Here is a 112,265-nt window from a genome sequence, read left to right as displayed (position 1 = left end):
ATGGCCTCCCACCCTGGGTGCTGAGAGCTCTCTGACTGTACCAACACTCCTGGAACCTGGAGGAGCAGCACATGTAACGTGGAACATGATGGCTTGAGTCCCTTGGACAGAATTTTCTTGGATGGGGAAAGCAAATACCAGTCACCTTATGGTGTCAAAGAGAGAGGGCAGCACAAAAGGAGACATAACGCCAGGGGTGGTTGCAGGAGACAAAGAGCTGGTCTGCGAGGAAGTGAAGATGAAGGGCAGGCTTGTGGGAGGACATAAAAGGCTGTGCTGTTTGCATGGCAGAATATGGAAGATCATGAATGCTTGGTAATGAGAGGAGGATTATATTTCAGGGAGGCTCTGCTTTGAAAAAATGGAGTTATGAAAAATGACTGGAAGGTGCTATTACATTATTTCCAGTCAATATCCCCACACTTCTTTGGCAAAAGCTCCCAATACTTTCCTGCCAATTCCTTATTCCACAGGTAACATTATGGAAGGGCATAGGACAACCCACAGTATTATTCCTTGTATGTTTTATCTGACAATTCTGGACTTAAATCCAGCACTAAAACTAAGCATGGACATGGAGCTTACCATGTCTCTGCTTATTGTTTCTATGTTCCTTGTTATTTCCCCACCAATTTCCTATTCTTACTCATTAATGCTCACCTAAAATTAGGCTGGAAGTTTCTTAAAGAAAGATCCAGAATCTTACATGTCTGGTAATATTTTATATTATTATATACATTAATATTCCATGTACTTTTAATATTTTTGGGTCTGGTAAACAGGGAAAAAAAAAATCTCTGCAAGTGGATTTTCTCCCACCCTGGGAAATCAGCATTCCATATGTTCATAGCAAACAGTGATGGGGCAACTTCATGTTTACTTTAGTTGGTTTAAACTCATTTGTCAATGCAGCAGCCCACTGTGTGTCACATGTGAGCATAATAATAGCTTGATACTAACTTGATTTGCAGTAATAAACACCCTGAGAGATGGCCTAATGCTTCCTCATATAAATAGGAAGCCTTTTGAGATTACTGCCGAAATAACAGCAAGTGATTTATAGATAAATGGATGAGGTGAGATGTTTTTCCAACCAAGAACTTTTAGAAAGATTGTGGGTTTGCCATTCAGTGGGTAGATTAATAAAGAAGTGTTAGAAATTAAAATATGGCTAGCAGCTTCTTACGAGGCCAAGAATTCACATTTCATTGGAAATGCCATTATTGTGTGCACAAAATTTGATTAAATCCAAAGTTACCAATTTAGCAGGAGTGAGATTTGTATCTCAAATGCTTTATCTAAGCATGCATTTCAGTGTCCCTGTGCACTACAGAGGTTACATACCAATTTAATGTGTAATACTGCTTTTCACCATTTTCCTTGTTCAGACTTAACATATTGATCATTCCAGAAGCTAACTGTGTAAATTACATTATACAAACAAACATAGTTTTTCCCTTTTTGGGAAAATTTTTCAAGTCAAGTAGCACAATAGCAAGCAGCAGATTACAAATTTTCTGGTTTCTATTTCAAATTTTCAGTTTAACTGTTAAACACATCAGTTCTTCTAATAACAAGTCTAGAATAAGGAGACCTTAAGGCTTTGCACAGTTCCAGGCTGGTTCTGTGGGTACAATTTCCTGTGCTTCAGCTGCTGCAAAAAGAAAAATATGTGAAGAGCAGTGGTTGTGCTGCAGAGATGGTGTGTGAGATATCAAGCAGATGTGTCCTGGGTGATCCATCCATCCCTGCATGGAGACCCTGATAGGAAGGAGAAGCTTCAACTCTGGCCCTAAAAACATCAGGAAAAGCACATTGCAAAAACAAGGAGGTACTTCTGCAGCCCTGGTGTAGATTATACTTTGCCATGACTTTCCACTGTAAGTTCAGGAGTCCCAGCAGTGTGCTGAGATAACAGCTGGAGATCAGATGATCACAGAATAGTCAGGGTGGGGACATCTGGAGATCATCCAGGCCAACCCCCTGCCAAGGCAGGGTCACCTGGAGCAGGTGACAGAGGAACATATCCAGGTGAGTTTGAATGTCTCCAGACAGGGAGACCTCTCTGGGCAGCTGTTCCAGTGCTCTGCCTTCTTTACCATAAAGAAGTTCTTACCCATGTTGAGGTGAAACTTTTTGTGTTTTGTTTTGTGGCCTTTGCTCCTCTTGCTGGGTACCATGAAAGAGAGCCTGGCACCATCCTCTGACACTCACCTTTGAGACATTGGTTTGGATTAATGAGATCTCCTCTGAGTTTTCTCTAAACTAAACAGACCCAGCTTCCTCAGTCTACTCATGGAAGAGATGCTCCAGTCTTCTGATAGAGCCTCTGCAGTAGCTCCTTGTCTGTCTCCTTCTGTGGAGTCCAGAACTGGACACAGAGTTGTGTGCATGAGAAATGAGTCCACCGAGTCCTCTTTTGCAATCAGCTCTCCCTGTAGTATTTCAAACTTCAGGAAAGCATGGTCTCATGGTTACTTTTTTATCTCCTCACAATCAATTCTGTTTTCTCTCTCTCTCCCTGTTTTTAGCTGACTTTTATTAAATGCTAGCCACCTTTTACTCTACCATGAAGTTTCAGGCTAAACCCTGGAAGCTAACACTCAAAATCACTCACTTTTTCTGAACATTTCAGCCAAGCAGTTCATATTTAAGATTAGCTGCTATGCATTAAGTCTGCTTCAATAACTTTGTAATTGATTGCAATGCTTAATCGTGATAGCCATCAGAAACCTTGTAGCAACTTGATTTTTCATGTTCACCAACCAGCTGTTTTTTCAGAGTTGGCAGGATTACGTGTCCTGGCCCATAAAACCATGAGAAAGGAAGTGATTACTAATTATTTGACCATCTATCAAGATTTCCTAGGCTTTTGCTGGTTCAGGCTACTGAACATACAGAGTCAGAGTGTGACTTTGCACTGACGTACCATGGTCATTTTTAGCAACATCTCATATTTCCGGTTTTCTGTCCTTGGAATATAGAACTTTCCAAACAACAGTGGGGAATGGTGACATAGTTGTGGGCAGAGAGCTTGGTCAAAGTGGTCCAAGTAAATAAACTGACTTATTTCACATCACACTCTTGTCAGACAGGGAGATAACAGGCCAATTGTCTGTGCCCTGAAGCCCTGGAGCTCTACAGGATTCAACAAAGATCTTTGCTGGATGCCTCAAGGGTGCTGGAATCCTGTCATCCCAATCTGACCCTTCAGTGGGAATAAGAAATTCACATTTGCCACAGAAAGAATTGAATGCATTGAAATCCCAACTTTACTGGGCCCTGGTCACAAAGATCCATTCCAAAACATACCCAGGAAGGAAGCCACACCCCCTGGGAGATGCAAGTGGAATTATTCATGCACAGACAATCCTCATCAGAGCCTGTCCCCAGCACAGCAGCTTCCTGCATGACAGGATTAATTGACAACTGCCTGTTCTAATTGTGATAACTTCATATCTCTCAGCAAATGATTGCCATTAAGATTCCTTTTTTCTCACCCTGAAATTCTTTTCTTTATACTCAATTGCCAGGATTGTCATTTCCCTTCTATGCTAATAATTAATCATTTCATGTAGAAATAATCAGCTGGCATAAGCAAACATAATTGTCATTCTCTTGCCCCTTTCTTAGCACCTTTTACTGTGTGGAGTCTCATCTAATTTCACTTTTAAGCCCTTAAAACCAGGATTTGGGGCTGGTGAACACCAAGCACAAGAGCCTAATGGGATCTGCAACAGTGGCAGTAGAGGAGAAGCACATTAATTATGCACATAAACATGTAATAATGAGGCTTATCTGTACTCAGAAGTGCAGCTGAGGATACTTAGCAGGCAGCTTTGGCCAGGCAATATCTCCCCTGGCCACCATTCTTCTGATCCCATGTGGAAGCTGAGGAGATGTGAAGGAATACTGTGGCTTGAGAGAGGGTTTATTTATTGCTGTGGTGTTTAGTGCTGCTGCAAGACAGGGAATGATACCTCAGCCTTTTCCTGCCCCGTTGTGCAACGTGCCCCGCATCAGGTCGCGCATCGCCGAGGCCTGGCAGGGCCTGCCCACGGAGGAGGCTGCGTAGCAGGGCTGCAGGATGTTGTTGCTTGGCACCTTCCCATGGGTTCCCTGTGATGTGCAGCATCCTGGAGTGGGAGGGAGGTGCTGGTGTGAAGCTCACAACGCCAGTGGGAGTGCGCGAGATATGCACGGGCTGAGCGTGTCCCGACAGGAGAGCCCTGGCAGGGCAGGTGAGGGGGAAAGGGGCACAGCCTCTGCCCTGCCAGCCTGTGAGGAGCTGGGCCCCACTTGTTACAACCTCCTGGTGTATCAGTGGCAGACTTGGACATCAAGGACCAAATCTTTTGCCCCTGAGATTTGAATCAGCTCTTCCCAAATGGAGCAATGTTAAGTAGTGCTGTGTGGTTCACACTGGACGTTTTGCTGCCATGGTTCAGGATTCTTGTCTCAGCTACACTTTGGAGACACAGGCTTCTGCCTCTTCCCATTCAGCTGATCACAGGTAAACAAATGTATGTATAATGAAGTCTCTAAAGTAATTTCCAGATAGACACTTTGCAAAATAATAAATCTGGTAGTACGAGATTTTATTCTGACTCATGGACTATCTAAGATGGCAACGTTTGAGTCCCACAGATTCATTTGTATGGGACTTTACATATCTTACAAGCATTCTACATTAGTAGCTTTTCCAAAAGAGCCACTAAAATTAAAGTGCTGCTAGAAACATGCAATCAAACACCACTGTGTCATAAAACATTGTTAAAGAATCATGGAAGACTAGTCTTACTAGTCTAGAAGATGATTATACTGCTGATAGAGTCCACTTGGAAGACACAAACATATCAGCTGTGCTTCTGATAATATATGCTGCACACATTTGATCAGTTCTTTATAAATTTCTTGTTTTCACCCACCATGCAATTACTTCAGGTTTATCTCAGTGATCTAACAAATTGCATTGCTGGGAACTGAAAGGATTTTGTTTCTTAACTGCTGTAATAGGTCCTATGGAGGGATGAGCATTGGTGCCTGGAGAAGGTGATTACCCCTGTGGGTGCATTTGATCACTCTTTGGGTCCCTTAGTGCTTTGTGTAAGTGGAACTGGGCTCACTTTGTCATCTGTGCACCAGGGATGCATTTCCCTCCCTCCTTATCTCACTACTTGAACAAATCTTAAAAATGGAGGAATCTTCCAACTAGATCACAATCCTTTTGGAAGAATTCCAGTTGATCACACTGTTCAGAAGACTGCAAATAAAGGAACTCTGATGCAAGGAGGGGTTTAATTTCAGATGAGGGACTTCGTTATGTCTCACTGCTGAACAGCAAAATCCCTGTATGAGGCAACTGAGACATGCTACAGTATAGTAATTCTAAGTTAAGATGTGTGAAACTGGAGATATTTACCTTTTTAAGTAGAAGGAACAGATCCTGAAGGCTTGTTGGACATGATTAATTCAGCAAGTACTGATCAGACACAGTCAGTGTGTCCGGGGGTCAGGCAGCCTTGTCAGATGTCAACAGTTTATTATGTCAGCATTCAGTAGGAGAGCAAGCACATGCTGATTTTTCAAATAATTAACAGTGCCCTTCCATGACAAAAGTTTTAGAAGAGACTCTCCAAACAGAAACTTCATATTTTCAGCCATCAGTAGAAAAGAAAGTGATTGCATTCAGGAAAGAAAAGCTGTAGCTCAAATCAGACAGGAACTTGGACATGTTAGTTGTGCAAATCTCTGCTTTCTGCAGTGTTAAGAGAAGTGCTGACATAGGCCAAGTAGTCCCTATCCCTTGGCAGTATTAGCTGGATCATTAGGAAAAAGAAACAAAGTGGAAGCTGGGTGTTGTCTTTCAAGTGAGGAAAGCTGTAGAATTGTTGTAATGTTTGACTTTTAGAGGAGGCATTCAGTGTCTCCTCCGTGGAGAGGAGCAGAGCTTCCAGCACCAGCATTCATTCCCAGGACGTCACTGCAACTTAAAACATTCAACATTGGAAATAAATCCAACATTTGTGCAGCAGTTACAAGTGTCCCATTATTGATTGTGCCTTTATGCTGTTCTGTGGTCACTGCTGGAACTTTGTACAACAGGATGGTCCAGACCCTCAGGATCCTCTCTGACACTCAGGTGCAGGCTGGGAGCTTCTGCACTTTTCTGCTCTGGCATTTGACCCAGTGGTGATTCTGCAGGGCAGGGAAAACTACAGCCTGAGCACTTGCACTATTACACTGAGGCTGGAAAAGAATGGGAGCCACTGCCATTTCCTAGCACAAAATAAAATGCCACTTTATAGTCCAATTAAAAACTGATAGTAAATAATATCACAAGCTTTTCTGCACAAAAAAAAAACCCCAAGCAAACAAACAAAAAACCACCAAAAAACAAAAAGCCCAAACCAAAACCCAGAAGTAACTTTATCCAGTTTCCACCATGCCATTTCGATGTGTACTGTGTATAAAACACCAAGCACAGATCTGCAGCTGATCCTCACAGGCCAGATCTCCCAAACTGCAGCTGGATGTAGCTGTGGAAGGGTACATGCACATCATGGGTGTCTGGAGCTGCCTGAGGAATTATGAGATGTACCCACAGTTAGTGCTGGCAATGGAATGAGTGTGTTTGCAATGCCCACAGCCCTGTATGGCTGCCTAACCTGCAACCCTTTACTGAGGATTGCTGGATAAAAAGAAGAGTGTATGGGATCTTTTCAGGAATGATCTGAAGGAAAAAAATTAGGATGTTTCAAAAAACTAAGCTGCCTTTGGGATGTCTAGCATGCTTCAACTAATGAAAGACAGTACCTGCTGCTCATAGTAACTGAAACAAATAGGTAGAAACAAATAGGATCAATTTTATTCCTTACTAATATTTAGATTTTACTTTTGAGCAATAACTATGCAAAACTGAAGAGTTACTACACACAAATAGATTCATCATAAGACTGGGAGTTATCACAGAGAGTATAATTATGATTATTAAATCCAGCATGAAGCAAAGGGTGTAGTAGACGAACAAGACAACACAGGATCTCCAAAGTGTTACTGAAGTTCATCTCCAGCATTGAGTCAAGAGCTGAAGTTTCTGGCCTTGGTTGGGTGATTCTTGCCACAGCACCCTCTACATTTAAGTTATATTAAGTTTCTCTTAGCACTTAGAGACTGTTAACAGTTCCTGAATGAAATTCTGATATATATAAAAGAGATCCAGTTATTTCTCAGATAAACATTAAATTTGCATTCATATGTCTGCCATTAAAACACACTGGTTTATTTATAAGGCAAATCACAAATTTTCTAAAAAGTTGCAGGAACATTCTTAGGTAAGATGATATATTAACAGGATATATATATATTTCTGTAAAGATTTGTCAGAAAGTAGCTAATACTGCTTTATTCTTAATTTAAACATGACCCAAACAATTTCATTTTACCTTTATGAGCTTCTAACTAAAAGTCTTTTTACTGGATCACATCTCAAAATGTTGTACTTAGTGTCTTTAACTGGCTTATATGCAGGACCAAAATGGTTGGCTATTTTCTTCCCTCTCCTTCAGTTTTACTGTTGAGACCTATTATTTCAGTAGTTCACATTAGAATATAATTTTTTGTTCAAACAAAAAAAGTATTTTTGTACTACAGATGGATATTTTAGAAATATAAGATGTTTTATTTAGAAATTTTTCTGTAAATCAAATGGGCCTTTATTGAAAAGTATGAAGAAAATATTGATGCTTCTGTCTATGCTGCAGCCAGTCATTTTGGTACAGAAATAAAGAATGGGTGCTGTCGTGAACAAATGATGGCATCTGAGAATAATTTAAAAATAGAAAATATTCTAATGCCAGGAAAGTAATTTGTGGAGAAATTTATCAAGAGACTTCCTGGTTCAGTGCATCAACACTTAGACTATTGAAGAGGCAAGATAATAGTTCTGAACACCATAGGAAGAAGACTCTGTGCATGATTTTACTCCTGATTGTAAACATTTTCACAAACAATACTTTGCTACATACATCATCAACTTTATGTATTTACAAATAAGACACCAAAAAATACTGCAAATTTGATGTCTGATTTTTGATGTTAGATCTCATTTATTTAATTCTGTACTCATTTTATTCAATCTAAAGCATGTTCATTGCTATGTAATATCAATTATTTAATAATGAGACAGCTTAGTTGTGATTTTTGTGACCATGGTGAAGATGTGCACTACTCTTCACATTGATCAAGTGTTTTTACCATTTTGTTTTTAACTGGAGTGCATGCAGCATTTTCTCAGACTGCATGCACAGCCCCCTTGTTTTGGTGTGATCTGACATGCAGTACACCTTGGGAATCTTTTAATACCAGCAGGCTCAGCAAGTAATCATTTCTCCATGATAAGAATAGCTGTGGGAAGGTTGAGTGGTATAAAAAGGAAAAAGAAAAAACTATCTGCACTTCAAAGTTTCCCTTCAGATGCAGCAGATAGAAAATCCACACAGATCACTGCAGAAGCTGTAGGTGAAATTAAAAGTTGCCATCTCCAATATATGCATTTGCCTGAAGTATTCCCTACATTTACATATTCTAGGGCAGACACAGCTGTAAATGTACATATCTCCTTCTTTATTGAGTCTGCAAGAGTTGGGACTTTAAACTGGAGTCTGTTAACAGTGAGATCCCATTTACAGTCCAAAGAATGATGTGTCCAGCATGTAGCAATCTTGATTATATTCCGGTCAGGATGTGGGAAAGATGCTATTAGAAACAAAACAATCAATTCACTCAGGCAGTCCCACAAACATGCTTTATGGCATCTGCCTCCTACTCATTTCAAGTGAGGGTTTACAGTGACACATTGGTGAAGATTAGTACACAACTGCAGGCAGATGCCCATGACTGATTCAATTGTTTGCACTGACACTCACAATTGCTGTAATTGCAGCTGGAGTGATAAAAGTCATTGCAAAAAAACAGACCAAGTGAAATCAACATTGTTCCTCAGAGATTTTATTAGCTGAAACCCAGAAATGCACAATCCACTGTTTTTCCTTGGTATGAATTCAGCACAGCATTTCCATTTGCTATGCCTGCAATACTGTCCTCAATGGTTTAATGTCAGAACATTCAAAAGGTCTCTTTAAAATCAGAACTTGTAGCAGGAACAGCCTTGCATTCAAGCCTCACTCAAAATAATTTATTTCCAGAAAAGTGATTAAAAAATAAAGGCAGCAAATGATTTTTAGACAATCAGTGTGATCCTAAATAAAGCATCTTTCTAAGCAGAAGCTTTCCTGCATGCCCCAAGCAGCACCACCATTGTTTCTTTCCTCTCTTCCTCCCATAATGGCTTAACACCATGAATGCTTCAAGCTGGCATTCCTGATGAGGAGTGACCATCTTCTTCAGCCCCTGGAGAAAGAGAGAATGGATGTTTAGAGCCAGGCAGTATCCAAAGCCTTCCTGAGAACAGATCCCCTGTAGCCTGCCAAGCCAGTTCTCAGGCAGTGCTGGAGACTTCCTTCAGACCGCCTACACTGCTGGGGGTTCAGTCCAAAGGAATTGTGAGATGATCCATGGAGGAGCTGAGGATTTAACACATTCACTCCTCACTTACAAAAGAAAAGTGATTTTTGCAAACCTATTTCAATGAAAATGGAAATCCCTTTGTAGCATAAGTCATATTCTAAAGGTATTTTAGCATTGCCATCCTGACTACTGGAAAACTTCCATTTAAATGCTCAAGACTGTGATTGTATCTAGTCCTCCTATATCAGATAAAACCAAAGAAAACCCCAAAACTTTAATGGAAAGCAAAAAGAAATCTGCCTGATTGCGTCTTTCATTAATTTATACCAGTATAGAGAAAATCAAAAATTCCAGTTGCAGTCCCCACTAACATCTCTCAAATGGGACACACAAGTGGTCAGATAACCATTGATGCAGCAAAACCTTTAACTACATTTTGTGCTAATTTTAAGAAATAAAGGAGATCATCTCCTCCCAATATTTAAATTTGGATTAGACTTGCCAATATATTGGAGATATCTAAATCAACAATGTATTGCATCAGAAAGGAGCTCTGAGAAATGAAAGGCAAGTGTTTTAAATGTTTCCAGTTCCAGCACAGCTCTGGAGAAGGTCAAATGCCCCAACAAGTTCCCTTTAGAGGGACTTGCCAGATCTGATGCTCTGATCATGAGGCACACACACCCAGGGCCAGAGACACACGCTGTGGATGATGGCAGCACAGAAGGGATTCGTGCCAGGCACAGCCAGGAGCTGCCCCCTGGCCTGAGGAAGAGGGAGGGAGGCTGTGGCACTGCAGCCCTGGGCACAGCTCTCTGAGACAGAGCTGCCTGCAGGCCTCCTGTGCAGTGCAGCTAACTCTGCTCGGTGACAAATGTGAATTTCCCATGTGGCTGACGATGTTGCACCAGGAGATTGCCCAGTTTAGGGTGCTCCATCAAAGCCAGGAGGAGAGGGCAGCTGGAGGTGCTGCAGGTGGCACAGTGGCCCCTCCTGAATGGCTGTGGTGGCTGTGCAGCTGTCCTGGGAAGGGGACACTCCTGTGCTGGGACACAGCACCCTGAGAGCCAGGCCTGGCCAACGTGCCTGATAAAGGCATTTCCTCTCCAAAGCAGACAAGACAGAGGAGCCTTTTATTGCAACAGGCTGATGAAACATCACATTGTTGCTTTCAGTGGTTTTATTTTAGTAGCTTTTGCATTCCCAACCAAGTTCAGAACTTCACTGTGGGATGCACAAAAAAGCATTTCCAGGTTCAGGCAGAAGGAATAATAAACATTAGCCCCACTCTACAAAGAAGGATTAAGTAGTCAGAGTCACATCAGGAACCAAGAGAGGAACAGCAGATGAACCCAGATGTCCCAGGGTGTACTAGAAGATCCCTCTTCATGCTTGTGCTGATGACACATTTCAGTACTCCAGCACTTGAGAACAAAATCTTACCTTTCTTACTGCTTTTGTCTAAGGAAGTCAAGAACTTTCTTCTGTCCTGTAGCCTCTGCCTGTAAGTAAAAACATGAATAAATTCTGTCATCCTGTGCACCAGGACATGCAAATACTCACTTGTGGGAATTAAGACTACGTTACCACAAAATCATTAAAATCCAATTTAAATTTTAATTCCTCCAACATAGATGAGAAAATTCTTGCTCCAGCTATTTACTACTTCACAATAGCGCCAGATTTGAGTTTGTAACAAATTCTAATCCAGTTTATAGTCCAACATATATTTTTCCCAAATAAATATCATCCAAGAGCACGTGTTATTACTCAGCTAGCACAGCAAGGGAGCACAGCTGTATGGACACTTACTATTTGTAGGGGATTCCTGCCATCATAACCAGTTTGCTCCAGATCTGCACCAGCCAGGTACCAGGCATACAGCCCATCCAAATCACCTTTAGCTGTAAGGCTGGAAAAAGAATAATTAATATTGGTTCTAAATCTTTCAGTTAATTTCAGTGAGCTCCTGTCTCCTGTCAATGAGCTCAGCAGGTGAAGGCTGAACCAGGCTCAACATGGTTGCCAGGGTAGAGAGGTAAGGAACAGTATTACAACAGCTTTGAATAGCTGAGCAAGCAACACAGCTTGATGAATCAGTTCCTTAAATTATTAGGGCTGTGCTATAAGTACTTACAACAGGCTAGTTTCACATAGTGGGTGTGACTATGACCAAAGGGGGAAAAAAAGTCACGCAGTTTCATATTTCACAACACAATATTTATCTCATGAAATGAGTTGGGGAGAGGGCAATGGCTAAATCAAGATGCAGCTGAGTGAGAGCACAAGCAGATGTGCCAGCAATCCACAGGACTTATTTAAAACCCCTGAGAAAGCCCCTTCATGAGTTTGCATAACTGTGCTTGCTATTAGTAGTTAGACATTAAGTTCATTTATGTGATATTATTTGGACAGTAACACAGCTATATTTGAGTTTGACAAAACAATTTGTAGGATTTAAATGGGCAGCAAACAGAAAAAAGAAAAAAGATCTTTTCAAAGATGACCTCTGTCTGCCACATATAACAAGCAATAGAAAGGATCAGAATGAATCCTATACAAAGAAGTGAGTTAAAGTTTTCAGAGGAATGCACACCAGGTAATTTCTTTGCACACCTGCTGGTGGTCGCATCCACAATATTTAAAGTTGATTTTTAACTCTAATTTTGGTAAAAGGGCTAAGAGCATATGCAGAATCATGCCAGTCTGTACCAAGTCTGAAGACAGGCTGAACTGAGGGGAAAGCTGGGAGGATGACCTTCAGACTTTTCAGGATACCAGCATCTCTGAGGCTTCAGACCTGAGCTTGCCATGAGCTTGCAGGTTGTTTCAGCAGAACCCTGCTGATAATCATCAGGTGAGGTTGAATCTCATTAAGAGAGGGGAAGCCTCCCCAACATTATTAAGTTCAGAGTTTTCTGCCTTAACCAGAGCTTGCTGTGGGTGACAGGCACTGTGCTGGCAGCAGGGATGGGAATGGGGATGAACTCCTGGGGGTGATGGCCAAGCCAGGCAGGCCTGGTGAGGGATGGAGAAGGCTCAAGATGCAAGGGGCAGTCATGGAAGAAACCATGAAAGCAGGGATGCAACCTTCACTTCTCTGCTAGGCTGAAATCACTTCTGTTGTTGATTAAATCACTTAAGCACCTGAAAATATGTTTTCAGGGGAGTGGACACGTCTAATTGCAGCAATCCCAGAGACGTGAAAAGGGAAAGCAAATGGTCTCTGTGTTCCTCCATGCAAGCCCCAAGTGACCCACAGCTGAGGCCTTTGGGGACAGGGAAGTGGTAGTGGGGTACTAAGAGGTTTAACAGTGCTTCAGTCTGGCATCATGAAGGAAAGGATCAATAAATCATTAATGAAAACTGCCCTCAGAAAAGAAAAGGCCCCTCAGAAGCAGTAAGGAAACAGAGGAAAGGAAAGGAAGTCCAACAGGAAGCTCAGTGGGAGGTTGGTAAGGAAACTGCAGGAAAGAGGGGTGAGCATTAGTAAAGAAAAAGTGTAAGCATTAGTAAAGCAAAGAAATTGCTTAGCAGCCACTTCTGGAACACATGAATTATCTTTATTTACAAAGCCTAGTCTCTTGCTGTTAACACTGTAAGGTCACAGGTTAAAGGAAGAAACAGAAAGCCTACCAAGAGAGTTTATATGAGCATCACCAACACTGGACAGGACAGCACACTGTATTTGCCAAACAGAATCACATCATTCAGCCAGGGGTGAAGTGGAAACCACTTTGGTCAAAGACTTTCAGAAATATTACCAACCCACACACCCAGGGCACCTCAGCCACAGCTCTGTAAGCAACAAACAAGGACAGCTGTGCTAACTCGAAAATTAACTGCCTGTTAACAGCACCATTCAGAAAGAGAAAATTAACCCTCGCTGCAGAGGGCAAAACTGTGGTCTCCTTTTGTGGCATTAGAGCAATCCAAATACACAGAAGTGTCTTCAATTTGGCAGCAGCCATTTACTGATCAAGTGAGAACTTTATTCTATGGACACTGTGATCAGAGAACAAAAGGTGATGTAGCTTGTGAGAAAATTCAGATACCAGTCTAAATAGAAGATACCTACTATTTAGTAGATTGATTATCACCATGAGCACCACAAAACATTTTCTCCAAATCCAGATTTCCATAGTCAAGCCATAGACATCTGGATTTCCTTTATACACAGTAAGTGTTAAAATACATACAGAGGATTTCTCAATTTACACTATAGGAACCCTGACTCTGTGTTTATCTCACAGATATTTATGCCAGCAATTCCAGCTACAAGTGCAACCTCCAAGCAGCAAGTCTATCACTGGTATATAATGGAATGGAACAAAGATATCTTCAATTTACACTTCCCATGATGTTTAAAACCTGCTTTGTTGATAAAGAACTATCTACCACAGTTTACTAAACTCTGATACCTTTAACAGCTGATAATCCCAGGCATCCTGCCTATCAGTACTCTTGCATTCAGAAAAATGATTATGTATCCAGTTCACAGTTTCAGCAGGGCTAATGTACCATGATGATGACAGAGCTAAGATAGCAAGAACAGTGACAGTGCTGCCTGTGCCTACAATCACACCAAAAGCTGCATTTTAAGGGGTGCTCTGTTCCTGCCAGGGGACCAGGAGCAAAGCTTGTCAGGGCTCAGAGGGTTTATAAGGACAAGGACCAATGCAGCTGTGGATTTGGGAAGTAATAAGTACAGTGAAATACACCTTGGGGTTCCTTCCTGCCCCTTCATGTACTGGAATTTCATCCTTCCCTGGGACACAAAGCTGTGCTTTATCAGCAATTCTCCTTTTCCCATGTCTATATAAAGTAATCAGGACGGACTTCCTTTATTTCAGGTATGTCATCAGCCTGACATAAGAGAAAAATCTTTTTCCTTTTTTTTTTTCTCCTTTTAAGATGAAGATCCAAAGGGGAAAAAAAAAGTCCAGCACAAGGCATGGATTGCTCTGTCCTGAACAGATTTGGGAGTGCTGTTCTTAGCTTGTCTCCACATCTCTCTCAGCTCAGACAGACTTCTTTGAAAAACAGCAAGCAGTAGAAGCTTGGTCCTTATCCTGCAGAGGGATATTTACCCTTCCTTCCCCAGCCTTACCCCCTCTTTATGTTAAATTGAAGAGGCCTCTTATTCTGAAAGGTGGTGATTTTGAAAGGCTCTATCTTTGTATATATCATAATATATCATTTTATGAAATCTAAGAATATGAGAAAGCTGGTTTGGCTTTGTGCCCCTGTTTAATTTTGTGAAGTACAGACTTGAAGTACCTCAATTCTACACAAGCTTTTTTCCCTTTAAAAAACAAACACACATCAACTGTTTACCAACTCCAGAAGTCCAGAAGCTTTCAGAATAAAGGTGTCCCAATTTATCTCATCATGGTTTGGTTTTTCAGACAAATGACAATACTAGTGCAATATGAGAAGATATTCTGACATTTTTAACAGATTACTAACACTGAGATCTCATTTCCAAACAAAGCCTTGAACCAGATACCAAACATCAACAAAGTGATTCTAAAACCAGATTAACACCTCTCACTTTAAAAAAGACACCAGCAAATGAAACCATGAAAGATTTAATAACTATGTGCATCTCCACTTCCTACACAAGAGTTCCCACTGATACTCTCAACCCTCAGTTTTGGCTGGTACTCCTTTCTCTCTCAAACATCACCAGTGCCAAAGGAACACATTTATTTTCATTTTATCTCCATAACCTTCCAAGTGAACTATTCTATTCTATTCTATTCTATTCTATTCTATTCTATTCTATTCTAAAATTATGAGTCTAAACAGAAGAAGGCTGAGGAGACTATTCATGGTCTTTCATAACAGTCTGTTTGAGCATTGGTAGGAGCAGAGGGAAAACATGCTTATAGTTTAATTCAGAGAGAACTGCATGGGGGAAAAAGTTAAGTTAGCCAAGTGCAGGAACACTGAGTTTATTAGAAAGCAAGCAGCTTTATCCTTCTAAACCCCAAGAACTTGACATATTGCCTTGGTGACAAATTCAGACTTGTAGAAATTGCAGCTTAAGGCACATTACAAGATAGAAGAAACATAGGAAAATAGTTCAAATTAGACAGAAGGGAGATGTTATAAACAGCTGGTTCTATAAACAGCTTGACCATGTGGCCATGTTCAAGCTGTGCCATGAAGGTGCCAGTGCCTGCAAAGAGGGGCTTAAAACAAGAGAGAGGACAGAGAAGCGAGCCAGAGCATGCTGGAAAAATGAGCCTATCACTAAGGTCATCTGAGGACACTGGGGAAATATCAGAGACAAACACCAACACCTCAGATTTAGTAACAGCTGAGTAACACTGTGGAAAAAGTCCACTTTGTTAGAAATGAGTATGCCAGACCCTCTAAACAGCAGAGCAAATGAAGAGCTGCAGCTCTGCAGGAGCAGGGTATGAGCAGCCACTCTGCAGCATTGTCTGACCACTGCCTGGCTCTGCTGCTGGTACAGGCCATACAGATCCAGGTGCCCAATGATCCCTAAAAAGCTGTAACAAACTGCATGAGAACCCCATTTTGTTATTTTGTGTGAAGAACCCTTTTCCTCTTCTTGGTTTGTATTTTTTTTTTGTTTGTTTTGGACATACTACTGCCAGGTCAGCCAGCCAAACTAGTTCTGCACGTGCCACCAGAAAGAGGCCAGTTTATTTGCAGAGAAATGTCATTCCCTAAACCTTTTTTTGGCAAACTGCACAAGCCAAGGGTTTAATTCTGTCCTATCACTTGCAGTGCCCTGTGAAGTGCATATTTTGATTCCATGGTAAAAGTCTTATTAGCCAGTCTCCTCTGAGCATGTTATGACAATGGAAACACTCCAGGCAGTGATCCTTAATTCCAGAATTACTCCAAGGACAGAGTCCAGTCTCCACACAGAACACACATAAGCTTCACCCTGACCTTGTTTGGTGGACATTATTACAGCACTGACTGGTCCCTGCAAGTCTCATGATTTCCTGCCAAGTCCTGATGTAAAGGCCAGTGCTCAGGGGTTTTATGTTTGTTTTTCAAAAGAAGAGAGAAGAGGAAATTAAGTAAAAATTACAAGTAATTTTTGGAAATACATGGAACCTTCTCACAATTTTCAGAGTAATTTGTAATTCAGGACCAGTACTGGAAAAAATGAAATCTAACATCTATTTCTTTTTATAACACATATCCACATTGCTATATATTGAAAGTAACTGTATGAAAAGCCAGCTCTAAGAGAATTTTATCCTCTTAAAATTAATTATAGTGATGGTGAGCAGCAGTTCACAAGTTTTGGGGTTAAACCTATTTGTCTATTTGATTTGGTTATTTTTAAGAACAATACTATGTACTAATTAGAATGGAAGCCATTCCAAAGTAAGTGAAAAGTGGACTTTAAGACAATAAAAATGGTGATTTGTGCAGCTTTATTTTTAAAGAGAGAGATTAGAAAATCACACCTTGAAGAGCTTCTTTTCACCATTCCTTAATAAGAGACTTTGGGGGAAAATGGGATATTTATTTTCTTCCAGTTCACTTATCCCCACAATCCTCTCTCCCTTGGAACTCTCTTGAGTTATTGGTGCTTTGAAACAGAGTTGATTCTTCATTTCATCACTTCCCTTGTTGCCTTATTATTCATCTGTCACAGAAAGAACTCCCTCATGTTCCAGGAAGCAACTGTTTATTGAAAGTGCTCCATTTTTGAGTCTCCTCTGAAAAACTATCCCACTCCACATCCCTTTTAGGGCCACCTCATAGATCACATTTACCTGCAGAGAAGTGTTCCAACATCCTCCAAGTCATGGCTTGACAGGTGTGCTCCTGTTTCTCGTAACAAGTTAATCACTGAGAAGTGCCTTTATGAGAGGAATAGAAAAAATGAGAAAGTGACTTGACCTTGAAAGTGACATTTTCCCCCTGAATCCAACATTGTCATTTACACAAACAGTCAGGGAAAGTTCTCACATTCTCCTTTCCACAATCACAGAATCATGAATCTTTTCCAAGGTGACAGATGCAGTAGACAGAGCTTCTCTCCCTCTCAAAAACTCATTCACACACTAAGCTCAAGGAAGTGTTAAGTTCAGCTCTAAAAAGGAAAGCGATGCACACCCTTCTCTTCCAAGAGTTCTTAGTGTCTTAACCTTAGAGCTAGTTTAATTAAACAGTAGAAATATTAGTAACTGAAATACGTGCATTTTAAAAAAATAATATGCAAATAGGCAGAATATTTATTACATAGCATCATTCCTGTATTTTAAAGAATACAGTGCCCATACATATCAGTCTTAAATAAAACATTGTGTCTTGCAGATAAGCAATGAATCTTTATGTTAATGGAGAAGCTAATCAGATTTTTAGGGCTTCAAAATAATGGTAAGTATTCTTATGAGCCTCTGTAAAAAGCACATCTTTTCCTAACTTCCTCCCCCCGATACATTTATTATTGATTTCTACCTGGAGATTTTAGGAGGTTTTCCTTGTCCTTTCCCTTAAGATAAAGGGAAAAATGGCACTGCCAGCCAACACCTACATCTTACTCAGATGCTTAAGAAACTCTGTGGAAAGGCTGCTCTCTAAAGGTACTATTGTGGGTAGAAAATGACAAGTAAAAAATCTGCAAAATACATTTTTCATAACTAACCTAGTGGAAGGTTTAGAACTAGGTTTGAAAAGGAGATGACAGAATGCTTCTGTGTTAAACAACTGATCTAGTTTACAATTTAAAACACAGGTTTTTTTCCTCCAGAAAGAGCATGATGACCCAGTAGATCTGGAATAGTTTCACAATTCCTATTTTAAGTAAATTGCTATAATATAACACTTCAAAACAAAGAGGTAGGCTTATCATTTGATAGGAAATACATGAGTTTTTCCAACCAATAACCTAAAAGATCATCTGTAGTAATTAAAAATTAAAAATAAGCTCACATACACTTTCTGCTTAATCACTTGGTGGTAGCCATGGGCCTTTCCATTTTTGAATTGGACTAAACTACTTATCTAATCCCTCTGCCTGTTTTTAGGAAACTCCATCTTCAATCAGAAGTTACTTTACAGTTATCCATATAAAGCTTATTTGTTCCATATAAGAGCTTTAGCTTCTAAACTAACCAAAGAACTGTGCATGTGCTATAGGAATCATCTCACCTTTCCAAACACAGGTTATTGACCCTAGGAGACAGATTTTATTTTTTTTAATTATACTTTGTTCCAGTTGCCAGCCAAAAAAAAAAAAAACTTCCTTTGCTTCATAGCAAAGCATTGCTGGGACAGCACATGCCTCAAGTTTGCTCAGTTATCTAAAATATTTTCTCAGGTGGGTCCCTTACGACACAGCTCGTCATCCACAAGCATCTCCTTGAGGCAGCAAACAATGGCATCCTCTCCTGCTCCTCAATCCATGGTAAGGCATGAATTCTACATGGAAGAATTTTTTAGTTTTTAGTCTTAATCCAAACAGTAATTAGCTGAAATGAAATTTGACCTGAAATAGATTAAAGTAGAACATGTCTGTTCACTCAGGCTCTCATTGGGTACTGAACAGAACATGGGGAGTGTCTGTTTACTCTCCAAGGACTGCCCTGGAGTGTTCTTCATTTCCCACCTTATGCAGGAAATCTCAGCACGAAATGAGCATTTTTTAAAACAAAAGCTTTGCTATGGGACAGCACTAAAAGATAAAAGGCTGCAAAGCATGTAATGTGTGGTATCTTCCCTCAATGTTCTCCACCTGTGAGGACTGTATCTCTAGATACCAGCAAAAATACAGATTTTCTATTTCTGTTGTAACTATTTACTCCTTACTGGTAGGAAGAATCTCTCCAGACAGCCCTTCATACCCCACAGCCATTCCTGCTCTGAGTGGGGCTCTGTAAATATCTGGTACAGACAGATTTGGGATCATTTACCCCACTCATTTAATTTAAACAGTAAATTTAAACAAGGAAAAAATAAAAGTAGTTTGAAATAAATTAAGTTTGTAAGCATTGTAACTGATAGTGTTTACAATAAATGCTTACAATAAAGCATTTCCAAACAGAAGTACAATGTCCTGATGAATCATTCAAAGTCACATTTCTTGGAAAAATGGGAAGAAGTGCTGTGCATTACTGCTTGTTAAAGACAGGGCAAGGGAAGGAAGACTAGGGACAAATAGCAATGCAAAGTTTCAAAGTGTCAGATTTAGTAGTGAGGCTGTGAAGTCCAAGAAAGCAAACAGACCACTGTGACATTCCCACCACTCAGCATGGAAAGTATGTGGGAGGGAAGGCTCTGCAGCGTGTTCCTGCCTGCACCGAGCGCCATCGACATTCTGAGCAAACCTCAGCCTCTCCTGAGCACCACTTCTGCTCTCCTGCACCCACCACCAGGGCACTGCTCATATCTCAAGAGCCTGGCTGTGAATTTTCTGATACTGTTATGTCTTAGGCACAGGAGAGGTATTTGTCTTTAGAAATTGTTTCTTTAAGTGCTGCTCTCCTGTGGCTTTACAAAAGCCTCGCAAGGGTCACAGCTGAGCTGATCTGAAGTTCAGGTGGTGTCATGAGCCACGAACTTCTTGGGAACGGATCAAATGCAATTCCTGTTCTAAGGTGACAGCACAAAACCAGAACAGAACTGCTGGACAGTCAAAGCTCAAGGTGCAGAGGGATGACAACCTCCCCATGTCAGCCCTGGCTTGCACAGCTCCGTGCTCATTTTAGCCCCACCTGATAATGCTTAGCAAAAAACAAATGCTTAACATTGTCACCTGTGAGCTGTTCCTGACCCTCCCTTTTCTTACTGTGTTCTGTCACCAAACCATGGCTCTTGGTCAGACACAGGCTGTAGAAACAATGTTATTCTGCATATGTTACTTGAGACAGCTTTTTAGTAGTATCAGTTATTCATCCCTCTCTGAAGGAAAAAACAAGAAGGCAAAAGGTGTTTCTAGTGTCTCCTACCTGCTAGGTTCCATTGTTGATGACACTGGACATTAAAACTTGAGTATATACTACTATTTCTAATATATTTGTAGCAGACTGTCTGATTTGGTGCAGTCTTCAACATTCAGCACTATGAGCAAAGTCTGAGTTCCAGGTAAAGACATCCACACTCTTCCCAGTTCTTGAGGGCTCTGGACTAACAGGAATCCAGGTTCTGTGCAGTACCTGTCATCCCAGGCCCTCACCTGGCAGACACTTATTAAAAGTGAATTGACTTCAAAAGGGATGAATCATACATGTGAAATTAACACACATGTAAGAGTTTGCAGGACTGGGGCCTTAGGCTGCACACCTTCCACCAACTCTCCTTAAAGAAATGCAGGTGTAATGTAGATCCAAACTTGACTGGCTTCATTCTTTTTCATGCTTGCTCCCCTAGCAACCAGAATGGTTATGGCAGGATCAGCTTAGTTTCACTTATTTGGTTTTCTGCATGGTATCAGTGGGAATTTTGTGCTCAAACACTGCAAGGACAGGCTGCAGTGTGCTTCTTGGAGTCAATGGTAGGTAGATTTTCTCTCTGCCTTAGATTTCCTGAAGTAATGTAAATGTAACCTTTCAAAATATCAAGTATTTAAATTCATATTTACGTGGGAGGTAATTTTACTACCTCTAATCTGATGTTCTCACAGCACTATATGAGCAACTCCCCATTTTCAACCTTTTACCACTGCTCTACAAGTAAATGGAAGCACTTTTACTACTTAAAATATACACAATTTTTATTCAAGACATTTTCCTGCTGAGAGAGTTTCTGTTATTAAAAAAATATTATTCTATTGTTTTGAAAATTAATTATCCCTCGAGGGTGCTGTAAGAAATTAAAGGAATGCTACTTATTTTGATATGTCAAACAACTGGCCTAGATTAACAGTGGTCTGTTTAGCCTCATGCATAAAGTGAGAGAGACTACAGGCAAATTGCAGAGTTACAAATGAAAAAGCGGAAATGCAGTAGTTTATTTCTTATTTAGAAAGAAACAAAGAAAGAGTCACTTAAAGTCAAAAAATGTAAGAGCCTGTCATTGACATAAATCAAGTCACTGGTCTATCAGCTGACAGTGCTATGTTAAGAAGCTTTTAAGAAGAGACATAACTCCTGGTCATTTTTACAAATTAATAAATGGAAGAGAGAAATCAGTCGTCATTACACAGGTTTGCATGCTGGTTAAAAGGCAAGCCACTGAGAAATGTTACATAAAAGACTGGAAGAAAGCTATTTTTAAGATGAGTGGATACTGTATTGCAGTTAAATGCCAATTAAACAAATATTAATTCTCAGAAAATGGGATTAAGCTGATGCAATGTTCAGTAAAATTGAGAAAGTTACAATATTAAACAGTTTAAAGCATTGACTACTCATTATCATCAGTTTCCTCCCTCTTCCCTCTCTGCCACTTTCTATCAGGATAATCTCTTCACTTTCAGCTGCAAGTGTTTAATAAATAGAATTGAAATACTTCTGTAGCAGAAATCTTTTTAGTGGGTATCTAATTACACACATATACAGCTGTCTGCTCTTTAGCATTCTCCTTTATATGCTTACCAGTGTGAAATGCACTGTGAGTACACAGCAGATCATAAATACACATTTATGAGATTAGTTCTAAGTCAACTCTTCCTCTCATTCCAACAGTAGAAACAAAAAGAGAAACTGAAAACGGTTATGGTGCAGTTTCCTTTTACAATTCCCTGCATCAAAATGGGTGTGCAGTTTTAAAGAGCTTAAGAGTCATAGTAGGAGTCTAATATAGGAGTGGCAATTCTGAGGAATCCAAACAACAAGCTCATGTGAAATTCCTCAGGCGGTAGATGGGTGCGGTAAAAGAAGTAGGTGCCTGATTTGCAGGAACATCTAATAGTATCTAATGCTTTAGCATTTTCTCACATTGGACCAGAGCCACCTCTATTCAACTCCAAGGTTATTTGTTTGATTTGCTGTTGGGCTTGTTTTTGCTTTAAGACTGCAGAGCTTATATATTCATGAGGTAAGGCAGCAGGCACAGAGCAGTTTGGGACCATGCAGGAGGAATGGCAATAGCACCGCGCGGCCACGCCGCGCTCCAGCTCACAGCCAGGGAGCTGCTGGGCTTCTGCAGCTGCTCCTGGAAACAGAAGAAGCCTCCAAGTTATCCCTGCAGCCCATGGTAATCCAGGACTGCCAGACCTCCCAGGGAGCTAACTGCAGCTTGACAGACCAGGTGAACCTGTCAACATTAGAAAGCTGTAGGAATATCTGAGGACATTCACCCAGAAAGACCATGAAAATTCAATCCATCTGAGCTCTTTTACAGAAAAAAATGGCTTTTCTCCTCTTTTCTCCTGCCATGATACAGACTGAATATGAGATAAGGAGCTGAAAGTGGATCAAAGACAAGGAGAGATTAAGGTGTGCAGCTTCTAACATGCTGGAAGACCAATGGCTCTATGAATCCCCAGGCTATACAAACTAAATCTTAGAAAATTAAATTCTGATTACTGATAACTTTTATATTCTGTGATATGGCCATTCCTTAGGACTGTACAACATGGAAGAGACCAGTAAAGGGCAAGTCCATGACTACCATTCAAGAACTGCTGACATTCATAACAGCAGGAAGAGGAAATCCACAAAGCAGGCAGAGCCATGCAACCATCCCATATAATTATGAGTGGGTGGAAGGGGAAAATCAAAAAACCAGTCATCCAGCAAGAGACTCAGGAAAGCACTGGTGGAAGGAGAAGATTAAAACATGTCAACCTACTGGTATATTTTGTGCCAACTGAAACAGTCTGGTCTTGATGAGAAAGGGAAGGGCAGAAAGAGAACAGACAGCCCATGGTCCTGCACTCTCACTTCTGACAATCAAAAGGAGTGATCAGTTTGGCTCTGTTTTATAAGGAAGCTTCACAATAAAGAGTGGAGCCCTGAAATTACGGACAAAGTCTTGGCGGGAGGACAGCAATAATTACCTTATGCTAAAATTCTGCATGCATAACAAGTTGTTTGCTTTCATTCCACATTATTTTAAAAAATCTTTTCATTTAGGCTAGTCACATCCTTTGAAATAAGCTGATACGTGTTATTTAAACTGCTGTCATTTACACATGACTACTGAGACCAGACAAGACCAGACCACAGGATGGATAGAGTTGAAATCCAAAATGACAGAAGGTTTATAAACCTTACATGGAGCAGCACATGAATTGTTACCTGAACTTGATGGCGTTCATCAGAGGGGTAGATCCATATCTGTCTCTGGCATAAACAGTTGCACCAGACATCAACAAATACTCAACTAAGGGCAGGTGCCCTTCAGAGGCTGCAATGTGCAGGGGAGTTCGGCCGTCGTAGTCTCCACAGCTCAGGTTTCCACCCTACAAAAGGACAAATCCTTCACATGCCAAAAAGATACTGGCTGCACATCAAGCTCTTGTAAATGTCACACAGTAGCATGTATACATCACATTTTCATTCTGCCACCAAATTGTTAAGCCTGTCCATTAAGTATCCAAATAAGCCTGTCAAACATAAAGTTTATCTTGCAGCATTGTTTTAGTGCCAATAAAGATATTTATTCCACCTCCTGCATGTTTCCCACTGAAATATATTCTTTATTACAGCACACCATGGTGCAGCTTTGTGCCCATAGACTGCTAATTGTTCTTGTCTTAGTTAATTCCTACTTTCAAGATATATTTATCGTTTCTTGAGGCCCATTACCAAAATCTCAATAGTAGGGTAAACCAAGGCAAAGAGGGGGAAAAAAAAAAAGAGATGACAGGGAAATGCCTGATTTTTCTTTGGGTGTAACCCAAGTCAGAGCTCTAGGGAGAAACAGAAATTCTGAATTAGCACTGGACTATGTTTTGCTTAAACATAATTTTCAAGTCCTTTTTTTATTCCTGACAGATTTACATCCAAAAGGTGGATACTATGAATATGCATAAGGAAAGTTAAGCGAAAAGAAAGCAGCACAAATCATTTTAAAATGTTCCAAAGTTAGCAGATAAGAACTTGCATTTTAATCTACCTGTATTTTCACAGTTCAAAAGAAAATGTAAACAGCTGAAAACCAGAGGGGGACAAGAACATACCAGTTCTGAAAGGCAAAGACCAAGAAGTCTAAAAACCATTTGTAACTGTCATAGCACCGTGACTCTAAAACTTAGGCTGTCACTTTCCATGAGTATGGCTTCCTATCATCAATTACAGTTTTGTTTTAAAATTAATGTTTTGTACACACTGTTCATTCTACATTACCATTTCTGCTATGGCTCTTATTGCATCTATGTCACCCAGTTTAGCTGCAGCACAAGCCAAAGGTGGAATTAATGCATCTCGTACGGCTTCTAACTCCTGAGAAACAAATAAAATTAAACATTTAATACCAGCCTCGCCTCTAATGCGATTGACACCCAAGTCATAAAAACACTGCCCTTGCTTTCATGTAAAGTTCCAAATTAGTCATTTGTATGTTTAGAAATGGTAGCATTTAGTTCTTGGAAGGAAAGAAGTCTTGTGCATTTTGTCAGTCACACATCCATAAGATTTATACTCCTCTCTGGCAACACTACAAGTACCTGATATCTCTATAAACCATTTAAGGTGCACAACTAATTGCCATCTCTGTACTGCCATAGCTACACATCAGTACAGTAGGAGAAACAGTGCTGGGGGAAGTTGGAAAAGACCATATCCTCAAGACTGGATCAATTTTATTCATGTTATTCCTCAGATATTTGTGTAACCTGTACTTTCAAACCTATGCTGACAAGCCTCCTAGGCCCCTAAATATTCTCCCCATTTCTCATGCTTACTAAAGAAGAACTAAAGAATACATTCAGTATTCATTAGTTAATAAAAATCCCATCCTCCCTGAACCTAAGTCAAGAGTATTTGTATAACCAGTACTTTATTATCTAATTTATATTTATATTATATTTTCTAATTGGGCGGGACTACACACCACAAATTACACTTGTGTAATGCTTCCTTAGTATCAGCTTTCTATGACTGCATGTACAATTAAGCTGTTTTACCCATTATTATTTGGATTGCTCCAAACTGTCAATACATTTGACCACAAAAATATAAAGCAATTCTTCATATCATTGATACCCTGAATTAGAGCATCTGTCTGAGGCTTGTTATTGCAACCAGCCAGCCAAGAAAGTAATCCCAAGAGGGGGCTACAAAGGAGGGGGGAAAAACATTAATATGTTTTTAATTAAAAACATTTTAGTTATAGAATTGTCATTGTGTCCTTTCTCCCTAACTCCATATTCCAATTTTCTTTCAGCTTTGCTGTTCATCTTGTATCCAGGCTTATTTAGCTCAGTTTACAGCTTTACATGATACCAATTTTAAATATTTAAGTATATACCTCCTTGCTGCTGATACTTAGAGATTTGGCAATCACTTGAATAAACTTGCTATCTCTCAAAGAGATCTTGGCTCCTGTGGGTACAACAGTCATTTCTCCTCTTAGATTCTCACTCAGCATCTGAAAAGCAAGGAATCAAACCCTTTGTTAGCAGAGGAAAAAATGGTGGTAGTCTAATAAAAAAAACCTTATAATCAAGTTAGAAAACTGTTTAGAGGAATTATGGAAACTAATTTAATGCAGACAAAAGATTAAAGAAATAGTTACTGTCCCATGCAGACCGCACGTTTTAAAAGACAAAGGAGGGAGAGAGACAGGCAAACAAAACTTTCTTCCAAAGCAAAGAAAACCAAAATAAGCACATAACAAAACACCCCAAATTTTAGAATATGTGGACAAAAGTTCCCTAGTGGGGTAAGCTGCAGCCTGCTTAAAAACAGAAAGATAATGAGTAATGAGCAGAGTGAGGCTTAAGACCAGAATATTCTGAAATGCTGATGCCTCTTGCCAGCATTCACAAACCTCAGGACTCCTACACAGACTGTGTACATAGAGCTCAAAACAAAGCCCAGTGCTGCCTGTAGACAGTCATGTATTTCCATGGGTTTTCAAACAGCTCCATTAGCCCTGATTTTGTTACAATCTGGACATAGACCCAGCTCTGAATGCAGAAAATCTACAGTAGTAGCAGTCATTCCGTATCCAAACAGGCATGTAACAGTTTGCAGGATGGGTGCCTCCAATATAACTGGGAAAAAAACCCAAATCAAAATGTAAAAAGGTCAGCCAATTCATGTGTAGAAAGTACTTGAATAGGGCAATAAAGAAATGAAAATACTCTAAATTACAGACTCTGGGAAACTTGGAGAACACAGATAGAAGCCAGTCATCAAGAAAAAGCAACTAGTTTCCTCAATTCTGACCATTTTACACACTGGCATTCTTTCAGGAAAGGTTGCTGATGCAGCTATAAAGCACATAGTTATTTCAATTAGAATTTTAAAAAGCAGGATTGTGAAAGTTTGCAAGAAACAGATGTGATGTTGGCAGGAGGAATGCCCCAGGTTTACTTATGTCTAGGCATGCCCTTTATTAAGAAAAAACCCTCCAAGAGCTGACAACACCATAGCTGTCTGCTGGAAGAGTCCCATATACATGTAACTCAGAGGATACCAACTGCTTTGGCACACTTTTAGAATTTGACAGGTTGAGATCATTGCTTTACACAGGTAACCTTAGCAATTGGCACCTGTGCTAAATGCACCCAGTGCAAAACCCTGTGTGCTTATTCAGTCCTACCAGCTCTTCAGACATTTGTATGTGTCTGGGGGCACATTCCTTGCTCTTCATGTTGAAAAAGAATCCCAAAATAACCACGCCAGCTTCAGGAGACCTTCTGTCTCTGGGGAGACTATTGTTTGGTGATATGTTTAACTGAAGATATTGCCACAGACAACATATTTCCAGGCTTTCTTCTTCTCCTGGTCTCTATAACTCATTCCTGCCCAGGCAATGTAGCATGTTGTTCCCTTAGTTGTGCCAGCACAATTGTTTGTGGGTCTGTACAATGATTCAAATGAAGAAACCAATCCTGCATAACTCAAAGAAATTGCAAAAGTTATTTTGTTTTTCATCCCATATAAAGGAGGTCCAGCACACCACCACACAAAAACTGTGTAGCACAACCCAAAGGGTAGCACATGAAAATGCAGAACTATCTTGTGACCTGGTACCTAAAACACCTTATCAAATCCTCACCTGAGTAAGTCAGCTATCTCACCTCAGCAAACTGGATCTCGAATTAAGTTTTAACTCACACACCCAGGCAAGACTGGGAAGGTTTCTCCTGTCCCAGGTCAAATAATCTGCTGTGCAAGATTAAAGTGAGCATTAAAAAAAACCAAGCTAGTGCATGTGTGTTCCAGGGTCAGTGAGTATGCCAAAGGGGTCTCAGTGAAGAGCTGAGGTTTCTGAAGTGCAAATGTGTGGGTACACAGTTTGTGGTAACTGGGAGTGGGGCTGGGCCCAGCCTCATCCCCAGTGGGCACAGCTGTGAGCAGCAGGTGAGCAGCACTGACAGCAATGAGCCATGGAGTGCCCAGGGGCACTGACCAGTCACCAAAGGGAACAGAGGGCACACAGGTGCAGTGCATCAACATGAGGGGGATAAAAGGCTGGGCTAAAGAACAAGAAGGGTGGCTGCTTTAAGCTTTCTGAAATTGTATGGTGATACTTTCTGTGTTATGGCCCTCTCAGCTCCATCACAAATGCACAAACACATGCAATACCCCTTCTCCTCACAGCACTTGTCACCTGCCAGGCACGTCCTTGCACGGAGCATGTTCTGGGCATCCTCACCAAATACACAGGTCCTCCTCCTCCCATTTCTCAGCTTTAGCAAACAACTGCAAGCTCAGAGGCTGAAACTGTGTCTAAGCACAGTGAGTGGTACTTTCAGCCACTGCACTAAAGCTTCACAGGTATCCAAATATGTTTGTCTCAAGTGCTGCTACTGGTTGGAAGATGTGGAGCATGAAATAATGATCAGGTTTGTTATGGTTTTAATAAAAACAAAGCACCATCATGAGATACACATGTGCCTGCAGTGTTAAGTCTGGAGAGTGACTCATCATGATGTCATCTCCCAAAGTGTCAGGATTAAGATTTCACTACATCCAAGCACAGAAATTCATGCATTCCTGCAGAATGCTGTTCCCTTATCTAATTCATAGCTATATGCTCCTTGTATTAAGGGAACACAATAAACAGCTATTTAACCTGCAGGAAAAAAAGCCTTGATTAAGCAACCAAAGAACAGTAAGAACATTTTTAAAGGGACTCTGATTTTAAAAAGAGTTACAACTGGTTCTAGAATAATCCTCTACTCTTTATGTATTATAAAGTGTATCTCCTCTTAGAGAAATAAAATCTAATACTATTATGAGTAATGCTGTAAAGGAAGAGGCTGTAGGCAATATTTATTTTCAGAATAAGCTTTATGTGAATAAGTCTGGGATGAAATCTTCACCACACTAAGATCAGTGACAAGATCTTTGCTGACTTCAGTAGGGTTGGGATTCTGTCTCTCATAAGAGCTTCCACATAGAGTTTTCAGTACAAAGTGTCCAAGCTAGACTACTAACACTTAAACATGGCATTTTTATGGCTCAGTTATGGTCTTCACCTGACTTATGCAGAAAATTCTTTTCTCTCCCTATCTTCATACATTTGTTCGCTTAATACTCCCTTCCATAAGAAAAAAACCAAAAACATGGGCTGTTCACATTACAGTTCTGGAACCAACTGCTTTTAAATGCAAGAGAAGCTCAAGGCATGAAGCTAAGCAGAAGTTAGCACAGTAGATGTGAAACTTAAAGTCTTTCAAGGTCACACTGAAATATTTACCTGCTTCTTCTCCTCCCAGCTAAGGTTTCCCTTGCTGAGTGTGTATGACAGTTTAGTTAGGGCTGCCTCTGGTGTCATATCACCTCCAGGAATTACTCCAGCATCAGCAAGAATCTGAATAAAAGGGAACAATGATTCTAATTAGCATAGCATTCAGAAATACCTGCACATACAGAAAAGGTGTTTGGAAGATGAGTGGCTACACAGAATGCAGTGTGCAGTCAAGCCTCCACTCTCTTGCTCCTCCTACTGCCACTGTAATTTTTGTACTTTAAATTATCAAATACCAAGCAAATACTAGAGCAACCTGAATAAAGATGACTTTTACTTTAAATTCCTTTTCCTGCAATAGCACTGAAGAATTCCACCAAATGCTTGCCACGGTCGCTTACCATGCTAAAAGGGAAAGGTTACAGGTCTGTATCAGCTATCTGCAGAGTTGTCAGATTCCCTTTATTGAAAAGCTGCAGTTACTCTGTTTTAACCCAGTGGCATTTTGAACACTGCCAAGTAGGCTGTTCTCACAGAGACATATTTACCATTCTTTTATGGGGCATTGCTTTGGATGAATTCCAGCACTACAGCGTGCTCACAGAGGGAGTGCTTTCAGATTCTTGCAGGCTGTGCTAGCAGTGTATGATTTAGAAGATACAACTGAAATATGTAATTTACACAGTTCTGACAAGAACAACTGAAAAAGATGACCTTTTAACTTATCTTTCTGGTAGTTAAAAAATAAAATGTCTGAACAAAAGCAAAAAGAAGAAGGATCTTTGCTATGATCAGCAAGCCTTGTAAGTGTACAAGACAGCAAAGACAAAGGAGATTTCAGATCTCTTGTCATTAAACTGTACCTGGGCAAATCACAGATCACCTTCTTTGCCATAATGTGATGCCTCACAGTAAAGCATCTTGAACTAGGTTGTTTGCACTGCATTTTACTTTTAAATACCTTGTATACAAGCTTCAGCTTCAAAACTTGTTGTGGCTTAACTAATATTTTCAGCAAGATACAGAGCCTTAATTAGCTCATTAACCACTTCTGGGAGACCCAGAGTAACATTTTTTTAAAGTCCCATGGGAAATCATATACAGAGAAGGTGAGAAATACCTTCTGTCCTGCAGAGCTAACCAAAGAACAGTTAGGGCTTTTTCAGTGGGTTTGTGAAAGAGGAGGAGGAAGGGATTTCCCAGCTTCCTTCCTATACCTAAAGTCCCCTCAGTTACAAGTTTCAACTGTGTAGATGGATCAGAGGCCAGACATTCAGTTAATTAAAACAAACACTTCAAGGGAAGCCAGGGACTCAGCTGACCTACCTGACTAGCTCAAATGAGTCAAAACTGGCACAGCCATATGCAGACCTTTGAAATATTTCATTTAAAGAAAAATCAAAGTAAAATTAACATTACAGCAACTTTACAGCATTCACTCATGATACTGAGCAGTTCCTCATGAAAAGGAGAGGGCGGTGAAAGAACAAGTGTGATGTAATTTTGTAGGACTTGCCTTGGTCAGTGTCCTCCTCACAAGATGCCAAGAAAACAGGGCAGCCTCTAACAACTGATGCTGAAGCAACATAGAAAAAACTCCATACAAAAAATGGAAGCCAGAAGGGAACACATTCCTACACAGCCTTAAAGTGGTTCAGTAAAACCTGAGCAGAATCATTCAATTCAGCCTATCCAGAGTCTGGATCAGAGTGCAGAAAGCCATTTTAGGTGTCTACTTGGAGAATCTTTTAACCAAAGCATAGAAAAGGGGTTTCCTTCTTCTTTTCATAAATTTTAGCAGTTCATTTCAAGCAGATGACATAAAACCTAGGATTGTTTTCAAATATAAATTTGGTGTTTTTTATTGGCTTAACTGCTTTTTCCCTTCCGAGTGAGCTGTTCTATATAATCTGCATGTTCCTACAGTATTTGCTACAAAACATGAGATCTTTGCAAAATTCACTAATTCTCAAAACTCCTCCATAAAGTTATGCAAAAGTTTTACCAACATCCAAATCATTGCCCATATCAGAAAATAGCAAGTTTGGATAGTAAGGAAGTTATAAAGAAAGTCTTACAATATCCATTTGTATTGGATACTCAAAACAGTCCTTGTGCAAATATTATCTAAAGCTGTGTCAAAACCAAAGCTAAAAGAGGCAGGTTTCAGCACCAGACCTGGGTATTTAGGTTTGCCAGGCAGTCAAAGGAGAGGCTGGCTCTGCCAGACAGGTGGTTGCTCCCAACAAAACCAGGTGTCCAAGGCAGAGGCATGAGTCACCCTCTGGTAGTGCTTCTTGGCTATTTAATATCTGGTCCTTTTCTAAAGGCCAGTTAAACCAGCTTCCCTGACACTAATATATGCAGCACATATTCTTATACAGCTTTGTGCTCTTATTAGTCCCAGTGATGTCGTGTTTTGGTACACAACTTGTGGTAGAAACACACTACAAAATTCCCTGAATATTAACAGTATGTACACAAAACCTACTTTAAGCCAACCCTTGTGTCTTAAACTAAACTGATTTCCATTCTTCAATACAGACAATTCCTTAGACACTGTTCTGCAATCTCACCCTGAATTCAGTTGTACTTCCAGTCAAATAAAGAACTGGGATTTGGAATATTGCTTGCATCTACAGGCTTTCTTCATGCTCCTACATTGTAGCTAAGCAACTGTTATCCTATCAAATACTACTCTATTTGATCATCTGACCCCTAAGCTAGCTTTTAGCTCAATAGAATCCCTCTGAGAGAGATACTACAGATCTAATGCAAAGTATCCTGGAGTGCTGCACATGACAGGAGTGAGCAATCACTAATTTGGGATTTGAGCTGCCTGTTTTGACTATTCAGACCAGGAGTAACAGGATATTGTTTATAGATATGTGTTTAAATGCTTCCAGCTTAAGATATTTCAGATGTAGTTATTTTATGAGCAACAACTTTATAGTTAATAAACCTGGTTTTATAGGCTGGGACTAGTAGTGGGAGTTTAAAGCAAGTGTCAGTGGGATGTTTGTTTTGCACAGCAGTGGGGAATGAAGTGGTTGCACCCCTCACCTGGCCTGTAGCATAGACTGTTTTCACAGCCCCACGCAGGCACTGCGTGCAGTTCAGAATCACCACTTTGCGTTCAGCCGCTTTCCTCAGCTCCTCCAGCAGATCTTCTCTCTTGTCTGGGGCATTGCCACTGCCATAAGTTTCAAGTACTATGCCCTCAATAGGAGGCTGAAGAAATGCTCTTACCTGGTTAAAAACAAGACAGGGAACAGAGAAAAAAGGTATGTTAGGTCATCCTTAAAATTTTCACATATGGCACAGCATTTTTAAAAGTGGTCTATTTCTGCTAGAGTCTTACACACTCTCATGCCCTATAGTCTTCTTACACCCTTCTGTGCTTCCTTTTGCAAAAACTGAGACTGTAAAATAAGCTTTTTAAAAATGAGACTTTTCCTCTCTGGCTTCCTTTAAAGTTTCTGGAGGGTTAGATTTTAAAATAAACTGGTGTGTACAGGTCATTAGCTGATGTGAAAAAAGATGCTATTGATCAAGTGCTATTAACAGGCTATACTGTTGCACCACTGTTTGGTGCAACAAAAAGGTACAGTTACACTTTTAAAATAAATGTTGAATTATTAACTGAGATTAGAACTCCACACCACTGCCCAGATTTTTCTGCTTTAGCAAAGAGTTAAGTTAACCAATGTCTGCCTAAGAGAGAGTGTTTCACCTTTCAGGAAAGAACATTCCAACAAAGCATGAAGTTTTTTAACCCCAAACCAAATTGATTTAACTCAGAGACACTTATATATTCTGGGCCAGTTGACACAGAAGTAGATATTGTGCCTCACTGTAAGAGAATGCTGTCAGAGGATGCCTAGCAAATTCCTCTTCCTAGAAAGATGTATTTTCAACAACCTAGATATTTCCTTGCTGATCACATATGCTAAATGCAATACACTGTAAACCCCCATGAGGATAACTATGCAGTTGGTGTTTTATTGCAAATATACCACCCCTCTGTCTTTCCATCTGTTCATATTCACCTAAAAAGAATAGTGATATAATTGGGGAGTGCTGCTTAAACTACTGGATTCAATTTAAGAAGGCAAGAGCCACAAAAGACCTGTCAATTTAATGGAACTAATATTAGACAAAAACTTAAAGACCAATTTACCTAAAATCACAGTCTGCAAAATATTTTCTAAAGGCAAAAAAATTGCACTTCTCATTTTCAGCAGCAAAATCCCACTTTTCATTTTCAGCTCTGTATGAATGCTGAGGGTCATGTGAACCATCAGCGTGAGACAAAATGAACCTTGAAAAAAAAAAAGAGTTGTAGAAATAATCACACTCCACCCACCACATTGTCTATTCTTTGACAAGATGTCTATTTTTTGACAAGATATGTATTAATAGGCCTCAATATGCACCAGGATAATATTTTCCTAGTCACTGTAGCTTGCAGCTGTCTAGAAAACCACACTTGACCTATTTATGAGTCCTGATAAGAAATTAATTTTAAGTTCCAGAGCCCAAGCAATTTATTAAAAAGATATTTGAAAACCTTTTATCATTTATGGCATGTGGAAATAGTCTTTGAATGCCCTGATATTTCAAAAAAATGCTTATCAGAAGAAGACAGATTCTTTCCCTTCCCTCCAAACCCCAACCACTGCTCCAAACAATGCAGCTTTCCTACAAGTATTTGAGCATCATTTCAGCCATTTCCAAAGTGAAGTGGGGACACTTACAGCAGCAGCTGTGATTCCTGGGAAGATCCTCAGAAGTCCAACGTTCCTGTTCATATTGGTGTGAACTCGGAATTTCTTTGTGGTGTTGGCTCTCCAAACCGTTTCCCAGTTTACTATTAAGAGAAGGGGCCTTTTTAATTTAATATTAAGACATGCTATTAAGTACACTTGTAGTACTTGATTCTTACAACTCTGTTTTTAAAATTGTTCTTAGGCAGGGAATTCATGAAAGACAACACACTTTTTAAAGAGGAAATGAAGGCTCATTTAAGACAGAAGAATTAACAGCTGGTCTGGCATAGGTGAGATATTTACTTGTCATACACTGACCTGAACTTCACTGTTATGTAGTTGGCCTGATACAAGCCTGGATTCATGTTTGAAAAACAGACCTTCATCTTCTCAGATGTAAAAGATGACAAATGCAGTTACTGTTGCTGCTAATCACCTCCAGAGTTTATTAGGTAGTTATTAATGATTAAATAAAATAGCAAGGATTCAATTAACTCTGATTATACATTTAGAGCCAGAAGCCAGCTGTTTAACTAATAGTTTGTTTGTGTTGCATTATTAGAAGCCAAGTCATGCATTATTGATTTCAAAATTTTACTACTTCAGTGTAGGAGTGCAGCATTGGTAACGCTGACGGCTCCTACAAGGCAGTGGAAGAGCTTTAACAAACAGCAGCCAACAGCTCAGAACACTGTGCCTCCATGAAGAGAGATCATGCTGTAAAGCTGCCTGCTTTCCCCTCATGAGCTAAGCTTTTGAGATTTTGGAGAAACTCCCAAGCAGCAAGACAGATAAAAGATCTGCGTGCATAATACCGACTTGCTCTCAGCCATGCAGAGAGTTACTCACACCAATTACAGTTGCAATTTCTTGCAATCAGCAGACAGCCACTTCCAAAAAAATATATAAAAACCAAGAATAAATTTAAAAGCCTCAATTGAAGCCTGCTCTATTGCCACACTACCAGAGATAGTAAAAACTACACAATCCATTAAGTCAGGACAAAAAATAGCATTCTCCTATAAGACTCTATGAACTTTTCTTCCCTGCCAGCAACTGGAGTCTCTTCTTTCTAAAAACTGCCATAAGCCATTAACCAGGTCACAAGCAGTTGGCCTGGCATTTTTGTATCCATCCAGTCACACTTCAGCACATGGATTCCTACTGCCCTGGGAGTGGGAAAACAGAAATATAAACCATTTCTGCAGCTTCTTTCTTTCTGATAAGCTGTCCAGCATGATTCTGAAACCACCTGGCTTAGTAGCTATCCAAGTAGCTCTCAAAGGCCTCCAAGAGCTTTCCAGAACCATTTAGAGACCTGCAGGAGGAACCAGAGAAGTGCAGAGCATGTGCATTTGTTCTGCATGAGGTTCATGGGCCTGGCTAACCACATTCAACATGAGCACTGTGCTTTAAGAAGCAGCACGGTTTAGCAATAAATCCATTCCTTAAGCCTTCTAAAAATAGGTTAACTCTTTAAAAGCAGCCTCCATTATAAGAAGGGGTGGCAATAAAATTGTACCACAGCTTGCTTTTCTTTTATCCTCCATAAGGTAGGAGTCCCTGCCAAAACTTCACAAATGCATTCTACTACGTTTGGCAACTGTGAGCATCCCTGATGCCTGCAACCAACTTGAAGAATGAGCTGAGGAAACCTGCCTTGGCATGGAGCACTAACACACTGCCAAAAACAGAAGACCAAGGAAAGAGATCAGAGCACAGGTTCAGAAGTCAGACCTACACCAGGCCTATACCTGTACTCTTGGAGTACGCTCTACCAAGTAACATCTCCAAGATTAATTTAATGCATGCAGACATAGTATAGTGATGTAATTCCAAATTATATTAAAAAGAAGATAAAGATTGCCCTTCCCCTGAGTTAACATTCGCTTGGTCATGAACCTCATCAGCCTACATAACGTGTTTGGTGCTGCAGACTCCACAGATGTCAGATTTCCATTTGCCAAACAAGTCTAAAAGGCAGAACAAAAGGCAAATGTGATGCAAGAGCCAAAGGCAAACAAATATACATAGAATTCATCTCAGATTTACTCAGAACTGCTGTAAGTGAGGCAGGACACCATGCAGGGGAAAAAAGAAATTAGAACACACCCTTTGCATCCTCCATCCCAAAAGGAACATTATTTATTTCACATAGGTAAGTTCAAGCATCTTCATTGTACTGAATAAACCAGCTGTCTTGCTGTGTCATGTCACACAGCAATCTTTTTTTGTTAGGTCAAAGAGCCCAAGAACATAAGAACAACTAACAGTTCTTAAGTAAGAAACTCATATACAAGCAAGTGACGTGCAAAAAACTGCATCTCTTGGTGTTCAAAACTCTTTTTTATCTTATGGATAAGAGTGATTAATTAGGGATACTCAGTTTTGGCACAGCACAGAAAGCAGTAACCTGCTCTGACTTGGGTGGCCTGTGCTTGTGAAGAGTTTAACTGATACAGCAGAGTGCATCATGTAGATGTGGATGCAAAAGTGAGGAACAAACACAAGCTAGCTACTGGTGTGGCACAGCAGAAAGAACATTTCTAAAGCAATGTACATAACATAAAGAAGTAATGGCTATTTACAGACTAAACTCATAATGACTCTGGATAGATTGCTCTATTCAGGGAGACTGCATTCAAGATATTAAGGCCTTCTGTTTACTCTTCCAAATCAAACCATCACATAAACAATAGTCTGATATTTCCAATCTCCCTCTCCATACCAAACACTGTAGCCTCTTATCCTGGGGTGACTTTATGATGGTTGTATCATACTGCCAAATTACTGCCAAAAAATTACATCCTTATCTTATGCAGCTTTATTCACACACATACACAAAATATGGTGATTGGGTTAGTGCAAAAAAAAAACCCCAACCTGACTTTAAAAAAAAGTAACTACACAGATCAGAAAGCAGAAAATCCCCCTGCTGTTAACACAGTGCAGGTTTCAACTTATAACAGGAGAGCAGCAACTCAGAGTGACACCTCCCTTAGGAGTGGTGACTGAATTCCAAGTTATGAAATCAAACAAGAAATACAGCTTTTCTTGATTGCAGAGCTGCAGACAAACAGCAGTACCCTCCTCTCATCTCTCTCTGCAGGGCTATGGGTGAGCCCTGCCATTATATAAACTGCCCCAGAGTTCCCTGTGATTCACAGCAGCAGCAGCTGAGGGGTGGGGAGCACAGGCCAACCCATGGCTGCAAACTCCTGCAGGAGGCAAACGAGGCCAGACCCCCTTTCTTGGCAGTTTGTGATAAAACAGTCAACATACATCTTGGGAATTAGTATTTCAAATGACTGGTGTCATTGCAACAACCAAGATGCCTGCTTGGAAGGGAGCAGGGATGGGGACCAGAAGCACTCCAGTGAAGAGAGCTGGGATATGCCTTCATACATAAATGACCTGGGCTTTCTATATAAATAACCAACCAAGATGCACACAGTGCCAGTGCCTAACAGCTTCTCTCTAATGAGATTTGTGGGTAGATGAGCCCAAAAGGGCCTTCTGACTGTGTGCTGCTGTGCCACACCTGCTCACACAATCCCACAGGCTCTGTCCCCTGCACAGGTTGTCTTTCATTGGATGGTCCCACACATGTGCACCACTCCAGAAGTTACATGCATGTGGGATGAAATAATTCCAGCCCCAGAAACAAAGCAAGTTTCACATGTGCTTCATTAGAACAATCAAGAATAAAGCAATCAATTACAAAATATACTGAGAATCTTTAGAGACCTCAAGAGAAATAGTCTTCCTTGTCTCTCCTGTTTTTAAAATATGGGAGAAATCAAGTAATGTATTTTATCTGTTAAGCTTGGAGATTTTAGAAATATTTCTTATTATTTCCATACTGTCCATTTCATACAGAGATTTCTAATTCTGTTGCAAAAGTATTTCCCATCAGCACTGGGTTTCTTACTCAGGAGAGGGCTAGAATTTTTTCATTTCTTACAGGATTTTTCTGTGCTAAGTTGAAAGGCCTAAGGAAGTTGATACACTTGCTTATCTAGAACTGGGTAACACAACTCCTAGGCATTGCTAACACAGCTAAGGATCTGGCTGAGAACACAGCCAGTTACAGGATTAGAAATCCACTGGGAGCCTTATCTAAAAAGGGAACAGGATAAGAAATGGATATCAGAAATGAAGCAGAGAAACAGAAGGGTAAGGGAGGGAAGAGGACTAAGCTTCTCCCTCTCCTCTCTAGCTCTGAAGTAGACTGTTGCCTTTATATGCTTTGCTGAGCCATGAACAGAATGTCTTATTCCTGTGCACCAACCCATGATCCCACTATGCTCCCCACTTCCTCAACCTCTCCCCTTCTGCTTCCCTGGAATTTTCATTCCCAGCTTTGTTAGAAGCAGGGAGCCTGAGGAAGACTTTCTGCACATGGCCTACTCCTCCTGGCATCCTCAGGCTGCTCTCTAAAATGCTGAATCAGCCAGAGTCAGCCCTGTCTACAGGAGGATTAAGATATATTATATAAAGTCATTTGGAAAAAAAAAAGTTAAAAGATGTAGATTTGTTTGGTTTGTTTTTAAAAGCCCAAGTGGTTCCTTGTCTACATGAAAGCTTCATGCAAGGACTGTACAAGCAAACTCAAGGGAGACAGAGATGTTTCAAACAATTACTTTGGACAAAATAAAGCAGCACCAGTAGATTGCCCTTACTATAAACTATGTTCTTTCAAAATGAAACAATCCTTCAATAGTGACACTGTCATCTTGGATAAATGATGCTACTCTAACTGGGTAATCAACTGAGGCAAATAAAAATAGAGCCTATCACACCATCAGTTTTTAAATCAGAAATCCCCACTGATCCCAATGAGGCATTTACTGAAAAGATAATGGGTCCCAATATGGGCCAAGGGAAGTGCTTAATAACATTCTCATTTTTCTACTCTAGACAAGGAATCACAAAACAATTCATTCAAATCCAAGAGAGGAATAGCCTGCAATTTGCAGCTTGATTTCATTATTGATCAGTCAGTAAACGGAATTTATTTATACCCTGTTTGATGCAGTTCATAAAAACCCAAGAAAGAAGATTCTCCCCAATTTACTGCAACAATCAACTGACAGCACTTCTGCTGATTTCAGAGACATCCTATTTGACACAGCACAACAGTGGCACATTCTCTGCCTGAAAGATGTCTTACAGGCAACTACAGTATTTCACAGGCTTCCTCAGCTTGTGTCTGGCTGTGGCAAACTTTGATCCTGAAACTTTGTTAATCGACTCCCAGTCATTAGGTGGAAGGGAGAAGTTAATTTTTCCAGATTGCAGAGTGCCTTTCTCTAGAAGTAGAATCCATTCAGAATGGCACATTGCACGGTACAGGGCTAGGTCTCCTACTGCCACTAATGGCACTTGGCTGAAGAATTCAAAAACTGTTCCCATTTTTTTTTCTAATAATGGAGACTGTCACCAAGTCTACTCCTTTTTAATACCTATTCTATACAAAAGCAGCTCACATGTATTTTAAAACTGTACTTTAGTATGTTTGCTGGCAGCTCCTCATTTGGCTAGATTCCAAATGTGTCTCTCTTCTCCAAAGAAAGGGTGTCATTTATCCATGAACATTTAAAAACTTTGCAAATGGTACTGAAACCCTCAGGTAGTTTTTCCCCTTTGTAGGAAACAGACACATAAAAATTACAGGGAGCCTGAGTAAGTTTGGGGGAAAAAAACCTTTTTAGGTCTGCTGCTATCAGTGTGTTTGCAGTTCAGGCAGGTCCTAAGTATCCAGTAAAACATCTTACACAATGACATGCAACAGAGAATCTGTTGAAGCTGGAAGTACTCTGCAATGACTTTTTTCCCTGATTTCAAAGACCAGCATGGTCATTAATGAGATGAAACTCTTTGTTCTTTCAGTCCAAACTCCCTTATTTTATCTTTGGAGCAAGCCTTTTTCTGACACAGGGGCAAACTTCCCTCAGGTTAATCTGGATCTTTACTCAAAGTCAGCCTAGCTCACATCTATATTCAACAGATAAATGCAGTTGAGTCACAAAGTCTCAGCCTCACTAATATTTAAACAGGTTCAGAGCAGATGAAGTGAAGTCAAGCTAGAGGACTTTCAAAGATATTTGACTTTAAAAACAACATTTCAACTACACAAGCACAGGTTCTTTTCAGCTACAGTTCTATTGCATGCAGCATAAATTACACGGCTTAAGAGATGATGTTGCTTACTTGTAATATCAACCTCAGCATTTGCAAGTGGAGGCAGGTTAGGTGAGGAAAAGGCATTGAAACTCCCAGCATCCACCTTAGTCACCCTATTTCCCCTGTACAGTTTATTATAAAAATACAGGCACACCTGCAAGACAAGTAAAGAAACAGGTCTATGAATAAGCCAGTAATTAAAAGATGCAGTAGATAAATACTGTAGTCCGTCCTTTATAAAGTGTTTTCTAAATCTTTAAAGCAACTCAGAGGTTAGTAGATGTTTACAAGTCTAACCCTTTCAAAAAGTGTTGGCACTTCTGTCACACATTGGTTTAAGAATTTAAGAATAAAATTAGGTTCAAGTTAAGAGCTAACTAGTTTCATAATGTTCTCATGAGGCTTACTCTAGGAGACAGCAAATTTGCCTGAGTTCACTTCAGAGATGGAGGAAAGAAATAGTGTGAGCTTTTTAATAAATTCAGTTATGTACAAATTCAGTGTCCAAAACATAACAAAGGGCCTGGTGAAAATGAGGATAACTTCCAAAAGTTACCACACATTATGTTCCTTCTCAAGTCTATTAAAGTTTGTCAATTTGAAGGAAAAGAGATACCTCAAAGCTGTTATCAGTTATGAAGATCTTGGCCAGTCAGCTGTTGCTGTTGTCTTCAAGAACTGGCTTTGGAAGCATGGCAGATGTAAAATAAGGTGTAACCTGCCCCATTTTCTCTCTGAGTTTTGAGCTGCACAGCACAAACAGCATGGTATTGAGACTATGGACGTACCTCCAGGTGTATCACTCTCAACACTTCAATCTTCAGGAACAGAGCTAGAAGACACTCCTACCAGTTCTATAGTGACTGGAGAAGTTCAAAGTAACATTCAGTTAAAAAACATACTTAAAGGTACATTTCAGACTTGAGAGTCTTTCTGGATTGTGTATGGGCAAATGGAATATGACCAATGTGAGAACAGCACGTGCTTTGCCATGCAAGCACTGTTACCTCAGTTGGAATCCATTCATCTTCCTGATTAAGTGCAATTCCTGACTGCCTACCAGATATTTAATTTAGTGAGTGTTTGTGCCCTAGAGGGAGAAATGCAGCTTCTGAGATGGTCTTCCCAGCAAACAGACCTCAGGAATCACGAACTGCCCAGCCATCAGCAGTGCCCCCAGAAGGTTGTCTCGGCCGTCATTCTGCAGCTCGTAAATGGGCACCTGAAGAGCAGAGACTGGAATTACACCCTGGCCCTTATGTAAAGCCTACACAGCAGAAAAAATGAGTCCAACTTATGCAATACAAATACATGAATAATTTATGTAACAATGATTTATGACAAAAAAAGTTTTCTTTCTTCGCCCAAACTATTTTAGACTGCAGCAGATGGCGAGACTTCTCTCTCTGCTTAACAGAATTTTGCCATTTTAGTGCTTAAAAAGTAATACAGAGATTTTTCTAATGTGATTAAGAATATTAACACTGGTTCAAAAAAAATATAAAAACTAGCAAGTAGGCATAGTTTAAAGTGACTGAGCATAGGAGAAGTGATGATAGAGAGAACATACAGAACTGTCACTATGGGCTTCACAACAGCTCTCTTGCACCATCTTTCCTCATAGCATAGCAAAACTGAGCCAGCAGGTTATTACTGACAGAAAAGGGCAAGATTAAAAACAGAAATTTAGTCTGCTGAGTGATGATCTCCTTGCCTTTTCAGACTGCCTCTTTATTAAAAGAGAGTGCTTCTTTCAGTAATTATTAAAAAAGAAAATCACATGCTCCCTTGCTGGATCATATGTCAGATAGATCTCCAAGCAATAAAACCAAAAAGAAAGCAAAACCTTGACTGATGTATCAGACTAGGCTGCTCCACGTCAAGACAGCAAGTGGGAGCCTACTCCTTCCTAGACTTTTGTATTTTGACTTCAAATAGACCACATGTGAAAGGGAAGTTATGAGATTGGGGAGGGGAATTTTACAATGTGATGTTTCATCTTTCCTTTGTGATTAGAGCAGTATTTTACACTCAAGCAAGCTATTCTAGTAAGACAACCCCTCCCTCTCAGACAATATGCAAAGGGCTGATCTCCAGCTAAGAGAATGAAAATTAATAAATGTAGTCTTTAGAGAAAAGGAAACAGACCATATTAGATGCCTTGTGGAACAGAAATGATCAAAAATGCATCTAATGATTTAAGGTTTTTTTTTTAAATTATAAAGACTGCAACAATGAGTAATGTAAGTTGAGATAACAACTGATGAAGTAAAAAATACTGAGCTTCAGGGCTTTTAAAGAAAAGAAGACAGCTGACAACCAGTGGCCACCTGAGGCTGGAAAAATGCTTCTCATATAAACCGATTAATACACAATGGCCAATGACAGGCTCTTATGTTTTTCTCTGAAGCATCTGGCCCCAGCCATAATGAACTCCTGCTCTGATTTGGTACAGAGTTGTGAAGTCATTAATGATAAAATTATGGGGCAGATCCTCAGCTGGTGAGCAATCATTTCTCACTCATTTCTGTCAGCACTGTGACCATTCTCCCTGGCCAGGGCCTGGCCTGAACTGCTAAGCTGTACAGTGATAATCAGGATACAGCGAAGTTCTGCATATAAAAACCAAAAATGAGGATTCCTGCTTCAAGTTCAAATTAATTCCATTACCTGAGATCCTGTCAGAACAATAGTTTTGCCCAGGTTCTCACACATGAAGGACAGGGCTGAAGCTGTGTACGCCATGGTATCAGTACCGTGCAGGATCACAAAACCATCGTACTTCTCATAGTGCTCCTGCAGGTGGAGAGACAATTTTCACACTGTTAAAGAAATGCCCTGGCACCAGCAGCTGAGGTACACAGGGCATGACTTTCATTGATTCAGGCAACAGCACAATGCCTTATAGGGTACAGCACACACAACTCCTCCTAAACTTACCCTGTTTCCAGTTTAAATACAATTAAGGGTTAACCGGACACTGAGCACTAGAGCCAGTAATTCTGATTATGGAACAGTCAAAGAGATTCTTCTGTGTATACATATTAATGCAGCCTTTTTAAACCAGAAGACTCCTAATTAAGAAAAGCTTAGCAATGGCTTTAAACAGGAATGTTAACATATGCAAATGAGGCGTATAGTCTGATGTCTTGTTGCCGCTTTTACTTTAGGGATTACACCATTTACAGGAACAGATTAGGCAAACCAGGGCTCTCATCATGTAGGGGAAAAACCAATCCGTTTAATCCATGGCAGACAGGCAAACTACCAGTGTCAGAGTGCCCTCTTCTGATGGAAAACCATCCTTTCCACAGCACAACCTGGGGGAGAGGCTTCTTGTTCATTAATGGACCTTCATCTGCTGGTTTTTGAGAATGCCCTTACACTATCAGGCACATGCACTATCAAAATCAATTTTATAAAAATTTTAATCCACACACAATTTCACAAATGCAAAGCCATGAATCACACTGCTCATCCTGTGACAATAGTTATCTGCTGGCTTTTGGAAGAAAAAAGAATTGGTTCAGCTACTCTAAAAATGATGGACATAGCAAACACTGCAGGGAAAGACACTGATGTCTCTGATGTAACTTGGTAACATGGAAAGGATTACACAGAACTCTAAGCAGATATATGATGTGCATGGGGAGGAAAAAAGAAGTTTAAACAAGATTTCTTTTTAATTGCACCCCTCATGTTACACTAGGCACACACACTTGGCACCTCCTGATAATAAGGTCATCTCAAACTAATTTGTAGGTTCCTACTTGTCCTTTTGCTATTTCTTCACTGGTACTCATGTCTGTCTACTTGTTGCTACCTAGTGGAAATTTCAGGGGGTTTCTGTTTATCTCTAACAACTGAGCCAACACAACTGCCAGTGTGGCAAGGTCTTTTTGCAGGCCAAACTACAATGTGATGCAAAAACCATGCTGCAGCAACAAGGTAAGAAGGCTTCAAGAATGGCCAAGAAATAGCCACTTGTCCTCTCTAAATCAGTACACTCACAAGTACTTTCAATCTTAGGAACCTTATCAGATGCAAAAGAACATAGTTTAGTTTGAGGTTCATAATAGAAAAGATCAGGTTGTCAATTAAGGAGATATCCCACAGAAACATCTTGGAATGTTTTAGTCTGGAAAATCATCATCATGTTAGAGCTGTGGCAGGCAAGTGTCCAAGATGAACACAAAGTGGCAGCATCTGTACACAACCTGGAGGGTTGAAAAGGGTTCCTTGTTTTTGCCTTCTCAGCAATTTTCATTTGGATTACACAAACTGGGCATACAGAGAACCTGTGTACAAGTAAAAAAACCCCACTTTTGTGATAAAAACTAATATGCCAGTAAGGGAAAAAGGTAAATTCTCTCCTGATCAGCATGGAATTGCTGCCTTCTCTTGGCCCTGGGCTTTTCCCAGCTGCATCCCTGCATCCCTAGAGACTTTCCATGTACACACCAGCTCCAACTCTTGTTTTCCTGGGCAAGATGCATTTGATAGGACAAGCAACTCCCAAGTTTGGTGGTTTCAGGATGCTGAACCTTCAGCAGCATTTCCTGCATTATTGAACTGTTCAATGCATTGCTACAGCACAGTGGAAGAAGGGAATTTACACTATAAAGCTCACTATCCCAGAGTGGGAGAGCAGTATCTTCCGAGCCCCACAGTTATTTATTTCTGTCAGCTATGTATGAATTCCTGGTGTGAAGCATTTGAAGTGTTTTGCAGTTTTGCTTTTTTTAAAAGCACACAGCTAAGTTCAGAGAAGGGACAGGAGCACAGAAATGCTGATTTTTTTTTTAATTTTTTTTAATTCTAGAGAAGGATGAAATGAGTTTATCTATTTATGCAGAAATATCTAGGGCTTTACACATTTCCTCTGTGGGAAACCCAACCATGGCAGCAATTTTTTCTTCTGGTTGTAAAGCTAAAGCTAGTCCAGTCCATGTGTGCCCAGAGTAAGAAATGCATAAAGACATCAAATTATTTTCTATGTCAATAGCCAACTATTAAGCTATTTGAACTTAATTGAACTTAGTTACACACTCAAATGATGTGTAACTAAGCAACCTCCAGCTAAGTTACCCACACCTAAGGATTTTATTCAACATTTTTGGACAGTAAATTTCAGTCAATGTTTTAGGACCTACATATTACATACCTTACTCAATCACAGCTGCAAATTTATTTTATTATATGGAATTATGGAATGGCTCATTCTTGGAAGAACCATGCAACTTTAATGAATTTACAACATTTTCAAATGAAATAAAAATTCTGCAAACTTTGCAAGCACACTACTTCTTACTTTGCAAGTCACTTTACACTTAAAGAAACAAATACATATTTATAGGGCTACTGAATTGTTTTATCTTCCTAAGTATACTAGATACACTGCTGGTTTTGTCTAAGTGAAAAATTAATTCTTATCCCACATCACTGTACCTCAAGTTTTTTTGCAATTTTGGCCCAGTCATCTGGTGTCATGTTGGAAGAATCAAGCAGTGGCGAGAGCTCAAGGATTGTGTAAAAAATTCTCTTGTTTTGCTTGGAGAGACTATGAAGAAAGAGAAGAAGAAAGAGAATTGGAAAAAAAAAACAACTTAGCATTAATATCAACTCATCACTTTTGATTTTTTCTTTAAATCAGTAGTTTTTACACTTCTCCTCCCCCAAATCTAGGTGAAAAATGTCTTAAATCTGGAAATTAAATTCCAAGTTTAGAAGCTCATGGCTTGATGTAGTTTAAAGCATAAATACTTAAATTTAATGTAATAATAAATATAACTTGGGAGGCAGACATGGGTGGTTTCTGGGCTGTGAGTGCACATTGCTGGGCATGTCCAGCCTCTCATGCACCAGCACCCGAGTCCCTCTGGGCAGGGCTGCTCTCCATCTGTTCACCCCAGCCTGGATGGACACCAGGGCTGCCCTGACCCAGGTGCAGCACCAGCACTTGGTCTGGTTAAACCTCATGGGATTCACATGGGCCCAGTTCCTGAGCTTGCCCAGGTCCCTCTGGATGGAATCCCTCTCCTCAGGTGTGTCAACAGCTCCACTCAGCTTGGTGTCATCTACAAGTTTGCTGAGGCTGCCCTTGATCCCTCCATCCCTGTCATTAATGGAGATATTAAATAACACTGGTCCCAGTACAGACCCCTGAGAAATACCACTTGTCTCTGATGTCCATCATGACTGAGCCATTGAGCACCACCTTCTGCCTGTAACCATCCAATCAATTCCTCATCCACTGAACAGTCCACCCATCAAACCCATTTCTCTACATTTTAGAGAGAAGGATGTTGTTGGGGACAACATCAAAAGTTTCACAGGAAGTCCCAGTAAGCTGTGCTAGCTGAAATCACCTTCCTGTCCTCCATGTTCCTTAGCAGAGCTTCTAGAAAGATCTGTTTTGTGACTTTCCCTTCCCCTCCCAGAGGGGAGGCTGACAGATCAGTGGGTCCCATGATCTCCTTTTCTATCCTTTTTGAAGTTGGGTGTAGTATTTCCCTTTTTCAAGTCACCTGAGACTTCTAATAAAATCTGTAGACTCATTCCCCCTATGAAGCCTCTAAGCCTGCTGCATACAGCAGAGAGAGCATTTAAACAATGTGTTTAAACTGACATCCTGTACCTATGAAGTCAGACTACACATGGAAAACTGCCTTGCTGGACACATGCTAAGAGTAGCTGTGGAAGTCAGCTGAAAATCTGTGACACAAAAGCTCTCCTGAGAATGTGCTGTTTGAATAAAACATGACATCCTGATAGCAGAAACCAGCCCTGGCTTCAGCTTCTGATGCCTCTCTCTAAAAAGAGATCATGTCATTCCTCTTCCATTGACGTTACACACCGATATACAAAGTTCACAAAAATTTCTCCCCTCAGGAAGTCACAATATTTCCCAACCACCTAGTTAAAATATCACTTGGCTAGCACAAAAGACAAGATGGCAAACTGCCACAACTAACCTCCAGAAAGAGCACTCAGCAGTGCCAGAAAAACAAGACAAGTTTAGTTTTTAAACCTCAGGTTTTTTTATGTGAATGATTGTTTTAAGCTTTTCTGGTTTTCAGGGAAAGATGTGCCAAGAGAAGTATATTCAGGACTCATACAGATATGTTAGTCTAGTTTTGTTATGTTTCTAATCCCTTAAGTATTTCAAAGTTATTCAAGCACCATGTCATAATAGAGCTCAATTTTTCTTAGGGTAAGCATCATATTTAACACAATATTTAACACCTGGGTGCAGTAGTATTTATGTGAATATACAACTGTATATTCACATAAATACTACTGCACCCAGGTGTTCATTAGTTTCTTCCTTTACTTCTTTTCCTGCTATCTGTCTTTTAAGGGGTTACTTTTAAAAGTTTTATAGAGACCTCAAAACAAAGTAGAAAAAAAATCATAAACCTTTAATTTTCTTTGAATATCCTGGTTTTCTCCATAAAGATTAATGAGTATCCATTTTTACTCATACAGAAAATGAGCTATGGCCCCATTTATTTTTGAACAACTGTGTAAAATAATCCTTTGTGCAAAGTTAGCATGTTTGCAGGAGTGCAGTAATTCATCACAGCTAGGGAATATTTCATATTATCACACTGCCCTCTAAATAAAACCTATAAGCTTATTAACCATTGCCCAACAGTTAAGAAGCAGTGCAGATTAATTATAAGCCCATTGCTTATTATCATAATGTTGCATAAATTTGGGAAAAACAATCAGCTTTTAGGGCTTTTAAAAACAGAAGGCCTGCAGAACTAAAGCATGAGGCCTATTCACAGATGCATTAATTACAGGCTACTTTTTCAGACATATGCTGAAGATGATTCACATGGAGCTGTATATAGTTTTCATAGTTTATGTAGAATACTTGCATGTTTGCACAGCAGCAAATTAATATTAAAAAAAAAAAATCCAGGAATAGACTGCCCAGAATGGTTACTTGTTGCCTAATGTAAGTTACTTCTCAAGCAGTTCTAAAGAACTTCATTGCAAATACGTCCAAACATATTTTCCAGGAATAGACTGCCCAGAATGGTTACTAGTTCCCTAATTTATTTCTCAAGCAGTTCTAAGGAATTTCATTGCAAATATATCCAAACACGTATTTTCCATCACACCAAACATGGCGGACTTTTTTCTTTCAAACTAATACAAGCATTTTTGCTAATCTCATTACAGATGCTTCATGCCAAATGCCTAGAGATGTAATTACCTGCAAGAGAAGCAGACTGCTGCTGCCCCCTCAGTACTTACGGGAGCACCAGGGTGTTCTCGGGCAGCCCGTGGCCGTTTTTGAGCTTCGTTTCCCGCGCGTACGCCTCGTCGTGCAGCATCGGCATCGTTTTCAAACTGCTGACTAATTTATTGGCCTCAGGAGCAAGCCCTTCAAAACAGGGAATGAAGGAAGTGAATAAAGGAGCAGGGATGGAAGGAAGTGAGTGGCACACTAAGGAGGGAAGAAGACAAGTTACACAGCAGTTTGCCCATCTTTCCAAATTAAACGGTCTATTGCCAGTTTAAAACTGTGAGAAATGAACATAACTAATAAATATTCATGCAGCTATTCTTTTCTTAACTTGAAATAGATAAATCCTTTATTTAAGAGAAATAGTGTTTCAAATCTCCTCTACATCAAACATTTGTGCTTTTGCCTATTTTTCATTGTTGCTTGTCTGCAAATACTTATCAGAAGCAGGGACAGGAAGCCAATTTGCAACTGTAGCAGAAAGCTACCATTCTCCCACATCTGTCGTAGCTATTACTACTGTTACTACTTAGTAATAGTAGTAAAAGACTTAAAAAGCACCCAGTTGTGATATACACTAGGTACTTTCCACTAGCAGGTTTAGGACTGAACATCTGAACTGGCAAAAGGTAAAAAAGTGCCTAAACCTCTGAACAGAAAACACTGAAAGCAGGGATGTATCTCAAACTCTGCTCTCCCTCTCCCTGCCTGTGATGGGGTCTGTCTGCGGCAGGGATCCTAGAACAGGTTTAAACTAGCCTAAGAACATGCTTAGTGTTTGGTGGACCTGCAGGTGTCCTGGTTGCAAGCAGGTATTTCAAAGGGAATCTGCAAGTTGTTGTTAGCTAGTAAGGCACTAATGTTGTGATGTTACAGTCCTCAGCATCACAGAGCTGAGTTCACCTGTGAACCCAACCTGCAACTCCTCTCCCAATACCCTGTTTCAGCAATGACAGTGACAGTCCTGGCATCCAGAATCAGAAGCCACCCTGGTTTTCTGAAGTCTGACTTCCTGAGAGTTTTCTTACAAGGAACATCCAACAGAGGTACTTCCTTCTGGACTTCAAGATTTTACCCTCAAGTTCAGTTTAATCTCAGTGTTTCATATCACCTGTTTATATGGCAAGCAAAACATTAACCCTCATTATTCTACTTCTGTTAGTTCTAGTTATTTTAAATTTGAGGCCAGGGAATTCTCTCCTATTTCCTAGTTCTGATTATTTAAACATCATTCTCATCCAAGTTAGCACCTCTAATTATTTTTGGTTCACCTTCAAACAGCATGGTTTATTTCAAATACTCAAAAGCCAGAAAATACTTTCAATAGTATTTCTAGCTTTTATCCATCTACTTTCCAAGCTGATGGAAAAACCCTTAAGAACTCCCTGATCTCCCTCCTGGCTTGCCTTAAATTAAGAAGGGGGCCTCTTCATAGCCAGCTTCCTCACAGGACAGCAACAGCATTTGAGTGATTTCTTTGGATTGCTGCCAGAATACTTTGTTTTACAAAATATACTTAAAACACTTTCAAGCCTTGGATGTTTCATTCATTCAGCTCTAATCCCTGCTTTTCCTATTAAGGATGTTCCTAGCTTAGTCACAAATGGCCACTTCTGCAGTGCCTGGGCATTGAGTCATTTTGGCTCGGAAATGCAGCCCAGTTTCAAGTGTTTCCTGGGTGTTTTCTGATTATTCTTCTCTTTGTCCAGTGTTCATCTTGCTCTGAATATTGACAGTGGATTAGACTGTTTATTTTTTGTATTTGCCACAGGAACTGGAGAGCTGATGTAAGCTAATGTTCTTTAATCCCTTCTCTATAAACAGCAGCCCCTCATCTCTTAATCACAAATCTGTCAGGATTTTTCTGTAATTGCTTGCACTGAATGTAAACTTTTTTTAAGGCATTCTGCAGATGTACCCAAGATGACCCACTTACAACCCAGACAGCCCCTCACATGCATCCACATCTAGCAGTGATTTCTGCTTTATTACAGCTTCAAGAAGCAAACACGGGGGAACTCAAGCGCAATGGTTTTAAGAACACTTCACTACACATGGTAAACAGCTTTTGTGAGCCAAGCTTGTTGACAAAGTATTTGAAGCAACTTCACCCCTGCAGAGAAAAGGCAGGCTGGGTGACTTGTCCAAATAGCTGTCACCACCTTCTGTCCTGTCCTTTGCCAGCTGGCCAGCCCTGGCATCACAGAGCAGGTGGACAAAGAGAATGCCAAACAGGCACCTGTGGCCAAGGAGCATAATCAGGGTTTTGTCTCACCTACAGTCCAGGACTCTGCTTTTCCCTCTGGTGCTATAGACAGCACAGTTATTGCTACCTGCCAAACAAGATATCCTGCAACCTGTGCTGCTGCAGAGAACAGGGAGCAAAAATATTAAAAATATTAATTGCAGCAGTTATGTTACTTGGAGCTTTCACAAGTGAGGTACAAAGATTTCAAACAGAAAAAGGTTTGGACTACAGCAGCCAGTCCTTTGGCAATCTAGAATGTCTAAAAAAGACACATCAATAACTAAGCTACCTAAGTAGACTCTTCCAAGATAGGTAATCTTTCTAAGGGTGTTTATCTTAGTTCTACTTGGATTTTTTGGGGGTTTTTTTCCTCATTACAGGTAAAAGCTAAGAAAGAGACCTAGGCCACGTGCCCAAGGAAAAGATCTTCCTGAAGGCCCCAGCATAAACTTGATGGAAAGATCACTATCACAGTAACCTCACTCTGGAGTGCAGTAAGGTTCTCTTTCCGAAATGAGCTACTGATAAGCCAAAAGAAACTAATGTAGGAGGAAATAAGTAGGAGTAAGAAGCTTTAAAAATGCACTGAAGTGGCTTGAGAGCAAAAACATGAATACTGAGAGAGTCTGCACCTGAGTCTGGTTGTCATCCAAGTCACATAAACTGAAACAGACTATTCATCCTCTGAAAATGACTCCTGCACAGGTAACCTAGGTGTGCAGAAATTCCAACAGGAATTTCCAAGATGTGCTGGAGTTGAACTACTTCTCTTCACCATGCTTGAAGTAAAACACTTGTAGTTCTAGGAAGGGTTGTAAACAGGCACTTTCCATCCACTGATAAATAAAAGAAATGAGCATCTATTGTATCTTCCCTTGAAGCATGCTGCCTTTCCCATGCCCTTTCAGCAGCTTCTCTCTGAACACTAAAGACTGCCAAATATTCTGAAAGAGGTACTCTGGCTGCTCTGCAGCTAGATGTGGGTATGAAAAGCAGGTCAGAACCCCCCCACAGGATGCAGCAAGTCAGCATCATTGGATCACAACTGTTAGATTGTTTGCACATGCTGTAATGATTGACACTTGTTAAGCAAAAGGGAAAAAAAACAAGATGAGAAGAGGTTATAAAGTTCATTCATAAAAGAACGAGACACGTGATTATAATTTATTCACTTAAAAGAGGAATTTAGAAAGCTGAGGCAATAAAAGTAGGAAATTGTTTCAGTATAAACAATGCAAACTGAGAAAGGCAAGTCAGCACATGGCTTTGAAATATGGACTTTTTTTTACAACTCTGACAGATTAAAAACAAAGATGACAGCCATAAAAAACAAAGAACACCTTATAGCATCTTTACTACAATAATAAGGATCAGCCAATCACCCTCTCCTGAGAAGAAAGGACATGTATTTGAAAAAAAATCAAGTCTAGGAAGCTCCAAGGTGAAGCCCCAAGTGCTTTAATCCTACAACAAGAAGCAGAGACAGTATTTCAGGCAGGGGCAAAAAACTCTGTAGTAGGGATCACAAGTACCTGTGCTTTTGAATCTAGACAGACACAAGCTGTGGAAACCCTGGGATGCTCCACTGCCTTCCAAGTAAAGAAGGAAAGAAATTAAACAAGTATTCACCAAAATTGGACTGTTTCCCTCTCACTCCCACTCCTTATGTTACCTTGTTTCCCTTTAATCCGACCCTGGCAAGCACATAGCCCTACAGCAAGTCAGACCTGACTGAAATCCATTTTTTCCTCAGACACATCAATGGGTTGATGTTTCTTTATCCCTTGGGATCTGCCCCTACGGAGTGATGATCGAGGGATGCTCAGGTGCCACTCCAACCAGCTGCTGGACTGGGGGCCTGTGCAGGTGTCAGCTGAGTTTGGGCACCTATCTGCTGACATTTAGGGGCACCTAAAAACACACAGCATACCTGTAGGTACCTAAGAACCCTCCAGGTAAAATGCAGGTGTTATACTGACACCTCTCAGTGTTCAGTTTTGGATGTAAACATTTTCCAGCTGCAGGGAGAGAGTTTGGCATATCTAGTTAGGCATATCAAATTTGGCATATCTATCAAGTCTCCTCCTCCCTCAGTGAGGTAAGCCAAGGCAGAACTCTTCAGTGATTTCATGAAAGAAGCCAAGAGCTGGTGGGAGAGCAGCAGAAACCCGTCCCAAGACTGGCACTGCATCCGATCTCGCCCATCCTGACACCTGGCAGCTGCCACACTCGCATCCGCTGCGCCTGCCAGGGCACCACTGGAAAATCCTCGTCACGGCCGCCAGCTCCAGCGGCCCACGCTCTTCCCAGCAGGAATGCCAGGCACACGCTCTCTGGGCGGCCGGTGACAGTGGCTCATTTAGGGCTAAAAACAGCCTGCATGACTAGCGCGACGAAGTCGGTTTCATTTTCAGTGCGCAAGGTAGGGCAGAAAGGACTCACGCTGCAGGAAACACGTTGTCCTCTGCCAAAAGCCGCTGCCGCTCGCTGTGACGCTCACAAGGATGCCCATCAGCTGAGCGACCGGGTGATCCCGCTGATGGGAGCCGGGGATTACAGGGAGACGCTCACAGCAGCGATGCTGCACCGCAAACCGCGCCGGGTCCCCGCGGTCGCGCCGTGCCGGGCCAGCCCCGTTCCTCAGGGCCAGCCCCGCTCCCCCCAGCCAGCCCTGGCCGCATCCCCACGGCCACCCTGACACCCCCGCCGCCGGCCCTCACCCTTGACGTCCTGCACCATGCCGATGGTGCCGCCCGTGTTGATGACCAGCACCCACGCCTCGGCCTTGGGGGTGGGGTCCGGGGAGCAGCCGCGGAGCTCCTGGGGTCGGGGCCCAGCCAGGGCTCTGCGCAGGGAGCGCGGCTGTCCCGCTGCCCCCTCCATCCCGCGTCGCAGGATCCGCTACCTCCCGGCCGCCCGGACAACGGGGAGTTTTAAAGGGCCGGAGGGCAGGGGCGGGGCCGCCCCTTCCCGCTGCCCCGGGGGCGGGCAGAGCCGCCGTGCCGGCCCGCCCGAGCGCGGGGAGCGCCCGTGAGGGGCCGCGGCCGTGAGGGGCAGCCCCGGCACCGCCCCCTGCACTTTGCGCTGCGGGCAGCGCCGGCCCGGGCGGACGGCAAAGCCCTTCATGCTTGAAGGAGAAGCCAAGAGCAGCCGCGCGGTCTGGGCCCAGGGAGGAGAGAGGGGACACAGGGCTCAGGGTCAGCTCGGCGAGAGCACCTGCGTCGTCCTCTTTTTCCTCATTTCTTCTTTTTCCTTCATGGGGAAGAAGGTGGGAACTGCTCCTGCTAACCTGGGCTTAGACGCGACTCCTGCCCACCCAGCGTCTCCCACACCAGGCAGCGAGGCAGCGGCAGCGCCCCTGCCCCTCCATCCCAGCGTTCTAATCTGCACCCTCAGCTTCCATCCAGATGGATTCCTTTGAGGATCGGGGAGGAAATCAGCTGTGAGGAGGCTGAAGTTATTTTCAAGGAAATCCGATAAACCTGTTGTCATAAGATTTGTTATAACTGTTATAAGATTTGTTATTACTGTATTTATAACTGTAAAGCATAATCAGCAAAGCAACTGGTTAAAACGCAATGAGCCAGTTCCTGGGGGCAGTAGCTGCTGGGAAGCTGCATGCGCTGAGAAGTCGCTGCTGCACAAGCACCTGAGGCTGAACGTGTCACTGAAGTGCCTGAGTTACCCAGTACGTCAAAGGAAGAATGTACTTCCTGTAGGATCGTGGTACAGTTGTTTTGGCCCCTGGTCACATGAACTTTCTTTGTACCCTGCACTGCACCTTCTAAATGAAATGAAGGTAAAAATAGGGATTGTGGGATAGTCCAAGCAACTTCTTCTACTTCCAATTCCTGTGACTCCAACAGGAATAAATTTTATGTGCTCCCCTCATGTTGTCAATCTCTCTCTTGGTCTGAGCGGCCTAAAACATGGCACAGAATTCCAGATGTGGTCCCACAAGTGCAGAGTACAGGGCAGTAATCATTCCCCTGTTGTCTGCTGGCTCTAATTGTCCTGCCAGTGCAGCCCAGCCTCCACTTTCATCGCTGCAAGGACCCTTTGCTGCCTCATATATGACTTGTCCATAGGACCCCCAAACCCTTTTTGCACAGCTGCTACTTACATTTTTTATCTATACTGTAGGCTATTGAACAAAACCCAGCAGTGTCTGAAGGCAGAAACAAACAGTGTAGTAACTCCAGCTGCTGGAGTACACTGTGTGTATTGACACATCCACAACGAAGTTTTCTAATTAAACAAACAAACATTGTGGATCTGCTCCAGGGAAACACTTTTTTCAAAAGAATGAGAAATTACATCTAATTCCTGTTGTGTATCAAAGAAACACATTCCACTTCCTTCATACATTTCTGGCACAGATCTCAAAGCATCTTCATTCATTGTACTCTTTTCCCTGTGTTACTCAGAGTAAAAAAAGTAATCAAGATCACACGAAAAGAATGTGATGAAGAGTTTTAAACTCTACAGAAAGGTCATTTTAGGTTCTGCGGGACTCCCTCCAGAAAGAACAAAACTGAAGTTCCATTTGAGTAGGATTACTAGAGTTGTTCAGAAATTTAACACTTTTTTTCACAGAATAATCAGCTTTTGAAAACATTTCTGGCAAAAAAAAAAAAAAGTTATTTTCCTTTTGTTTTTTAACATTGCACAGTGTTGATTTATTTTTTTCAATAAAAATATTTTTTCATTCAAAAAAATCAAAACTGTATGCTATTAACTGCATACACCTGATAATCACTTTGTATGTTAGAATACAGAATTCTGAATGGCATCCATGGATTAGAGAAGTGATCCTAAGTAAATTACACAATGATGTCCAGAAATTACTCATTGCACAAACAGAAGGGTGAAGGACAAAAAACAAGTGGCACCACTTCCAGAGAAACCAGTAAGAGAATTCATGAGAATAACAACTGAGTAAGAGATGTTGAAAATAGAAAAAGAAACCCAGTGGAGATGCTCAGATAGCTGCAACACATGTACTTCCCTGGAATGATAAAACAGGCAGCAGATTGCATGAGGGCAGAGAACTCAAGCTTAAAATTAATTTCCAGGGAAGAACTGATTGCAACATTTCTAACAGCTGAACAACAGACCCAGGCAGTGCATCTCACAAAATAAGCTTGGAAGGAACAAAAAGTACCTCTGAAAACATAACTGGCAAAGCTACATCCAAAAAGTGATTTCCTTGCAAGGAGAGAAAAATGTTGGCCTTAGATGACTTAATGCACAAGAGTTCTGGGCTTGCAGCAATTTTAAAGCAGGGAGTTTTGGAAGCAGAGGAGCAAAGTGGCATTTAACAGAGGAAGGTGGTATTTAACCTTCTGTACCTCACAGCATCCCATACATGAGAAGGAACATTGATGGCATTGGTGGAAAGAGTTTCTGCCCTCACAGCCTGGTAAGGTCTCCAAGAGCTGGATAGCAGCCCTGCAGCCTGTCAGCATGACCTTTCTGATGTATTAACTGGTGCTCATGAAGGCAATGGACTCTCCATATCTGCTGAATGAGCTCAGGCCTCCCTTAGAGAATTCAGTGTCAATTTCTAGACCAGGTGAAACAGCAGCAAGAAAGGAAAGGAGCAAGCCAGAAGAAAACCTGTTCCCTCTTCCCCTGCCTGCTGCAGGCAGAATAATTCTGCTTGAAGCAAGATAAGTCATGCACATACATCAAGATGGGAGGGAATATCATCTACCTGGGAGGGCATCTGGGAGCTGGAATGGTTTTTAGTTGTGCTGTGGGTAGATGGTGGCAGAAGATAATGTTTGAATACAGAGCAGTGTTGGAGACCAAGATGATAATGAAAACAAAGCAAGCTGCAAGAAAGTATCACTTTGTTCCTGAGCTGGTGTTTTAAAGAAGGGGGAAGGAAGGTCAGGATTGGGCAGGGACTGACCATGTAGCAGAGCTTCAAGGCTCTGCTTAGGGCCTTCATCATTAAGGGCCACCCATAAAGCATCCTGGATGAGGCTGGAAGAGGAGCTGGACAACAGAAATGAAATTGCTGGGGGTCTCAGGAGAGGGAGACTCTTCCAAAGCAGGTGATGCTTGGAGTGCCCAGACTCCTTTGGAGCTTCAGCCTCTGTCTTTCCTTCTTTTCAAAGTGTCAGCGACCTACACCCAGCATCTGTGAGCTGTGCCAGCTGAAACCCCCTGGGCACAGAGGTTGCCAAAAGATGAGGGGAATGTCACCCCCAGTTCCTCAACTGATTCTTGGCAGTGCTGCAGAGCACTTGCTCTGTTCTTCCAGGAGAATCACATTGTCAGGATGAACAGCAAAAGGGAAAAGGATGTAACACATTTGGGAATTTCTCTATTCCTTCCCCAAAGAGGGTCTGTGTAGGGATTAGGGTGCTTTGAATGAACCCAGCTGAGTCCTGCTGAGCCTGTGTCCCCTTGCACTGTGGCAGCTGTGCTCTCTGCAGGGAGGGCAAGTGGGGAAATGTCAGTGTGAAGTGATCCATTTCCAGAGAAAACATGACTGTCCTTCTTTAGCTGGGTGGAGTTTTGGGAGGAACAGCTGAGTGCATGTAGATCCTGCTTTGACCTTTCCTAGCAGTGTTGTGTTGCTGTTGGCATCTATTCCAAAAGCTTGCCCGTAGATTTTACAAGACCTTTTGTTTACAGTGCAAAGAGAGAACTGAATTACCAGGATAAGGAAGGCCAGAGATGGAATTTGAGTAATGGTGACTTGATAGGCCACAGTGAGTGCAGTCCCAACAGGCTCTGCCTTGCTTGACCTGTGGTCAGGTGTCCCAGGCTCATTTTCAGTGACCACCTCCTGCTGCAGAACTCTGACATGCCCAGAGTGAGACCTGGGTGAGACAAAGGGCTGTGAAAGAGTCACACAGACAATGGCCTGAGTGAACAGAATTGTCTTGGAGAAACTACAGCAAAGCTGCAGCCTGCTAACCAGAGATGAGACCCTCTTCTCTAAACCCAGGATTTGTGGAGTTTGTTTGATCTTGAGAAAGGAAAACACTGTTGTGTGTGACAGCTGTCTCAAAATCAAGTCCAACACACAGAGTCTTCCTGCAGGCATTCTGGAAGCTCTGGAGAATCTTTGTGTTGTTTCACAACAGCTGAGGTGACTGCCTAGCTAGATCATCCATCAAAAACAATGAACCTCTTAAGAAACCTCCATATATTTTTGACCCATTTTTGAGGATCATCTTCTCTGATCTCCAGAACTGTCCCTGCCAACAAGGAAGAGATCAAGCAGAGGTAGGAGGCCTGAATGGATGAATAAGTAAGAATTAAGCATAAGAAGTGTTCAAGAGGTGGAAGAAGGGACATGTGTCCCAGAGGAATTTAGAGGTACTGTCAGAATATGCAGGTGTGTTGTTATGAAAGGCAAGGCACACCTGAAATTGGATTTACAGAGGGATAGGAAGGTTCAACAAGAAAGGTTTCTAAGGTAACTAAAGGCCAAAGGGTGACTAGGGAAAAGGTGTGGCCAAGGCAGGACACTTGGTGACAAAGGACATGGGAAAGCTGACAATGCCACCTTGGTCTCAGCCTTCACTGGTTGTATTTGCCTTTAGGAACCTCAGGCACTTGAGATCATTGTAAAATGCAGGGCAAGGAAGACTTCCTGTCATTGGAGAAGGATCAGGTTAGGGAATATTTAAATAAACCAGACCCTGACAAGTCCCTGGAACCTGATGGGTGGCACTCACAAGAGCTGAGGGAACTGCCTGATGGAGTTTGAGGACACTTGACAATGTTCGAAAGGTTGTGGCAATGAAGAGGAAGAAAGCCAATGTCACTTCTGACTTCAAGAATGGGAAGAAGAGGAAATGGAAAACTAGAGGCTGGTCAGCCTCACCTGAGTCCCTGGAAGTGGTGGAGCAAATAGATCTGGAAGCTATTTCCAGAATATGAAGGTCAAACAGGCAGTCAGGAGCAGCCACCACAGATTTATCACACTTGATCAACCTGGCAGCCTTCTCTCACTATGCAACTGGCTCAGTGGTGAGGAGAGAGCAGTGTTAATATCTAATCAAGATATTAGGTCTTTGGACTGGAAAAATACCCAAGCAACATTCTACTTTATATACTCAACTAAATCACTAATTTATAATTTATTTTTTGCTAGTCACATGTCAATTAATATACCTGAGAGGAAAGATTAATCTTTTTTACTGAATTCAGCTACCTAGAAGACAGACATCTAGTTGCAAAAAAATTAGTTTAGTTATTAGTGATTAACAATAATATAGTAACAATCAGTTTCCTGAGTCATGGTGCACATCCAGCATTCACAATTATTCACCATGAGCTAAAAAACTACTTAGGTTTTTGTTGGATTTTAGGGGATTTTTTAGTTCTTCTGGTTTGATCTGCTGACAGAGAATACCCAGGTCAGAGTTCATGCTGTGCCATAAGTTCTCAGCCTGCAGCCCCTTGAGTCATGGAGTACAGTGAAAAGGGAGACAAGAATGGGAAGCAGATGCTGTTGAACTTCTACACTGGGCTGCACAAGTTTAACTCCCCTTTCTTTGAGGGGTGGAGGGACCAAAACTTTTCTGCCCAGCCAAGGGCCCACTTGAGATGGCAATGGCATGGAGGTATTAAAAGGTGGTGAATCCACAGGAACTCCATTTCTGACCTAGGTGTGAAGTCTCATAGAAACACTCAGTTGCTGAAACACCAGTGCAAATGCTGAGACAAATCCTAACAGGACATTAAGTGGTAGCAGAATTAAAAGATGCACCACTTCACAAGAGAGGCTGGCCACCCCTGCTTTTCTTCAGGCTTCAGAATGTTAATCCTTGCCCTTTTTTAGTTCTGCCAGAAAACTGAGGGTTGGGCTCTGTGCAGCCCTGGTGACCATTCTGGGAACAGGGAAATCACATCTCAAAGCTGGCTGTGCAGGCACTGGGAAGGCATTGGGACTATGTGACCAAAAAATGATCCCATCTCAGCCTTGGAATTGCAGCTGTAGAGAAACCACCCATGACAACAGACATGCCACTGAGATGACACAGAACGTGCCACTCCACACCAGGCAAGCCAAGGGCAGCAGTGAAGTGACTCAGCAAGGAGAAATTTCCTCAGTTACCTCTCCTTCACCTCTGGGCTGTGAGCTGGCAACAGATGCTGCAGGAGCACAGCCTGGCACCAGGCTGCAGGCACTGGCAAGGGCAGGCTGAGAATGGCCTTAGGCAAAGTAGGAGAAGAGGTCTGGCATCGGGAGGGAAAACAGCACTGGAGGAAGGCAGTGTACATGAGCACTTTAGTGCAGCATGAGCCTCAGGCCACACAGAGACTGCAGGCAAGATAAACTTGGAATGCTGTTAAAGGCTTTAGGAAATGGAACAAAACTTATAACACCCATCCTGACACACAAGTAGGAAACAGCAACAAGTGCCAGGAGTTTGAGTTAATAAAGCACATGCTGGGATCAGCCTGAGGGAGGACACAAGATTGTGGTGTGACCCACACAGCAGCTTAGCAGGAAGTGAGGGTGGAGGACAGAAACCTGCAGACTGATGAGGTCAAAACAGTCCATCTGCAGCACTTCTGGCCCAAGAGGAAGGTCTGGATGTGTGAAACTTGTAATAGATTTTGAATAGCAGGTCAGAAATATCCTTCTTAAGAGTTCTCCTAGCAGTCTGATGGCCAAGCTGCACCAGCAAACCTGCACTGAGGTGGTTTGGAGAAGACACTGCTCTCCACAGGAGAGTTTCCATCCACTGAGGTCTACATCACTGGCCCAATTCTGCTGACTCCACCTGGGTGATTTTGGGATTATCTTTTATTCAACACCACTCCCCCAAAACAATAAGAATGCTGTAGCCTCTGGCCTGTTTCCTTGGTTCTGCAGCCTGCTTAGCTCACTCCTCACTCATCAACTCCAAAACCCTGGCTGCTGTGCCCTTGGGCACAGTGATCTCACCTTACTGATGTTCTCCCTCCCTGTTCTGGGGAAATCACACCCAAGAACAGTCTGGGAGGCAGTGTTCCTTTTCTTCTATTCATAGCTGTCTTAATCACACTTTTTATTTTTCCCTGTGTGGTGCTCATTATGCTGGTTCATGAGTTTCTTAGCTCATCAATTCTGCACACTGTTCAAACTCAGTCAAAATACCAACCTAAATAACTCAGTGTACTGGCTGAGCTTAAGTTACACTAACAATTATCAGAACAATATGACAGCCATCACACCAAGCTGTTAGGAACTGGGAGTGAGCAGGGAGCCAGAAAGTTGCTTTGCTGCTCTAAGATGTCCTCACTTGTTTAGCAAGTAATTTTTCAACTGTCTTGTATCTCACAAATTCTGTGAAATAGAAGGGGTGCATTATCAAATGTAGCTTTTTTGCTATATCCAAGAGAATAAGAGCCTTCCTGTGAACTGCAATAAAAGCAGAATTCCTAATTTCAAATTCTCTCCTACCTCACATCAATTCTTCCTGACACTAAATGACAGGAAACCACATGGCAGCCACCTTTGTAGTGTAGTCCTAGACAAATTTCCCTCAACCTCTAACATTCTTTGAATATATATGAGAAAAGCAAGTCAAAGGTCATTTTTCTGTAAATGCCTCCTAGTACCAAAAACTTCAACAGCCCAAAGGTTCCTTTTTATTCCAATCCTATAAACCACTAACCCACAAAAAGCTAAAATACACAATATATCTCCTTTTAATCTCCTGCACTAAATAAAGAACAAGAGAACTGAAGGACCATGTCCAGTACCTCCAACACTTCGCTATTCTGGCCAAGTCTTCTATTATCCGATCACACTACATGCATCAAACAGTAATGCATATGATGGGACTGCACAGATAAACCTTGTGTTTAGAGAGACTCTAAAGAAAAAATTATATAATAAAAGTTTTATTGCAAACTATAGACAATTTACTGCATCTTGGAGCAGGTAATGTGGCCCTAATCATTATGTCCCCCAACAAAATTTGTGGTAGCTTTTTCATTTACTTCAGACAAAAACTAGTTCAGATTATATTAAAACCGGTTATCAAAATGATCCTGACCTGGGAAAGCTGTTATCAAAAGGGAGCCAGCTCAAGTTGACTGTAGGTCAATACATGAGACAAAAACAAGAACTGTGTGAAACTGGCCTAGAAGAGCTAAATTAAATGTAACTAGATTTTTATAGTTGTCAAACAATCACATGACACTATACTGTTATAGCAGAAAACAGAGGAAAAAATTAAGAACTGTCTCAGTTCAAATAAATTGAGAAAGAGTAACCTGAAAACTGGCTGCAGTAAAATTAAGACAAACATTTGCATTTTAATATGAAAATAAAGATAATAACATCAGGGAATGTATTCTCACACATAAGCACAGAGGAAGGATACAAGAAAGTCCTTTCCCTTCTGATTCCACTCTGGAGTATGGTGCTTTTCAACACTGTTGCTGTACACCCAGCTCTAGATGGACTGTTCTGCAGTTGTTCCTGTCCTTCAGCTGTAAGCATCCATTTGAAATGTGAAATGTTCCCTCCAGAAGCACTCACATACCCTCTGGAAGCTCCTATGGTACCAGGGACTGTGCTTCCCTTCCTCATCCTGCAGCACTGACACCGTGGGGAGCATCACTACCAATGTATTAGCTTCAGAAACTACTCTCATTTTGGGAATTGCCATCAACAGCAATCACTTTGTGTTTTTTCCCAGCATATTTTCTACCTGCTTCTCCTTTATAAATAAAAATTCAAGCAATATCTATTCCTTAGAGAACTTGTAAAATAATCAGAGGTAAAGTGTGCCTGTTCAATTCTCATCTTACCTGGCAGGTGGGCAGGAGGAGGGTGTTTGCACAACTGCTGTCAAGACCAAGTGGAAGCAGTTCAAGACAGAGCTAACATCTTCAACTGGAGAGGAACTCCCTGCAGCTATGTTCTGTGATCTCTTGAAATATGTACTGTGGAAGATACTGTCTGTATCAAGAATTTTAATAAAATCTTATCTACTTTCCTGTCTTTTAAAAAGTGGCCTTTCTGCCCTGATTAAAGATAGATAAAGAAAACCCCAGGTACACATGTATCCTCTGTGCTGGTCCTGATTATTCACTCTAGATTTTTGCTATTAAGAGACCAAGAAGAGAAGAGTGAGCTTTGTAAATGCTGAAATGCTGCCAACAGCTGTACCCTTCCTTCTTTAAGCACACAGAGAAAGGTACCCCTGGGTGCTGTATGCTGTGTTTAGGAAGAAAACAAAATGAGAGAAGTGAGATACTTAAAACTCCTCCATTGCTCCCCATGTGGCATGAAGAACAAATGCAAGAGGGGCAAAGAAAACCATCATACTGGAGTGGCTGTGGAGCACCTGGGGCTCATCCCTCTGACTGGCCCAGAGAGAAGACAAGTTTCAAAAGCATGACATGAAAAAGTCATGAACTCATCTCACCACGAGTGAAGAAGTTTTGATTGCAGTTTTTCAGAGCAAAAAGCTCTTTTGGAGCACAGAAGGAAATGAATGCCAGCATTTCAACCACAAACTTCACCTCCCTCCTTCCCCTGAACCAAGTGGCAGCCCCACTTCTCTGTTTCCCCAGGGTGCCTCCCTGTGAGGGAGGGAATTGCTGGGGTGAAGGAGTGAAGGCCATGACCCCTCAGGATGGCTCATGGTGTGTGCAGCTCACTCCTGGCTCACCTCAGCCCCTGCCCTCTGACCAGTCTGATGGCAGAAGCAGCAGTGAGCATCAGCACCCCTCACTGAGCAGCAGCACCCAAGCTCAGCCCTCTGAGCCCCTGCCCTGAGAGAGAGAAACATCCACAGACTCATCCATGTGCCAAGAAACATCTGCCAGGATTTCCCCATCACTCACAGCCACCTTAAAGGGGGCGACTCCCCTCTCTGGAAGGGGGGAGGGATCACTAGGAAGGTCCTGTCCTTGTCCTGCAGCTCTCAGCAGAGGGAACAGCCACCTCTGTTTCCCCAGGGGATTTAAGTCACAGATCTGGGAGATCAGACTGACACTCCGGGTGCTTGAGTGAAAGCTAAATATAGGAGCATCAGACAGGGGTGACAAATACACCTACCCATGTAGCTCAGTGATTAAGAAAAGAGCAATTTATCTTCCTACAGATTCACCAGATCAGCTCAGAGCTTGCCTCTTCCCTCAACACTCCTTTAGAGGATTAATGTCTATCTCAGACATACCATCTTTGCCTCAGGTTTCTTTAATTTATTTACCTCTTTGGAGTTTCATCAGCTTTTCTCAAGGTTCTTCTACAGAAACACACTGCAAATCAAACTACACACTGATGATGGGTTTTTATTTTTCTGTTCAGTTCTATCCCTTTCTATGAGGTAGACAAACCCTGCTCTGTGTTACTCTGGTCCTTGAAAAACAAGCCAACAACTTGATAAGGCCAGTGTAACTCCTGCACAGTCTATGCCAACACCTGCTTTAAACCATGATCCATCATTTATCCTAATTCATGGGGCTGTTTTCTAACACTTCCATGCAGACTGACATTGAATTTAACCTGTTGGGACTGCACTCACTGCGGCCTATAAAGTCACCATCCCTTCATTACTCAAATTCCATCTCTGGCCTTCCTTTCCCTGGTAACTCAGTTTCCTCCTTGCACTGTAAAATCCACGGTGCAAGTTTTCAGAATAGGTGGTTCAACAACAGCACAACACTGCTAGGAAAGGTCAAAGCTTCTACAGGATCTACATGCACTCAGCTGTTCCTCCCAAAACTCCACCCAGCTAAAGAAGGACAGTCATGTTTTCTCTGGAAATGGATCACTTCACACTGACATTTCCCCCCTTGCACTCCCTGCAGAGAGCACAGCTGCCACAGTGCAAGGGGACACAGGCTCAGCAGGGCTCAGCTGGGTTCATTCAAAGCACCCTAATCCCTACACAGACCCTCTTTGGGGAAGGAATGGTGAAATTCCCAAATGTGTTATATCCTTTTCCCTTTTGCTGTTCATCCTGACAATGTGATTCTCCTGGAAGAACAGAGCAAGTGCTCTGCAGCACTGCCAAGAATCAGTTAAGGAACCACAGGTGATTTGTCTAAAAGGATTCATTAACAGTATTTTCCACTTACATACCTGTCATAAGGAACCACTTTGGCAAGGATAAAAATAGACATTCTTTCAGTTTATTTTTTGAGATTCTAGAATTCAGTAAGACAGGGAGTTCAAGTTCCTCAATTTTAAAAGTTATTAAAGGATCAAGGTTCCCTCCTGGAGTTCCAAGGTTCCCCTGGAGTTCCAGCTAATTTTTCTGTTTGTTTAAATATTTTATATACACCAGAGCCCATGGCATTAAATTCCAAAATTAATTACATGGAACGGCAAAAAATCTCCTTTTGATTTAAAATGGCTATCAGGTACCATTGCAGCTGTGGGGGGAATTATGAATAACAGTCAATGCACATTGTTTCAGATACTAGAAGCACTGTCAGTACAGTTTGTTACTTTATCATTATTACTGGAAGAATTTAAGAGCATTAATCTGATCATTTAGAGATTTAAGTATTTCCACCAATACTGTACTGTAGAAATACAGTAAAATATGGTCACTGAAGTCTCATTCTGCTCAATGTTGATGAGCACCTGGAGATAAAGCAAATCTTGACAAGCAGTCATGGCCTTCTTTCTTATGGAAGTAGCCCCCAAAAGCCACAGAGCTGAGCTGGGATCAGGTTCACAGCCACAAAAATGCTGCTACTTCACAATATTTGTTATGTCAATAGTGTGACATACTATTGCCCTTTGAGAGGGAAATCCTGAAGCTACTTACCTTAAACTTGTTCAAGTGACTTTGCAATTCTGTCGAAGCCTAAATCAAACTATAAAATACAGCAGCTCCTTTTTAAATGTTGGTACTGTATATATACAACTGCAAATAAACATCATCACCCAGCAAGGCTGACTTGGAGGATGCTGAGCTTCCTTCAGGGCTGTTCTGTCCTGTATCACAGCAGCCCCCACCTGGTGGCAGCACAGTCACACACACAGACCCACACATGGGAGAAACAGTGTTCAAAAATTCAAAAAATAATATGCCTGTTGCTTATGTGGAATGAATTCCTTCATTTTTCTCATGCCTTGGTGTGTTGCCAAGTTTCTTTTTCCTACAGAAAGTCCCACTGTCAACAGACAAAAGCAAGATTTGAAATCCTGCCTGATCCACTTGCCCCTGAAGGTGTTTAACAGGATTTAATTGATGTACAACACTTGGCTGAGAAACACTCTTGTCTGAGATGCAATTTTTCTGTTAGACCTCTCTCACTAACTATTCTAATTCCCAAGGATCACTAAAATGAGTCTAAGAAAGTAATGCTCTAATAAACCACTGAAATTGCCTGTTAGACAGTCATCCCTCTGTATAATTATGGCTTAAAGTAATTTCTTATTCTAAGCATCCCCTTGTTTTCCAAAAATCTGCCACTTCTTTATGGTGACCACAGATTCTCTGTCCTTCAGAGGATGACTGGATATTACATGACCTTCACATCACTGAGTGAACAGTGAAAATTAATTCTCTTCTATATATTATTTCTGTATTGATGTATTTTGTGAATGCAATCACATACCTTTAATAACTAAATTTAGCTTTTATTAAGCATGAACACAAAGGAAGAGACAAAAACATTTTATTTAATTTCTGCATTTTATTCTGAAACCAGTGACCTCATTTTTAGGGCTAAAGACCTCTCAGGTAAAAGTAAGTTGAAAGGATGAAACAAAGTGCCATGAATTAGTAAGTCAAAAGCATTCTTCTGCCATACAAGAAGATAAATCATGTTATGTTTTGCTGTACAAAAAAAAATTAACAAAAAAATTGTATCCAGTATATGAAGATAAAGTTTGGATCAGAACATCATTTAGATCATCAGTTTTATCTGACTTCAATTTCTTGGTTAAGGAAAACCCCAACTCCCTTTGTTGCATATTTTTTTTTAAGAACTAATAAAAAAGAAAACAGGAAAACGCAACTTGCAATTACAGACAAAAAAAAGTAATGCCCCTAATTTATGAGTTTTTGGACAGAAAATGAACCACTAAGCCTAGATTTGCTTCATCTTTTGTGTACCTTGTGATAAATCTGTTCAGAAGTACTATTAAAATGAAAATTGCATCCTGATTTACATCAGTTTCTTTTATGATAGAACTTGTCTGCCCTAGGCTAGCAAACCTCAGTTTCTTCAGAAACACAGGAACATTTTCCAAACTGTATTTCAGTACATTTGTACTCATCTTAAGGAACAGTCTTGCAAAACATGCATACAAGACAGAACTAATTTTTAGACTAATAATACCTCATCCTCTGAAAGACTTCTAGAAATACTTAATCCTTCAACAAAACAAGCTTGTGGAGCTGATAAACAAGATTTCCTCTTTCATGCTGCTTTTCATACCCATCAATAACACACTGAGAATCCACCTGGTCAAAAGAAGCAAGATGAAAGTCAGAATGCATTCTTAATGTTTTCCTATGTAACACAGCTAAGAAAATGTCTTGAAGAATTCTGAGTTTTAAATCATACAGGAATTTCAGTTCCATGCCACACACTGCAACAAAAGATCCAGGGCTACAAAATGCTTTATCTCATGGTTTGCCATGATTTTAGAACACTATTTCACAATCAATTCCAAAGCATTACAGGCAGTATTTTATGATATACAATGTCCTGGGATTCTTCAGAGACAGTGGAGAAAATCTTGATTCAAGGCCTACACATTAGCTTTTTATAAAAGATAAACACCAGCAGAAGTGAGTGCATTATCTTCCTAAATCCAAGGATAACTGGATTTGAAATATGAAAATAGAAATATTTTGACCTAAGGCAGTATATCAGAACACACTCTAAAAAAAGCCTTTTATAAATAAGTGCCCTTGGTTTGTTCTGTTGTCCCTCTTTTCAGGGGTGACCCAAACCCCTCCTTTACAGGCTGCAGGGTGGGAGAGGCACAGGGAGGGGGTGTGTAGCACTTTTACTCCTGCACTCACTAATTCCTCACTCCCTTTTTAATCAAGAATCTCTACTTGTTCTTCAGGAAATCCAGTGGCCTGCAGAGGCCCTTTCAGAAAGAAAGGTAAGATTTCTAATGGAGTAGGAAGCTAGGAGAGCTCTCTCATGAAACCCTCCTGGGTCTTGAGAAAACTGCCCTCCTGCCTGACCCCACCACATTTGTTCTAAAACAAGCCATGTTCCTGTCTGCCTAGGAAAAACCACCTCAAATCACAGCAACCCAAAACAAAACTAAAATGCACTGCATTCAGGAAAATGTAGCTACAGCTGCTTAACAGAAAGAACAGAAAATTTTAACTTCCAACAAATGTCAAGTTACCTTTACAATCTCTCTCACCTTAAAACCATGGAGAGTGCTGTTTAAACATACTGAATATTTATACACACACAAAAAAAACCCAACAAACAAGCTACCCAACAAATAAAGAGACCCTACAAAAACAGGGTATCAACAACCATAAGTGATTACATAAATAAGTGTTTATGCTTCAATTTAACCCTAAAGTGCTTTTGGTATTTTCTAATTCAATAACCACAGAAGTTCTCCCTCTCAACACTCTTAACTAACTGTACTGGAGTACTCAGACACCCCAAAAAATCAACCAACCAACAAAAAACCCCACAAAAACAAAACACTAAAAATAAAACCAAAAACAAACAAATGAAAAAACCAAACCAAACGAAAAATCCAAAAATGAAAACCCCACCTCACAACAACTTTAACATTTATACCCTTACCTGATTCCATGCATATGGCTTCTCATACCAGGTAGGATCAATTATGTCTCGAGGCTTTGATTTGCAGATTAAACTGAAATTACATAAATACAGCCTTGAGAAATACACCTGTATTTGGTTAATTACAAACTTTTTTTTTTATATGATATACAACCAGGTATTTACAAGGTGTCTGTGCTAAAGGGAATCTTAAATTTCCCTCTTAATCTAGTCTGATTTTTCACGTCTCTGTACTTTGCCCATCCAGTGGAGTAAGTCAAAATACAAATTTTCACAGGGACTTATCACATATCAGAATGTATCTTCTTCTAAGGAAGATAATGAGATGCTTTTTTTACAAAGCACAAGAATTTGCAACTGTAATTTATTCCTTACATTTTATGTATGCTTACTCACTAGAATGTATAATACAGCTATTTTTAGGGTATTTTGTTTTGCATGACAACTCAATTACTATAGATTGTCTGTCTGCTCCAGTTATTTCCTCAAGCTGTGCAAAGTACAACAGTAGTAGACATTAATTAATTCTGTCTAGATGTGTTTTTCAAAAACTGATTTTAGTCTTAAGCAGTGGTGACATGTTGTAAATACAATTAGCTTTTGAAAAATGGAAAACAGTTATGAAAGATTGTTCTGGCTAAATTTTTACCTATGTAATTGAATTAATAAATGTTTTTTCCAAAACACAGAAAGTACAATTGGAAAAAAAAAAATCAAAACCAAGAAAGATTTTATGGAAGGGAAAAGAAGAAATCATTACAATAATCAGACCATTTATTGCTTCAAATAAAAACACACAAGAATAATATAAAATAAAAATTTTAATTAAAAGATCTCTAGGATGGTTGGAAGACAACCAATAAATGTACAAAAATTCTAGGAGAGAAAAGACCACCAGAGAAAGGTAGAAAATCCTGAAGACAAAAAGCTTGGGGCTGATGAGTGACCGAGTCAGGCAGTCGGCGCTGACTGAGCTGGGAACACATCAGTGCCCAGGACCTGTGCCAAGGTCTGACCCTTCCCCTCCCAGCTGGCTGCAGATGTCTGAACAATCAGCCCAAAATAGGTGCCCAAAGTGCAGCAAGTATTCACATGTCTGAACAAACAGCAGTGACATTTCAGTGCCTTCAATTCAGCATGTAAGTGTTGATGTCCCAGCATGAGCTGTTACTGTCACAGTCACCTCCAGACAGGGGCTGTGGCTTTGCTTCTTTCTGCCTGTCCACATCCCTTGACTTCTCCATTGCTTGTGCTCTTTTAATTTCATTTCTAGTGCCTCAAAAGGTAAGGCTGACTTGTTAATTTACTATGGAATGCACCCAAATTTTATTTGGACTTTTGGAAATAGGAAGTATGGGTGTCTGCTTTTAACTTAAAGCAATTTGATAGTTTTTTTCCTACAGATAAGAGAGCAAGTATTTTCAAAACCAAGGAACACCTGAAAAATCAGCATGAACAGCTGCTCTGATAATCATTCTGATAACCCTGGGTAAGAGCAGGGTTCTGATCTTTATCAGCACAATGAACTGCCTAACTTTGACATCCTGCAGTTACTTCAGCAAAGCTCTATTGGCAAAAAAAGGTCCTATTTCTTACAGATGAGGCTGGTAAAAGTTATGTTATGGCCTCTGGGCCAGAACTCTTTAAGATAGTTTGGTGGAGAGCCAGGTCAGGATAAGAAAATTCTCCTGGTGATACACACACAGCACTAAAATTCATGCTAATTGTACAAACAAAGGAAGATTTTTCACATTATGCTCGGCAGCAACAGAAGAAGCTGTTCTGGGGTATTTCACTGCACTCCTTCTCCCAAAGTATAAGCTGAAAAATTCTCCAAGCTGGCTGCACTGAATCACAATAGTCTTTTCAGAACCTGCTTCACTTCCAAGAAGAAGGGAGGCTTGCAGGGAAGAAAGGCAGGTGGCCTTACTTCAGTTCCTAAATTTGTCTGGGCCTATTCTGCACAGGTCTGCTGAGGGAGGAGAGGCAGCATACATGATTCAAACTTAATGTACAAGAATAAAGAATTCTAAATCTTTCTGCACTGCTATGCCATAAGACTCCATTAGCTTTGTCCTGGGTGCAAAAACAAGGATACATAAGAGGTGGTATCCTGTAGAACAGGTTTTACAGTCTAGGTTTTATGACTCTTAAGTGATTTGGCTTCCCTGAAGAACCAGTGCTTCCACAAGAAGTCTAAGGTTATTTAGTATACTGCTTTATAAATAAATAAAATAAATTAAATGCATCATTAAATGAGAGCATGTATTATTTTTCCAAAGCCTAACCTGAGCTATGCTTCAAGCAATCACTCATTTTTGCTGAGACTGTCAAACAGATCTTATTTCTACAAAATGATTACCAGAGAAGCTTCTGACGAATATCCTCCTGCAGCTGTGCCACTTGCTCCTGTCCAAAATGCAATGCTTGCTCACAGAGCAGCTTATTCATGGCTGTCCTCAGACTGTTGATCTGTAAAACACCAGATACAGAATATAAAGCACTTTAAGCCAGCACAAGATCTGTATCATACCACACTGACATGAAAGTGGTTGTGGCATCCGCATCACTGAACTTCAAATGCATTAGTATTTCCAGAAGTAAAAACATCTGAAGTTTCAGAAATGCTTCTTCCTGCAGGTGCACCTCTGGTGATCAGTGATGTTAATATTTCAGCCACCTGATATCACAATTTTTAAGGTTACTCAGATATGCCATAAGACATACAACCTACCACTTGCCTGGACTTTTTCCAAAGCAGAATTCCTTCTGTGAAAGTTCAGCATTTTCTCTCTCTGTCCATAATTTTTCACATACACAGCAGCCTGGTGTTACCATTCTAGCTAAGGCATCATGAATACAGCCAGCACACCAAAATCAGTGCTTCCAGAAAATAACGGCTCACAGATGTGTGCACCAGCATGTCCACTGTGTCCCTGGAGAACCTTCAGTAACAACCCCAAGGATCTGCTTCACACACAGACCTGACCAGGGCACATGTCAAGCACAGCCACTGTCCTGCACTGCACAAGTTGTGTACATGCTCCCTCTGACACATCTCACTCTCTGAGCTGCACAAGGCAGTAATGAGGAGTGCAAAAGCTTTATTGTTTGTTTGGCTGATCTGCTCTGAGATGCAGCTCAATACAGATGACTTATCAGAGCTCTAAAATCAAACTGAAGCCTGCAAAGCAGCAGTGCTCTGCTTGTCAGTAAAAGCCACGACAATCCTAAAAAGAAAACTACTAAGCATTGACTTCCACTTAGTGCAAAATTGATGATTAGATTTTGAAAAGTGTGTAGCATTCTAGAATATCTTATTAGTTCTGAGTGTAGGGAGGGGGCAATTGCTTCTCCTGATAAAAATCTATGATTATAAGAAGGGAGCACATTGAAAAATCCAGACAAACAAAACTGAAGAAAAAACTACAAACAAACAAAACTACAAAAAACCCAAACCCCACAGTCCAAACAATCTCTTTTATTAACACCAAGAGTAACAACCTCAGATGCACTGACTTCTACTGAATTCCAACCGTAGTGAAAATTCTTACTCAAGTTTTACCTCTGTTATGTCTTCCAATCCAAAATGCACATCAAATGTCACCTCCATATCATTTGCTGGGAACAGTGGAGCCCCAGATGTCTGACTCCAACCCAAACCACACAAAACACCAGTAAAATGCTTCCTACTTTTATCAACTCTACATGAAAAAGAAAGAAAACAGTCTCACCAAGAGATGAAGAAACAAAACTCTTATGAAGACAGCCTCAAATGAATTTGTCTAAGCCATGCAAAGCAAGACATGAGTTTGAAAGAAGCTGAAACAATTGAGAGGCATTCATACTCAGTCATACTTGTTTTTAAAATATCCAGTGATGATACAAAACTGAAGCTCTGGTTATAAAGACATATCCTCATAAAACTTACCAAAAAATCATACATAAGCAAAATAAGGGAAAGCAAGTTTAACTATTTTGAAATGAAAGTCTGCAAACACCAGAAATTCAAGAAAACACAACAGTGATGCCACTGACAGAGCTCAGCTTTTACAAAAAATTATGCAAGTTCCTCTCCTCATGTAGATTTAACATTCCCAGTTTACCACTCCATCTTCCCAGGTTTCCAGCACAGCTGGCAGGAGATGTAATGCCTTATCACGAGAGGAGACTCTGCAGCACTAATTCCTAAGTACATGAACAAGTTATTTTACCTACATATTTTACTAAAACTCATAAAAACACACTAGGAAGAGAATACATAAAATGCTAGAAGCAAATAAATAATAGCTGTCAAAACTTTGTGAGGATCCTAAAGAAAATAACAAAAGAGCCACCACTTTGAAATGCACAAATACCTGAGCTCTATTGCAGGAGCAAACAGCATACTGAGGAGTGCAAGCAGGCCATGAATAGGAGGCATCAAAGATGTTTCCCCTAAAATCACAGACCCTGGCACCAAAACAAAAAAAAAAATCAAATAACTCTAAGGAGCATTTAATAAAAATGAAACCTCAAAAAGATATAACATAGAACTACAGTGACATATTTACTCATAGAGCTATTCATATAAAACCAGCAGTCTAGAGAAATCATCCAGATGTTTTTATTAGGCATTACCAGTTGCAGTTACTGATATATCAGTGGCCACCAAGAGCTGCTGAAAGGGATCTTCTGCACCATCATGGACAACAATGGAGTTTATGCTCTCCTTATGTATGAAAACGTTTCTGGGGAAGAAATATTTTCAACAATAAAAATCTCCAAAACTCATAAAAACATGTAAGCAAATAAACATTTTAAATTCACAAAAAAACTCAGAGTAGATGCTTACTGTTAGCAGATTTAAATGACAGTTAATAAATAATCTCTCTATGAGACAATAATGAACCTTAAAACTACTCTAAGATTTTAAATACAATAGCATGTGTATTAATGCAATTTGACTCCTTCAGTCTTTTCAATGAAGAAAAATTTGGAAAAAAATTTGTAGGAGTAACTAGGTGGCTTTTTGCGTAGTTTATTTATTGAAAATCAAAGGTAAGAACATGACTATACTTCCCAATAAGTCTTCTCATACCTGAATTGGGATATATTGGTCAGACTGTAGCATTTCAACTGGTAAGGACTGAATGGACCAAAAACTGTTACCTTCAAAAAGAAGAGAGAGACAGAGAAATGATATTCTAGTTGGCCAGCACCTGGAGCTCTTCAAATAAAAATGCTTTATAAATTAAAGCCAAACGCATTTCAGCATGTACTGAGCAACACTGAGCTGCTAAACTGGTAATACAACACTTCCAGTTCACTCATCTAAAGCAAACTTTGCTTGCTGAGGCACTTAACTAAAATTATCTATTTTCACAGGTGCTGCAGATTCATGACTGTCCTCTTACTTAAAAACACAAGCTCAGACTTCATAGATCACTGCAGAAAATCAGGTAATTTTATTTACATGATGAGGTCTTTAATCCTGAAAATATCTCACTTTATGAAATGGGCAGTTAAACAGGATTACTCCTGGGGACAAAAGGAGCATGATTAGGTACTTGAAAGCCTGAAATTTTGTCACATCTGAAATGGAAAAATAATCAGAAAGTAGATGAGGCCTAACTTGTAATCACAATGCAGAAGAGCACACACATCTTCCTGTTTTATATTCCAACTCAGCAGTGACTACATAGCTCAAAACACATTTCTGAGTTTGGCACTGGCATAAGAAAAGCATCAGTACCACTGATGCACCTATCCCAGCTGCTTACCTATCACTGGCTGATGAAGAATCAAACACTGTGTACAGTGAAAACCATGTTTAGATTTTCTGAAAGTCTGACAGGGTTGTGAACTTGCTCTTTTGCTATATAATGAAGACTACCATGTAGGGAAACATTGCATTCAGCTGTTCAGTTTTATCTCTGTTCTGCCTGAGTTCAAAGTGCTGCCTTATTAGAAGAGCAGGATCACTTAGCTCTCAGGCTGTACTTCTAAACTCTGCTCAAAGCTGCAGCAGACCAGTCTGAAACAGTGGTCACACTATGGCTTTCCACCAACAGAAAGCAGAATGATGAAATGCATCAACTAGAGCTTCGTTATTTGTGGAACTTTCAATCCTCATCTCCATTCTAACAATGTGAGAAGCAGGGTCATGTGATGACAGGCCAAAACCACCACTCAAGTTACCTTATGGGTTGGTGCATCAGATTTCTTTTCAGAAAAGCAGTTCAACAATCTTTCAATGAGATGCTTTTCCTCCTGTCCTACAGATATGGGCATTTGCTCTTCCTTCTTTGCTCCGTCCAAAAACAATTCCTTGAGCAAATCATGGCTTTGCTACAAAATAATGGAAGTGTTAAAAGCCTTGAACAATAATTTCTTCAAAAATTTTACAAAGAAGGTCCTACACAAAGAAATACATACATACAAAGCCAAAACACAAGTTCTGATGACCTTTCAGATTACATAGAACAACAAACTGGAAGAGAGTTAAAACTGAAGTGTGACAGTGGTCACAAGGGTTTTGAGGATGAGAGAGAGATGAGAATGCTGACTCTATGTTCAGAAGGCTTGACTTATTATTCTATGATATATATATTACATTATGACTATACTAAAAAGAATAGAAGGAAAGTTCTCAGAAGGCTAGCTAAGCTAAGAATAGAAAAGAATGAATAACAAAGATCTGTCTCTCAGCAGAGAGCAAGACCCAGCTCTGCCATGAGTGGTCAGTAAATCCAAACATCTACAAGAGACCAATCACAGGTGCACCTGCTGCATTCCACAGCAGCAGATAACCATTGTTTACACCTTGTTGCTGAGGCTACAGCTTCTCAGAAGAGAGAAAAATCCCAAGAAAGGATTTTTCACAAAAGATGTCTGTGACACTGAAGCAGTTACAGTTTGAGTTTCAAGTCAGACTGGAGCAGTTCAATTGAGGAAATCATTTCCCAGGAAACATCTTTTGCAGAAGGGGTCTCAAAGCAGCAATGCTTTTGGCCAACAGCTCAATATGCATTATGCACACACACAAAAATACACTGCCCTATTCAAGTATTAACCTTGCCACTAGTCAAGCTGCAGCTCAGCTACTCAGGACAGGTGTCACAGACATCTTTTGTGAAAAATACTTTCTTTAGGATTCTTCCCCCTTCTAATTTTTTTCTATATTTTATGATATATATATATATCATAAAATAATAAATCAAGCCTTCTGAAACATGGATTCAACACTCTCATCTCTCTCTTCACCCTGAAACCCTTGCAAGCCCTGTAACTGACAGGCACAAGTGAAACAAACCAGAGCAAGCCAAGCAGCAGCAGCAGCTCCGTCAGGACCCACCTGTGACTCGTGTGACTCCTCAGCCAGCTCGGCGTGGCTCTCCTCGATGAGCACGTCCCGGATGTTCACCAGCCCCCGGCGCCCCGAGTGCCGGAACACGTCCACGTGCAGGACGCCGTGCACCAGGGAATAAACCTCCACCAGCAGAGTGCAGCCACTGACCAGAGAGGCAAATCTCTGGCTGGCACTGCAGCTCCACGGCTCCCCACACACCAGGGACCTGGCAGAGGGACACATCTTGCAGATCTTGAACTCTAAAGCCTGCAGCAGAAACATGGGAAACAGCGCTCGCCTGACTAGAGAACCAGCAAGGAAATATTTCACTCTCTCAGCAACTTATGTTAACTCCTACAGCTGCTGTGAAGCTATTGGCATAATTCCTGCTCCATCACTGCCAACACTGACAGCTCATATCTCTTCAATATAGTACAGAGTTGCTAAGGAATCAGAGCAAACAGTGCATACAGGATAATCTGGTAGTAATTCACTATTCACAATGAAATATTAGGAGAACAGAGATGTCTTCTCTGGAAAAACCCTGAGTGTACAACTGTCTTCAACTACAGTAACAGCAAACTTGGTAACACCACTATGGCTCCTCTGTCCCTAGCAGGCAAGAGAAATTAAGTTTCCATGTCCACAATCATTCCCTGTAATTATGTCTTTGAATGAATTTACAGCAGAAACCCTGTTTTTTTTCTAGCTAGTCATTAAAAGGGGTCATTAAAAGATCAGGCCTAAAGAAGAAACACATTTCCACTTCGTACGTGTGCAGAAAATACAAGAAAGGATGCTTCTTGCCAAAATTATTTTTTTACATCAATTACTAAAGAAAACCAAACAAAATGAGCCCTGTCAAGATCTAATCTTATTCCTGCTGGTCCATTTCTCATTTTCATCATTAAATGCTTCTGAAAAAACAATCAGTATGACACAACTGTTTCTACTAGCTTAAAAATATCTGAGTGAACAGTGAAAAACTGAATTACAATTAAAGTATAGTTGCTTTATTTCTTTCAGAGAATTATTTCTCTGAAAAACTAGCTACAGAATCCCTTTAATTTGTGTGAAAAGATCACTAGATCTATAACACTCATATGTAATCATGGAGAATTCTGTCTGCAAAGATCCCAGGAAAGCCAGCAGTTCAGAGAACAGCAAAACAGCATGAAAAAAACCCACAGCTTGACAAAATCAGAATTTCTCTACAATTAAATACAACACAGTTCAATTACACACAAGAATTTTGGCTCTGTAAATACACACACCTCTAGAATTTTATTAATGAAGGCGATTTGAAGGTACTTCCATCAGCAAAATATGTATTATTTAAGTATTATTCTGAAAAGCATCCTGACATGAAGTTCACTCCTGTTTGCCAGGCCACACACAAAAATATCCAGCAAGCCACAGCCAACAGCATCACCCCTACCTGGAAAGGAAGCCCTTGAAGACACTTTGGAATCTCTTTTAGTTTATTTAAAGGCACTTCTGATCTATTGCCATAATCCACAAAAAAAACCTGGAAAAATAATCAAGAGATTCAACAAAGATTCCACAACATTAAAACTGCTACCTTTAGTGGTAAGAAGAGTCATGACTTGAGTTTAAAAATTACAGTACAACACAAATGTTACCAAGTCACATGGAAGCAAATTCAAAGTCTAGAAAGCATGCAAATGAAGTCATGTCAAAAAGAATATGTCAAATTGTATCACATCTATCATTGGATCCCTTGGCAAAAATATCTGCTTGTAATGTAAGTAGTCCACTAAATCTAGAAAAGGCAAGGTTCTCTGAAAGACTCCAAATTCTTTCCCCACATTCAAGTCTGTGTAACCTTACTTCTTCAGTGAGAGATACTACCAAAAACTGCTTTTAGCTAAGCAAATGTGAACATGTATTCAGTGACTGTTTATAAATTCAAATGAGAAAGTGACGAGATTAGCACTACTAGTCACTCATTTTTCATTAGTACTAAATATTGTCATGATTTAAAGTAACTCTACAGTGGTGAGTTACCACTTTGAATTCCTTTCATTTCTTAACCCAGACAGGTTAAGAAATAAAATTACTTCAAAGGCCAATCTTTAAAAAAATAGAAAATCTGTCTTAAAACTGCTGAAAAATACTGGCCAGAAAAATCAATACCAATCTTGGACTGTGGCACTAATTTCCATTACTCATATCAGCACAAGAGCCAAAATATTCAGAATAATTTGTTGATGATATACAACTCAGCAGCATAAATACCATTCCAAAAAAAAGCCACATTTTCAGATTCACTGGGGGTTTTAGTATTCATTTTACTTCATTTTGCAAGAGCTTCTCAATACTAAAAATTCCTGTGTTCTGGAAAAGAAACAAATTAATCTATTCTGGACAGAGTGATTTGTAGAAAAAATAGATAAAAAACAGGCAGCAAACTCCAAGATTGTTAACCCAATTACATGCTGCCAACTCAATATGACACAGCACATTACCTCAGCAAGATCTCCATGAATATACAGAACGTGAGCTCTGTAGTATCCTCTCTTTCCCAGGTAAGTGAATGGTGCCAGACAAAGCACATCTACACATGGAGGCACTGCCAAATCCATCAGGTTCTGATAGTCAATTTCAGCACTCAGAGCCCGGAGTACAGCTGTGTTTTTTTCATCTGTCCTGTAACCCCAGAAGTGTCCAACTTCTACCACCTGCAAGAATAAAATTTAGACAGTAACAAATTTCATATTATTCTTCTACATCAAATACAAACCACGTATGTGCAAAATGCATGAAAACACTCCTACTCCTGACACAACAGTTCACACACACTGCAACAATGTAGTGAAGAATTTCTGTCTCATAATTTAGGATTTTTTGAGAATGTTTATTTTCTACGCTACCGCAACACATTTTTCATCTAAACAGATTCTGAGATAAGCATTACTAAAATACAGGGACTGGTTTCACTTCCCTAAACCAAGGTAACACACAGAAAATACAAGATTGACTAGACAGGTGCAGAGATTTGGTGCACCTTTTTTGTTAGTGACAGAATACCAGTCAGCTACATGTGCCAGCACATCAGCAGTGTCACTGTTCTGATGAGCCATACCTTAGGGAACTGGTGAGAACTGCTATTTAAAGCCAATTAAATAAAGCAAGTCATCTTTTGAAATGTCTATTCAGACTTTATATTTACTGCTTGTGATAAAAAATAATCTTTATTTACAATCATTAAAGCTCACATATTAAATCAGAAATAGCACAGACAGCCAAGTGACTGCAATGGGTCTGATGAAATTTATTAACATTTTTCATCCAAGAGATTTAGCTGACTAAAGGAGGAAAATATTCTTTTCTCCACTTGCAAAACATGCCACTACTAACAAGAGCTGTTTTAGTACTTCATCATTTCCCCTAGCTCAGTGGTTTGAATGTTTTTTAAAATTTCTATCTCAGCAGCATATATATTGCTATTGCTCTAGCAATACTAATGAAGATGATTAGCAAAACTAATGAAAATGATAGCTAACACAAGATATAAAAATCTCAGCTTCAGATTTCAGAAATATTTGTATATACATAGAATTTTCCCCTAATAAACTTCCACGCATAAAATATTTTTTCTGAATGAGCATATATTACCATCAATTAATCTCATTTTTCATATGTACATTTTCTGAAGAAAACTGGCAGTTAATAACCAAATAAATGGCCCAAATACCTTTTGATTTTCATTTTTATAGGTCACAGAAGTATGTTACCTCTTCCATTAATCCTCTTTACATTCATGTCTACTTCCAGCTAATATTTACTGCCAGCAAATCCCACAAATTTTGTGAAGTGCAAACATGTGAGTACTGTTTAACAAAGAACTACTAAAAATATGACTAAGAATATTCCCAACACTTCTTACAAACACCTCTGCACTAAAACTATTATCAGTACCCAATCACTTAACATAAGCTTGTCAGATATTAAGCTCTGCTAAGCCATTCAGGTACTAATTATTGGATATGACCTACTTATATATAACATTCCTACCTCTGTTACCCTGATGGACAGAAAACGACTTGGGATCATCTTTGACATTTGTAAATCACCAAATAAGATTTTCACAGGCTCCACTGTCTGCTTCTGACAATCCACATTTACTCTAAAATGGAATGAAGATGCTAAATACTTCACTCACAAGGGAAAAGTCAAGAGGATTAATTTTTTTGCTTTCATCTGCTTCCCAAGGTATCCCCAGGGCACATTTATGTACTTAATGACCTTTATTTAGAAATACATCAATTCAATTAGAACACAAAATGACCACAAAGAACCAAATTACTGCAGAGTAACTTTTCAACTGAAATATAACCAAACACAGAAAGATACATATCAGGGCACAACTCTGCCATCACTTTATTAGAAAGTGAAAAAAATCAGGGTTAAGTAGTGAGGCTTTTCATGGTGGCATTTTCTTCTAAACTTATTTTTTAAAAACACAGTATACAAAACTACAAACAAATTCAGCAAATTTTATATATATATGAAAAATAAAATATTCCTTTTACTTGACAAAAGGTAAGAACTGTTAAGCCTTTCAGCCTAGGAGAGACTTGAGCTCCTCAAGAACCAATTTTCACAAAGATTTTAAGTGCTGTTTTGGGCAAAGGTGCTAAAATATTTTAATAAAAGTACAATCAACTGGAAGTAAGGGACTCACCTGTACTTTAACCTTCTCAGTTCATTCCTGCCTTCCTATTCTAGATTTCTTATTTTTAAATACTGAAATAGCTGCAGACTAATCAGGAGCTAGGCAGAATGCCATTTTATCAGTTACTTGTATGACCTGAAGCTCAGAAGCAAAACACAGAATAACACTGCAACAAACATGCCAGATTTTCTGAGCAAAAGCAGGTGTGGACCAAAGAGACTCAATACATTGCATTTCTCAGCATTATTTCCTATTATGTTGTAACATCTCATGCTCTTATGTTCTCCCACTTTTGTTAAGCTCTGTCTCTCTCCCTTTCTTTTTTGTCCCCAAATGCTACTCCCTATTTATTTTGGTTATTGCAATCCCCACATTGTCTCTGTCAGGAACAGAAATAACTGTGTACATCCATATTTTTATATGTCAAAGGAAAATGGACTAGAACTTTGGGGGTGGGGTGAAAGATGACTGCATATTGGAATTCTCTTTATCTATAAAGAAATATTTTAAACAATCACCTTATCTCTAGCCCTGCAAAAACCTTCTGCTTAGACAAAGTTTACATCTGTTTTTTGAACCTAACATTTTTTCCTTGGTGACACTTCCAAGGAAATTCCCAACAAATCCAGCAAACCTCATTTTGCTGCAAAGGAACGCACTTTACATAAGTAATACAATTACCTTAGAAATTCCAAACCTACAGCTTCTGCACCTTGCACTTGTCTTCTGATATCCTCTGGATGATGAACACACAGCTCAAAGGGAATCTTCAGCTGTGACATCTTGACTGCCAGGTACACTTCAGGGAGAACCTTAAAAACCTCCTTTGGATTACGGGAGAACTCCACAAAAGCCCTGTTTGCAAAAAAAAAAAAAAAAAACCACAAAAAAAGAAAAAATATTTTTTCCTCCCTGTCTTTATTTTAGCAGACCAGCAAACAGTAAAAGATACACTCCTCACAGGCTCTGCTTTTATGCGCCTTAAAACTTTAATTACCATGATGGTGATAAGAAAACTTTCTAACATTGTGACCAGCACATGTTAAATTTAATGCAAACAGGATGTGAAAATATATGTGACAAAGAAAGGCAATAAAGGTGGCAAAAGGAATAAGAAAGGTTACATGAATTCAACTTTAGGCAGTCATAGGCTGAAATTAGTCAGATTATCAGCTCAAAAAAGCCATCAGACTGTACAAATGAGCTAAATTCAGCATGACAGACAGAAATAAATACAGACCGATGATCTGCAATTAAGCCCACTGTCAGAAAACAGAAGAGACAAACCAGAAGGCTCTGCCTCAGCTACCTTATCTAATGTTATTCCAACCAATGTACATCAGACTTCAAAACCACTTTTTTCACTGATACATTAAAAGTAAATTACTGATTCCAAGAAGAGAAGAGAAGAAATGAACTAAATTTGTCAGGACATCACTGCAAAAGAAATTGATTACTGGATTTGTAACTGAGAACATAAGGCAGGATATTTTATTTTACACTCACCTTGATCCATTGTAGGAAATAGATTTCACCTGCCCACACTGTCTAAGCAGTGACTGCAACTGTTTATGGTATATATATCCATAGGGAGGAATGTTTTTCAGCTGTAAAGAAAAAAATGTTAAATTTGGATGCCTTCAATTGCTTTAATGCATTTTCAAGTTCACCTAAATAGTTAGCTTTCTCCTTCACCTGAGCTGCAATAATTATGTACAATCCAAACTCCAACAAATTCCCAAGTGCCAGATACTACAGTACATTCAAGAATCCAAAAGACAATAAAAAACACTGTTTTGCTGCTAATAATGCCCTACTACTTCAAACCAGTAGACAAACTATAAATGAAGCAAATTAATCTGTAATTATATATATATATATTAATCTGATACTTGTTACAAAAAGTTGTCTAGTGTCTCTTGATTTTGCTTGTAACATAAAACACTGGACTGCTATGATTCTTTTTCCACAACAGGGAACTCTATCCTGTACAGTATGCACAGCCTGGGAAGCTGAAGGATCTTCAGCTCCTGCATATCCTGGCAGTCGTATCACACACTGAATTACTGAGCTGTGCTGGGACAGCTTGCACAGCTGGAAAGCTCTCTCACATGGATATACAGCTCTTGGGGATGGCAAAGAACACTCTCCTCATCTTCCTTTTGTAGAGGTGTAACTCCACTGTAAGGTTTCACAACTATTAACATGCAACTACAGGCATGTGCCCATTTCACTAACTTTTTCTTAATAGTATCTCATGAGATTTTGATTAAATACAGAATCATGAACTCTTAATTAGAAACTTCAAACTTTGAGACTTTGAACTATTTTTCAGAGTCTATGCAACTGTCTCTTCTTTTCTTTGGCTCTTACAACTTCAGACAGGAAAAACCAGATTATTTTTTCACCATGTTCCTATGCCTTGAAGTTACAGCACTAAGATCAGGGGCTGGTCAAAACCATGGTCTAGGTCAGACTGCAGAAACTGCCTCAAGGGAAGAGAATTTACAGAGACCAGGGAGTGGGAGGTTTAATTGTCTTTTATCACTTCAGCACACCATTAGGAGCAGTATATGGCTGTAAGAATCTCTCCAGGTGAGAGCCTGAGGAACTTGCAGCATTTGTGCCCAAGATGATCATTTACACTGATGAAGACACAGCAGCTACTTCTTCCAAGGTAACAAGCAGCAGATGTAAGAGCTGCTTGTTACCTTGGAAGAAGTAGAATTAAAAACATTACATCAAGAATTAAATACATTAAAAGTGAGCAGCTATTTAAATCTACCAATTTAATATTGAACAATGCTGCTGTGGCAAGACTAGTCTTTATTACACAAGATTGAGTCGTGTGATATTTTGCTTCAATATCCTTAAACTGTATGGAGCACAAAAAATCCCTTGTCAACAAGATTTTCTGACTCTCCTTTTTTATCTATTGTCTCTTGTGACAGTTAAGTCTATTCTTTGAGGCTTCTTGGTAGATTTGGTTTCTTTAAGCACAGGTCATGGCTGTTTTACAGTGTAATACCTACTTCAGATACACCAAATATTTTCTTAGTTTAGACTGCTCAATTTTGCAAAATCAACACAGCCATTTTAAACTTGCACATATGACAATCAGCTGAAAAGCAATTTCAGAAGATAACAAAACCCAGTGTAACACCTGAGTAACCTTAAAGCAACAAGCACAGATGCCATGCACTAACAAGCAGGCGATTACAAAAAAAGTAACACTGAAGCTGCAACCCTACATTAACTTAAGTACTCAGTAAAAAGTACCCTTGATAGTTCTGCTCTATTTTCCCAAATTTTTTTTAGTTTGATGAAAGTTGTTTGCCTGTGCAAGACTAGCAATCAAATGCATAGAGGCAGTTCTCAGGAATTCTTTGAAAATTGCCCACCTACACAATGTTTATTGCATTGAAAGAAAGGAAGGTGGGACACACCAAGCAAGGATCAGAGTACATAATTATTTCTCTCCTTGCCCACGTCAGAACAGAACTTGAAAATAGCACCCAAACACTTCATATTTCTGTTACTTGATTCTAAATTAAGTCATTCATCTTCCTAACATACCATTACAGTGGTTTTTGGATCCTTGCCAGCAAGGTCTTTCATGGCAATTTCTCCATTACATTTCCCAAAAGTACAGTAGTTTGGGTAGAAAGCACCAGCTATTACCACCTGGAAGCAAGAAAATACTTTGTGAAACACAGCAGATGATATTCAGTTTCTTGAAATGAGATACACTGGCAACACATAGAGACACCAATAGATCTTCATATTAACATTCTTTCCTGTCTCTGTTCAGGAATTACCAGAACAGGAGACTATAAACAAATTCTTAAAAATAGATTTTTGTGTAAAGAGTTCAATTTCTGGAACAATTCTACAACTTTAATGCTTTTGTATGCAGACTTGCTCTATTCTATTGGTTGAAAACTGCCATTGTTAGTTCTGATCTCAAGAGCCTAAATTAAAACAAATTCACACAAAATAGCTACAGATAAATTGTTCAGTTTTCAGGCTGTATCTGAAAACGTTCAGCAATTCAGCTCCAAGAAGCTCACTGCTTACACAGTTAAGCCAACTGCCACTGAAATGATAAATAAGTCTGTGAAAATAAAAGCACTGCTAATCAGTAGAAGTAATTCACTGGAAATTAGACAAAGTTAAAATAGCTAGACATAAAATTCCCTGTACCCCCTCCCCACCAACTCACCAAGCCAGTTTTCAAATAAAACACCTCAAGCAAGGGATAATATAATTTTCAATTAACTAACATTAGCTGTCCTTCTGCATTGCCAATACACAGCCAAAAATGTTGCTTTTTTTCCTACCCAAAATTGCTACATCCACATAGAATTTTGGAAAACAAGTGTAACACTAGTTCATCAATATTATTAATTGAAAATCATGAAAATTGATATGAAGATTCAACTGCAATTTTTGTAAATAACATCTCTTTATGACAGTAAAGCATTACCTGCAAGATGAAGTGTTGTTTGCACACATATTCCTCGTCCATAGGAGATGGCTGAGCTTTAACATGCATGTTAAATGCACTGACTCTCTTCTTCAAGTTGTGAAATAACTCTGCCACCTGAAATTTGATCTCCAAGTTACATTTAAAACGGATCAAACCCAGCCACAAACTGGAATAAAATCTGTTAGGTAAAGTCTGAAATAACTGGGAAAACTCCCTTCCCTTTTCAGGTGACTGGTAAGCATTTCACCAATATACTGCTCAGCACCTTTATGTTGGAAAATAATTTCAGTACTGTGATTCAAGCAATTTTCCCAAAATCTCCTTATAAAGAACAATTATGAATTCACAAAGTATATCATGCATATATGACACAGAAGAAAACTAGGAAAAGAACTGAATTATCTTTTACAAGATGGTATTTTCTATTTAAGTCATTTTAGGTTTGTAACTTAGTAGGTAAAAATCTTGCTAACAACCTAGAATTCTGCACCCAACTGCAGCAGTGACCATGCTGCACCCACAGTTTTAGCAGACAACTCTGATTACTGTGAGAGAGATCAAACTTAGGCCCCCCAGCAGAATTATTACAGCTTTTCCAATATTCAGCATTTCCAAGAAACTCCCACAAGCAACCACTGGTCCTCCAACCACACAGAGTGAATGCCTTCACTCTCCCAAAAGATTCTTGAGCAGATGTACAAAGCAGTGTCCACACAGATTTTTTGTAGCTACATTTCCCTTTCCTTTCAGCTGCTGGCAGTTCTAGCACACAAGAATAACCACTGCCAGAAAGGAACCCCTGGGACTGACTCAGTTCTGCAAGCTCACTTCCACACAAGTGATTACGAAATTAGGATCTTTAGGTGGAACAAATAAAAGCCCCCAAATCTTACTAAGTGTTAAGTGCAGGTGACCATTCTAAATTCATATATTATGTTGTGAACAACCTCTTCCAGCATTATCTGAAACTGAGAGGCTGCCATGTGAGACTGATCATTCCACTGTCAAGTTCTACAAAATTTGCTTTTCTCTTTTTTTTGGTTGTTATCACATCTCCAAGTCATAAAACTACTGCCATTTCTTATCCAGACGGCTGCTCACTATCAAATTCTATTATTATTTCCTTTTTGAACACAGGCCCCTCATTGCTCATGCCAAAGGTATGAACCGGTGAAATAATGACCAAGGCCATTCTGCTGATCAATTAGTCAAGAATCTTATTTATTTTCCCCTCAATATATCCCATTAACCCTGAAGCCCACTGTGATGCTGAGTTTTCATTAACTGCTGCACTAATGTTAGCAACAAAGCCCCACAGACTCTCAAGTCCAGGCCTCACTATGTAACTGTGTTTGCTTAAGAGTATTCCCAACCAGAAATCAGAAGTTATTTAACAACAGACAGCAGTCACATCACAACCAGTGATCTGAAACTATAAAATTAGCAAATAATACTGCAGGTTTCTTAAAAATATTAAAAATACGTTAAGCAGTTAATAATTTACCACTCTATTTATCATACCAAAATTCCTTTTAACTAAATTCATAGTTCATTTTAAGAAAATACACATCTATATATACTGATAGATATGCAACACAGTAGGTTTATCCAAGATTTTAACATTTACAGAGAATGAGGAAAGTCCTTCTGCTTATAAAAACTATTACCTATTTAATCTTACCTCTTTGATCTTGTTTATATGAATACAATTTGATCGACCCCACTCAAGCTCTTCCTAGAAAAGAAAGTTAGAACTTTTTTCTTCTACTGCTAGTAAACTTTATCTCATTTATTTCTGTGTGGACACAAATAATAGTTGCATATAGCAACAGCAGAATTTAACCACATTTCACAGCTTTACATTCATACTAAGTATTATGACAAGCATGAAAATGTAAGACAGTTATTTGTTTGACTAAAACGGTGTTTTGTTTTATGACCAATGCAGCTGTGGGTCATGTAACCTTCCCATTATCAACCCACAAGTCCAACTGCTCTGTGCTGCTACTAAAAAAAAAAATCTACTTTAACATTCACACCCAGAGAATCACAGGAATGCTACTGTTTGGGAAAACCTCCAAGATTCTCAAGTTCCACCATTAACCCAGCATTCCTGTGTCCAGAACTGAGCCCTGTCCCCAAGTCTCACACCCACATGGCATTTGAAGAAATCCATGGACAGTGACTCCACCACTTCTCTGTGCCATCTGCTGCAATGTTTCCAGTGAAAAAAATTTTCTTAAATACAACCTAAACCTCTCCTGGTACAACTTGAGGCCATTTTCTCTGCTTCTATCACTTAGGAGAAGGGGCCAACCCCCAACTCAACATAACCTCTTTTCAGGCAGCTGTAGAGCAATAAAATCTTCCCTGAGCCCCCTTTCTCCAGAGTAAAACCTTCCAGTTCCCTCAACAGCTCCTCACCCTGGAGGTTTGTGATCCAGACCCTTCACAGCCCGACTGCCCTTCTCTGGACATGCTCCAGCACCTCAGTGTCCTCCAGTATTCTCTACACAGGACTTAAGGTGTGTCTTCACCAGTGCCAAGCACAGGGGGAAAAAAATCATTGCCCTGGTCCTGCTGGCCACATGACTGCTGATACAAGCCAGGATGCCACTGGATTTCCTGGCAATCCGGGAACACTACAAAAATCTCAGAACCTCTTTCTCTGCATGCACATCTTTATCAGACATCCTGGCTACTTGTAACTCAGTGTTTGTTATGCATTGGTGATCATAAAAGATACTGCATTCTGGAAGAACAAGGGAAATAAAAAAGGTTTTATCTTGTAGACACAAAAGGAGGACTGGAGGCAGTTACTGGGGGCATGCTACTTGTTTTTGTGACTGATGTACTTAAACATCTTCCATCTTTCAGGGTTTTCTGAGGGCACAGAAATCTGTGTATTTAAAAAAACAGAGATACTTATGCACAATAACAGTATTTCTTTCAACTACAGCTCAATTTCTCTTTTTAGGTTGGATTTCAAACCCTCTGGCCATTGTTGATTCCTCTGTGGAAGGAGCTAACATAGGGGATTGTCTTCAAGTAACTCTGCACTGGATTCCAATGCTCATTTTCTCTCAAAGCCTAGCCTATTTATGTATGAAAAGTCATAATTATTGTAAATAAATATTGCTAGCAAATCTTCCTCCGTTTTGTATTTACTACAAAAAAAAATACTCCAGCACTTAAGTCACCAACCTTGAACAGAGAAGAAGAAAAAGTTTAACTAACCTTGGGATTTCTCAGCTTCCCTTTTTCTTTGCAGGCCTGCCATGCCTAAGGAAAAAATGGTGCAGTATTCAGATACAAAATGTAATGCTTTAGTAATAATTACTACAAATATTAATGTGACATTTAAAATGATAAACTTTTTTTTTTTTCATACCAACACTGAAGGTAATTTTTTAACAACAGGCTGTCCACCTGGCTTCATGAGAGGAAATGGATGGAGTGTTAAAGCACATGCAACCACAAATTATTAGAACAACTGTAGTTGTTAGTATGTTGTAATTTTACACTTTAAAAAAGCAGATTACTTTCAAAACCGTTTCTTTTTCTCCTGGCTTTGGGACAAAAGCAATGAAATGTCTGATTTAGGTAAGTTCTGATACAAATGCCTCCCAGAAAACAGAGCTGGAAGAAAAATTAAAATACCCAGCATATTAATGAACATTACTTCATTATTAGGCAGCTTCTGACAGATGCCTGCAGAATACATTTCTAGTTTGACAGCAAGTCACCTCATAATACAATAATCCAGTTTACTGGGGACACAGAATACATGCAAGGTTGAGCAGCCAGACTGCATGTCCCTACCTTGACAGAAAACAAGGAATTCAATCTGAACCAAGGAGTCTGGAAACAAACTTTCCTGAACCTACCTGTTCTTTTCTGATACTCAGCCATTCAAAACAAAGCTTTCACATCACTCACACACAGAGATACTTCACTGGAAGCTGTCTGAAGGTCCCTGCTTATTCTCCACGATAACATAATGTTTTACAGAACCAGCATATTCAGATGCACAGGTGATAATTACCAGGTGACACAAAGGAAATGTGCAACAGGATTTAGGGAATTCATAAAACATTATTTTTGAGCCTCAGGATTAGTGGATACATGTGCCATACATGCTCCTATGTGCTTCAAAAAATTCTAACAGCAGAGTAGGAAAAAAACCAAGCCAGTCTTGGCCAAAGGACAACATGCTCAAAAAAGGAGAATAAATTAAATCAGCAGCTGAAGATTTTTGACTCTCCAGAAGATTACAAAACACACCAGAGCTTGCATTGTAGAAAATGTTGGAATTTGAATAGCAAGTTCTTCTAGCAGAAGCCTTTGCTGTGCTGTCCCAGCTCTGACTCCCCCTGGAGGAACTGACCCCTGTCCATGGTACTGAGCCACCAAACAGCCAAGAGTACCAAAAAATAACACTTGCACAAAACCATCCCAAAGCCAAAGCTAAGAAGTTTGGAGAAAGGTCACCAAACTCATTCTGTATTAGAATTTACCAGTCCAAACTGTCCTAGGTTAAAAACTATCTACAAATATCACCACATCTCTGGCATTTCATTTTTGGCTATTAGAGTAGAGACAATTGGAACTTTACACAGTTGGACCAAGACTGCAAAAAACATCAATATGTAGCTATCAGTAATGTGATGTTTTTAACAACTGCTAAGTAAAGATGCTGCAGTGATCCTATAAAACTGAGAACCTTCATGCTGGTCTATCAGATTTCACTGTAATCTAAGCTGGAACAAAAGACTTACCCTAAATGCATTCAGAATTGCAATACAGTCACTCCTACTATTCCCAGCAAAAAACATTTTTTTCCTGTCAATACAAACAAAAACTATTAGCAACAATATGTTTTTCAAACATTGCATGTATTACACAGCTGAGTAACACCCTCCATGTCTTTAATAAACATGATCAATACACTTATTGTAATTACTTGTTCTTATTCACATATCCTCACTGAAGGAGATGCTCTGTATGAGCAGGATAATAATAAGTAATTGTCCTTGCTATTTAAAGAATCATTTTAATAGACACTGCAACATGAAAAAGGCAAAGCTGAAGAACCAGGCCTTGTGCTCAGCAGATGGTGAGTTAGGCTCTGTGATTTATGTTCCCAAATAAATAGATTCCAGTATCAGCTACTCAGAAAAGCTTCTTTTTGCATTTAGCATTTAAACAGAAAATCAGACTCATGAGATGGAAAATTATATTGAGAAATCAACTCTGCCCTCTGCTCTCAAATGTAGTTAGAAAGTGATGAAACATCTGGGGCACTACCTGTATGCATCAACATGCTTTTTGAAAGGTACTGCAAAAAAATTCCGCGAAGACAGCGCTGCAGCTACAACAAAAACAAATCAAAATTAAAACCTGCAAATCATCTGGTTCTAGAGAAATGTTCTCACATGTTTTCTTTCAGTTACCTATAATAAGGCACTCCTCTAAGCAACCAAAGACATGCCCAAGGACTATCAATTTTCCAAGATGCAGGTCCAGTGGCAACTGTGTCAGCACGGTTCCTAAGAAAGTCAGCTCACCATCATGCAGATCATCTTCTGTTTGCACAGAGGTTGTAAGTGCTCCAAGCTAGAGAAATTAAAATGCATTCACTTGTAAAGGTTGACTAAGTACACCTAAGACAATTTTTAAAGCCTGGCAATTTTGAAACCAAAGCTGCTACATATACTGGATATAAAGGTAAGTTACAAATGATGCAAATATTTATTTCTTATGCACTTTGGAAAAGATTAAAGTTTAATGCAATGAAGATTCTCCCTTATCATCTTTATAACTGAAAATCAAAATCACTATCTTCCTTGTACAGGTGAGAAGGGTATCTTCAGGCTGACCTCTATAAACCATAGGTTTTAAGAGTCTGGTTTTTTACTTATTCATAAACAATGTTGCTTACAAAGGTTTTTTGGTCTATTTCTCTGTTCTTTCTCACCATAGATGCTAGTCCTCAAAGAGTATCACTACCCCCTGATTAAATTACAATTGTGTTTCAAAGATTTAACTACAGAAATTATGCTCAAAAGCATGGTAACCCCACAAGAGACCAAGGCATGAAAGACTCTAGACAATTAATAATTGTCTCTAGACAATTAATATCTGAGGCTCCAGTTAAGACTGCTACTACCTTAAATACAAAGAAAACCACCTCTGCAGTACATTCCTATTACCCTGATTTTAACAACTTTAAAAGGATTTAAAAGGAAGCCTACCTCTTTCAGCTGAAGTATTGTACGTTCAATGTCACCCACACTGGGTGGAGAGAGAGCTGTTGCCAGCAAGGCTTTTGGTTCCCCCATATCAAGTTTCTTTAATTTTAAGACTGTAGATCCTAATGGACAATGCTGAAGGGAAGACAAGATTATTGTTACTCTCCTCTCATGGGAAGTGACAAAGTGTTTTATATGAAGAAGTTTACAATTTAGCAAAATCTGCAGTTAATTGTGTACAACAAGGGTTTGTTTTCTTTTGAGTGGACTACTTATTTCTAATCCACATCAATTTTACTGCTATAATTTATCTCCTTCTATAAGGAAACTATGTGGAATGATCTTTGTCAAAGAGTTATCAAGTTGAATCCTAGTCATTGCTATTAGTTATTAATAACTATTCCTATCATCTTCAGAGAAAGTAAAGGAAAGTTTCTCTGCTATGACTAAATGTATTAAAGAAAACCTAATCCTCAACCCAAAAGCCTTACCAGCATCTCAGGTTCTGACTTCTCTGGAATACAGTCTGCCCAGAAGTCCTTGCATATGAGCCTGTAACAGTAGCCTTTGGAAACACGTCCAGCACGACCTTCACATGAAAAAACAAATCACCAATTTGTAAATTGCGCAAGTTTTTCCCAAAGCCATCCATCTACAAAGCCTCTGGGCAGCTGAGCAGCACACGACAGCTGATGCTGCAGGCTGAGCAGTGCTCTGCTCTCTTGCAGCAGACAGGCCCAGAGGACACAGAAGGGTAGGACAAAAAAAATTTGCTTTCATAGGAGCAGTAACTAACAAAAGAATTACATAACTATTTCACTCAAACACCTCTTGCACATAACTGCCCTCAAATCAACAGCCATTTTTCTCAGTTGAACAGGCATTTCCTATTTGACTCTATAGCTAGAAAATCATCTTCAATATAAACAACTTTTAAGCTCCAATGATAAACAGCAAAACGTCTTTATGATCTACTATTTACAGAAAACACAATGACTCAGAAGTCTATCTTCACAAATCCAAACACCATTCACTTGAACCAACTAAAGGGTACCCCTCTCTGTGGGACACTCCACTAGTGTCCCACAGAGTGGGACTCATTTTTCAGGTCACAGTTTTAAGTCACATGCACAAGCCCAAGTCTTCTACACAGAATGCTACTTCTCCTGGTTGTTGTGACCTTTGCTGACCTGGAACCAAATGGAAATCAATCTGTATATTGGGGTTCATGGGTTCACAGTGAGGCCTTGGAAGGGGGTGGCTATTGTGGTGGCTTCTGTAAGAAGCTGCTGGAAACTTCCCCCATATCTGACAGTGCAAGGGTGTGAGGAAGAAGCAGCAGCAGAGAGAATGTGAGATGAACCAACCACAATCCCCAATTTCCATCCCTGGGTACCACCAGGGCAGAGAAGGCAGAGAAACTGGGAGTGAGTCCAAGCCTGGGAAGGAGTGGAGGGAAGCTGTTTAAGATTTAGCTTTATTTCTCATTAGCCAAGACTGATTTGTTTGGTAATAAAATGAAACTGATTTCCCCAAGCTAAGTCTGTTTTGCCTGGGATGGTAATTGCTAAGTGATCTCCCTGTCTCCATCTCAAACCCTGAGCCTTCTGTCATCATTTTTCTTCCTGTACAGTTGAGGAGAGGGGATAGAGCAGCTTTGGTGGGTGTCTGGCACCCAGCTGTAATTGTAAAGACCTCATAATACTTAAAAAATACAGTATTTTTAGATCTGAAAGCATGACTGCTATTAATTTATTTAGTATTATTTTTGACTGAAACTTAAAAAGATTTTGATATTTAAGAGGACTGTGTTACTAGAAGAGACAATATGGAATCTTATTTATCCTTGTGCTATAAACATTAGTGTAAACTAGAAACACTGCTATGGATATTTAAACTCATTAATAGTGACATACACACATGAAAGTTCTTTTTACTGCTGCACCTCACAAGCAGTTCATAAATACCTAGCAGTACATAGCCCCCTTTTCAAAAATAGTCTGTGATAAAACAATTGCTATTAAATCCCAAGGAATCCATAGTCTGTGAATTTTAATACTTTTCAGTAAGATACAAAACACTCCTGTGCAAATATACTTGAGAAAAAAAAAAAAATCATTCACACAGAGTTGTTTAATCCCATTTTTATACCCTGACATGGTAAAGACTTATCAAGTATTAATGGCCAAAACAATCCGTTCTTTTTACTATTAATACAAGAAAAAGCAATAAAGAATTGTTCATGAAGGTCAGCTTCTAAAATTCCTTTGCATTACCTACTTTCATCTTACCTTTTCTTTGATTACAGTTTGTCTTAGATGCCCAGCAAAGCCTCAAATTTTGGTAATTAGTCTCCTTATCGCAAAACAGAATTTTAGTCAAGCAGAAATCTATCACTGCAAATAAGAAAAAAAATTCCCCATGGCAGTAGAAATACACAAGAATAATCTGTATTATCAGAAAAGTCTGAATAACTTGAATAGCAATAAAAAGAACAACAGATTTATAAACAATAAGACCCAAGATATTCTGAATACTAAACAAATTGCTAACAGATCTTACTACATAAATAATAAATCACTGGAGATGACAATCAGTAAAAGGCAATCATTTCTGCATTTAGAAACCCTGTATGAAAAATTGCTTAAACTGATGCAATTATTTCAAAACCTAGTCATAATGTGATTAAAAACCTTAACTTGTGACATGAGGTCTGGCTCTGCTTGTTGCTGCATTTAAAATTACCCCTCAGTGAAGACTTAAACCAACCTCCCACTCAGTAGCTCTATTTGTTCATATATTCGGATTTCTCTGTTGTGAAAGAAATAATTCAACATGCCAACAGCAGTGCTTTGAACAGTGACATATCCTGGAAATCAAACCCAGCACAAGTATGAAAAATATTAAAAACACAGTGTATAGAGAATTAGAGGATTTAGACAACTTACCATACTTAACATCAGGAACTGTTACAGAGCTCTCAGCTACATTGGTAGCTAGAATAACCTGAGTTTTAAAGCAAAAAAATGAGCAAGGAATGCATAAACAAAAAATTACTTGCATTAATGCTTCTACATGAAAAATCCAAGTTGCTGTGACGAAATAGAAATGTAATGGCAACACAGCATTTCTGCTCTGTATAGTAAAAAACAGCAATACCATGCAAGGACAACACAAACCCCTTGTATTTTCTTGTTCTGAGCTCAAAAAAAGCATAATAATGTAGTGTGGCATTAGGACAGTGTAGAGGAAGAATGGAAATATTTCCCTGTGCCTTTGCTATAAGGAATCATCACACTATTGGCAGCAACACTCTCTAAGTGACAGCAGAGGGAGAAAACCAAGGCAGCAGTGACAATGTGGGGCACAAGGTGGGACACTCTCCCATACTGGGGCACTGCTTTGCTGTTCAGTGCCATCAGCAGCCCCTCCTGTTGTGCAGGTGCAAGAATCAACATGCACAAACCATTCTGAAGGATAAAACCAGCAGCAGGCAATAGCTTAAGGGTAACTTCCTCAAGTTACTGCACCTCTCTTGAGGTCTGCACACCAGTTAAAACAACAGCTTGCTAAAAAAAGCCATGAGTTTACACACTGAAAAACTGAAGTGCTCTGTCCTTATAAAAATGTTTGAGTTAGAACAGCTAATATTACATAAATACATTATTATTTGCTATTACTACTCTACCAAAAGATTTCACGTGCTTTAAAAAAGTCATGATTTAAAAATATTTACTTTTCTGTAACCAGGAACCGTAGCTGAAAATACTTTACTTTGTTCCTCCAATGTTGCACATGCATGAAGTGGGTACACTTGCCACCTAAAAAAAAAAATTTGTGAAATATTTACTGATGCAAGACACTTCTGTGCTAAATGCTATTATGCACTTGAAACTCATACAGCTGAAAAACTCATATTCAGGTTTAACTGAATTGAAACAAATGTGGTCTAACTTACCTTTGATATTTATCTGAGAGGCATGAGTGCATGTATCTTATTTCACCTAAACCTAGGGAAAAAGTAATCAGGAGTTTAATTTTTCATTTAGTCATGATGAACAATTCAAAAACATCAACTAATAACTGTCTGTCGTTATTACCTTTTTTTACCATATAATAAAATGGTAGAAGAATTAAACAGCAAATATAATAATAAATCTCTGTAAACCAGTGAGTCAATTTTTGGCATTAATTTTACATTTAAAAAAGATATAAAGGCCACTGGCCAACATTCCATTACTAGTCCTTGTTTCAGTTTCTTACAACTGACAACATATGCTGAATATCTGGTTTAGGCTAAATTTGTGTATTTCAGCCAAAACAAGTTCTTTCAAAGAGCAGAGCCAAGGTAAAAAAAAAAGCTATGTCTCTGTCTTAGCCATCTCACCTTTGGCCATTCCAGTGCCCATCTTTTGGGGTATGCATTTCACATCAGCCAGGGGAAATCTTATGACTAAGGGATTTTTTCTATTTTCCTGAATACCTCCACAGACAAACCCTTCTGAGAAGCTTAATTTACTTCTTACTGAGACTTCAATATCAAATGCCTCATTTTCAAAATCCTCTCTCTGAGTGAACTTCCATGGAGGTTGTTTTTACAAATAAAAACAACTAAAAGGAATTTGATTCATGTTTGGCAGAGCAGACTCTGCATCATCACTGTTAACAGTAATTATTAATCAGTCTAGTGATTACTGACTAGACACAGCAGGCAGCATCTGCTGACCAGCTTCAGAAGTGACAAAGGTGTCAGAATGAAGTTAGAACCAGTAACACAATCTATCTGGCAAACATACATGGATAGTAAGGAGAGCAAGGGCATGGAGAAGTGCAGAAGAAAATATGGAACAGAAAAAATGAGATCAACACCAGCAGAACAGATAAAATTAGATCATCTGGAACATATTCATTCATGTATGTTAAGAAAATTACTCTACAGTTTAACATGGTACTTTGTATCACCTGTTACTTAAAGAGAGGTGAGTTAAGGAACCAAGGAGAGGTGAGTACTGAAGAATACTTACCTAAAAAGAATCAGACTTGGTAGCATTACCAAAAAAATTAAGCAGTGGACAAGACAGGCAATTACAAGGGAAAACATGGCATCCTACTTGAGACAGCTGCAGCTCCTTTTGGAATCAGATTCTGCCCCATCAATGAGTTCCACAAAGTCACTGGACAAAAATCACTTAACAGCATCCTCAGCACAGCACTGCTCTTTCTGGCTGCTGCTGCACACTCAACTTCACAGGTCAGTGGGAGTGTTATTTTCAAGGTTCAAAATGCTATGCAATCATTAGCACTCAAAAAAAAAAATGAAGCATCTCAAGTCAACATCTTAAATGTGGATGTTAAATGTGTAAAAACAATCCAGAGCTCTGCCTCAGCTGCTGTGCTGTAAAGTGAGGACTCACCTCCCCTTTTCTCCAGTTCTGTATTAAAAATTTGTGACGAGAATTTCAAGGGGTGTTTGCTAATCCTGTGTTCAGGATCAGTCTTGAGTATCCAGTTTAAAACTAGACAAGGTCAAACACTGAACAAATAAAACACAAACCTGAGTGTACCAGCTTATTACCGCACAGGTTTTCACAAATTTACGTATTTAAACAAAAAAATAATAATAAAAACCCCGAAAAAAAACAAAAACAAAATTTAAAGGAACACCCCAAACCAAAAACCAAGCAAAGAACACAAACAAAAAAAAAACCAACTCAAGGTGAAAGATAAAGATTTCGGATTTAAAAATGCTAAGGAGTAATTCCAGACTGAAATGAAGCCTCAGAGGGGCTGAGAAAGCCTGAGAACACACCACACAAACACCAATATCAAAAGGCCAGAGGCAACAGATATGGTCTCCCAACCTTAATAATCACAAACTGGAATGGGCATTACATTGAAACATTGAAGTAGTTCCTTCTAGACATTAGTCTTATAGTGAAGGTAATTCCTGGAAAGGCAGCTCTAATGCCTTTTAGCTAGTGGGGAACGCTCTCCAAGGAAAGCTGCTCTGCAAGCGCAGGGTATCTTTCAGCTGGTGAGCTGGGCCTCCAGCCCCTGCCCTGGCATGCCTATTCCTAAGCTCAACACAGCAGGGAGATGACATTCATGAACATTTAACACATTTAAAATGTAAATCAGAAAGCCCTGGTAGGGACAGACTTCACTGTGTCCAAGGAACAGCTGCCCTGGACTTCAATGTGACTCTCCACTTGAACATAACCAAATCTTTTCCAAGTTTTCAAGTAACAAATGTTCATCTCATGAAGTAAAAGAATACTTGAAACCACCAGGTAACAGATTTATGATGTTCAAGAAAACTACTCTGCCGGCCAGTTACACTGCCTCTAAAATCCAGTTAGTGAGTTTAACTAAGAATGGCAGTCAAAACCAAAGCCTACAATAATTTCTGTGCAAGACAACTGAGGTTTTGCTCTCTACAGAAGACTACATGTACAGCCAGTTTTCTGATCAATAATCTCTATGTCATCACGTGTACTTTTGAGCATGCCAACCACACCAACCAATGTACATGGAAAGAAAAACGGGAATTTGAGCTTTTACAACAATTTAAATGAAGACCACACTATATGCAGATAAGAAAACACCTCTAAAAGAGTCCTAGGAGCTTCATCCAATAATTAACAATTGCACTAAAAAATTTAGCAACTGCATTTCTGTAGTTTAACTACAGAATTAATTTTATTATTTTTAAAATACATAACATCTTCATTTTTGACTCACAGCTTTTCCAATTATTGCCACAATTAAACCAGTTTCCAAGAAAAAATGCCCAAAGAGACCTCATTTAAGTATGTGTTTAATAAATCCCTGGAAGAAGTGCCAGCAGGAAGCTCATTAGATGAAAAATAACAAAAAAGAAAGTTATTAAGACATATACTCACCAGGTAAAAACACGAGCACGCTGCCACGTTCCAGTGTACCACTGAAATTCTTTTTCTCCCTAACAAGAAAACACAGCTTCATTAGTTTTACAGTCTCAATCTACCTCATTACCCCAAGTTATTTTATTCTGGAAGAACAAGCAGAAGTGCACACTTTTTGTAGCATGAATTATTTAAACTTCCTGAAGAAATGAAATTTCAACCATTATTTTCAACTATGCTTTCTGAAAAATGCAAGATATAAACAGTAGAACCAGAGCAATAAATTTAGTGGTTTTCTTCAAAACTATGACAAGACAAACTTTCTCATTCTGCAATGAAAATAATCAGAATTAGGTTACTTAACACACAGTGTTGGAAAAAATGGTAGAAGTAACTTTATTCCATTATCAGATGTAATATTACATCTTCAGATACTAAACATCAATTTACAAAACACAGAGCAGTAAAATCCATTATTTACTTATTTCACATGACATTAAGGCATTAAACAGCCAGTGAAAATTAATGCCTAGCTTTTATCCTTTTTTCCCCATAAAATTATGCATATTTTTGTTACACTATAAAACAGCATCATTTATATTTATATAATTCTTGATCTAAGTACTCCTCAGCTCTGGTCTACAGTAAAGAACTTATGTTCCATATGACATAGCTGCCCTGAATAGTCATTCATGCTTCAGGGCATGAAGTGCACTTTAGGAACACTGGGTACAAATCAAACAAATATGTAAAATATTGGGCAAGCAAAAATTAAGTTTCTACTAATAACTATGGACTCTGCTGCTGCTTAATTAGCTTCTCATTTCCCCAAGAGCCACTGATTCCAGATCTTGAACTGCATCTTACCCATGGCTCCTCTTCTCCAGCTCATCAAATGACTGAATCAGAGCCACTGCCACTTGATACATTTTCTGTTCGATCACTGGCTGCCCAAGGCTCTGAAGATGAAACTGTTTGAGGAGAAGGAGGTTAACACAGTATAACTGGCTACAAGACTGTAGTTCACACATGTATTTCAATTTCTCAAGTGCTTGCAATTCAAACTGATCCTGTACAGAAGAAGCAACTTCACCTCATGCACTCATTACCTTCTAAAAAGACTTTTTCTTCAAGCATCCTACAATTTTAATGCTGAAGAAATACTTGTGATATTTGCCTACTTAAGCACCAGCCCACCCTCCATTCATTTGCAGAACATGCCCCTTATCCTGAAGTGTCAGGCACATGGGAATTGATCAGAACTCTTGGGAACAGGGTGACAAGGAGGAATTTGTGTAGGGAAGGCAGAGTGCTGCTCACAGCTGCTACCACACAGAGCTCTCTACCTGCCTGCACATAAACCACGTAATCTCCTTCAAATTTCTCCTTTAAATTGTTTTTGCATTTAATGGGTTTTGTGGTTTTGGTCACACCCTGTCAAAGAATTACTGTTCTACTGTACTCAACAAAACCATGGTGATCCTGCCTACACTGTTTTCCGGCATCCTGTAAAAACTTAAGGCTTCAGTATTTAATAACACAAACCATCAAGTCTTCAGAGCAAAGACAGTAACTAAATCAATTTTCAGTTTTATGCTTAATGCTATGAAAAAAGTCTATATAGCATTACATGTTTTTCTCTTGTAGGGAACATGGCTTTTGATCATCGCTCACCTTTCATTCTGCTCACCAAATCACAGATCACTTAACTATTTAAAGTATTAAAATAAAATTAGTAATCTTTCTACCAGTTTCCTATTGTAAAGGAGCTCATGCCAATCACAAAAGCACAGCTCCTAGCACCAATCTGGAAACACTGATTTACATCAGCATTTGCCACTGCAACCTCAGTCCTCAGCTTGACTAACCAAGGAGAAACCTTAAAAATACTTGACTGTTTTCTTCAGTGATTTTTGCCATAAAATATGTGAAAAATCTAAGCAAGTTATCTCTTCTGGGCTGCTCCAACATAAGATTTTTTGGTTTACATTATCCCTGCTTAACTAACTGTCAAATTTGTCTTTTCAATTTTGCTACTGACCGTACCTTTAGCATTCTCTAACAGGACAAGGCTCCCACATCACTCCCCATAAAAGGTAACAATGTGACAAACAGCAAATCCAAACCCCAGTCAGACCTGACTGAAACAATACAACACAATCAGAACAGCTTTTGACGGCAGCTCACTACCTTCCACCAGCACTCTGACTCTAGTTCCATGGATATGTCACCTTTGCAAGCCAAAAATGGGTTGCATTTTTGCATTTTCCTTCCTTTCTTAAATTTCCATTTCATATCTCTACCACTATCCAGAACAAAAGGCAAATATTTATACATCCAGCTTGAAAATTGCCTATAGATAGAGCCTTCATGCATTTTTCATGAAACCTGTGTTTCAATGATTCCTTGGGGCTTAGAGATCACTGGTATGACAAGATCATTATTCTGTTAAACATCCAGAACAACATGTTTACCAAGCCCATTATGCCACAAGAAAAATAAACTTGGTTTTTGTAAGCCCATGCTCACAAATTGAGCAGCACACCTACAAGTGACCCAGTATCTGGGCAAGGGTAAGCCAGTGCTACACTGAAAAATGTTTCTCCCATCTTTCTCCTTTTATTTTTATTCTTTCCTACAAATGAAGTAATTCAAGTAGAAAGCTTTGTCTTTGATTCAGCTAGATGTCTGTCTAGCCACAGCAGAGGGCTGACTGCAAACATGCATACAGAAAAAAAATAATGACTGGCATTTTTGGTCATCTTCCAAATCACCACAGCATCAATGAACAGATAAATTATTCAAGTCAAAACTACTCCTAAAAATTTTATTTTCAAGCACAGTTTTAAAACATTATCACATGCAGAAATGAGTGATGTATTAAAGCCAAGCGCTCTGCAGGATTCATGGAAGAATTCTACAACTCTAGAGTAAAATCCAATTATTCTAAGATTTTTTGAGAAGGGATGAAGATATACGCCTCACAGCCAGAGACAATTACAAGAGACAATTACAAACAACTAAATTGATTTTCACTGAGATGCTTTGGGAAATGACTGAAGATTTATGTAATGTAGTTTTACAGTTATTAATTTTAAAATCAAAAGTAAACTTAGAAAAATTCTGTTTATCTAAAGAGCAATGACTGCATTTACTTTTAACTGCAGTGTTCCTTTATGTAAATTTTACAGGCTTTTAGAGGTGAAAATAAACCATCAAGAATTAAAGCCTGAAGCCTGTACCTCAGGCACTTATCTAACTGATTTAGATTTTAGCATGATGAAAGATGTGCCTCAGCCTCCATATGGCAGCATTAACTCATTAACTGTCTTAATACTCACATTCCACTTTCATTTTATTAGGATGTTACACAAACCATCTTAGACTGTCCACATTTTAATTCTTTAATTGTAACTGGAATTCAGAGAAAATCTTCACACACAGCACCATAAGGAACAAGATCCAGACCCAAGAATCAGTGCTTCAGAATTCAATTTCATCCTTTTTTAATATAGATATTAAAAAAAAAAGAAAACCAAGAACACTTATGTGCTTCTATTGTTGCCCTAAGCCACAAGAAACATCTTGGACAAACATACTGTCCTCATCTTGCTGAAAAACAGAATGGCTATAGATAGGACAACACAAGATAAAGAATCAGATGAAAACTTTAAATAAAAAGCACAGATAAAATAAAAAAGAGTATAAAAAGGGCTAAGCACTGAAGCAGTTCCTTTGTTCGTGATCTCTGAGGTGAAAGTTGTGCAAGCTGACAATCAGCTCCAAGTGCAGCTATGACAAATCAAATTTGACTGAAGGAAACTTCTTACTCAATTTCCTGGTTATCTTTTTGTTGTCATCATCAAAAATCTTTTACAAAGCCCCATGTATTACATAATCTCCTCTCTACTATCTGACTGTGATACTAATGTACAAATGCTGATGGGCCAACTGCTATAAGCAGCTGAGTTTGTTCCTTTGCTTGCATTAGAACTTCAATGGTTGAAGCCTTTTATTTTACCTTGCCTCTGCTGAAGCATAACCAATGCCAGTATGTACAGATACTGCATATGTGTACAGCATAAGCAATTCTTTTCTTCTGGGCTTCCTATTTTATTTCACTATTTTATTTTCTGCAGAACTGATGGATAAAAGCTAAATAATAATAGTGTGTTCCCCCCACTGGTGCTTTTTAAGTGCATGCCCCATCTCCCTCATTGTAATAACAGTCTAACAGTGTTTTGCATTATCAAAACTGACCAATAATCACACCCACACCCCAGTTATTTTTAGACTGGGTATCATAATACAGCCTGAGTGCATTTGTTGTACTCTGCTTTAACCTGTTTATTTTGCCTTGAACCATAATATTGAAAGAGCTCACTCAAGTGAATTCCTACCCAGCTGTTTTTCAAATGTAAAACAAACTCCTATTATAAAACCACAGAAAGCAGATCACACATTTACATCCATTCCTTCATTATCTGATCTCTACAGAGATACCTGCTATGATGTCAGAAACTCTAAAAACAAAATATACAAAGTACATTCTGTGCAGTTTACAAGCTAGGTTGATAAAGCAAACATATCTTAGCCAGCACCTACTCTCCTTAAGCATCAGAAAAGGAGTTCTCCAGCACAGCCCTCCTGGGATCTGAGAGGTATCAGTGATTTTAACATGCTTTCATTACTCACAATTACACATTTGCCATGGTGGCTTAAATGGTTACAACAGAAATGGGCTCAAAACTACTGCATAACATTTCTGGCACTATTAAAAAAAAAGAAAAGAACCAGAACAGGAAAGCCTCAGCTGATAGAGAAGCCAATTTGATAACATCAAAGTTCTAATCAAAAATGATTGCTTTCTCTTCATTTCATTGCACTTTGTGCCTTTGATACATAACAACAATATGAACCAACCCAGGAAATATTCCCTGATTTTGTCAGCTATATTCAAACAGATCTCTAAATCTATTTATGTTACTTTCCACACACTCTTTTACACTGTTTACTTTGAATGCAACTATCAAACAAAAGGCCTCATCCTACTGAAACACTTGTTTCATGAAATAAACTAGTCTGCTCTTAAAAAGAATCCTGTTTTATCATCATCTATTAATTCTTACCTATAATTGTAATATAAAAGTGTCTATATGTCATTTTATTACACAGTTTTCAAGTGATTATTCAAATTTCTTATTATGTCAAAAGAAATTAAATTATATTTACAATACCTGTATATCAAAAATGTGCTTCAAATCATCAAGATAATATTCTTCAACTGCAAAAGGTCTGCCTTCCACCTTAAATATGCAGACTGGATTCAAGCCATAATGAACTGGAAGTGCAAAGTAATCAGCTAATTCTTTAGAGTTGATGGAAGCAGACATCAATATAATCTGTTAAAAAAAATATAGAGCAGATGTAAAGCATTAATTTTAACACAAATTGTCCTGTTACATGGGACTCTCCATTTCCTCCTCATGTTAAATGATCTAATTCTGGTTACTACAGATATGTAACCTAAGGATATTTAAGACAATCAAATTAAATGCTTAAGATACCCTAATGAGCACATGGAGAGAGGCAAGCACCTGTAAGAGAATGGCTCAGGCTAGAATGCCTAGGGCAGACAACATGGTGAAAATTCAACCAAAAACATACAGTACTTTTGATAAAGATCTCACCACCACCCAAACCAGAAATGCTGTAGAACACAAAAGCATCCCCCCCTTACAAAATGACAGGAAGGCAAACTAATGAAGATTGCGTTGTACCATTGTGCTCAGGCACAAGGAACACATGGAAAGGGCAGGCTAAACCATGAAGTTTTCCAACATGATCCTGAAAGGAGAAATTTGAAATGACATAATTCTGCAAATATATGAAATCTGTCCCACTACAGCATGGACTGCCTCATGGCTCCACAGATAGTGACTCACCTATGCCAGGGCAATAGGCTAAATGTAACCTTCTCTGAAGGCTATCCAAACCAAATCCAATCTAAATCTGCACTTACAGGCAAGGAATATTAAACTATCCCTTCTTCTAGACAACCTTTGTAATCTGGACTCTAATCTGTGTGGAATCCTTCCAAAGGGGAAAGAAGTGACAGATTCTGTACAGGTGTGCCTGAAGGGTCACATAACTGAACCAAAAGTTTGATGTAACTCCTGAAGCAAAAATCCAACAAGCACGAATCACCAACGTGGCAGATGAACACATCAGAACAGATGGTAATCAAAGAAGACAGCACAAGATCAAGCAGTCCAAAACCACTTGTACAACACAGATATGTCTAAAGACCCCCTAGATGATACCAAGAACTGCTACTAGTCACCATGGAAACTGCACCATTTGGTTTGACCCAATAGAGCCACTCTCGGTCTCAGGTTTTCTTTCAAAACCCTATCCCAGCAAGATCAACCTCAGAACAATCCAGCTTCTGCTCTGTGATCTAAAAATAATAATCTGCAGCAGCCATCTGCTAGAAAATCCAGCATCATTTAAACCGGTCATTTCAGCAGGTAGATCTTGTCCTCAGTACACCAGAATCACTCAACTAACTCCTGTCAGTTGATGCAATGTTGAATTACCTGCTGCTTCTGAGGTCTGCAACTTCCAAACTAGGAAACTAACAGGTCACATGCATTTCATACCGCCCTGAGTTAAAAATGTTTTATTTCCTCTCTTAAATAAGGCTCCTTGCACCCTTTTGTTTCATGAATACAGGGAGATGGAAAGAGAACCTTGCATTTTCTAAATGAATTGGCCGCATCAAAGCTCCCTCGCTTTACAGTTTTTTCAGAAGGGGATGAAAAGGAATGAAGTAGGAGACAATGGGCTTAGGATATAAATTCAAACTGAATAGCCCATTCCACTCTGCTCAAGGCCAGCAAGTGAGATCAAGAGTTCCCCCTTCTTCAACATAAAAAAAACTCAAAGGGACAGCCCTCCACTCTCCCAAATATAGGTCTCTCTCAGATTTGTACAATATTAAAAAACTGTCATCTGCAGAAACAACTGCAGAGAATGATATAAAGGGGATAAAATTTTCCAGTGACAATTTCAAGAGACTGAAATGGAACTATAGAGAAAAATGAAAAATTTGTCAGGAACCTCTTAAGAAAAATGTTTTCTAACAGAAAAGATGACAGGGCCTGTAGGGATTCCTGCCATTGAAACCAACCCAATAATCAGAATAAAGGGCAAACTTCTCACAAACTCAGTTTGATCAAATTATTGCTCTTCTCTGTAGGCAGAGCCAAGTGCTAAAAAAGGCTGAATAGTTTCACATAACTGTCTCTAAACCTAAAGACAAGAATTTTCTCCAAAATCTAAACCAGCATGAAAAGGGATAAAAAGTGAAAGATGTTAAGTGCACAGCCATGTCCTATGCCAAATGAAAGGGCCCTTTCAGTGACAGCATGTTTGGAAGACCTAAAGACCAAGTTTGAATCAATGTGATGGACTGCACAAAAGAACACATCACTCCTTCCAATGGCAACAAAACCAGCCAACCTAGACTTTATTTTGAACAGAAAAAAAAAATCACATTAAACTATTACCTTGAAGCACTTAAGAGACATGCAGTCTCACAAAGTATCTGTAGTCCCAAATAGATGCACAGCAAGATAGTGACTCAGCCTAACTCCCATCACTTTTTCTTCATTTCTAATATTTCAGGAGTTCATTACTTTGAGACCCCAAAGACCAAATATGTCGTGCTAAATGTCTGTGAACTCTGCTTTAGTACAAAGCAGAATTGCCCAACATGCAGAGAACAACCTCAGTCAAATTTTACGACCAGTTCTGCCCAGAAATTACAGTACAGCATTTCTGGTCTTTTGCTATTTCTTCAGCTATGCTGTCCCACTTAAACAAAAAGGCTCAGTATTTCCAGGAGTTAATGCTACCATTTTAACCAAGAAAAAGCACTGCCCTCAATACCCAATATGTAATTCTAGTCAAATATCCTTTGTGCATTTTTAGCCTTAAGCAGGCTTTAGAAACTAATGCATTTTAACATGAGGGGGAAAAAAAAAAGAAGTCTCTCAGAACACATTACAGCAGCCAGGAAAAGAATGCCCCTTAGCTTGCTTACTTATGAGGAGTGGCAAACTAAAAAATATTTTGGTAAAAAGTAGTAACATAGCAATTTGTGGTAAATTCTTTAAAATAGGGCCTTCATAGATAAAAGACATGCAACAATTTTCTGGCAAGAAAAAGCAGAATTCAGGTTGAACCCACCTTCACATTCTGTGAATTTGTACACAACAGCTTACGGGTCACCAAGAGCAAGAAATCAATTTCTTCTGTACGCTCGTGCACCTGGAAGACATTATCCACAATTTAATTTCCATTAATTCATCCTCTTCCTTTTGACAATCTCTTACTTTCCTACTCAATTTTATGCTTTATTTTTGTAACTTGGAATAACAATACATTTTCACAGAAGAAAGCACACACCTTTTGAGCCTAGGCATGCTAAGAACACTTGAAAATCCCAACAAGAGTCTTCAGATGACTACAGAACCCTTTGTGAAAATTATGTCACTCTAAATCTAAGAAAATCTAAAATAATGACTAGAAAGTCAATCTTGAGCTCTAACCACTGGTTGTACCAGAGCTGACAGTAACAGATGAAGTCTGTGATACTGATGCTTGGTAAATCAACTATATTGTTAAGATCCCAAATGATCCAGGGACTGTTTTGGTTTGTCTGAAAACTAAGCAAATCAAATAAATGTGCCTCATTCCTAATGGCTTCCAGCTATGATCCAATACACAACTGCTTTCTAAAACATTCATTTACAGCCAATTCTTTATATATCCTGGCACCCAAGCCTTCTGCCTGCTCCTTACAGTAAATACTTCTTCCCAACATTTTCCATGAAGACCATATCCCTTTCTTCAATTACAGTTTAAATATTTTAAGTGCAGCAGCTTTTTCTGGAGTTCAGCCTTCACAAGTCAACATTCATGTCCTGGAGGCTAATTAGCACATTGTAATATAATGTAAAGGTAAGACTTATATTCAGTGCTGTCCTATTACAAAAACTAATTTAGCTAAGATAGTTTTCAGGCTGACAGTAAGGTCTTGCTATGAGAACCAAGATTTTTGGTCCTAGTTTGTTTAAGTATGGTCCTAAATGTCTGCAGTACACTGAGAGGGATGAGACCTGCAGTTAAAAATATTGTGGAGAACATTCAGTTTTTAAAAACAGTGACTGTGGACTCAAGATCACAATCTCTGTATTAGGTGTGGAGGAAAAGGTGGCATATGAGCAACAGGAGGGACCAGAACCCTGGCTGGGGAAGAAAAAAACCAACACAGTCTTGACAGAGGGATGCTTCTGAAAGAAGTGGTACAAACCAATAACATTAGTTCAAATTACAGCTCCCAAGAAAACAAAGTTTGAAAAACTTCAACCTCGGCATAAACCCATTCTCCTGGGAAAGGGGCCAGAAAACTTTATTCATTCATTTTCATATATAATGAATAAATCTTAAAACTAAAGAAACAGTAACACTTTATGTGTGTACCTTCTGTGGTTCAGCTTTTGAATCTACATTTAACCTAAATTTCCTCACTAAAAGAAATATTATGGTTTCCAACACTCTGCTAATACACTCGAGTGCTCAAATATTTTCCATGAAGGCACTGATACAATTTGTTAGGCTCTGGGGGTTTTTTGTTGTTTTTCTGTTTGAATGAAGAATTAAATTTTCCTTATACAAAAATGTAACTACTGGCTCAATCTTTTCCAGGTTTCCAGTGTACCATCTCAGGTACAGTAATGACAGCCTTGTTACTGTAATAGTCTAACGGTACACTAACTATTGTCTCCCTGATCCTCAAATATCCAAGAATTAAAGTAGCTCTCAGCTACACTGCCAGTCACAGGTTAAAAATTAACAACAGTACTTATAAAAAATACAAGCTAGAATAAAACACATACACACAAAAAAATACCCCAAAAAAATACCCCCAACCAATCAACCCCTCAAAAACCCCAAACCACTAAGTCCTCTTCTGTATCCCTACATCCCCAAGATGTTGTACATCCTACATGAGATTCACATTCATGATCTGTGACAGCACAATTTCACATCTGACTATGATTAAAAGTCAAATATTGCTTTCCATATAAAAGAAGCATATACACGTGTAAAAATATACAAATTACAGGTGCATTTTCTTTAGCTTCTTAGTGAAGTGACAGCAACAATAATGAATCCTCATGAGTGAGCTGTACCCACAACCAGGAGACAGAACTTTCACAGGGATATTTTTCAGGACATCCCTGAAGAATAAAGACATTTTAATATCCTAGTAAGTGAAAAATAGCTGCCTCCTCCTGACAGTCCTAGCTGGGCAGGTTCGTGAGCTCCACAGGACTGATTTCAAAAAACATTCCAAGGCACCGATATTAAAAATTAAGGACTCCCAAAAACCCCCCCCACACCTTCAATTCCAAACTTGGTGCTCAAAGGAATGCAGACAAGCCTATTTCAGCAAGTGTTACCTTAGACAACTTATATAAAATACTTTTAAAAGCAGATGTCTGCATTTCTCTTTTCTTGTGTGGTAAGAGAAAAAAGAGGTTTTATTATTATGAAGATTAAACTTACTCCCAGCAACTTACTTCATCAATGAAAATGTGTGTGAACTGAGTTAGGCTCCTGGCAGAAACGATTTTCTGAAGAAGAACTCCAGTTGTCATATACAGCAACCTCGTCTCCTTTGTTGAAACGTTCTCTAAACTTAACTAACAAGAGTAAGAAAAATACACACTAGCTGAAAACATATTTATTGTAGTTACAGAAGCATGCACATGAAAGAACTCCAAAGTCAAACACAGTGTAAAGTCATCAAAATTATTTACTCCCACTTGAACAAGTCTCCACACCAAAATGGTCTTACCAGAACCAATTAACTGGTTTTTCTTTGGGAGAAATTTCCAAAACATTTAAAACTCCTAAGTTTTATGAAGCGACAAAATTCCTTGCTGGGGACTTTAGACTGAGAATTCTTCAAAGACTTCTGAAGGTACATTCATACACCATCCTTTCCATTGATATAAAGAGCAAGAAAAAGATTTTGCCAAAATGTAGTTTGCTTACCAGATGGGAAAGGAAAGAGGTTTAAGTTATCACCAAGACCAGGCAACATACTCCTGAGAGAAAGGTTCTACAACCCAATATGAAACAGATTTTTGATTTCTAACATACTTGTGTACCTTTAGCCATCTCAGGTGTAACCTGCCCTGGCAGGCAGAGCTGTGAGCACCTTGTGCAGCTTTGGATCAGCCCAGAGCAGACACAAGTGCACTCCACCATTTCCCTCTGCTTCTGCTCAGCTCACACCAGTGCTGGTGAGACAAGCACTGCACATCCACACACACTGTCCTGAAGACAGTCTGGAAGCACAGTTTCATTTTAAGTCTTTGAGACTCAATAGCCTAATGAATCAATGTAGCAATTTAATAACAAACTAATTTAAAGTACCAAAAACCACAAAAGCTTTCCATATAAACTACTTTGAAGCAAACAACACACATAACCGTCTTGGTTTTTGCTGGGATAGAGCTCACTTCTTAGTAGCTGGTACAGTGCTGTGTCTTGGGGATTTAGTATGAGAATAATGTTGATAACACAAGTGTTTTGGTTATTGCTGTCATGTTTATGATGTGGCACAGAAGAAAACAGACATGGGAAAAAAAACAGAAAACAGACGAAGCAAAAGCCTGACATGTAAGAGTTCATGTTATGAACAGCTCTGCCACTCTCAGTTAAAAATCAAACCCCTTCAGACCTGCAAACTATACAAAATTAGATTTAGGGGTAACAAAGAATACCTAACACACCTAAAAGGCACTATATGTAGTATATTAGGAAGTAACCTAAAGCTGCAGACCTATGAAGAAACAGCAATCTCTAAATGCACGCTAGCAAACACATACATATTACCCTAAGTGCAAGAAAGAAAGGAGGAAACAACAAGAAACAGAATGAAGCAGAGGGGAAGAAGAGCCCAGCAAATACTGCTCTGAGCAAAGCACTCCAGAAGCAGAGAATTCTCCATGAACTGTCCCACTCAACAGCAGTGTGAACCCCCTGGCTGAGGAACCAGAGCAGCTCATCCAGAGACAGCTGTGGCCAAACCAACCATGAAACCATCACTGCAGCTCAGTGTGGCTGCTGACAAGGAGCTGATCAGAGCACCAGGACCTGTGCCAAAAGAGCAATGTGGCATCAAGTTTAAAGAGAGGGACAGAACTGGGCTTGAAGGTGAGCAGAACAAAGCAAAAGGAAGAGACAGATTTAAGAGGAAAAACTAGTTTGAGTTTTTCACATGTTAAAAAAGAACAACAGATTGTTTACAGAAAAACCTGGTCATATATGCATTAAAGTGCTGACAGAGCTGACAAGTAAATGCAGTAAAGTCAAACAGATAGTATATTAATTAAGGAGCTGAGGGGAAAGATGACATAACATAGTTCTCCTGCAACAATTTCAGTGATTAATAGTGTGGACATGTCTGACACAGGCATCTATTTTCTGTTGGAGTCCCACCAGGATTTACAGTTGTTCAAATGTACAAGTTGATTTAATTACAATCATTTAGCAGGAGACAGATAAAAAACAGCAATTCCACTTTAAAAGCAGATTCTCTAACATTTCTTCAGTATGTCAGATATGTTTAAAAGTAAGCAAAAAAGAATATACAGTACTTTTCAATGCATTTTTAAATACAATTTGGATTTCCTCATACCTGGTATCCTACAAATCCCCCAAGTGTCCATGACCTTTCCTTGCTAATCCACCTGGCAAGGCTGCTGGCGCTGATTTTGCGAGGCTGCGTAACAGCAATGTTGCAGGGCATAGACCGGCTCATGCAATAATCCAAAATATACTGGGGAATCTGGGTGCTCTTTCCACTGCCAGTCGCTCCTTCCACAACCACAACTGAATTGTTTTGTATGAGAGACACTATCTGAAACAATTTTTCAAGAAAACTTGTAAGTATACAAGTTTTAAAAGATACAAAGAACTCAAACATATAAAAATTCAAAACAGGTTTCAAACAGATTTGAAGTATCAACAGCTTCCAAGCCACAAAGCAAGTTTCTTTAGAACACTGTGCCATCTTTTCTATCAGAGATAACTGGAATGCTACAGGGCATTAGAAGATGACAGAAAAGAATAAGGGCACACAGCCATGTACATATTGTACATGAATACCTATGAAGTGTAACAGCAACGTTTCTTCCTCTAAGAAGTTTGATGCAATGGTTTTGTTAAAAAAACCCAGAAGTTTTGTACAGCGTTTAAAACAGGAATGGGAAATTACCTTTCAAAAACAACAGAAACAAACTAACAAAAAGAAACACCACAAAACATTATTTTCAGCTTTATTCCATGAGAGAAAGTAAACTGACATTACCTTTTCCCTGTGTTTGGCTGTAGGCATATCCAAATATTTACACTTACTTATTGGTAGAGAAATTGAACCACTTGATCCACACTGAGACAATGAAGTACCTAGGCACAAAAATAAACAAGAGTAACATTTCAAGAGAGAAAGGAAAAGACCAGCAGGAGATGACGACGACAGTATTTGGAAGCCTAACTTCTCTAAAATGTGAACCACATACTTTAAGTATTAATAGAATAATTTTTTTTTTTGTATTAGTAGACTGAAGAGATTTTCTGTATTTATGCACCTGCTGTTTTACTGGGAGCTTAGCTCTGAAAAACATGGCTTCTTATGTTGAAAGCACAATCAGTGCAAAGGATGCATACAACTCCATAAATTTGTCTCTTAATTTAAAAAACTGGATTTTTGCAGTTTGCATTACAACTGCCAATTCTATCTGTATACCCTAGAATTTTTACAAAACTGAAAAAATATGCCTTATTCAGGTACCCATGTTGTTTCCCTTAAAGTCTACTGGATTCACAGTACAAAATAACCTGTAATAATTTGACACGAACACCATTATATTTCTACCGCTTGGCCATTAAAATGTGCTAAGCACCATAATGACCTTTCAGTGTGATACACTCTGCAGTCTCTTGGCAGTAATTCCCTATTAGCACTGGGTAATACAGAACAAAAATCTTTCAGTG

General features: G+C 39.6%; 2 protein-coding genes across 4 annotated transcripts; both read right to left on the bottom strand.

The window, feature by feature from the left end:
- Positions 1-8,247: 8,247 nt before the first annotated feature.
- ASPG (asparaginase) lies at positions 8,248-53,666 on the bottom strand. Of its 3 annotated transcripts, XM_054286829.1 has the most exons (16): positions 53,464-53,666; positions 48,504-48,633; positions 45,684-45,795; positions 42,906-43,031; positions 41,374-41,457; positions 40,263-40,389; positions 34,038-34,150; positions 32,344-32,529; positions 29,290-29,403; positions 25,885-26,004; positions 24,762-24,857; positions 23,712-23,875; positions 17,301-17,387; positions 11,341-11,440; positions 10,972-11,030; positions 8,248-9,411 (listed from the first exon to the last, which is right to left on the bottom strand). In XM_054286829.1, exons 1-15 carry the CDS (start codon positions 53,624-53,626, stop codon positions 10,977-10,979), a joined length of 1,776 nt encoding a protein of 591 aa, XP_054142804.1. In that variant the 5' UTR covers positions 53,627-53,666; the 3' UTR covers positions 8,248-9,411; positions 10,972-10,976. The 3 variants fall into 3 exon arrangements, 2 of the variants coding, with proteins under 2 accessions (XP_054142804.1, XP_054142806.1); XR_008483771.1 differs by lacking the exons at positions 8,248-9,411; positions 10,972-11,030 and adding an exon at positions 23,263-23,356 and having other exon boundaries at positions 11,365-11,440; XM_054286831.1 differs by lacking the exons at positions 8,248-9,411; positions 10,972-11,030; positions 11,341-11,440; positions 17,301-17,387 and adding an exon at positions 23,357-23,425.
- Positions 53,667-66,400: 12,734 nt separating this feature from the next.
- Positions 66,401-111,608, bottom strand: TDRD9 (tudor domain containing 9). Its single transcript, XM_054286776.1, has 35 exons — positions 111,580-111,608; positions 110,908-111,129; positions 108,779-108,901; positions 106,380-106,460; positions 103,359-103,528; positions 102,712-102,715; positions 98,994-99,085; positions 98,145-98,203; positions 95,201-95,252; positions 94,979-95,063; positions 94,191-94,248; positions 93,534-93,638; positions 91,734-91,831; positions 91,246-91,377; positions 90,445-90,607; positions 90,299-90,362; positions 89,770-89,833; positions 88,229-88,273; positions 86,673-86,726; positions 84,989-85,105; positions 84,079-84,186; positions 82,009-82,109; positions 81,184-81,357; positions 79,842-79,953; positions 78,293-78,505; positions 77,242-77,331; positions 75,810-76,070; positions 74,654-74,803; positions 73,554-73,624; positions 73,094-73,203; positions 72,832-72,925; positions 72,039-72,177; positions 70,836-70,945; positions 68,474-68,546; positions 66,401-67,146 (listed from the first exon to the last, which is right to left on the bottom strand). Exons 1-35 carry the CDS (start codon positions 111,604-111,606, stop codon positions 67,051-67,053), a joined length of 3,717 nt encoding a protein of 1,238 aa, XP_054142751.1. The 5' UTR covers positions 111,607-111,608; the 3' UTR covers positions 66,401-67,050.
- Positions 111,609-112,265: the final 657 nt, after the last annotated feature.

The sequence above is a fragment of the Melozone crissalis genome, unplaced genomic scaffold (genome assembly GCF_028551555.1).
Source record: "Melozone crissalis strain CALT ecotype California unplaced genomic scaffold, PUWL_Pcris_2 ptg000056l_1, whole genome shotgun sequence".
Classification (NCBI taxonomy): Eukaryota; Metazoa; Chordata; class Aves; order Passeriformes; family Passerellidae; genus Melozone; species Melozone crissalis.
This window is presented reverse-complemented; position numbering and strand designations above follow the sequence as displayed.

What these genes read in the sequence shown, in the direction of transcription:
- TDRD9 (XM_054286776.1), bottom strand. Translation starts at nt 111,606, where the DNA reads ATGCCTACAGCCAAACACAGGGAAAAG. An exon ending in AACAACACTTCATCTTGCAG is followed by an intron (nt 84,187 to 84,988) that starts GTAATGCTTTAC and finishes TCTTGCTTCCAG; the next exon opens with GTGGTAATAGCTGGTGCTTT. An exon ending in ACCAATATATCCCAATTCAG is followed by an intron (nt 73,204 to 73,553) that starts GTATGAGAAGAC and finishes TTTCTTCCCCAG; the next exon opens with AAACGTTTTCATACATAAGG.
- ASPG (XM_054286829.1), bottom strand. Translation starts at nt 53,626, where the DNA reads ATGGAGGGGGCAGCGGGACAGCCGCGCTCCCTGCGCAGAGCCCTGGCT. An exon ending in AAATTGCAAAAAAACTTGAG is followed by an intron (nt 43,032 to 45,683) that starts GTACAGTGATGT and finishes CTCCACCTGCAG; the next exon opens with GAGCACTATGAGAAGTACGA. An exon ending in GCTGGGAGGAGAAGAAGCAG is followed by an intron (nt 26,005 to 29,289) that starts GTAAATATTTCA and finishes CTTGCTTTTCAG; the next exon opens with ATGCTGAGTGAGAATCTAAG.